The following is a 102,793-nucleotide window of genomic DNA, read 5'->3' as shown; positions in this document are numbered from 1 at the left end:
ATGCGATATATTTTGGTAGATGGTCAATCCATATTAAATGACAGTTAAAATCCATAAATACTGATCTACAAATCATACACATAAAAAACAAAGGACCAGAATTAGACACAATATAACAAATCCAACAGAATAGGAAGTATGTTTCGAAAATCTGGGTATAAAGTAGCATTTAGAACAAAAAATAAAATCTACAAGCAAATCAATAAAAGAGAAAAAATTCAAGACAACAAAAAACTCAAACTCCCAGGAGTATACAAGCTAAAATGCTCTGAATGTGATAAATTCTATATCGGACAGACAGGCCGTTCTTTCAATCAAAGATACAAGGAACATATTCAGGGACTAAAAACAAAAACAGAATCTGCATTCGCCAACCACCTAATTCAAGAAAATCACAAACACACAAACATAAATACTGATCTACAAATCATACACATAAAAAACAAAGGACCAGAATTAGACACAATAGAACAATTTGAAATATACACCCAATTTAAAAGCAATAGACAATGTATATTAAATGAACAAACCAACTTCAAATCCCACATCCTCTTTGATTACCTTCTTAGCCACAATAAACCCAATAGACACCAATAGACACTAATCCAATAGACACCAACAGCACACTATAAATTGCCATCCTATCCTTCTACTTGTCTATGAGTACAACCAAGAAGATGGCGGAACTGCCGAAAGATCTCGTTGTCCAGTGAGTGATTTTTTCATTTATTGTAAAATATCTGACTGCTAGTCGTTTTTTCTAAAAGCAAAAAGTGATTTAATAATAAGCAGTTCGTGATGGAAAACAACATTGAAGAGTTAAAATCCATTTAAACACTTATTCGTATTGAGATGAGAAACTACTAATTCTTACTTGAAATTTAGAAATTACAATAATAACATAATTAAAGTATGATGGTAGGCTATCTACCTCAAGAAGGGGCTGTTCAAGTGCTTATCGGTTTATCAGTTATCATCAAGTGATGATGATGATGATTGTGAATTGGAATTTTCACAAAATCAAATTCTTAGTATGCTTTTGACCCTGAATGAGTCAAATTTTATTAATTTGATATCATGATAGCAACAGTTGACGAAAGTGACTGGTTTCATCTTGACCCTGGATGAATCAGATTTAGTCGATCAAGTTGGAAAATACTATGATAACTGTAGGAGCAGGATATACGTGAGTAGGCCTACCGCCGTATAATAAATTATCCACTTCTATTAATAAAGCTGCGATTCTGCTAATGAAATTAATTATTCTTACAAAAATATCGTGGAATGTAAATAAGTATCGTGTTGAGGAGAAAGAACGTATGAGCCTTTTACAATATTTAGACATTTTTTCTGTGTGCAAGTAAAGTTTATTAGGTACCGGTACCCTATACTTGAAAATAGGAAACTTTTTCGCCGTCATATTTTGAGAATAGAAGACAGAAAAGCAAAGAGGCTCGATTAGCGTGAATAATTTGTAGACCACAGCCATCACGAGTGATTAAATATGAATTCTTATTTCATTTGCAAGACAAAAAATAAGCTGATTTACTAAACACAAACCCAAAGATTTCATTAGTGAGGGATTACTATAGGGGTTGTGAAGTTAACGGCAATTTAAATTTCATTAGAATACTTACATTTTTTATTCCTATCGCCTCTCATTAATATTTTGTTGTTCGAAATTAAGTACATTATGCAAAAGAAAAGTCTACTCTTATTTTCACTGTGGACTGAACAAGAAAATACTGCCTAATATATTAATTAAAACGATGAGCATGGAATTAGACACAATATAACAAATCCAACAGAATAGGAAGTATGTTTCGAAAATCTGGGTATAAAGTAGCATTTAGAACAAAAAATAAAATCTACAAGCATATCAATAAAAGAGAAAAAATTCAAGACAACAAAAAACTCAAACTCCCAGGAGTATACCAGCTAAAATGCTCTGAATGTGATAAATTCTATATCGGACAGACAGGCCGTTCTTTCAATCAAAGATACAAGGAACATATTCAGGGACTAAAAACAAAAACAGAATCTGCATTCGCCAACCACCTAATTCAAGAAAATCACAAACACACAAACATAAATACTGATCTACAAATCATACACATAAAAAACAAAGGACCAGAATTAGACACAATAGAACAATTTGAAATATACACCCAATTTAAAAGCAATAGACAATGTATATTAAATGAACAAACCAACTTCAAATCCCACATCCTCTTTGATTACCTTCTTAGCCACAATAAACCCAATAGACACCAACAGACACTAATCCAATAGACACCAACAGCACACTATAAATTACCATCCTATCCTTCTACTTGTCTATGAGTACAACCAAGAAGATGGCGGAACTGCCGAAAGATCTCGTTGTCCAGTGAGTGATTTTTTCATTTATTGTAAAATATCTGACTGCTAGTCGTTTTTTCAAAAAGCAAAAAGTGATTTAATAATAAGCAATTCGTGATGGAAAACAACATTGAAGAGTTAAAATCCATTTAAACACTTATTCGTATTGAGATGAGAAACTACTAATTCTTACTTGAAATTTAGAAATTACAATAATAACATAATTAAAGTATGATGGTAGGATATCTACCTCAAGAAGGGGCTGTTCAAGTGCTTATCGGTTTATCAGTTATCATCAAGTGATGATGATGATTGTGAATTGGAATTTTCACAAAATCAAATTCTTAGTATGCTTTTGACCCTGAATGAGTCAAATTTTATTAATTTGATATCATGATAGCAACAGTTGACGAAAGTGACTGGTTTCATCTTGACCCTGGATGAATCAGATTTAGTCGATCAAGTTGGAAAATACTATGATTACTGTAGGAGCAGGATATACGTGAGTAGGCCTACCGCCGTATAATAAATTATCCACTTCTATTAATAATGCTGCGATTCTGCTAATAAAATTAATTATTCTTACAAAAATATCGTGGAATGTAAATAAGTATCGTGTTGAGGAGAAAGAACGTATGAGCCTTTTACAATATTTAGACATTTTCTCTGTGTGCAAGTAAAGTTTATTAGGTACCGGTACCCTATACTCTTGAAAATAGGAAACTTTTTCGCCGTCATATTTTGAGAATAGAAGACAGAAAAGCAAAGAGGCTCGATTAGCGTGAATAATTTGTAGACCACAGCCATCACGAGTGATTAAATATGAATTCTTATTTCATTTGCAAGACAAAAAATAAGCTGATTTACTTAACACAAACCCAAAGATTTCATTAGTGAGGGATTACTATAGGGGTTGTGAAGTTAACGGCAATTTAAATTTCATTAGAATACTTACATTTTTTATTCCTATCGCCTCTCATTAATATTTTGTTGTTTGAAATTAAGTACATTATGCAAAAGAAAAGTCTACTCTTATTTTCACTGTGGACTGAACAAGAAAATACTGCCTAATATATTAATTAAAACGATGAGCATGGGATTAAACAGAGAAGAGATCGGGTGAAATAAGAAAATAAAAAGTCAAGAATAATATAATATGGCATTAATTCAATTGAGGTCTACCAAATGGTTATTAGTGGCATAATTATAGCGACGATGTTAAAAATTCAAATGAATGAAGAAATAGATAATTATTTGGTCGCTCAAACCAAAATTTTCATTCAATCATTCATTGAAACATTGTACCGTTATGTTTCAAAATCTATCACAGAGTTTGCAACTTGAGTCGTTATTTGAATCGATTCGATTTTTGTAATGTATTGATCCCATAAAAATGAAAATAATTCCAGTAAGCTCCGATTCCATTTTATACTCCAGATATTGTACAGCGAGTGAACGAAATGTCATATGTATTATATAATATGCATTCCATATTATAACACTTTTGAGTTTTAGGTTGAGTGGTTTTTTGGTTATTCAACCTTTGTATACTTTTTAATTTAAATATAGATTACATTCAATTATTTTGTCCACGTTGCGATTACCATACTGACAATTTAAGTAAATTACTTCTGTTTTGTTAATTCATGGTTGTAATTTTCCATGTTCAGTAAACTGATCTCCCAGTGAGTGAGGAGACAATAGCAACATACTTATTTGAAGAAAATGTATTTCCTTCTCAAAAGCATAGGTATAGTTTATTTGATAAACTTATCAAAGAAGTTGCCCAATAATTCAAGTAACAAACTTTCAAATAAATTTGATTAATTATTCATCAATTTAAAGACAAATTCATAAATCATTAAAAAATGCTCACACGAGACTTTTAGGACTGAACTTATACACATCAACGTTAGGAGATTGGAGCAGAGAACTCATGCCAACACATAATAGGAGTTTCTGGTTGATCTCAGACTAGAGATCCTTGACATTCTGCTAAACACTACGCAAGCCTGCAACAGTACAGGCCTACGACATTTTCGGTCGCCTGATATGCTTCGTACTTGCTACAGGCGTGGCTATACAACTTCCTAGCTCATGCTCGATAAGCATTTATTAAGTTGATGGCTATTGTCTAATTCAATGAGGAAGAGAACTAATAAGAACTATTAAGTTTGCTCTGGTTGAACTCAAGAGTTGCTTTTACAGTACGGTATTTGTTTGGCTGAGCCGTAGCCCCGAGTGAGTGCTAGCTTTTACAGTATACAAAATCATCTACCTAATCTGTTTTTTGAAACAGAATAGAATATTCTTTATTGATTTTCAAGAAATCAAAGAATTTCCGCTGATGCTATTGCCTGAAGTTCTGTGTATTTATTCAAAAATATTCAGAAGTAATGGTTTTATAAAAACTAAATTGCTGTGAGTGGGCAGTTGATAGATTGTTAAAACTATTCTATCTCTAGTCTACTGTTCTAGTTCTAGTGAATTCATTCAATCCTCATCCATCATTATTTAGAAAATTTTAATTGAAGTATTTCAAATTCAGCACCTTTCTCTTTCCTTGTACACAGCTGTGTAATTGGAAAAAAAGCTCTAGCAATGAGCAGCATTTATTGATTGATTCCATTTTAGTCATGAGCTATACCGTAAATAAAATACATTTCTATACAATTATTAGTTCAATTCTGTAAACATTTTTTGTATAAAATTATTAAATTAGTATGGCAATATTGATGATGGTGTAATCTTAGTAAATGCACACATCATTGAACTATCTATTTTATTGCATAATATGCCAATCTTCAATTTTTTTACACTAATTATCCAACAGTTAACAAAAAATAGTATTCTTATGCGTAGGAATGACTCTAGTCGACTTGCTATGCAAAACCAATATGATACACTACCGGTAAAATTCAATAAATTTGAAAGTTGAAATTATTTAAGGTACTACATTTGACGATCTTCCTTCTTCCATCGTTGGTGCCTATTTTTATTCGTCCATCGACTGACCAGCTAGATTGCACTCCAAATCGGTCAATATTGACGATATTATAAAACACATGTTATTTAGAAACAAAAAGCCCTACTAATTCGTCTTTAAAAGTGGAGTTGGCCTGGAGTGTCTACTTGATAGGCATGCCAAGACTATAATATAATATTATTGCATTTTGACTGTAATTTACTATTAATTGGATTTTTGCAAAGCAAGTAGAAATCCAAACTCTATTCAAAACAAGAAAATTCTATCAATTTCAATGAATTTTTCCATTTTCTATACAATACTTCATTATATTATTTTAAAACTCAAGAGCGGATACAAATCACAATTCTCTACTTACTAAAAAAAGGTAATTTTACGCTGTTATCTTATTGACCATTCCATTTATATACTGTAAACTAGATGGTTCCTTATATAAAATTTAATGTAGGCCTACGGTGCGTGGGTGACATAATTTTCAAATATTTAAGACGTGTAATTTAATATAAAATATTTTGCCTCTTAGAAAGAATTCAGAAAATTATACCGTACAGGTGAAATTATTGTTTTTATACTTTATATGTTGTTGAATAAATAAAATGAGTTGAAATAGTATATTTCGCACCTAGGGCTGAAAATGAGACTTTGCTCTCAATCTTTTCTAGTCCTCGGCCTACGGCCTCGGACTTGAAAACCGATTTTGAGCCGGAAATAGTATATTTCGCACCTAGAGCAGAAAATGAGATTTTCCCGGCCCGAAATCGGTTTTCAAGTCCGAGGCCGTAGGCCGAGGACTAGAAAAGATTTAGAGCCGGAAAAACATTTTTGCCCGTGGTGCGAACGATATTTTTCGCCACACTACAGGTATTGCAGACGCCAAAAAGTTGGGCGGTTTTGTGGGTCTCTTGTGCATTCCAACAGCTGATGTTGTCAAGTAGAGTTGTCATCTAGCTTGGCAAGGTGATGATTTTTAAATCAAAAGAGACAATAAATAGATGCATTGCATCAGCTGTGAGTAGGTTACACCATGTGACCCATGAAGCCGCCTAACTTTTTGGCATCACTATATAATAATAATAAATTTGATAAGAATGTTTTATGAGGGGGGGGGGAAACTTTGATGACTCATATCTCAAGAACCAGACGTCGTAGGGTACTCAAAGTGGGGTGGAAATTTCCGATCTCACCCTCCTGAACTCTATGCACCATATGGCACAGTTGTCCAAACACATTTTCAAAAAAGTTTTTTGCAAATGTAGACTATTTGTAAATTGTATTAATTTGAATTTGTAGTGTGTAGAGATGTATTATAATTATAATCATTAGGCTATAAACCTCGATAAAAAAATCAAGATCATGAAAACTCTTTTTATTGACACATAGTATAAAAAAACTCAATTTTATTCTTCTATTGACATATTAGGCTAACGGTGTACAAAAAACAAACTGAACTTCATAATTTTTTCATGTGAATATTATTTGCAAAAAAAATTAGAACTTTGACTTTTTGTAACTTGACTTTTCAGAATTCTATATTTTATAGCTTTCCAATGTTTATAGTGAAAGTACAATTGGTATTATTTTGTATGTTTATCGCTTTATATAATAGTTCGTGTTGTTGTACTGAAACAGTTGAAGTGTTTTGTTGAATTTCAGGTTCTGCCTCATTCGTTCTTGTTTCCAGCTCTTGATTGTTATGTTGCTCCTCAGCTTTGGTCCCACTGAACAATTTTTTGGAAATCTCAACCTTTCGTCTTACAGATTGTTCAACGTAGTCCTCTGCAACTGTTGAAGAACGCCAATCTCCATGATTTTTTAAAGCTAATAAATCACCTCCCCCTTCTACGAGCATTGTTGCTGACGTTCTTCGAAAGCAGTGCCCTGTATAGTCTTCAGGATTTTCGAGATTAAGGAATTTTGCTATTCTACGTGGAACAGCAGCGATAGTATGCGTTCCAACATTCTGATTTGTACATTTTCCATTGCAAAACTTTATAAATAATCTTCGATTTGTGATATTTTTTGGCCTTAATGACAGATATTTTCGACAGATGTCACATGGATTGAATGAACATCCATCATTGGTAATAGTAAAAGTACATGGGATTTGTGTTTTGCCGTTTTGAACAAATACAATTAAAAAACGCCCATTATCCTCAACGTCGTCTGTATTTAAATTGACTATATCATCTCTTCGGCAAGCCCCAAATATACCAAAAATTAAAACTGTTTTTGCCAAGAGCCTAATTTCATCAGAAGCTTCAAGAATGAATTTGGTGATTTGTTGCATTGTGAGAGTCTTGGATTTCTTCGGTTGGTATCCAATGTTTCGTCTTTTCACAAATACTGTAGTCTTTGGAAACCTATTCACGTCTATGTTCTCTTTTAATGACAGACACGATTTTAACATGGAAAGTTTACTCCAAAGAGTGGAAGGTTTTTTTTCGCCAATTCTGACATATAAACTAATACAACATCATCGTTCACTTTTCTTATGTCTCTATTGTTGCGCCACTTACAAAATAAAGAATACTCTTTATCGTACCTATCTCTTGATTTTAGTGGTAGAAGATTAGCAGTCAGGATTTCAGATTCTTTTAAAATTCCACTTGGAATATCACGGGCGTCGTCATCTTCAAGCATTTTTGAAAATTCGGAATGCGCTAATTAACAATAAATAATTGAATAAAAATGGTTGCGAAGCAAATGCTGAAATATTTTGATTCAAACTGAAATCATGGCGACTTCAGATGAAGAAAGTGGACACTCGCCCGATCTAGTGGATAACTTATTAACTACGGACTTCCAAGCGGCTGGAAAGAGTACCATTTCCAGCCTAGACTGGTAAAGAAACCTATTTCTCACGTCAGACGAGAGTCGTCTGCAAACAAGGTCTTTCAGATCTACGTAGGGACTGGAAAACAGCTGCTTTCTGTGCAGTGTGGCGAAAGACTCATTTTCTGCTCTAGGTGCGAAATATACTATTACAATCCAAATAAAAAATCTGGTCTGGTGCACTCACACAACTTTCCTAGCCGTTATGAGAATTGATCACCTGACGCTAGTGTTAACGCGCATCTCAAGTCTACTTATAAACAAAGATCTGAGCCAGCTGGTGACAGGACAATAACGCTGGAGATATACGAGGTCTGTTATCTCTTCATAGTGAATCATTCAATAGAATCAACAGTTGCCAACAGTTTGCAATTGAATAATCACATTTTCTCGAATTTCGAGCTTATTTTCAATTTTAGGTGAAAATGTTACTGAACATTAATTGTAGAGATTTTCATGCTTAATCTTTTCCACTCGATTTTTTTTTGTTTAAATTGTATCTGAAGCCTGATAATTGGGAATCTGAAATCCAACTTTGCATAGATGGGGCGGAGCTCCTGATATTTTTACAGATATGGGACTAGTGGCAGTTGATAGAGCTTATCAATGACTATTTTAGGTATTAATTTAATTAAAATCGTTGGAGCCGTTTTCGAGAAAATCTCGAAAAACCCTGTTTTTGACAACATTTTCTCCATTTTAGCCGCCATCTTGAATTGCATTTGATCAAAATTGTTCGTGTCGGATCCTTATAGTGAAAGGACCTTAAGTTCCAAATTTCAAGTCATTACGTTAATTGGGAGATGAGATATCGTGTACACAGACGCACATACACACACACACACACACATACAGACCAATACCCAAAAACCACTTTTTTGGACTCGGGGGACCTTGAAACGTATAGAAATTGAGAAATTGGGGAAAGCAATACTTTCCTTACCTATGGTAATAGGGCAAGGAAAGTAAAAAAACAGATCAGTTTTACTTTATTAAATATCCAGTCTTTGAACTAAGTATTAACGGGACGTTTCAACAAGTTACAAAGATTCACATTTGTTCATTTGAATGGATATGAATATATGAATAGACGTATACAAATATATATATCAAATTATATTAAGCGAGCAATTTCTGTATTTTTATATCTGGTTATTTATATTTATTTATATCTGGATATTTATGTTCAACGGATCTCGAAAACGGCTCTAACGATTTTCATGAAATTTGGAACATAGTAGGTTTATGATATAAAAATTCGATTGCACTAGGTCTCATCCTTGGGAAAACTCGCTGAACGACATTAAAAGGATAATTCATCCTTGGCTGAAACACCTGTGAATAGTAAAAAAGTGAGTGAGCGAGTGAGTATGTGAAAAATCAAAATATCGCATCCCCGAAATTCATAAGATGACATATAGCCAGCTGTGAAATATAAACACGATCATTTTAGAGAATTGTGTTCTGTTTATCAATAAATAAAAATAAAGAGCGAAGCTCGGGTCCCCGATATTATATCAAATAAGAGAATGACGTTCTAAACATGGATAGATCATCGAATTTTGTCAAGTAAGATTGATTTTTCCAAAATCAAGTCTGAATTTAGTCAAATATTCATCTTTTCATTTCAACCCCCCCACTGAATATTATCAATACAAATCAATAGTAATAATTGTAAAAGATGTTTTGAACATTAAAACTTGAATAAATAATCATTTGTACAGAATGTTTATAGTAATAACTACCATAATAATACCTACTTACAATATTGATTATTGAGAAGGAATGACTTTCTATAATAACTACAAATTATAGATCAACTCGGTAACAAAACCAAAGTCAGTGACTAGCTTAGCATTGGTTGGTGCTCCAAAGTAAGAGACGGTATCTTTGAACGTGAACTGGACGGGCGGCCTATTCTCAACATGCGAGAAGCTGCGACTGACATAGTACATGTTGGAGGTGTAGACGTAGATGGAGTACTTGATGTTCCTTTCAATGTGGACGCTGTCTTTGAACACGATGTCTACGCTGCTGTTGTACTTCACTTTGCCCTTCCACGTGGTGCTCGATAGGTTTCGGCTGGTGTTGGAAGACTGCACGGTTACCATGTAGTTTTCTTCATATTCGGACATATTTTGCGGCGAGAAAAAGGTGGGCACTTGTATGCCGAGTAACTTGATAGGGAAGCTGACAACGACGTCACAGCAGAAACTTTTCGCGCCAAAAGACGCCAACGGCGAAGGACTGGCCAACACCATCATCTTCTCGAAAGGGGTGGGAAAGAAGGTGACTGGATTGTGTTGCATGGTTGCCAGGTTGCCATGAAAAGCACTGTTTGGCAACACTTTTCGCGAAACTCGCAGTTTTCCGGCTATACGCACTTTGGCTTCCTTGCAAATAATGTCGGGTAAAGCCTCGATACCGGGTACCACCAGATTCAAAAGGATAGCATAGCTTTCCTCCTTGGTGAGAATTGCGTCTTCTGGCTTCGTTGACGTGAATGCAACTTCTTTCACGAAACCTGTGCAAAAACCAAATATTAATTAAAACCAATATTACAAAGAAAATACAAAAATAGCAGTGGAATAAGTAGATTTACTAGTCAGAGGACGGGGATTTAGATGTTGTAAAATATCCAGTAGCGGCCATAATTACCAAAGAAGAACTAGTTTCCAGTCAAAAACATTATTTGAGAAGGTAAGTTTTACTGTAAGCAACAGCTCTCAAGCAACAAATCTTCTTAAGTGAGATTCAATTCAATTTATTCACATATCACAAAAAAAAACAATATACTATAATAAAAAATAAGACGAAATTGATAAAATGATGTGGTGTGCTGGAAAAAAGAGGGTGGGAATACTATGCCAACTATGGTTTCCCATGTAATAGGCAGGTAAGGTATAACAGAAGGGAAAAAAGGTGTGACAGGAAAGTGAAAGAAGGTAGGTATGATAGGCAGGCAGGGCTGAGGGAAGGTATCATAGGATGAGAAATAGCGATCCAGGTAGCAGTAACGGTTACAATAATTCAAAGATGAAAAAATTATTACTTCTTATCAAATTAATGATTTCCTGCTTCATTTTCTTTGTGATTTTGGCATTGTTTAGATGATGATTTTATTGATTATTATAATACTTGAAGATTAATAAGTTGCCTTCTGATTGTTCCAATATTAGTATTATATTATCATATGCCAGTGTTCAGTATGTTCTAATGCATGAGTTTGGGTCAAGGTTGCGATTTGAGTTTCAAGTTCAAGCCTCTGTCAGGCTGTCCTAATTTATTGAAAGAAAAGATAATATAGTTAGTTTTTTATGCTCATAGTCTACTCAAAGTATTTTTATCCAGTCACTTTTTTATGCTCAAACAATTTTGCTCTGCAATTTCATGAACCTCAGCCCACGTTCTTCCTGAGAAAATAGCCGCTGTATCATCAGCAAAGGGTATTATAGTTGAATTATCAAGTTTCAAATTAACTAGATCATTTATTTACATGAATTATGAAAAGTAATGACGATAAAACAGTGCCCTGAAGGAGGCCATAAGGGGTGAGTTCGGTGGTATTAGTATAATGTATTGTTAGAAATTGCGTTGTATCAAACAGGTAGTTCTTAATAAGATCAAGGGAGACTCCCATAAAACTATATATCTGGATAAGTTTCATTTTATCAATTCAAATCAATTCAATTCAATTTATTTGCCATATATACAAGATTTTTACAATTACAAATTCACATAATAATTGGGTACATCATACAGAAATTCAGAATATACTCTATTCTAGAAATAATAAAAATAAATTATATAACATAACTGAAATCCCAGTTTTACTCATTTTACCGGCAGTAATTGCTAGCAGAGACATGTGTCTGATCGCTAGCAATGAGTTCAGTTCAAATCATTGAAAGATTTTTTCTTCTTGATTGAAACACAAAAAAAGAACTTTGTTGAAATTCACAAAATCACAATTTTATTTTAGGTATTCACCAAATCAATCTATTATGTGTAATTTTATGATTAAAAGTCTATTTTGAAAAATATTCTAGCTTTTACCCATTCATCAATATCTTTTGTAAGTTTTTACAAAAACTTTTTATAACTCCAGTCACCAGCTCGGATTCCAGAACTCCTTCCAAGATGTCCTCATTGACCAAATCTTCTATAATAGACTTGTCTACAGTCACAAACTTAGGATGTTTCAAGTTTTTACAAGTTATCAGTACTTGTTGAAGGAGTGAAATAACCATTGATTGATACTTACTGATTTGGGGAAGAGCGAGGAATCGCAATTTACTTAGAATTTGAGTCGGGGATTTCCATTTCAGTGTTCTGCAGAGGTTTATCGGCGTTATAATTGCCAACTATTAGACAGCCTACTCTGTAGCTCTTGGAGCAACATGGAGTTCCTGCAAAATTTATCAAGATGCAAAAAATGCATAATAATATAAACCGTTAAGGCATATATAAGTTTTTATTGATGTACAATCTAATTGCGAAGCAAAGGATATGCCCGTCGTGTGTTGTCTATTAATATTAATTAACGTAAACAGAGTTGTAATAATCAATGTGCGATTAGTTTTATTTTGCAGACCAGAGCGTTGGATTTTGGAGTAGATATTGAGAATATATCTTATGTCACTAGAACTATTTCAATGGCGGCAAAAGATGATCTATTATGACTATTGATATGGGCTGACAGTTATTGTTTTCCATTCCATCGGCATTGAAGTAGGGGTATTGTTCTCCCTTGACCCATGCCCCCCCCCCATTGAGATAGGTTTTACCCGGAAGGATATTCTGAGTATTCTTTTCAATGAATGAACATTAATATTCTCAAAACTCCGCCAATTTATATAGATACAAAACAATATTATCTTGAAGTAATTTCCGAATTGAATTTTTTTTTCATATTATGTACAGTTCTATAATTTTTATTTCCGTTTATATTATGTAAATTCATCTAAAACTTTGCTGTAGGCCTACTGTAAGCTATATTATATGAGTGTATAAGCAAGTATATACTGTTATCTGCATAAATAAAGCACTCAATCAATCTTAGTATTCTCGCTTCTCACACTCAAAAACTGTACTATTTTAGCTTTACGCTGTTTCGTGCGATTGGCTTGCAAAGCTAAGTCCTGAGGGGGCTTAAAGGTATTATCATGTTATTCGATAAAGCTAGATACAAGCTTCTATAATAAAATTTGAAACGCAATTAAAAAATCTATAAATCTCAATATAAATACATTAATAAAATCACCATTGAAAGGGAGCGTGGAGTGAAGCTAAATCGGCTGAATGCGACTGAAGTTAGCGCACAGTCTAAAAAGTAATAGCTGAACAAGTAAAGAACTGGATAAGATAAGATAATATTTCAATTCAACACAGTACAGTACAATAAATACATATTCACATCTATCGTCACCAGTCAGGCATATTTGAATTGCATGTGAATACCATACATAAATATTACACACAAAATAATATATTCACCTTTGTTTAAAAATGAAAAATATTAAAAACTAAAATCTACCTAACTAATAAAAAGTTTATTTTATATTGGAGGATAAAAACATGTATTGTATTTGCATCATGTATTGAAAAATTTGGAGGCTAATAATTTATTAATTTTATTTATAAGGATTACCTTTAAACATTCAGCTTTAAGGATGTTATCACAGGTTATCTGGGCAGACTCCATGGTTGGCCAGATGTTGTCAAGGCTCATGTTGCTCATCATCAACTGAACAGCTCTCTCAATAATCAAAGTCAATTTGAATTTTTGAGCTGCTCTGTACAGAGATTGAGCTTTTTCAACAGATTCCAAGTGCAGAAGATCTAAATACACGTATCTGTGGAAAATTGAAATTATTTTGCTTAATTTATTGGATAAAAACTATAATTTCATAGAAATATCATTTTTTGTTTAATTAAATATTTCTAAAACAACAGTAAACCATATTGTACCAAGATATTACTAGATGGAAATTGAACATAATCGACTCAACTTGGGAGTAGTATTTTTGAATGTGTGTCCATTTTACTCAAATTGAATCATTTTTAGATTGGTTTCTACAGACTCAATTCTACGCAAAACAATAAATATCATAATTTACCATTACTAATCTGTATCTAATGGAGACGAGGAGTAGTCCCTTGATGTCTCATCAGTATGTGTGACTATAAAAATTCAACAGTTTTAGAACATTATTAATGAATTTTCTAATACAACTGTAACCATATTGCACCAAGATATAAACTCCGGGAACTCAAACGTGTATAAATTGTAAGGTAAAAGATGATCAACACTTATAAAAAAGTAATTAAGTTTATGATTCCGAACAAGAAACCTGACTAAGGTTTATTGAGTAACACAGAGAAGTGAATGAATTTTTTACCAATATTCATTATTTGCCATCAAACAGTGTATATTAAATATGTTTGATTGCATTTAGGGTAAAGTTCTTTATTCCAATCAATTCTAATTCGATTCTTCGATTTTTATACATAATTCAATCCAAGTTGCAGAAATCTAAAGAAAACCACACAACTGCACTAATGAATGATGTTCTCCAATTCTCTTTGAAATAAAAGTAGAGAAATGCTTTTCAAAATGTGAATAATGTTGTGAATGTGCTTTTGTATTAACACATTATTTATTAAAAGTTTACATTGAACAAGATAAAAAAAAACATCTTTTAACATCTCTCATAAAACTTCAACTAGTTATTTACTTGTAAACGTTCGTTGCTAAAACAGTCACCTTGACAACCGTGCTCACATGATATGTATCCATGTAGGGCTAGCCTACATCACTATCCCCCCCTTTGGGATGTTGGTCTCCAATATCCAGATTTTCTTGATAAGGTGCTAGACAATTATGTGTACAACCTTTAGTTTGGTTCTCCCTTCAGTTTTCTTAATCCTGTACACTACATCATTTATTCTCTTCACAATGTAGTATGGGCCTTCCCATGCTCTTTCTAATTTTGAGCAAACTCCTCTAATTCGCTTTGGGTTATATAGCCAAGCGAGTTTCCCCTCTTCAAGTTTTGTTTCTGATGCTGCCAAATTTAATTCTTGCAAATAACAAACTTAAACAATTAGATATAGCAACATTTGATCCTCTACCTTGTAGGCTTCATCGCGTCCCCTCCAACGATGTCTCAAACCTCTAAATCGAACAATACTCTGCTCAGCCAAACCTCAGGGCAGACACACTTCCCCCCTGCCAGATATTCATGCTTCTGCAGTTCCGGACAGCCGTGCTTCTTCCCTGCCAGACCTCCATGTCTGCAGCTCCAAACAAGCCACGCTTCCTCCCTTCCAGACAGCCATGCTTCTGCAGTTCCGGACAACTGTGTTCCTCAGCTACATGCTGACGACTGAGGAGTCCCATTCGAGCTAGTGACACCCTCACTTGCTCCTTATTTTCTCAGTTATGTATACCCTATTGCATGTCGTAACCTGCACACCCTAGGCAGTTACCTGTGCCCACACCCTATGTGTGACTTCCTTGAGGCACCAAACAATGTTGCTTCAGACGGTCTCGCTTCATCTTACTATTCATATCAGGTATTCTACAGGTAGATCGAGAGATAGAAATACGGCACCCTTCTTATCTTGGCATTGTCATTGAATAACTTTAATATTTAAAACCATTTCACAACCAGTCAGATCATTCTCAATTCATCTATTTGATTGAAATCATTTTTCATCAAAAATAAATTAAAATTCTTAAAATCTTCAAATATGAGCAAGGAAAGTTGTGTGAGTGTACCACACCAGATTTTTATTCTTTGTTCTAATGCAAATTCAATTCCCCAATCATTCTAAAAGATATTTATGACGAAAATAGAATCACAAATTTTACATTTAGGACTGAAAATTTTGTCAAAATGAACCTAGGAGACATACAAAAATTTGGGAGATTTTTAACGTTATCTAAATTTGGGAGAGAACTAGTACAAGGTATTCTTAGTTTATCTCTCCCAATCTGTATTTTTTTGTAAAAATAAAATAAATAAATTTGAAAAATTCCAGTAATAACTGAATAGCTGACTTGAAAATTTCTACAAACAAGGCAAGCTTAGTATGGCGTGCATCATCTTAAAATAATCATTTTAAAGCTATGTACACATGGTAGCGTCTGCAGTTGTACACATGCGAGCGTTTTATACGCGGCGTCCACCTCCAGTTTAGCAATGGAAGTTGAAGAGGTAACATGTATGTGGCTTGTGTATCGTAGATATAAAGCGAGAAAACGAAGGCAAAGAAACTTTTGAGTTCACCCTATTTTGACCGATACATTAACGCATGGTGCTTTTGTGACACTTTACCCTAACTTGAGGAAATACGAACCCAAATTTTTTAACTATTTGCGAATGTCGATTTCATCTTTTGACGAGTTATTGGAGATCGTAAAAGACGACTTGGCATTAAGTTCTTGTTCTGTTCTTGTAATCAGGACTCGCCATATCCCATATGACATGTCGACTTTTTACTTCTTCTATAAACAATTCTGTGTCAAAATTGTTCATTTCCATGGCTGCACACTGAACAGAGTTGCTGTAAAATCACTACACAAAACAAGTGAACTAGATCAAAACTGGCGTCCGACTGCTCTCATGTGTACAGTCCAACTGACTGTAGTGTACTGGGAACTGCGCTGTCGCCGCGCGGTTCAGGTTGAAAGTCTGGGCGGCGCAGTGCGCAGCGCGTCCACATTTGAGTGAGTGGTGCATGTGGACGCTGCCATTATCTCCATTGTATATCGCACCGCGCGATCGGACGCGCGTCTCAAACCGCGCGGTGCGACGCTACCATGTGTACATAGCCTAATGATTTGTGTTTTGTGTATCATCTTATATATCTATATAATAAGAGAGAGTAGGGTTGTGTTTGTTCGTGAGTTCGTTTGTTCGCATCAAAACATGTCAACGTGTGGATTGCATACCGGAAAAACGGGAATGATTTAGATCTCTAATTTTGAACATAGATTCTGAAAATATCAATCTCGTGCACCTGGAAGCCAAAATTTCAATTTTCCTTCTAGATTTTTCAGAATTAATGTTCAAACTTTATTAATGGTACATACGATTTCATTAAAAAATCACCAAATCATATGGTCGAAATTAAAAAAGGAACATCTGTTTCTATTATTGCTTTCTACCTGATACCACTTAACCTCAATAATATTGTTTTGATAATTGATAAATATTTGTTTTATAATAATGATAATATTTTTATTTTAAATATAATAATAATAGTATTGTTTTGATAATCAATAAATATTTTCATTTTCACAAACTCTGTACAATAATATGGTGAATGTGAAACAGCTGCATCAAATTTATCTCAAAAACATCTGTTTAGAAAAAAAACTTTCCCCCAGTTGCACGTACGTCAGTTAACGTTTAATCGCGATAAAATGCTATACTTTAATTGAAATCAATGCTAACTGATGCATTTTGGTTGCACAAAAAAGAAATTTCAAGCGATAACGCCGAATCGACGTAAAAAAATTTCAACAGACCATTCACGGGGAATTAAATCTATCTAACGCCGATTAGGTACCTACTGATAGTTTTCTTCCAAAATTAGTTTTTTCTAATTCTACGGTGAATGAATTTCATCCATTAATAAATAGAAAATTGAATAGAAAATAGTATTTAGCTGATATTAGCATTCAAAATTAGATGCTAATTTTTGAGGTTAGTTTTCGATCTTGTTCGTTTGCAGATAGCACGACACTGGTGACTGACAGAACATTTTTATGGCACATGCATAATGAATAGTCACCGCTTCAATAACATAACCTCACTTTTTTGCCATTTGTTTAGAATAATAATTTTAATAACATCACTGTTGGATAAATTACAGTGTTGCCGGATTTTGAAACTGTTAAAATCTTGGTTAGTTAACCGGAAAACTTAATCGGAATTAAAAACTAACCGATCTTTGTGGAACAGAAATGAATCCGTAAAACTAACGCTGATTTGTTAATCGGCGTTAATGTCCATATTTCAGACGAACGTGCAACTGGCCCATAGTTTTGAAACTTCGTTTTCCTTATGCAATGATTAGGCCTACACGTGGCATGCATTATTAATTTTTCAGCTAGAACAGCTTTTTGAGACAAAGTGCTAAATAAACGTCTACAGTTTAATCAATGCTGTATCGGTAATATGAAAACGCATGCAGTTAATATGTCTTTGAATAAAGGTGTTGATATTTACATAAAGAAATTATTCTCTTCCATTTTTAATTAAAATTTCAAAATTATTCGAGCCCTGATAGAATGACTGATTCACTGTACAGTCAGTTGAAAATTTTAATATTGGAATGAGGGGTATTTGGCAAGCTGAGCAAAAAAATAAGTTCATATGCACCTTTTATTTATATCTTCAAATGAAAAATGAGTTTTGTGGGTTGTCAAAACTCCCTCTGAAAGGGAAACTATTCAACTTATTCTATATTTTAGTAAAATAACAATGACTATCTATCCATCTATTATCTTCTATACTATAATAAAGGAAATTGTAAGGAAGCAGCAGAACATTTCTCTTAAAAGGGAAATTAGAAGATAGGTATGATTGGGGATCCTTTTCGAATGATAAAAACAGATTTTCCGTCGCAACCAAATTTTTTCCGCCATTTTGAATCCAACTTCTTTTTTTAATTGAAAGGTGGTCATATGATACATGATTCCGATACAGGATTTCTAGAGAAAAGGTATGGTGAAAACCGCACATCGATATCTCAAACCTTTCAAAATTTATTTTCATTCATTTCCTTTATTATAGTATGGAAGATGATAGATAGATGGATGATATATCCATCTATCTATCATCTTCTATACTATAATAGAGGAAAGAACTGGCTTAAACCATAGCCACCTCTAAGACAAGGCCGCGGCCCATGATATTGCAACGTCGCAGTGTAGGCCTAGAATCTAATACATGATTGGTGAAAAGGATCAGCTGGTATTTAAAAAAAATCTTTTTCACCAATCATGTATTAGATTCTAGGCCTACACTGCGACGTTGCAATATCGTAGGCCGGGGCCTTGTATTAGCGGTGGTATGCATTAACACGTATACACGTGTAGAGGATAGGAAAATTATGTTTGACGCATCAACACGTCTGAACTACTGGACTGATTTATTTGAAATGCTGCTTATAAATTCTTAATCAACCGCGGATTCTTATAGGCCTATTTTCAATTATTCTGGATTTCATTACGTCAAGTTTAAAAATAGACCCTTGCGAAGCACGGGTTACCTGCTAGTAGTGAATAAATGAGGTATTCTACTGCCATGTGTACCAGAAAAGATTTTAATGTAAGAGGTGAAATCTGGGTATACAGTAAACTCGAAGCTTGAAGCTTCATGAGTGGATTTTGCAATCATTGTTTTGATTCTTTATCTACATGTTGTATGATTTGTTTTCTGTTGTATTTGTTGTGGCCCGTTTTTTTGTAAAATCAATGTTGTATTTCTAATATATATCTCCCTTCACAGCTCAAGCAGCTTGATTTCTGGAAGGACCTACATTACTATTTTAATTATGATATTTATATAAATAGTATAATGTTATGAATATATTCAAATAAAGAATAATAATGATGCATATTAGAGTGTTAGGATCAAGAGTCAAATATTCCTGCATTTCGACAATTCAATATTATTATGAACAGGTCACAAATAAAATTGATAAGATAAACAATGATGAATAAAACTTACTCCAATATTTGATCAAAAGCGTCACTTTCAACATCTTGTATTTTGATTTCTTTGTTATCACAGGACAGTAGATCTTCAAATACTGGACTAGCCATACTCAAAATGAATGAGTGCAGCCTGTATTCCTGAAATACATATGAAATATAATAGTGAAAATGGATTACAGAGGATATCTGAATTCTATTAAATGAGCTAGAAAATTACACCAATACATAAATTGTTATAGTTAGGTATCAGAATTAGGATTAAAATTATTATCAAACTATTTTATATGTATCTGTATTTGTAAATGAACTCCTCTGAAATTTATAGTCTCCTACATCAGATTCCCAGAATTTTTAAATAAGCTTCAGTGGATTACAGATGGAAAATACTGAGATATTGTTTTTATTCAAATGCTAATAAATTAATAATTATTATCAAACGAAATTTTTTTTTTTTTTTTTTTCATAATATTATTCAAGTTCATTCAAGTTCATTTATTGACACACTTTACAATTTACAATAATAAATAATACACAAAACATTACAAAACAATAATATAAAGTGGTTAGGTAACCTCATTTGAAAAAACGTGTTGAGGCACCATCACACTGAAAATAAAGAAAGAGTAGCTTAGAGCCTAGCTAAAATTATATAAAAACTTGATAAATGTTTATAATACAGAGAAAAAAATATGTTGTATGTTGAAGAGTACTAAGAGATAAACTGTCCCTTCATAAATGTATCATTCACTGCAATATGATAATATCAAAAATACAATATAAAAGTAACTATACTATCTAAACAGAAACTCAACATCTTCTAGTGAAAACAACCAAGATTTCAATTCCTTGAGAAAAATTCTTAAATTTAAACTAGAGGACACATGGAAAGGTAGATAATTATAAAACTTTAAAGCACAAAAAGTAAAAAACCTACGAAAAGCTTCAACATTAGCCTTCAACAGAATGACCTTATTTTGAAATCTCAAACGACTAGAGTAAACTCTAGCATTACTTTGAACATTTCCTCCTCTAATGAAAAATATTCTTAAAACTCTAAAGACATATAAATATCTTAATGGCAAAATATGAAATTGTTTAAAAAAAACCATTGCATGTTCCGTTCTAGGTACACGCGCCATTATTCTGATAATTTTCTTTTGTGCAACTAAAAGTGTATTGATATTTGTGAAATAAATACCTCCCCAACAAGTGATCCCATATTGTAGCTTACTTTCAATAATGGAAAAATAGATCAACCTTAATACATTTACATGGCAAATATTCTTCAAGTAGTAGAATGTTCTTATAGCAGATAACATATATTTATTAATAGAGTTAATATGCTCATTCCAATTACAATTTTTATCAATAAAAAGGCCTAAATATTTGATTTTATCAACTTGCTCAATAAGCATACAACTATGACAATTCAAATCATATAAAATTGCAATATCAGACTTTAAACAAATATTACATTTATAATACAAAGGTTTGATACAAGAAATTTTATCCTTTAAAGAAAAATGAATAAACTTAGTTTTATTACTAAGGGATAATTTATTGAAAGAAAACCATAATTTTAATAACTGAAGATCATACTGAACATCCTTTTGCAATTCCAAAGCAGATTTTTGAGTTGTAACATAAAGCAGTATCATCCGCAAAACTAGTAAGTGATCCTCTAAAGGGTCCACTACTAAGACTATTAATAAATATCAAAAAAAGAATAGGTCCAACCTACAACCAAATACAAATTAAATCATGGGATTTTCCATCTAGCTGTTGAATGAGAGTTAAATCATGGGAGTTCCATCTATTAGTTTGAATGAGCATTCAAATAAAAGGACAGTAAAACGTAGAAAATATATACAGAGTATCCCATAACTCTGAGAATACTTTTAGGTGTTTTGTCTCAAAAAGTGTTTAAAAAATCGATAAATTAGAAATTTAGTAGGGAGTTTCTGGAGTGTAATTTTGATAAATTAACGATTGAATGACAACATAGATTGTTCGATGATATAGTATTGATACTCAGACAACTTACCTTGACAGTTGTAGTTCCAATAAGGAAAGTACAATCTGCTAGATTGTTACTTTTATAAAGTTTTGCCATTCGATCCTTGATGGTCCTGCAGGACATTTGCCATCTTTCTGGTTCTGAAATCATATGGACATAACTTTTAAAATTACTGGGTACACCAATACTGCTGAGATATAGTTACTGTTACGGTACAGTAAGATGGAAAAAGCTTCAAAGTCAGTGCATTTCACGCGAAGTTCCAATTTGTTGAATTTTAGCTTAGATTCAAGCTAGTTTCAATTGAGCTTTTAGTCAGTCTCTACTAAATTTACATATCAGTAGTACTTTATTCGTGAGAAACTCAAGTTATTGGAAAAATGTTGAAGAGTAATTTCATCTTTCATAGAAAGTAACATTTGTAATATTTTCAAGCTATATTAATATTATTACAAACATATTTAAAACGTAAAAACAAGAGATTTCAAAACTTGTATTAGGTTGAAAACTCTGCATGTTATTGCAAGATAAAAATAAATTAAGTAATTTGTAAGATAAGTTTTTAAATATGATTATCTGCGAAAAAATGGAATTTGATGATTCAAGCTTTGAATGATCAACATCCATCCTCAACCGAAACAATTCTACAATTGGTAAATTCCATATAAACAGTGAAGTCGAATAGTTCAATATTAAATACAATCTAAGAGAAAATATAGTTGCTCACTTTCAAGAATATCAAGAGTACTTTCACGGTAAATTCGTAATTTTCAATCTACAGATTTTTCAAGTTACAGTATAAGCACAGAATGCAGCAGAATTATTATAGTTTTCTCTGGTATAAGCTATAGTAGCGTACATTAAAAGCTATAGATTTTTATACCATTTATGGCCGCTTGCACAGTCAAAGCTTAAACTAAATTTATTCAGCTGGTGGCATAAACTCAAAATGAAACAAATAAACTTGATACGGATTTAACCCAGTTTAAAATGAGATTTAGTTTAAACTGTCAGTGTGCAAACGGCCCTTACAGTATGAGCTATAGTAGGTATGCCGGTAAAATGATTTGTTAAAGATAAAAAATAATCAAATTTTCAATTATTTTGATAAGAATGAAATGAGTGTCACAAGAAGATTATTCCATGATGGACAGTATAAAGAATGATGATGTGAATTATGGAGTACACAGGAATAAAGAATGAAGATTGACGATCGGGAGAATGATAACAGAATGACAGTATGGAATTTGATGAATGAAAGAAATGAAGTTCAACATTAGAGACAATCACGAAAATACTTCAAAAAATTTTACCAAGTTTTTCAACTTTTAATTTGTGAAAGATTCAAATACTTACAAAAAAGGTAACATGCAAGAATATAATCAAACGAACTACATGTTGTGGCATTAATAATAACTTTTTTGCGAATCGGTAGGAAGTATTCAAACAAAACCTCACTCACTCACTCAAAACCGATCATCGTGTAAACTCGACATGCAGACATACCTTCACATACCTTCAACAATCCTTCTTCACTAGTAACTTAGCTTACTGTTAGAACTAATTGTAGAGATAGATACATGAGCTATCATTATTTGAAATTTAAATATATTATCTCTATATCTTATATCTCTATGATTAATACAACACAACTAAAACTGATTGATGAATACAACTGAAACTTACTAATTATTGGGATCTACATGATACTACTATAAAACATACTACCATGAATAATGCCGTACTATATTACTGAAATAAAATATATTACCACACACTTCACTTGTACATTACATAATATGGGTTTTATTGTATGAAGTAATGTAGCAATTAGAGCAAAATAGTTTCAACATCAGATTCAGGCACTGCAATTCACCCACCTTGAAACATGTAGAAAGTGGGACTAAGCATGCAATAACACCAAATCCAATAATTGCAATTTCAATTACATATTTGTATATTCTATCGTAATATGAAGTTCTAAAAAAATAAGATAGAGAGCTAAGATGAAGAGAAGAATTATATATCTAAGTCAAGAATAAGACAAGTTTCATTAGTATCTATGAAATGAATTGGAGATGAGAGAATAAATAGAAATTTTAAGTAGCATAATTTAAAAAATACTATATTTATGAATGTGCTAATATATTATAAATTGTATGAGTCTACATCTAGATTACTCTACATACTAAAAAGAGAGAAATACGATTTTCATCTAACACTCCAATTACAGAGCCAACCACCACTACATAACTCGACATGCAGAAAATCATGATCTATACACTCGAAAATCGACCAAGTAAAGACACTTTCAACGATGAAAAGACCAACGACAACCAGAAACCACATTTGAACAAGAACTTCAATGGTTTATTCTTCTAGAATAAATTATGATCGACCTTTCATCAAATAATATCAAATCTTTCGCAGCAAATTACCAACAAGACAACGGAACAACAAATATCCGAGAATACAAACATTGATATTACCTACAAAATATGTTGGCAGCAAATACTTATTCCAAAAATTGACTACGATCAGAAATTACTTGAAGCCTTTTACTTGACAATTATACAACATTATTAGAACATAATGAACGAGAAAAAAGACAGAAAAGAAAAATGAAATAGTATGTTGATGAAGAAACTGCATGCACGATAATCCAATCCTATACAATTCAATTAGCTGTAGCCTAACTTCCTCATCAAAGAAACGATGAAAGGATAAATGTTTTCAAATATAACTAGTTCCATCTGATGCAAGTGATACTCTAAGAAAATGTGAAATACAATGAAAATACAATATTCTATCACTCGCACATTCTTCAAAGTGAATTCTGAATGAGAGAATAAAAGAAATGTACTATATTATCAATGTCATTGGACCCTTATGATTCGTATTAGGATATACGCAGAGAGAAGTATGAGAAGTGAGAATTATCTGTTTAAAAATAATATTACTAGCTTTTAAAAATCGTTGATTTGGCTCACAATCAAGCTATTTAATACTTGAAAACTTGAATTAATGTTGAATTAATATCATTTATAGTTTTCAAGGATTATAATGAGGATGATGGAAACCATCTTCGTAAATTGTTTGATTAATTACTTCAGCAGTGCAAGAAAGGTTGACTCCTAATGAAAAATAATATTATAGGTTCATTATATGGTTTTAATGAATGTGAAAATCGGATGAGATTAATTCAAGGGTATTCAAACCAATAGGAATTAGAGTACTGTATATATTGACTGAAATTGACCTTACAAGAATACTTGACCAATGGAAGAACCCTTAGCACTTGTCATAAACAAGTTATGACAACCCACCATTGAAGAGATGTATCAATGCCGAACAAAATGAAGAGATGCTTAATCTTCTGCAGGCCGTTTTCTGGAGCTACCGCCTTGAATAATGAGATGTTGGAAGCTGTCACATACAGAAGAAAACAAATATAATATTGAAATTACTCAATTTTTTAATTACCCATTCAAAATGTTTTTATAAAATTCTAAACAAAATTAAAATAATAAATTGCATGCAGAAAGTGGTGAGGATTGTTTTAGAGCTCTGTCAAACATCGATTCCATACTGACTGCTGACCAGCTGTTAGTTTGCTGTATTCAAAGCTGTACTCACACACTAACTGATCTGTTTTAACATTTTGAAACCATACCACTCCATTGATACAATAGCCTGGCATTTTTTCAATTTTTTTTTGCACTTCTATAATAATTAAAAGGCCTCATAATGTGGCCATGCAATTCAAGGCATTGCGAGCGGCTAAAAAACTTTTTACAGGTGATATTTTTCAAGGATTTCAATTTGTATACTATCGAATTTATTCCACGATAATATTGCTTTTCATGAGTTTGAATTTTTGAAACAGATTATTTCAAATTAGGTGAGGGATAAATTCATGAAATACATTTTTAATTATATTGTAGGCTGAATAAAAAACTCACAATTGAAATATTTCAGAAAGTTATTCCATTCTCAAAAATTTATATTTTCTGAAAAAATCTTCATTTCATTAAAAAAACCATGAAGAATGTATTCTCAAAATTTCATTCATTTATCTCTTACCGAAGTTGAAATAATATTTTTCAAGAATTTAAAATTTGGGCGTTCATATCTCAAAAATTAAAAAATACAATAACTTTATTCATGTAGAATTACAATGATAAGATCATTTCAAATAATGTATATTAATTGGCATCACTATGATATTATAATACAAGTAGGACAAGAATATGAAAAATAAAACTAGAAAATAGTGATGATTTACATGAAGTGGCGAAGTTACGACAAGACCTGTCTTACACTTCACCTAACAGTAATAGTCGGATAAAAAAGTTTATCCTGAGATATTAATTTTATTTTTATAAGTTGATAGTATCCAAATTGAGAAACTTTCAACTGGTAGTTCTGTGAACAGTAGACCTTCTCAAGCAGTTTTCTCATCCACAAGTATATGATGTCACCTGTTCTAGTTGATTCAGTTGAATAACAATTCACAGTTGAATCATGATTTACTCTTAAAAACTGTTATTTTTTTCTCCAAGATCAAAAACTTAGTTCACGTTTGAATTTGTATCCTATATTCAAAATCATGTCAAAAGTATTCAAGTCGCATAATTATTTGACCTTTAAACTGAAAATTAGACTCCTCCGTTGTTGTTGTTTCCGTTGTTGTTTCCATTTTGTTGTATGGAGTTGAGTCTTGGACCCTGATTGAAACAACATTTATCCAGTTCCGTGATAATCTTTCCATCTGATAAAAATATTTCTCAACTATTTAATTTTTTTTCAATCAAGAATATTATAATTTCTTCAGCATTATTCAGCATTTAATCATTTTTTATTTTATTTTCAATCACCTATTAAATTTGTTTTTCAGATGTGAGAATATTGATAATGATGGGCACGCATCATAAAAAATATTGAATCACTACCTTATAGAAATAGACACGGCCAGATGTAATGCATGCAATGAATAATCCACTTGTCAGCTGATTGATTATCATTAATTCTATAGTCTGATTAATCCTATCTTCAAAGTAGATGATATAAATATATAGTGATATCAGAGTATGGAGGAAGTACTTTTCTTTTCATATTATCCTTAAAATGCAAAATTTCAAAAAACCTTGTGTATACATCGACGCGCAGTTGAAAAAGGAATATTCCGGCTAAATCTCATAGAATTCTATCAACGCGTTTGGCCGTAATCGCGTTACATACAGACTGTATGACATACAGACAGACATACAGATCTGTCTGTTACATACAGACAGACAAAAGAAAATCCGAGTTAAAACATAGACCTCACTACGTTCACTACGTTCGGTCAAAAATATTACCAGTAAAAAGTTTTTTTAGCCGCTTGCATAGCCTTAAGGTGTATGTTCTTAGAATGAAAAATTAAAATACTTTGTCAATTTTTTGTAATTCTTTGCAATTTTCAAGTAATCTAGGTGCGAAGATGCACCCTTGTCGATCAGCAGAGCTCTTCAACCTGCGTATAAACATGCATAATTTATAACAGTAACAAATCAAGCACAAAAACTTGAAAACGAATTGAATAGAAGTTTCATTTGAAACAAAAAACAGTATCTTCATGAACATTGACTGGCCTGAAAATGGGATTATCAATCATTTCAACACCTAATTTTAAGGAATGTGAAATTAACAACTTAAAACTAATAGGCAGTATTTTTGAAAAATTGAGAACTTTAAAATTATTTTACTGAGATTAGGTTGCAGTTAAATCCAACAGTGATAATTTCAATATGGGATTACTGTAAAAGGTATTATTGACCAATCAAATTTCATTAAAGTAAACGAACACTTGAATAATACTCATAACCGTGAAAATTATTTCCATTTGAATCTCTTCAGCAATTGGGATATGAATACTTTCAATGCCTGAATGCTTTGACGTTATTATAATCAACGTTGGTTATATAATAACAGAGAATTCATGCATCACTATTAAACAGTCTCATGTGACAAAAAAACAATTCACGTCATTAAGATCTGGAAATGATGTACAAATTAACCAAAATCATTCCTCAATTTTGTCATCACACAAGTTAACAAGAATTCTAAAAGTTAATTAATTTGAAAATTGACATGCAATGTACAATTTTAAAATGTTTGCATATACAATCTTGCATGCTTATAATATTACATAGACTATTTACAGGGGTAAAAACCTTAGAAGTAAGTAGCCTAATGATGATTTGCAATTAGCTCAATAGTATCCAATGAGAGAAACCATCTTAACCGCTACCTTTTGCGAAGAAAAATGTATTTTTCTACAACTGCCCGTAAAAAAAGAATTTACATACTCAATTCTCCTCATAAAACAGCTTATTTCTGAGGAGAATCTACTTTTTCGCTCCCTAACCATCTGCGCATGCGCAGTAGATTTACTTTATGCTCGCTAATTATTCGCGCATGCGCAGAAGAGTTTCTTTACGCTTGCTAATCAGCTGATGATAAGCAGCTCGCCAAAAGTAGGTCACATCTTAACCTAGAAAGTCGGTAATTGTACCGGTTCTGCAGCCATGATGGATATCAGTGAAGACGAAATATTATTAACTCTGCCAGATATAGGTAATTTAACAGGTTTGCGCAAGCGATAAAGTCGTGCATTACGCTCTTAATACATAAATAGCTATTTTGTAATAGTCATTCAATTTCAGCTGTTTTACATCCATGAAATCAAGCTGGTAAACAGCTGATTGTAGAACAAATAAACATATGATTCTCATTACAGCATACTATACTATAATAAAATACCTAATTTTGGCGAGCTTCTTATCATCAGCTGATTAGCGAGCGTAAAGAAACTATTCTGCGCATGCGCGAATGATTAGCGAGCATAAAGTAAATCTACTGCACATACTATACTGTAATAAAATCATATGTTTTCTTTACAGTCAAGTATGTTTCCTGTAGTGAGGTCCACGTTATAATGGCAGTGGATAAAGATAGAAGAATAGCGATGCCGATTCTCTCCATTGATTAATTATATTTCTACACAGTCAAAAAATTAATTGGCATCGTTGTGGACCTAGAAAAGAATAGTACCACCGGCTTTGTCGAATGATAGACAAGGATAGCAAAACCAAAGTTGATCAAATACTGTCATTATAACGTGGACCTCACTATAGTTCCGAATTTGGAACAGCAAAACTGCCGCCTTTAAGCTCCAGGTGGATGTTTTGTCAACTACAATCAAGAAATTCCTAATTCGAAACTTGTAAACTAGGTTATGTTTATTGAATGCATGTAGGTAGTAATGTCAGCAAAAGCAGGTAATGTTTTCTGTTTCTCAATTATTACCTTCTAGATTATTATGACAAAAAAGTGTAAGTTACTTGGACGTGAATGTCTTTGGCAGTGCTCGAATGAAATTCTAATCGAGGCTAATGCCTTGACTAGAAACATCATTCTCGCCTGCAAAACGGTCCTTCCCGTCCTTGTGATTCAAGATACCATTCTATTACATGAGCCTGCATATAATTAAATAATGTATATTTATTGAAATCAATTTCACATTCATTTTACATTCATATTAAGCTGCATTTTTCTGTCTGATATTGTGATAAGGAGAAACAAATTGATAGATGAAGCTATATTTCATGAAACATAAGTGAATTATACAATTAATATGATTTTGTATTTCCATTTTAAGACAGTTATATGTGATATATTGATATTTCAGTTGTTCATGCCTACAGACTAAAATTTCATAGATAAATAAGAAAATTATTTTGAGCTCAAGTGTTTAAAAAGATTATGTATACATTTTGCCGCTTGTTATCTCTAAGACACTCAATACCTTATAGTGATATTTGACCTCGTATTTTTCGACGACACACTTGTATTTCTGGAGTAGCTAATTATCGAATTCAATTTAATCATCTATGTAGATGATTGTTACGACAAACTTCCTATTTCGAACTACATGAAGGGAATAAAATTCACTAATATTGTCAATAGGTTTCATAATTTACAGCACAGGTGATCATGGATGGAAGAAAGTATCTCCAAGCCATGGATAGCTTTCTGATAATATATTGTGAACAACAGAATTTATTACTTGATAAGTTTCAGTTGGAGTTGAAAAAGTTTACGGTTGGAACTGGAAACTAAATAGTTGAATACTCACAGATTCATTACGGTATTGATTTATTATTCATCAACATGCTTAATAAATAAATTTATAGAATTATACAGGGTGATTCATAATTATGGTAAAATAATTTAATACGTGATAGTAGAGGTCAAAATAAGGAAAAAAGTTCTTATGAACATATATCCATAAATGCTTCATTAGCGAGTTATACAGGGTGAAAGATTTCGCCCGGAATTCAGTTCCTCTGGTCAAATACACCGATGCTGAATTTTTTGGGGACTAGTTTTTGAAAAACTTATGCTGGATTCATATGGAAAAATATCTGAAAAATCGAATAAAACTAAACTGGAAGCTGTAGTGTGAGTAGTTTTTGAGAAAAAAGAAATTATCAGCTGAAAATTATTTTCAGAAATATTTTAGCTCACTGTTGAACAAAAAAACAAACTGTAAGTAAGGCCTACTGTAGCTTCGCTTTGTTTTTTGTTTAATCTATTAACCAGTTATTTATAACCATTTCACTTTGCTTTTGTGTTAAGTGTTAATTTTTTAAAAAATGGCATGTAATTTTAGACATTATTCATACTCCAAATTAGCTGCCATGCATTTAATGTATGGAATGGGACACTACTGTAATAGTACTGAAGCAAGACGTTTGTATCAAGAAAGCTTTCCTAACCGAGTATGTCCAAGTTCAAGGTTTTCTGCCATTATTCATCAACGTCTGTCTGAAACAGATTCTTTGATATCCAAAGAGCACATTTTATGCAGGCAGACCCCGATCTACTATGACTGTTGAGATAGAAGAACAAGTTCTTAATGAAATTTATGAACATCCAGAGAAGAGCACAAGAGAATTGTCAGTGCAGTTTAATGTCAATCAATCTATTATTTGAAGGATACTAAAAGAGCAACAATTACATCCATACCACCTCCAGAAAGTTCATACTCTATTGCCACGAGACTGTATTCCCCGTGCTGGTATTTAGATGGTTTTTAGTAAAACTTGTTTACCCAAACTTTTTAACAACCGTTTTATTTACCGACGAGGCACACTTTACAAGAACAGCTATCGTTAACGTCCACAACCAACATATTTGGGCAGCTGAGAATCCTCATGCTATCAATACTAATCTTCCACAACATCAGTTTTCAATAAACATTTGTGCAGGAATCATAGGAGATCATCTACTTCTGTTCGAGCTTCCTCCCAGGCTTAATGGCATAATCTACTAGTCTTTTGGTATAAGCTTAATGTCATTTAGATATGCTACTTTCATATAAAAAAAAACTTTTCATAAAAAACCGAATATTTTATCTGCAATCAGCTACAACTTATGAGTTATTAGTTCTCTCCTCATAAAACAGCAAATTTTTGTGGTGTAATGTACTACATAAGAATACATTTTATCTAACTTTTATTCAAATTTAGTTTACACAGCTTACATCATTCTTTTCAGAATTAAATTCTCTACAATTTTTATTGCGAAAAATTATTTGTTTACTGGTCATTAAAGAAAGTTATTGGGCATCAAACGTAGAAGTCTGTGTTTTTCTACTTAGATTTTTTGCATAATACAACTATTTCAAGAGCAACACTAAACTGATTGATTGCTAATTTTTGTTCTAAGGAGATACATAAGGAAATGGTATTTGCAATACACTAATACTACAATAAATGATGGAACAACACTCCCTACAACACGTGAGTCTCGAAATGGCCAAGACAAGCCTCGGTATGGTAGACTACATACAGTATACAGTGGACTAGGATAAATCAAACGTTCATCATAACACTATTACCAGCCAACTATATCAATAAAAAAATGTCATTGATGTGGAAAAATAGTTCGTGGTGTAAACAAAACTAATGGAATATATTAATAGTAGAGAGAATTTGAGTTTTTATTGAAAAATATTATAATAGCCTACATTCTATAGATTAGAGAAGGAGGAACTTAGGTTTAAAATTTATCTGGTTAGCTCCTTCACATGTTTAGTAATATTCAACGAATAGTGAATAGTTATAATGTGCTAATATAACAAGTTGTTTTTGAATATGAGATGAACTTTATGTGTTCATTCAAAAGTGATTTTCCAAGTTGAGCCTATTATTAATTTATTATTATAATTACGAGTATTATTATTATAAGTATATTTTGAAAAAAAAAATGTCTTAAGTAAAGCTTGATATAAGATTAAGGAGCATCTTTTTGTGATAATTATATTCTAAAGCTACATTTGGAATATTGTATGCAAGTCAAAGCAATAACAATATTTTGCAACTAGATTTTTTGGCTAAGCAAAAATCACCACTCACAAATTTAAGTTTCATAATTTGAAATGTATTTCTATGAACGTTTTTTTACATGTTTTAATTTCACAAATACGTAATATTTTATACAAGTCTAAACTTAGCTTTAAATCAATTTCATACTAACTTAGATAAGGTCATCCACAGTGTGCTCTGCAGTTTCAAGATTACATTTTTACTGATTTTTATTAGCAGCACCCAACATTGGAGACACTAATCGCTAAATCTGGTATGTCATTGTTTTGAATTGTAAAAGTAGCGTAGAATCAAGTTATCAAGTTGAAAGTTCAATATTTTGCGATGATTTTAAACAAAATAAGGGCTGGGCAGTTAGGTGATAAAACTTTGACAAGCCAAAAGCAGTCGTTCTTCTAAATTTTAATTTCTAGAATTGCAAACAAAGTGATATGTTCAAGTGATATTTAAGCAAATAATTACCTTGTTCTATTCTCTCCTTATAGTCTTCAACAATGATTATTGGTGTTTCTGGTGCAGAAGAGCTTCCCTGAATATTCTGATTGTCGTTGTTTCCAAGAGAAAAAGGAATGTTGCCTTCGGTCTTAAGCCCGATTTCATCATCACTGAAAATAAGAAACAATCTATTATGTATGACATCTACGGCTTATATGTTAATGAATTTATTAAATATGCACTGATTGATGTAAAGCAATATATAGAAGCAAGTTATGAACACTTGCTATGAGAAAATTGAGCAGTTATGAGCAGATTGTAAAGTTTTAAAAATGTAATGTTACTTGAGAAAAAGACAGGTTGAGCATTTTATTCAAGCCAATAACATTAATGCGTACACTTTACAACGAGTTTATAATCCGCTCATCACACTAAGGTCACCAGATTCTGGCTACCGACCACGATATAATTGGTCGACCCGGCTGGTGCCTCACTCGCTTATGGATTGCTCCTGTGGGGTCATTCGGTAGGGGCTGCTGATGTCCTGAGGCTGCAAAAGAGGGCTTTAAGAATTATAGCAGGCAGCGACCATCTTTCCCACTGTAAGCCCAACTTTGCTCGCCTTGGTGTACTGACTGTCTTCAGCCATTACATCCTCTTGTGCTCGGTGTATGTCAAGAAGATACAGCATACTCTAGCTGCACGTAGTGACATTCACCGCCACAGCATCAGGCGAAGTGAGCTGTAGGATATCCCCAGGAGACGCCAATCCACAGTTTTGGGTAATAGATGAAGCAGAAGGTATTAAAGGTCATCCAGACAGCCTATCCTGGTGTCTCATATGACCCAGATTGCCTTTCATTCGGCCCCCAACGGTAGCTTATAATTCATTTTATTATTATAATTTTCCACAGACAGGCCAGTATGCAGGCTATAAAACAGCAAGCATTGACAATGGTAATGCAAATTAACATAAAATTATTGACCAAAGCTAAGCTGAGGTCTTAGTTTCGACTTGATCGGCTTTTGTCTGTCTGTTTCTTTGTACCGCAGTTACAGTCGCAGTTGTTGTCTGATTTGGATGAAATTTGATATACAAGTTCTTTGAAACAAGGCGCAGAAACGTATGTGTAACGATTTTTGATAAGATCTCCGGTTTTTTGTAATTTAAAAAACCGCAGACCAACCTCCATCCTGAAAGTTACTTTTTCGTAGCGCCGTTATCTTTGAAGATACAGCAATTCATGCTCCTACTTTTTCACCTTCAGTGTCACCAGCTAGTGACTGAGGAAGCTAGAGCGTTGTATCTCACACTGAGGGACCCAGGTTCAAATCTACTTCCGATCAGATTTTTTTGCAGATGATACTAATATTGTTTTATCTTAAATAATTATGAAATAAATTATTATTAGATAGAATAATTAAATTGATTCATCTTATTATTATTAAATTGATTATCAAATAAATTGGATAAATAATTAAAAAAAAACTCTTTATTGTATTGGAGTCCAATACTGCAGTTGTAAAAAAAAATTGTATTTGATTCCAGCGATAAAGTCAAAGTCGAGTTTTACGCTCTCAATACATAAATAACTATTATTGTCTATTCAATTCAATTCAATTCAATTCAATTCAATTTATTTATCCTTTTTACAACATAGTTATTGTACAAAGTAGTTATGAAATAAATAACTTAAAACTAAAACAAAATAACTTAAAATAGCAGGTTAACAAAAACACGGAAGGTCCCTGCAAAGGCAAAGCCTGTGCGCAGGGGCCGAGTGTTACAAAAAACTACAGAACCAAAGTGAAAGCATAAAACAAAAATATAAATTATAAGTATGAAATTTGTATAATAAAAAATCTCGAGAATACAGACAATTAACAAGAAATAATGAGCTTATTTAAGAGAAAAAAAGAGTTGAAAGGTGAACAGTTACAAGAAATCGAACAAATCAGTAGAGTTATGCGATGTGATCCATTGACTTATTTCGTTAGAAAGATTTCTGGTCAAATTGTTAGAGATAAAATGATCAGGTATTACGTTAACAAGTTTATGGACAATGTAATTGAACTGCCTTCTACAAATGGATAAAACTGTATGATGAGATTCGAAAGTGATGGATGAGGGACGAAGATTGTACGGTGATAAACGGAGATTGAAAAGATTACTATGCTTATTCATGTAGATTATCAAGTTTTTCGTGTGAAGCTGCCTGACAGTCAGCACATTCAGTTCCCTGAAAAGATTGTCACTAGGGAAACGTCTGGGCTTTCCAAGAATTGCCTTTAATAAGGTCTTCTGAATAACAATTATCTTATTCAAGTGATTCATGTAGGCAGCGCCCCAAACGATAATCCCATATTGAAGAAAAGACTGGATGTAAGCACAATAAACCAATCTAGAAACGGCTATGTTACTCAATTTACTGATAGTGTAGAATTTGTTGATCCAGTGTTTAAGCTTATTACAAATGACATTGATGTGGACATCCCACCGAAGATGTTGATCAACAGTGACACCCAGATACTTGAAGAATTTTTCCCTACCTAATTTTGGACAACTACAATCTGATGAATCTGAAAGGTTACAATCAGGACTATGAATATGAATATGAGTGAGATCAAGCGGCAAACCAACAACATTCGGTGAAAAGGCTAAAAATACACTTTTCTTTGCGTTGAGGGTAAGAATATGCTCATCTAACCAGGCTTTAACAGTTCTCAATCCAGATTCAGCCCTATTTTTAACCTCTTCCCATGAATTACCAGTAAATATTAAGGCGGTGTCATCTGCAAAAGCAAGTGTCACACAGTTCTCAATATCAAGTTTGATTAAATCATTAATGTAAATGAGAAAAAGGATAGGAGATAGCACCGTGCCCTGTGGGAGACCAAAATCACTCAAAAGTCTAGAACTAGTTTTATTTTCTAAGGTAAGCTTTTGATGTCTATCACTCAGGTAACTGGTGAATAATCTAAGGGGTACACCACGAATTCCTAATTTCTCCATCTTGTTCAGTAATTTTGAATGAGGAATGGTGTCAAAGGCCTTAGCTAAATCCAGGAAAATGGCTATTGTTTTCTTATTATTAGTGAAGTTATTGGCAATTGTTTGAGTTAAGAGAGTTATAGAATCAATTGTATTTTTGTTAGTCTGAAAGCCATACTGCTGTTTATGAATGACCTCGTGTTTGACTAAGTAACCAATTAATCTAGACTTGATTACTTTTTCCATTATTTTTGAGAAACCACTTAACAGGCTGATTGGGCGGTAATTGGTTGGGTCCTTAGGATCCCCCATCTTATGAAGCGGTATAATATTAGCTAACTTTAAACTAACAGGGAAGTGCCCTTCTAAAAAACAACGGTTTATTATTACTGTTAATGGTTTAACAATGTGTGGAAGTATAATTTTCAATGTTCTATTGCTTATTTTGTCAATTCCCGGAGCAGAGTTATTGTTGAGAGAGTTAATAATAGCTGATATTTCACTTTCGTTTGTGGGTGATAGGAAAAAGGAGCCATGACCATTTACAGAAGAGTTCATGAACAGATTACCATCAGATGCATTGGGATTATTACTTATCAGCTTTTCAGCGAAAGTTTTACCTACTTCAACAAAATGACGATTTAAGATGTCTGCATCAATTTTAGGAACAACCTTTTTATGGCACTTACCCAATAATTCATTCAACGAGTCCCAAACTCTCCTAATATTGTTTTTATTCTGATCAATCTTGTTTTTATAATAGTCGCATTTACACTGTTTTAATAATTTATTAAGCATATTTCTGTAAGAGATGTATTCGGCTTTTAATATTACATTAGAAGGCTGTTTAGAGAGCTTTTTAAAAAGTTTATCGCGTTTAGCAATTGCCACAATAAGTCCCCTGGTGATCCAAGGCTTCAAAGGTTTTAATCTATGTGGAATATGTACTTTAACTGTAGCCTGTTCTACATGGGATGAAATCTTGTCAGTCAAAAAAAGCATTTGATCATCCAAGTGTAAATTAGGGCTTAACACCTCACTCCAATTTTCTTTTTGAATAGAAGACAATAATTTATCATAATCAACTTTATTGTAATAATTTAATAGGTTTGTCAGACCCATCAATATCAGCTTATCTATGTTACAGATAAGTCAACTATTTTAGTTGTGAACTATTTTTATCATCATAAAAATTAATCAACTAATAAATCAACAACTATTTTAGTTGTAGACAATATTTAACATCATAAACATTTCTTCAATCTCCAACTTCAGGCTGGAAGGAAATGCCATCCTTTTTGCAGACGACACAACTCTGGTGGCCAGGAAAAATAATGTTAATGCAGCAATCCAGGATTCTGCCCAGCTGTTGGAGGCTGCCAGTGTTTGGTTCCAAGTGAACAGCCTGTCAATGAATGAGAGGAAGACTCAGCATCTGCTCTCCACTCTGCAGCGGAATCCGCCTACCTTTGGGAATTGTAATGTGAAACTGCTTGGGTTCATGATGAATGCCACACTAACATGGCAGCCACATATTGACATGATATGTAATAGACTGTCAAGAGTAATCTATCTGATGCGTATGCTGAGAAGTCATGTTTCCCAGGAGTACCTTGTATCAGCATACCATGGTCTCTTCCACAGCCATATCAACTATGGTATTGTGCTGTGGGGTCATGCAGGTGGCTGTAGAAGGATTTTGCTCCTGCAGAAAAAGGTTCTCCGGTTATCACTGCTTCTCATCGCCTTGAACATTGTGCGCCAATCTTCAGGAGACTGAATATTATGTCAGTCTACAGTCAGTATCTGTTCAGCTCTTTGTCACTGTTGAAAAGAGGACAAGTGCATGATCACAACACAAGAGAGCGGGCTGACATTGATCTACCTCATGCAAGACTCACACGGTCACATAATAGTTTTCCTGTCAGTGCGCTAAAAATATTCAACAGGATGCCAGTGAGTCTGCATGTGCGGGAAGTGGAAATATTTGAGAGGGTGCTTCGGGCAAAGCTTGTGAACCTGCCGCTTTACTCCCTGAATGAGGAAGCAACACAGAGTTTTTAAAATTTGCTTCAACTGCCACCCATCTCGATCTTATGTTTGACCTAATGACGCAATCTATCCAGCTAGTGCTGTTCACGGATGGAGAAAACTGGATTACTGAACTTTTTTATTCATAACTATCAGTTACTATTTTATCAGTTATTATTTTAGTTACTTTTTAACTGAATTTTTAGTTTATCAGGTACAATAATTATTGTATTGTATGCATTTTTGTGTCGCTCTACAGTGTCAAGTCTTTTGTTTTCCTTTTGGTATGAGATCGGAAACCGATTTGTGAGCATTAATATTCTGCATAGGCATAACAAGCCATAACATTGAATCCACTTTTCATGAAAAACATCATTAGCAGCCTCCTGTCATTGTCACTAACAAACCCAACTTTTTTAGAATCAATTCCGTCTCACCATCGTCTGTGAGACAATTCATCGTCTAAATTGCCTACTGCATATTCCATTTTTCCGTCAGTTGACCGATTTCTTATAATTATTAAAAAATTGTAATAAATGTTAATATAGTGAATATGGAGACGATATAAAGGTACCTTATACGATATATCTCCTTGATAAGTCCGGTGTCCCTGGGAACAGTGTCTCTAGCACTTTCAATAGAGAAAATAATAGATGAAATTGCTAAATCTTCACAATATACAGTACTTACGGTACTGGCCCTTCTCATTAGATTGAAAGTTGTATTCATGAGCGAGGTCTACTGTTCGCAGAACTACTAGTAACATTTATATAGAAAATATAGACTTGATAACATTACATGATAAAAATAAAATTCAAATCTAATATCATAGAATAAACAATTTACATTGCTTGTCTAGTTTGTTAATTTTATGCTAATATATAAATGTATCAGATACAGATTAGCCCTATATCAACAACAATAATCAATAAGTTTTGGAAAATATTGGACTTGATAGGCCTACTTGAAAGTCAACACAAGAGTAGTTTTAAACATAAGTAGGTAACATATTTATTTGACACACGTTTTACTTAGGTATATTTAAAAAAAAAATTTTACTTAAGTTTCAAAAATACAGCCACTAAGGTTTTCAACTGTAAAGACGTAGGCATATCGTAGGATATTAATAGCCGTATCGTTCATGTGAATAGTGAAACAAGGTCTGTAAAAAACCTTAGACCGTAACGTGTATCTATAAACCATGATGTGAGACGTTACGTTAGTAGTTTTTGGCCATCCTTACTTTTTTGATTTTATAGTGTGAATTGTAAAAAGGATGGTTATGGTAGTCCTACCGGCAAACCGAATGAAATAATACGTGATTGCTTGAGACTATAAAACACATTCAACAGATTTAATTGATTTGTAAATGGAATATAGTAAACAGATTAAAATTATCATTACAATAAATTATATTGTTTTTATTGTAAAATAGTTAATGATTTTAAATAAACTCTGGCTTCGTGATAGACTACACAAGTTACTCACCATTTTTTACGTTTCTCATCAGGAGTTGTATCAGATTCAGTAGAAGCAGGACGTTTACTTTCCATAGTTGATTACTTACTATTATAAATTATAAAGATAAATAAAATAATTCGCTACAAATCAAGGAAATTCTGACAAGCTACAACGTAGTCTGCAATATTTCCAAGTTGTTTTCTTTTCAAGTGGCCACGGCCATATAGATTTACCAATCACATTCACCGACATTCTTATTCCTTTATCATTTCAATTAAAACATGAATACATACAAATTTAAAAGAAACAAAAAAATTATCAATTATAAGTATTGTTTAAGCTTTAATTAATCAATTACTGCAATAATCAATATCTGTGAGAACTATTTTCAATCTTATTGATCTCAACAACTCAACTTCAATAAACTCACAAATAATTCGAGAACATTTTTAGTAGAGTGAATAATTAGAATTGAATATCAAGTGCAAATTTATTATTATTCGATGATATATTGAAATATATATACATATTTTTTTTGTCAGAGAAATTCAGAGTGTTAGGTTGGCTGCCTGCAATAGCAGCAGATGGTCGCGCAGCGTGTGCTCTGTGCTGCCGATCGGCGCTTGCTTGGTTGACTCGTTTGTTTTTGGTTCGGTTCAGTTTTAGTTGCGGTGTGATCGCGTAAGTGTGGCCGGTTGTGTTTGTGATATTTGTGTCGTGTGAATCATGAAGTGTTCGCAGTGTTTGCATTTACATAGGAATAATAGGAAGTGTTCGTTCTTCTAGATGGTAATTGAAATAAGAAAATTTGTTGAGTAAGGAATGGTTTAAAATGCGACTAAAAGGACTTTCTTAACCTAGCTTCCACAATCACATGTTACTCACAGTGTATTTGTTTAGGTTTACCGAAAATCTCTTCAATCTTTGTTGTACATTGTTAACATTTCTTAGAAATCCTTGCATATTAAAACCTGAACATGGATATGTTTTGGGCGATTGTTTGTGGAGCATTGAGTTTTGTATTTTTGTGTCCCTGTTCCGCTTCACAACATTCGAGTTCGCGCGTCTCAGACCGCGACAGTTTGCCGCACCATGGACGCTGTGAACCTATTACAATACCGTTCTGCATGGATATAAAGTACAACGAGACCATAATGCCCAACCTTCTCAACCACCAAAAGCAAGAAGATGCCGGACTTGAAGTGCACCAGTTTTTCCCTCTTGTAAAGGTGAAGTGTAGTCATGATTTGCAGTTCTTTCTATGCTCGATGTATGCTCCTGTCTGTACCATTCTGGATGTACCAATACCTCCATGCAGATCGTTGTGTTTGTCAGCGAGAAACGGGTGTGAAGATCTGATGAATAAGTTTGGATTCCCATGGCCAGAGGATTTAGATTGTGCAAAGTTTCCTGAAGCAGGGGGCCAAGATATTTGTGTTGGTGAAAATAATACATCAGGCGCTCGAGGTGGCACGTCTCCTTCTCACTCTGATGGTGGCGGTGGTTTCCGCAGCAACCCGGCATCAAGGCCTGGTCTAATGGGGCCTATATCGCCTCTGGTGCCTCATTCTCCGCCTGATGGTGCCAAAGACTTTGGTTTCATCTGTCCGGTTCACCTGAAAGTGCCCAAAGGTATGGACTACTCACTGAAAGTAATGGATAAAGTGGAAAAAGACTGTGCGGCTCCTTGCGATGGAGTCTTCTTTACAGAAGAACAACGACGGTTCGCTCGAGTCTGGGTGGGTGTTTGGTCAGTGCTGTGTGCTGCCTCGTGTCTGTTTACTGTGCTCACATTTGCCATAGACACAGATCGTTTTCGGTATCCTGAACGGCCAATCATTTTCCTGTCGCTGTGCTACCTGATGGTGGCATCAGCTTACGTGGTCGGCTTTGGGTCGGGTGATTCGATAGCGTGTCGCAAGCCGTTCCCTCCGCCAGCTCAACTGCCTCACATGCAAATGCCTTCAACTGTTGCCCAGGGCACAAAGCATGAGGCCTGCACTGTCATCTTCATGGTGCTCTACTTCTTCGGCATGGCCTCGTCCATCTGGTGGGTGGTGCTCACTCTCACGTGGTTCCTGGCAGCCGGCCTCAAATGGGGCCACGAAGCAATCGAAGCCAACTCCCAGTACTTCCATCTAGCTGCTTGGGCAGTGCCCGCTATCAAAACCATCACCATCCTTGCTACTGGAAAAGTTGAAGGTGAGTACATGCATCATACACTTATCTATCAAATAAGCTATCAAAATTGGGTTTAGTACTAACAGTTAATCAATTTAACATCAGTTAACTCCATGTACCGTGTGGTGCTCATTTTTCCAGAGACACGACTCAACTTGTTGAAACAACATTGATTCATTGAAGGAACTGTCGTTTTAGTAATTTGCAGTTACATCGTTCCCTATATGTGATGCGAAGGTTCTGAAATGTAACAGTGGCGGATACAACATTAATAGGTAGCTTATCACAAACTTATAGTTCATGAACCGCTCATTAGTTACGGCGTTTTTGTTTGGGAATTTGCACCAAACATCTAATAGCGTTCAGTATTCAGAAGCGAGTCATCCTAAAGGACTAATGAAGAGCACACATGAGCACTGTAAGGCCAACTTCTTTTAAAATAATATTGTAATTATGATTTCTTTATTATGTGCTGGAAACTGCAGGTATAGTACCTAGGCTAAAGGCTCCTTACAACAATTCCAACTGCATGATGTAACAACATGTGTAATGCCACTCATGATTAAAATTAGTGTGAAAAATAAAACAATGACCCCCTCCCCCATAAATATAGATTTGAAATATCTAGTCATCGGCTTATACCTATGAACATCTGCTCAAAAGTATGTTTTCCATTGCTCAAAAATATGTCAAAAACTAGTGTAAGTTAATGGCAAACTGACTAAAAAAACTTATTCATAAACAATCCTCATATACACAAATTTGAGGTAAGTCGGGTTGAATCACTAGCAAGCAACAAATATTATTGCATTATTGTTCTGATTAGTTTCTAGGCAACCATTTCGAACATGGCATTTTAGTTGATTGAAAATACGGCTCAAAACTGATTTGAAACCCTACTTCACTATTTAAGAGTACATTTTTTAGAAAGACCATAGGTATTCAACTAAGGATAAAACCTTCAGCCTCCGGACTGTTGGGAGAACTAAGTAAAACCAAATAAATAATTTCTGTATGTGAGTTATTTTTTACATTTCAACTACTGTTCATCAACTCACATTGAGTCCCATATAGTTTTGGGAAACCAGGCTGGGTTGTCAGTGGGACATCAGAGAGACACCAGTGGCGTAGCCTAATATGTGTGTAAACCAAGATGGGACCGAAGTGAGACACCAGGAATGGTGGCTGGGCTGGGGATTCGAGTTGAACACCAGCCAGTCGCCAAAATGTGGTGTATCGGCTTCTGTCCCTAGTATAATGAATGACAGCAAAAATAACTAATGCTTCGCGAATCGTTCGGAAATGTGTGTCTTATTGGAGACCTAGCCTGATGTCCTAATGTAAAATGTAAGACAGGCCCTCAGGGTAGATAAGAAGAATTTCTAAGAATATTTGAACTTATATGCTGAAGAGAACTGTTTCCCAGATAAACACAATCATAATATTGTAAACAATTGAATCAATTTCATCATGCGGAAGAGAACTGTACCCAAGATAAAGCAGGGATAAGCAGGGTCCACTGTCCTTTGACTGTTATTGAGATATCAATTCTGATTAATCTGTCCCATCCTATAAAATATTTATTATACTTTATAGAAAGATGAAAATCTAAATCTCTTGGTTATGGAAATCATTCATTATTTTTAAATCACAGTATTGTAAATATTCACTTGAAATGCAGTTGTGCATTTCAAATTATTTTATTAGATAATTAAGAATTTATAGTTCAAACTTTAATTTTCTGGAGCATATTACTTTCAATATATTTTTTATTTGCAGCTAATTGCTTTTAAAAAAAATATCGATATTGTGAAAAGAATTGCTCAAACAGAAGAACTTTATAAGATAGTGATAAAAATGTTAAAATATTTTATTTGTATTTATCCATTCATATACAGTAAGTACATAGTATACAATTCAGGTAAAAACGCAACAGGTTTTCACCTAAAACTACTTTAAACCTTGATTTTATTTGGAATACACAGAGGTTATATGAATAACTGAAAGGTCTCTGAATAAAACTAAAATAAATTCTCCAGAAGTATTTCTAATAACTTATATACATCATAGGGAGAACGCGAAATTTCACTCAGTCATTGTAATAATGTGGCGCTCACCAATTTTTCCTCTTCTCTCCTCCTTCCATGAATCACGAACGAATGTGACTGAATGAATAATCTTTTAAATGCCAATAATAAGCATAAGCTGAGTTTCCAATTTCAAAAACCGAAGCAGAAAATTGTGAGTCATGTAATATATCATAACTTGGATAAAAAAAGACAGTAGGCCTATTAATGCAAGTTTTTTTCCTAGTCGTGCTTTATATAAAATTGATAGGGTACTAGTAATTTTCTACAATTTAACATTTAATCATCCCTTTTAAATACTTGATTATAATCTTATTCGTTCAATTTATACCAATTATTTATACCTTTTCACTCATATTCAAAAACATTACTGTTGCCTTCATTTACTGTAGGCCTAAGCAGGTCTATCGTTCTCTCATATTTGAACGATATTAATTTCTGTATTGACTCAGAAGGCAAAAAGTGTCATTTTCTCATATTCTAACGATATTAATATCTGTAGTGACTCAAGGACACAAAAAATGTCTTCTTGTTATGTTTTGCTGATAGTAATTCCTGTTTAATGTTTGCCTCACCGCAAGTTGATTAATTTTCAGGTTCAGCTCGTTTCAGCCCCACCTATTTTCTTTTATAATGAATAGGTCTAGGGCCAGGGTGGTATTACCAGATAATTTTCGTTATGGACTATAGAGCCTAGTCTCTCCCTTCTGTAGATGTGTCTCTCGCGTGAGTGGTGCCTCGCCCAGAGCAGGTGCTCCTGTTTCTAGAACCCCTTGTTATTACTTCAGGGTCGCTTGATGAACTGAACTCTAGGCAAACCCAACGATTAAAATCAACTTATCATTTAATCGCTTAATAGCATGATGTTTATTTTTTTTCGCTGAACTTATCAGTAATGAACAATTTAAAAGATCAGTATATAGATGAACAAAAGCTATGTATAACATAAATGAAGCTCAATAGATATTGAAGTAGAACTCCAATTATCTGGATTAATTGGGGTAGAACTTCATTCAAATAATTGGAGTTTTCACAAAAAACGGGATATTTAGAGAAAAAGCCTCTAGTAAATTTATTATAGTATTATTTGCTTTAATTATAACCATTTAAATGCTTAATTGTGTGCATTAAACTTCGTTAATGATTTTGAACGCATCTGAAATTCGCATTATTTTATCTCCTTTCTTCTAAAAGCGATTTGGGTGATCAGAGCTCGGATGATTGGAGTTCTACTGTGATGCTAAACAATTTTTTATCTTTTCTATTTAGAAGGCATAAAACATCTTGATGATTATGAAGCGTACAAATTCCAACTAATATAACGTTATTTTCTACGTTATAGATATTGTGATAGAATAACGATTATTCTACAGAATAACTGCGGTATCCAAACTCACTGATTCCTCCTTCACTCTTGAATCGACTGAATTCAATACTGTCTTCATGATAGAGATAACGCGAGTTTAACCTATAGGTCTAATCCCTTAAACCATTAATATTGTCTACTCAGTAACTCATTTATCAAAAGATAATTTGATTGAATTGAGTGGTTCAATGATTGAAATCAATCTTATCCTAATAAATTTCCAGTTAATTTTGCAGCTTTAGTTTCTGCTGCTTCTTTGTCCTCAGGTTTAACCAAAGCTAATTTGTTAATTTTTATAACGAACAAATATGCTATTCACCAAAAACTATTCATGTATTCTTTTCCGATTGCATAGGATGGCAAAAGATTGCATTGTTTACCAAAGAGTATACACGTTTGAAAAGATTCTTTTTTTTTTGTAGTTTGATCATAGAATAGTAATTGCGTATACTTTTTCTATGGTTTGACTGTGTGTGTTTTCGCACACATGGCACACGTGATTCCACCAGATTCAAGTCTAAACAAATTCAACTTGGTATTCCAATGTATACTTGTTCTAATGAAAACATAATAAAAATGAAAACCTCTTTGAGTGGTGAATCATGGGCTTCAGTTTATAATGCAATAGATGTAAACAGCCAATTTGCGAGGTTCCATGAAATTTTACAGTCTCATCTTGGCATAAATATTGAAATAGCTCCACCACTAGTATTCATAATGAATAACGCTTTCGAAACGGGTATTTTCCCAGATCTACTTAAAATTGCCAAGGTAAAACCATTGTTTAAACAAGGTGCTAGAACTGATATACAAAATTATAGACCTATTTCTATTCTTCCATCTCTGTCAAAGGTATTTGAGAAACTAATTTATTCCAGGATAATGACTTACCTCGAAAAATTTGATTTAATTTCAGCTTGTCAAAATGGTTTTGTAAAAGGTAGGTCGACAATTACTGCAGCGGTCACTTTTGTTGAGAATGTTATTGAACAGGTCGATAAGGGAAACTTTGTTATCGGTACATTCATGGATCTTTCAAAGGCCTTTGATAGCGTTGATAACGACATACTTCTTGATAGGCTTTCAAATATTGGAATAAGAGGAATCTGTAGTTGTCTAATCAAGTCCTATTTGACAAATAGGTTTCAATTTGTTACAGTTGAATCTCAGTCTCATGTAGCTCAATCGATGCGATTGAGTGTTACAAGAGGGGTGCCACAGGGTTCTATTTTAGGCCCATTGCTCTTTGTCCTTTACACTAACAATGTACAAGCCTCAGTCCCAGTAGGTTTGAATATTACACTCTACGCTGACGATACATCATTGATGTTCAACAACAAAAACTTGAATGATCTTGAGGTAGAAGCTAATGTTAAAACAAATTGGTTGCACAATATTATAATGAGTCAAAATTGGCAGTGAACCCGCAAAAGAGTAAGTGTATTCAATTTGGGTCTAAAAATCATCTCTTCCAGCCTATGATTAGTATTGGCGATTCAATGGTTGAAAATGTAACAGAAGCAAACCTGCTGGGGTTAATGATAGACAAGGATCTCTCATGGAATGTGCATACTGATGAATTGGCCACTAGAATCAGTAGTAATCTGTTTGTATTAAGGAACATGGTTAGGTATGTGCCCAATGAAACAGCAAAAACATTATATTATGCACTGATTTACTCTCATATTTCATATGGTATAGAGCTCTGGGGTAGCACAACATTACAGAATATTAACAAGATATTTGTACTACAAAAGCGTGCTATTAGGTACTTGGCGGGCCTGGGGTTTAATCATCCTTGTAGAGAATATTTTAAGAAAATGTCTATATTAACAGTACCGTGCATTTTTATTTTTAAAACAATATTGTATGTTGTAACAAATATTGATAGATTTGTGACTCATGCACAGGTACACTCTCACAATACAAGGAATAGAAATGATTTGACTGTGCAACCTCATAGGCTAGCTATGTTTGAAAAAAAGACCAGTTACATTGGGACAAAATTCCTGAATAAACTGCCTGGTAGTTTAGATCATAGAAACAAAACATTCAAAACAGATTTATACAGTTACCTTTCTAACAAATGTTTTTATAGTGTTAATGACTTTTTATGTGACAATCATATTTAGGCTGTGAATATATTATAAAATAACGATGTTAATATTACTATGTTGAAAATATGACTGATACAAGACTGTAAACTGTGACTATAGCCTGTGATATTATGTATAACATGAAAATTAGTATTTTTTTTAGGTATAAGTTCATTTTAATGACGATATTCAATTGTATTGTTTGATACTGTATTGAATAAATAAAATATTATTATTATTATTATTATTATTATCGGAATTAACCTTCAAACCATGTTAGTATTAGATGAGGATTTATCAGTGTTTTATTGGCATATTATCAGAAATTACCAAATATACAATGTAACTGAAAACATTTTACTCAAAACTTCATGACTGAAAAACATGAAAATACACCCATCCTTGGCTGATACAGCTGATTATTTAGGCTAAGACTTGAACATTCTTAAAACTTCTTTGAACATGAACAATCCTTCCAGTTGTCAAAAGTTTTGGTGTGATGCAGCATCACTCCACCCGCAGCGCAGCGCATTGGCCAACAAGGAGCAGCAAACTGGTTCAGGATTAGGAGGAAGTTGGAAGGACGAGGATGGGGAGGAGTGCGGCTGGAATAATAATTTGAAAAGTTAATGCGCTCGGGCGGTGTTGGCGGGGTAGGGAGGGGTGAGACGCTGATGCGCTCGTAAAGATGGTGGTCACAGCTTGGGGCATAGGCATGAGCCATGGTGGTTGCTGGGGCTTGGTTCTTCTGGCGATGTAGTTCTTCGACCGTCTGGGCAGGCAGGCAGGCACTCCTCAGTACCACTCTTTCAAGGTCACTCCTCCCTCTTCATCGGCCGCTTGCGGCTCCTCTCCTCTCCGGTCCACTCTCTCAAGTCCAGAGTTCCTGCCCAGCTCGTTTAGACCACGATTCATCATCCTCTTTCTCCTCCCCTAAGCCTCTTGCTCTCTCAATCTTCCCTCTTTGTTTCGAGTCTTATCTTCAGATTTAATTATAGTTCACCTCCTCGGTATGTTGCGCGCGCACCTCCTATTATCATCAAAATAGGTACTCCACTATATGATAATCGTTGAACTTGTTTCTTGGAACTGATTCATTTAGACGCTGCTGGCTGTGTAATAGTAATAGCGACCTTATTACGTGTCAGATAGCTTGCATCTGGTCTACGCTAAATGTAGTCTTTCATGTATAATCTTATTATTCTATGCAGTCTGTTTTTGGGTAATCACTCTTGAAAGTAATTAGGATGAGTTGGAACGATATTATTTTTTGTTAAGTATAGTAATTAGTATGCCCATGTTCTCGAAAAGCGTGGAAAACTCATCAAGTGGGGAGATTTTCCAATCATGGAGTGTGAGAATAGAATAGTAGTGATGATTATAGTAACTATGTTTGAGAACTTGAGTTCGAATCTTGTTAAGTTGAGTATTGCATCAAACAGAAGCGCTAACCACGAAAATAGAACCCAATAGCTCTTATATTGTATAGTTCGTTCATATTTCGGGCTGACGACTGAATCGTTTTTATTCGAATCATTGGGGACTTGTTTTGAGAGAGTTGTAATCATTGGCTTTAGAAAAAAACCTGAAATATTTTGAAGGGAATGTTGAAGTTGAGATGAAAGGGTTGCCAGATGCTATTTGAACTGGGAAGGAGAAAGAATGGTTTCGAAATGAGGCTAAATATAGAACAACGAACTGTCGTTTTAGTACAGTATTTCGACCCGTCGAATTCTGCCGAACGTTTATTTGAAGCCGGCGTTGAGGAATTCCATTCATGGAAACTCGCCTCACACGCCATCTGGAATGAAGAAAAAGTTGATGAATCGAATAAAATTCTGGCTTAGAATTTCCAGAATGTGAAAAAGTTACCAGTTTTTCTGGTTGATATATGAATTTCTTATTCGGAAAGAGCTGTTTAGCAATTTGTGAATATTGCGATAATAAATTTACTATTGTTTTTTATTAGATGGTGCAATATTCTGGTAGAACTTAATTAAATTCAGCATACTCTTTATTAAAGGTTTTCATTATTATCTAGTTATTGAATCATCCATTACTTCATTATTATTCGGGAGAAATCGATTATTCATTAGTGTGCCCACTTTTACGAAACAGTTGTAAAGTAATTCCAAATTTAGTAAGCATGAAAGTTGGCTGGCAATAACTGGTGATGAGATGTTGAAATCGAGTCTGAATTGCCAAACAGGACTGAGCAAACTTTCATTGAGTTTTTGGCGCCTCTCAGACGTCTCAGCAGATGGTCATCTGAAAGAGACTTCCATGATATATCTGATGTTTTGTACTTATCAATTATTTACATTTTAATACATAAGTACATTTGATGTATATCCCTCTTTCTGAATGAAACTCACTTTCTTCATTACAATTGTCCTACTTTTCTGAAACAATCTGAGAATAGCAATATACAGAACTTAAAATCAGGAAACTATATGTACGGTCTTTTAATATTTATTATTCATATTCTAATGTAAGTATATGATAAACATGAAGCTCTATCGTTTCAATCTGCTCTTCATTCAAAGTGTCATTGTCGCTTCATTTCATTCTAATCCTTATTGAATGTAATTTCGCATCAGCGAAGTTAACGATAAGTTATGAACAAGTCATTTCAGATTTCCTCGAACCACAATCTGAGAAAATTGCTTTGGGCGTTTTCCAAATAGTTGTTTGTAATTTTCTTTCTTGAAACACTCCAACAAATTGATGTATTGTTATCAAAGTGAGTAACCCACTTACATCCATTTTACAATAGCTTGTTTATCTTGAAAGAAACAATAGGCCTACCTCTCCTCCATTCATGAGTCCGTAAACATTTTAGTTCAATTATTGTGAAGTAGTTTGAAAATTTTACATGCTATTATGCAATAATGTCATACTATTGTCTTACTCAACTTCCCAATATCATTCTCGTTGCCTCAAGAGATTCAATAAGCCAACTATACAAGCTCTCATAGATCATCGAACATTGTAAAGCTCCCCACTTCGTCCAGCTCTGCATTCACTAGTTTTATAGAAGGGATCACAAATGATTTTGAACCGCTTTCAACTATCCAAGCTCCAGCAATTATTCAATTTTAATTGGAGTGAATGACTCTCGATAAACTCTCAAGCTAGGGCGGCCTTCCCCTACTCACCAGTTCAGCTCCTTGTGACCCGATCATTTCCCAACAATATATTGAACCAGCATACTTCAATCGATCAAATATAAACATTGAGGATTGTACTTATCTACATTCATTTAAGCCCCCCACAAACAAATCGATCTTTGTTCGTACGATATTTTGCCGTCCTTATAAACTCTACCAGATTAAACGGAACTTGACAATCATCATCTGTTTAATCTAATAGAATTAATAAGGACGGCAAAATACCGTACGAACAAAAATCTATGTGTGTGTGCGGGGCCTAACACTGTATTTACAAAAAATATATCTATCAGCATTCTTATTTTGCATGATGCTGCTTGCTTCATGAAGTTTAAATTATATTCTATATTCATATTCATTTGATTTATTAGTATGAATTCATGTCTATTAGCCTACATTCTATGGATATGAATTGAACTTATTAATGTGGTTGACTGTTATGTATTTCTGATGAACATTCAAAAGTCTCTCCAGATAAAGGCTTCTAGACAAGCTAAAAGTACATACACGTATAAAAGTTCTTCACAATCTTTCAAAATGTAAATAATTTGGATGTATAAATACTCAACAAAATAGATAAATAGATTTATGATTGTGAATCGAGAAATTATCTGCTTATTTTAGCTTCTAAAACAACACATTGTTGATTGAATATATTCAATCAATTTTACTATCATAGATTATTTGTTTATTAGTAAAAAAATGATAAATGAACAAATCAAGTGCCTTTTTGAAACTAGTAGGCCTACAAGTGTATTTGTAGAGCATGATTTTTGCTGGGCTCATCCAACACTATGCAAATCCCTTCCTATTCCCTAAGTTTTCTTGTACTTAGTAAACAAGATGGGCGTTTATGCTTCGTGCAGATAGCCATTATCAAACTCAGTTTTTCCTCACAATCAACACCCTACGCTCTATCTTTCTTGTCCTCTAATTTTCCATTCACCCCAATTCCACAGTATTTAAGACCTTATAAAGAAAGTGGAACAACCAGTCCAGTCCTTCTCTGATCGATTAGAAGTGTTGGATTCGTTCGTATCTTGCAAATTAAGCACACCTGCCCGTAATTATTAGCCAGGTATCAGCTCAAGTTGCTGAATACTTTCTCCACACCGCCCACCGTCCATCAATACCATGCATGTAAATTGCGAACCCTCTTATTTCGAAAAGAAAGCTAGCTCCCAACTAATGCAAGAGACCGGTCAGGTTTCAATTAGACTATTTATTGCTCACGATGTTAATTAAGCTTGGCCTGCCAGTCTGTGTTGGCCTAATGCCATCTTGCTGCTCACTCTGCACATTTGCTTGTATGAACTTTTTGGGAAAGGAGTTTAAGGTTATAGAGAGCTGGATGCAGTACCTTATAATGTTGCTGATGTAATTGAAAAGGAGTTCTGATCTTTAGAATCCAGATGAAATTTATTTCCATAGGATAATAAATTTATATAAATAGATAATATAAATCATTCATGAATTGCGTTACATTACTTTCTTGATTATTATGTATTCATGGAGTATGATAAAATTTAGGATGATTAGAAGGAACTTGGAAAAAATACACCTTGATTTTCAACCATCTTTCTTGATCCACATGAATTTGGAAAAGTGAATCTTATTATATTAAAGCTTATCTTGTAAAGTTGAAAGTTAGGGTGTCTAATGTGAGCATTCTGAGCAATGATATTTTTCCGATCCCAACATTTTTGTATAAGGATTGATTTAATTAAAACAAATGTGTTAAACTATTTTTTGATCCTAGTTTCCTTTGTAGAGCTGCAAAATCCACTACAGCATTTGCATCATCTCATCTTTAATCAGTTCATAATTTGGCTCAAATTATCATAATTTGCGACATCAATTGAAAACATATAATCACCCATGAACGAGCGGAGGTTTATGTAGGCATTGAGGCAAATAAAGATTTTTTTGATTTCTGATGCATCATGCTATTATTCGCCGCTGAATGAAGGAGCTGAACTATTTATTCAAATTCGAGCTTAAACTCATCTTTCAATACTCAATGAATACTTACGATAAGGAATGCTTTGACAAGCAATCAATTCTATTAATAAAATGATAACTTGATGAATCATATATGTACAAATTAAAAAATAAATAGCACCCCCTAACTTTGTTACAAAATGGTGTTTTGCGTAGCGCTGTAAGCGTTGCGATGAATTTATTGTGACCAGACGTCAATGCCAGCAGGCAGCGGGCCTGGAGCCGCTCTTTTGTTTGTTGCGGCAGCAGAAGGACCGAAACAGGGACAGGCGTCCCGATAAAACGAGGGAAAAGTTGTGCGCGGAGAACAATGCATGCCTGACTCCTGGTCGCTTTCCCTGAAACCCTCTTTAAAGTGAGGGACCGGCGAAATTATGCTCCCTTTGTTTCTGCTCTTCCTATCGTTTGAATCAACAACAAAAAGCGTCGTATGCCGCCGCCGTCGCCTTCTAGTACGCAAATAGCGCTCTAATAAAAGCGGCTAATAAACCGCGCCACCCTCCTCAACACTGTTCGTCATTTAGTCTCTACTGTTACCGGATCAACCTGCAAAAAGTGCACTGATGATTAGATGATTTCTAAACTGTGTTTAAATTGCCACCCCTCTATTGAATATTTCTGTCTCATTGAATTAAGCTCAATTTGGAAGAGGTAGTGGTGATTTCTCAATCAGTGATCAAGTCTATTTTCTTTCACACAGAATACACACTTTTCAAGTGTATTCGCTCATATTTGGAAAAAAAATGTTGTGCTGATTACTCAATCAGTTAACACTCCCTCCAGTATCATTTGTTTCCCTAAGAGTATCCCTATAGTAATTTCTCTCATTTATCAGTGAGCAGTTTGTATTCTATTTTCACACTGCAGTAACTAGACTATTTTGTATAAAATATTTTATTAATTGAGAAATGTCTTTATCAGTGGAATACTGTATGGATTGATTCTATACGACTGAATAAAGTAGATTTACGACTGCTTCTTGGTGAAAAAGAGTTTCTTGACTCTACTCTCAAGCTCTCAAGGATACAAATCAAATTTTGTGGAAGGAGTTTTGAGATGAATTCAGCCATCCTTGTGTAGGAATTGCATTTCTTGTTTAAAGAAATACATTCTTGTTTAAAGAAATACATTTCTTGTTTAAATGCAATTCTACTGGAAATGATATATGATGAAGCATTTGTAATTTATGTGTCCTCCCACACTTACATGGAGTACATTCATGATCAGCACGTGCATTTCACCAAATAAACAGTATTAATTAATTGTGGCCCGGTAAGTGATACTATTTATTACTATGATAATCCTCTGTTCGGTGCGTTCTGTTGACATTTATTTTGAGAAGTGTGAGCGTTGAGGACATTTACAATGCTAATGCAATAAATATTGCAAGTGCACTCTTTGGGGCGTGCTCTGGCTCTGTTGCTTTACTAATGTCGCTCACTGTCAAAATGACTTATTGCATGCAAATGGTGGTGTCGTTCGTTACTCCGCCCTCGCTGCTCACCGCTGGCCGGTCAAGCACAAAATTGAATGTGTCGTGTTCGAGTTGCGCCAGAAAACTGTGTGCTACCAATGATTTGAAATTAGTGCTCCCATTTTTAACAGTCAAACCTTCGGCTTGTCGCTTTATTAATCTTCAGCTTGCCGTCCGGAAAGAAACCAAGAATACTGAGGAGGAGTGAGCGGAAATTGAAAATTAAAAATTTAATCCCATCACGGCTGCCAAAGCAATTCAACGAATCAAAAGCGCCGACTTTTCAGCTTGTTTCGACATATCCATGAAGACATGCAGAATGTGGCTCACAAATTCCAAATTTGTATACGTTGAAACTCCTTTGTACCCAATCCTCTACATATCGATCCCAATACCAATAAACCTGCTGCTGGAAAGTATAGATCAACATTATCATCCTTTTTTTATTCTTGAAACATTTTTAACATTACTGTTCTATGATGTAGGCTACACTATATTATAAGATCTAGATTTACCTTACGATTTAAAGTTACTATAATACACTACTCAGAGTGAGTTACAATCAAATACTTCAAGCTCTTCAAGCTGTTCTATATAACACCAACTCAGCTCTTCTTAGAAGGCAACTTTACTACATTAACAGTAAATTCATAAATATACTAGAAAGTGAATTTCCACTTGATAATTTCCGAAATAATAAACACAGAAAAAGAGCCATAGAGGCATGGTTGAACTTGAATTATTTCCAATCGTTGACTTTTATACAATAATCAATTTCATATTATAAATTATATTTTCGAACACTTCATACGCTAAATTTAAGTTTATATATTACATCCCTGATTAAGCTTATTTACGACTCACACTGGCGCACAAGGAATCTTCCTTTTGTCGGTGTTTTTGCCTCACCTACTGTACTTATGCATGTGAACATAAATAAAATCTTCATTTTATAACTATTATTTATAATATAAAGGATATCATTTCGTTATTATATCTAATTAAATAAATGTATGTATCTTGGTTTAAGTGCAGTAGCATATACTTATATTTATTTTTTGTAAAGCTTTTTGTATTTTGTTTTTGGCAAATAAATTCATTCATTCTTGATTGGAATAGAAAAATGATTCATCTCAATTGTTCATGAAATGTGTATCTAAACTATTCCAAGGAAGCACTCTTTAAATCATCAGTATCAATTGAGGGATCATTTTGTTCACATAGTTTACAAGATATAGCTCTTTTCAAATGTTCAACCAAATTCTCAAATAATGATAGTATAGGATCATATATCGTGATTGTACGGATAATAACCATGTGCGAGTACATCGCACGTGATGTTTGTTTGACAGGATCTCATATTTCACATACATTGTATTTTCACTGTGAATTCAATAGAAACGTTCGTGCAGCATCAATCTTTGTCATTGAAATTACGTCGGAAATCAGGACGTGTATTAGAAAGGATGTGCTTTCCATGAGAAGAAGAAGAAGAGTTTTCGTGTCCCGAACTGTCACCGGAACGAAGGGAAAGGTTCGTTATGTGATAGTCGGGTCCATAGTTGAGATGTGGAGCACAAACTGTAGCCGCAGAGGCGACGCGACAATATGTCCTGGTAACGGCCTGATCACGCACACCAGCACACATCCTCAGCCTCACACACGCACGCACTCGCGTAAGGACTGTTTGCTGTGTGCTCAGGTCAACGACTGAGGATGAGGATACTCTTGTTGCCTTATGAAGAGACGCCCGCGGCCCTAGCCCGGGCTGCTCTTTCATCGGGCAAGTGATACCATAATTACAGTGAATCGATTACACTCTGTGCTACCTTGTCTTTAGTTCGAGCATTTCGGATGCTACCTGCATTGTAATAACACGAAAACAGTGCTCCATTAATCGCTACCTGGCTTGCTCGTAAATTTCATGCTCAAGCCTGTGAAAAAAGTTGTAGCTACGCTAGACTTGAAATTGTTCTTTATGGATCAAATTTACAGAGCCTCGATATGAGAGTCGTAAACTATGTGAATACATTACATTATTTCTCCGTTTCGATCAGTGAAGCTTATAATTTCTCATGAAACATCAACTAATGAAATGTTACGTTTTCTCCTCCTCTTTCTTGCTCATCGCTTCTGACTCTTCTTTTGCTCGTATCCCATTATGCATTAATTAAAGTACGACTTTTAAAAAACGAACAGTCTGAATTTTATTATGACCAATCATAATCATTTTAATATGACCAATTGATTCATTCACGATGAAAGAATTTGAAGAGCTGGTGTTGATATTCTAGAACCTCTCCATTATTAAAATCAATTAAGGATATTTCCAATTCCACTGGGCGGACTCACATACAGAATCTACGTTTGATTTCGATATAAACACATATTTATTTTTGCCGAAATCATTATCATGCAACTCGAATACATTGCTGCAATTTAATACTTCAGTCGATTATACGGTATTTGGAAACCTATTTCTTTACAGAACACCTCTTCAAATAATGCAATTATCTCAGTGTATTGGAAAATTATTCACTATTGTGCATGATCTTTATAAATTCATCTAATGTATTTGCTATAATAAGTATTAGAAAATGGATTACAGAACACCTCTTCAAATAATTCAATTATCTCAGTGTATTGGAAAATTATTCACTATTGTGCATGAACTTTTTAAATTCATTCAATTTGTTTGCTATATTATATGTATTAGAAAATGGATTGTAAAGGGATTTGAAAGAATATAACTTTGAAAACAAGTTATTTTCACTAACATATATTGCGTCCACAAATTGTTACTTGAGTCGAAAGTTTTCAACTCTCGAGTAACTGATCAACGGTTGAAGCTGATTTCGGTAGATCGGATCCCAGTGGGTAACATTTTGTAGCAATTGAAATGTTGTAATGACATTCATGAGATGTATAAAATTTGTTGGAGACTTCCCCAGCGATTTATCTTTCTTCTTAAGGGAGACTGATGACGTCTGTATATCGTTTCGGTTTGCTTTCAAGTTTTCTCTTTCGGGTTCGGCCGTTTTGGTTTGTTCTCCGAGAAACAGTAGCAAGACCTTGAAATGCAAACAGAAAATTGTTCGTAGCACCAACTTTTGTGAATGCTCAGCCGTGCATATACACACGCCCGGAAATGTACACTGGGGGGCCGAATTGATTTCGCCCCTCTTCTTCTATTACGGATGTTTTCTTTTCTGACTCCCCGGGCAAGAGATTGGAAGCTCGCGAAAATCGAGTCGCTCGTGATATGATGTCAGTCGTTCTTCATTCTTTTGACACTCGCTCCCCTCAAAAGTGACTTTCTCCACAGCGAGTTATAACCAGCTGCTATAATTGAAAATATAATGCTGCAAAATCTAAGATTTCAATAACAATGGTACTGAGTCGAATCGACCCTTTTCAATAATTTTCAATAACCATGATTATTACATGAATATTTATCCAAGATGGAAGCATAATTTTTGGCTTTACATTTTGTGCAAGTTAAACCAGAGACAACTGATACAAGCAAGTATCAGTTACTTTAAACAGTAAACATATTGAATTTCCTGAAATAATTTTACCTTATAATAAGAAGTGGTCTTTTGCCTATGATTTCAATTCTAAATCTATTGATTAATAATTTTCATTGAATTCGACTGATTTCCTGTTTCTTATTTCTCATCATTGAACATATTTGTCAAAGTTGAAATGAAATTAATATATAATTTATAAAACACTAGCCAGAGTGAGGAATTTATAGTATTTTCTACTTTAGTTGTATTTTGCTGTTGATTCTTACGTTAATACGTAAAAATTTACAGATTCAATTTTCTCGAACTTTTTTGATTTATCATTCTCATTTGGAGTCCAATGAACTCGACCTATTGAACTCCTCTTGAAAATCGTATTCAATTTCTGTAGAATGAAAAAGTAGGCCCGGTTTTGTTCACACTCTGTTTGGCGCAAGTGTTGTGTAACTCAGACTCTTTCTGATCGCACCATGCTGGTGATAAGCCTTACAAGTGAAAATCCATTGAAGAAACCCAATAAGGTCAAGAACTTGACTGAGAAGTATGGTATTGCAGTACTGTCTTACGGTCCGATAAGTCTTGGTTGCATCGTTTGTATTCATTTCTCATTACTGTGGACGAAATTCTATCTGTTTGTATGTGGAGTATTTCTGACACCCTACATGATACTATCATAGTATAAAGTTTAGATTTTGGGACGGAAATGTTAAATATTGCCTGTTGAATTCTACTAGGTTTGAATTTTATTTTGTATGTCTTAATAGTTTTAAACTAACAGATTACAGTCATACACAGGCTAAATCTTTATCATAAAAAAATGATTTTTTCTAATCTCATCGTTCTTGCATATTTTACCTCTCCTCACCATCACAACTTCATAAGCTGAAAGTAGCTGCTGATATTTCAATATAGTATTGTATCATCATGTATCGCCTACCAACTTAGGAAGCTTAATCAGAGAAGTGTGGCCTTTTCATTTCGGGAGTTCCTGTACAGTATTTAAACATTCCATTGTCATCAACGTTTTACTTCTGAAGAATTGGTGAATTGTAAAGATTTGAAGAACTGATTAATTGGAGAACTTTGAAGAATTTCAACTTTTCATGGTCAAGCAATGTTTCACTTCTGTAGCAGACCATTTATCAACGACGTATTTTAGATTTTACATTTGTCATTAAACATTATATATATTCTACATTGTATCCATCCATTATGGATAAACTGGCGAGGTTGACTCATCACGTGAATAGTTGTTTCATCATTCACCGTTTACATAGAACTTCATCAGAGACAAATAAATAGTTGCAATTCTATTCACTTGTGTGAGTGAGTGTGTATGGATTGTGACCGATGTCGTCCTAATGATGTGGCTGTGAAACGAATGACGCCTATGGCTATCGGTCTGAGCGACGCACCGCCCGTGTATATCGACGGGACGCTCGGCGACGCCAAAGAACGCGGCCGAGGGCGTTGCCATGGCAACGGCGTGCCCGACAAGTTCATTAGCGTCGATACGCCACGCAAGGCCGACCGACCGACACTCACTCACTACTCACTGATTCCAGGTGAAGATCTCTTGCAACCAGCCGGAGGTGTCCCGCTCGAGCTCACAAATTTCCCACCACTGCGTTAACGAGCCACCATTTCCCTTTTTCCGTTAGCACACCCTTACCTTTTTCCGTGTTCACCCCGTCCACGTCGTCACTCTCTCCTCCTCCTCGGTCTCTTATCTCTCTTCCTCTCCTTATAATATCTCTCTTCATTGACCGCCCTTTACGACAACTTTTGAGTTTCTCGGCTCTTTTGGTGGCTGGCAACCCTTCAACGCCTGTCACTCGATTAACCTCAAGTCAGCCCCTAACTGCTCCTTACATCAGTTTCGCCGCCTGAATTTCAAAACGAGCCGCTGAAACTTCACCCTTTACCTGCTACAAATTGAGTTGCCAGCTATAATCGACCGGTATGGTGATCTGACACCACCTTAATGGTTTATTACAGTGGGCTACTGTTTAGGGTCCATTTACTGATAAAACCCATTTCTATTAAACTTCTTGTAAGTTGTTTTGGAGTTGAATTACTCCCTATCGAGCGGGAATGGAAAACTAACAGCGATATTATTGGCAATGAGCTGAGGCTTTGTTAATAACATATTTAAGTTATATTGCTAGTATAATTAGGCTAGATTTTATCTTGCTGCTTATTCAAGCTCGTTTACCGTCGACCGTAATACGGTAGTTTCTACTACTATACAGTATTTAACATCCCGTATAACCCTAATGATTCGAAGAATCATTTCTCAAGCTAACTCAGTTGTCACCCTGTTCATTCCCAATCTCAACGATGTTTGAAACCTTGATAACCAGTTAAGATTAGCAGATAAGATGTGATGAAATGTAATAATTTATTGGAGAAAGAACATTATTATTGTCTTGAAAGCGAATACATTGTATGTTATTAAATTAGTGACACTTCTGAGGTTCTTGATCATGTAACCAAAGGTTGGTGGGGGTAGTAGCCAGATAGAGACATCAGTTCCCAAAAACTTAGTATATTCTCCTCCCTTCCTGGGGTACAGATTGTGTGACTCAGCAATTGACTTAGCTTAACTAATTTCTACTTTACTAATATGACACCAACCAATTAAAGTCATTGGCAGTAACTTCAAAACCGTAGCATTCCGGCGCTGTGGCTCAATTCAGCCGAGGCTACAATAGACTATCATTCTTTACACTTAACTATCTAATTCATAAAATTAAATTGTTCCTATACTCTATTACAATCAAACTGAAATACCTTCTTAAAAACGTTCCATTTGTGTGCTTTCTTAGGATTCAACCAACCAATCTGCGTATTTGTGATACTTTTCGGGGGCTAGATTTAACTTTACGATCTCTAGCTCTAGATATTATTTAGAAGTTGAACTTGGAAATATTCTGTTTACCAATGGTGTGTGGGTTCTAGCTGTTTTCATTCCAATTGAAAGCTAATGGACTTTTATTTAAACAAGTTCACTGCACTCCATGCTGGCTAGAAGCGTTTCAAATTCTTTTGGCGCCAAAGTTTACTAGAATGCGATGATGCAGATGATGCGGCTCTTGGTTCCCTCTCCTTCTTCTATTTATTCTTCTTCTAATTTCTCCTTTTTCTTCTTCTCCTTCCCATTTATTCTTCTTCTTTTTATTCTTCTTCTTCTTTTTCTTCATCAAAGTGTAACCTTTCTCTAAACGGAATTGGTGACTAGCGCACCTTGTATTTAGATGGTCGTCCTTGGACCGGAGACCGAAAATAGCTGTTGGGAGGAAACATTGGCAGTTATTCGAGCAGCGAGAGGGATTTTAAACTCGGAAGTTGGACGTTCGTGCCGGTCGGCCGTAACTTGGACGAATATAACTCAGTTTTGGCATCGGTAATAGAATGTGCTGTTGGGTCTGGCGGAAAATTCATGCCGGTTTCACTTGGATCGGATTAGAAAATAAAAACTGGAAAATGGAAGTTGATAATCCTCTTCCTTCCTCTGCGCTTCTAGTTTTAAAACGGTCGAAAGTAGTCGTGTTATCGAAAGCTAACTTTTTATCGACTTCCGAAGATGAAAAATCGAAAATCTCGACTACCGGTTACAAAACAAGTTCAGTACGTGTACACACACACAGTTCGTCCTAACTGAACTCAAACGGCGGCGATAAAAATATGAATACATTAATGTATGTTCTGAATTCTTCAGATACGCCGCTCCACTTTTTATGTAGCAAACTTAATCAAAGTACTACATGAAAATTACAAAGTGGTTTTTGGAATCCACGTGTCACTTTCCTTATCAACTGCTGTATCGTAACCACCGACAACATTTCAATTTTATCAAATTGTCATGTTGTTTCTCGCCTATTCACTAATTGGAGGATTGGCGAATCATCACTGTTTAATCTGGCACTGATCAAAACACTCCTCATTCTGAAATCTATTTAATTCAAATCATGTTTTTCTGAAATGTTATTATGTATTGAATTCTTCATTTTCTTCACCATATATTGATAATTCGTAGATGAACCTCTATGTATTTTGAATGAGATGTGCATCTAATTAATTACAGGATTTCGATTTCATGTATTTTTCATTTGAATTGATCTTTTGATTGAGTTTATTCTTGTTTAGTGATTAGGATCGGGAATATTCCCAGTGGGAAGGAACTTATGATTTGGGATTTTTTCGGGGAATATTTCCAAGGACAAGAAATCTTGGGAATTTAAGGGAATTTATGGGAACTTGAGGGATTTATGAAATTGTTCTAAAATGATTAAATCGATCAATCACACTCATATTTTAACTCATATTACGTTAACATAATCAATAAATCATCATTCTATTTGCTATTGATCAATCTCAGTCACATTTTACATTAATAGGCTATAATCAATAAATCATCATTCTTTGAGCCTGTTTTTGCTCACTCACTCACTGTCTTTTAAATACTCGTATAGTCCAGTCAATGAAAGATTATAGAGGGAAAAGTTTGTAACACAATTTTTGACCCCGCAGCTCTTAAGGATAGTAAGGGGGTAAACATATCAAAAGTCCTCAATCCTACCCCCTGTGCTAAGGTAGTGGGGGTGGTTTGAAAGTGTCATATTTTTTGCATATATCTCGAACAATATGCGTCTTATTCATCCTTATATTTCTTCATAAATCTGTTGTATAACAGGTGATTGAGACCTTGTGTAACAAAAACTTCTTTTTCGGTCATTTTAGATTAAATAAATAATAAATTTCCTTAAGTTCCCATAAATTCCCGGGAATTCATGATTCTTGGGAATATTTATTTATGATTAATTTCATAATTATGATTATTTATGTCTAATATTATATATCTTAGTATATATGAATAGATAGATGTATTGATTTTACTGGGAACCTGTCAATTTGAATTTCAATCCTTTTTTATTCTAATAAAATCACAAAACACCCTATATCCTCAATTTTGAGTGCAATGAAGAGTCGCACAACGCTATCTTCAATCATTTTTGTTGTAATTTGATGCAACATAGATTTTAGCAAATTTTAATTTTATTGGCTTATATTATGCTGAACAGGATCTGGCAAGTAGCAGGAAGTTATTGCTGACCGTTGCGGTGACAGAATGGCGTCATCCTCCTTGGTTGGGCTGCTGCTGCTATCAATTCAGAGCAGCTCCTCCTTATTAAGTGACAGATTATCCTTAGCTCGTCTCGCAGGGCATTTGCATCTCGTTTGAGGCTCTGCTCTGCAGTCTGCACTGCCTGCAGATAACGCCTTTGTTAGCCTTAGGTTGGCAACAATGGTCTTTACTGCGGCGTCGTAGCGTTTCATTAATCAACTTCCTCGGACCCCAATTTTCGCGGGATTACTGCCGCTGACTCATGCAATAGTCGGCCCATCCGGCTAATTAATCAATCAGCTAATTTGGACAGCTTGTTTTTGCTCAAGAGGCCAGGTCATAGCTTACCCGCTGGTGGTCATTCGCCTAATGAATGTTCACCTGCAAATTCTCCAAAAACATTCCATTAACTATCATTGTTTTTGCTCAAGAGGCCAGGTCATAGCTTACCCGCTAGTGGTCATTCTCCTAATGAATGTTCACCTGCAAGTTCTCAAAAACACATTAACTATCATATGCTCACAACATAAAGTTTTTATTTTAAGTTTACTGATCGTTTAGAGAGAATTTAAGTAAGGTGGAATCTATTAAACCCAATATTATCACTCTGTGGGAACTGCTTCCATAAATTTCCTATTTATTTTCTTGATGCCAAACTCCATATTACTTATAAGGTTGCCTTTCACTTTTAAATATAGCATAGATAACCATTAAAATGTTGATAGGTTCCGATGGATTTTCCAATAGTGTATCGCTGTTAGCACTCTACCAAATAGAACCGTTAACATTTAATTGTGACCTTCTATGCACAACCAATTTTATTGCATTTCAACTAGAATTTCCATCATTAAGATCCACAAATATCTTTCAGGTTGAAAGAGCATAAATCATGAGATATTGAAGCCTGTAAATCATTTCTACAAGTACAAAATGGTCATGTAATGAGCAGTGAATATGACTTGTTGAATGACGTTTATTCAGTTTTCCAGTATTTGTTCATAATTATTCACTTCCTATAGTTGAAGAAAATTAACTGGGTTCCTTGTGCAGTATATTTAACGCTGTTTACTCAAACAAGTTTGTTAAATGCTGCAGTTTGGCTTTTTACTTATAGGCTGTAAAACCGTGTTTGCCGGTGCATAGTGTCACGAAAGATTGTAAATCTTCAGGCCTTCTCGCAACTTACACTTTCCATTCGTAATCGACTGCGGACGTTTGGAAACATATTCAATAAATTGATATAATGACTATTCTGTACGTACGAATTTTTAAATCAAATGTCAGACCATCCATTTATTAGACAAAACAGCGGTACTTAGTGTCAATGTTTCTTTCTAGGCGTACGCGCAGTGTTTGTGGCTGCGAAGATTCTAACAAACGGGTTGTGGAGTTTCGAAACATTATCTGTCGTAACTTAACGTTTGATCTGTGAACTTTCTAATGGTACTTGATCATCGTCCTACGAACGAAATTACACACTCGCCAATCACATTCATTGTTACTAGATCTCATACTAGGGACCATTGTTTCAACTCCAAACTTTCAGTTGGTATTGTTTTTTTCTTTTTGAGTCACTTTCATCCTCGTGATTCTAACCTGATACTTCCTCTGAAAATATAGGTTTACCCATTATAGTTACTCACAAGTTTCGTGACCAAATTTTTCTGGAACCCTTCCAAATGGATTTTGGCTCTCAGCTTCTAGTAAGATAAAAATTGCATCTTTTCAATGTACTGTAAGGAATTTGTCCTTCAACCTCTTCATGTGGAATGTAGAAAAAGAAAATCGTTCACTTCTGAACGTCATATTAATTTTAAGACGCGTCTTGTCATGGTTCTACATTCCAAAATGTATTTTGTTTGAATGAAATAGAAGTGGGACTTATTTCAATCCTTCTTGTGATCCTAGAACGGTTGTAATCATCAATGTCACTTCTTTTCAACAAACCAAAATCACTTTCTATCATTATCAGGTATAATAAATTTATTTCTTTGATTCCAGGTCAGTTGAACGAGAAATTGCACATCTTAGACACGTAAGTGACATTCAAATTCAGAGATATTAAGCTATGAATATTATTCTGATTAATTTAAAATGAATTCTCACTATTCTTTATACACACTATTCAGAAGGTTGGGTAGAATGGAAGAGGTTCCACTTGTTATAATGAAAAACCTCATAGAAATGAGATTTAGTCTATGGCACCCTATTCTCTATAGACTTATAGAAACCTTTAATTTAGATTACATGACTCTTAGACGTTGAAGAATTCGAAAAACATTATTTTTGTGTTATTGGAATTGTAAGCTGGAATTACAATTATAACTGGAAATATAATTTAGAAATTGATAGTGTAGGCTACTGCATAGTTTATCCTTCTGGGATTCTGGAACTTATTTTGATTTGTTATAAATATTTTCAAAATAACCTACATTCAATTGGAAGCAGATTTCTAGTTCATTTGAAAAAATCCAACTTGTAATAATCATCAAATACCTGGAAACGTTCCTCCATCATATCTAGCTATTTTGAATCTGACTATCCTGCTTGATCATAAAATCGTCTCTTGAGTGCATACAGTGCATATCAATGCAAGTACTGTACTTGATGAAATTGTAGTTGCAAAAGTTTGTGGTTAATAAATTCTCTACAGTTCTAGTTTTGATGACTGTAATCTGTGCAGCTATTTTCTTTCACTGATGTAATAATGACTTTCAAGATCACTCGCCCTTAATGACCTCTATAACTGTACATCGCAAATCGCAATGCTCACATAACATTCAGTTGGTGGTTACAGTACGGAATTTGATTCGCATATCAGGAATTTACAACTGATTGACATAAAGAGATTAACAAATTTTGCTATTTCTCTAGTGTTTTGATCATATTCTAATTTTGAGTATATCCATGCATAACAAAATCATTGTAAATCATGAATTTTATTTTCTTTGTTATGCTCAGAAACCCAATTCTAAGTGGAGAATTGGCGCAAAATCAAAATTCCTTTCAAGTTTTTAGTTATTCTTCTCCACTCTCTAGTGTTATTTCTGCTTCACAACCAATTAGAATAATTTCTGGTTGTTTACTCCACCGTTCAATCTCAAGTTCCAGAATGCTAAACACAACTTGATAATATTAAACATATAATGTTGAAATACTATTGAATAATATAGTCATGATATTCCAGTAAATGGGTAGATTACATTGAAATAAATGAGTGGTTGATGCGAACAAATTTGACGTATTCTATAATCTACAATGATATCCTGATCACGTACAAATTTATTGTTAATGAAATTTCCATAGTATTATCATTTCCAGGTATAAAATTTTCACATTTGCATAGATTTTAAATTGCTAGACACAATAATTCACAAGGTATGCTTCCCTCGTGTGCAAGTATACCGTTTATTTGGGAATGCTGTATAATAATTAATCTAGCAAACAAGAAAGCGGTAAACTCAAACTCGGTTCACCGTCGTTGTCAGAGTCGGCATTGAAGCAAATAAACTGGCAAAGTTGGTAACCATAGATGTGTGTTCTGGTGCTAATAGAGAGAGGAGCCGGGATCATGGGATTACATGGAATGGGGATGTCGTATGCCGCATTGCATCACTGCGAATGCCGAGACATTTGCAGGATCCTCTTCGATTATCATCGATGGTTGGCTCTGGCTCTGAAGCAAGAGAAAGAGAAGCGTGAGTTCGGACATCACGACTTGTTGCCGCATCTCGACGCGAGATCTCACTTCGGAAATGCACTCTTTCGGCCGGAGCAACAACAGCAATTGAGACTTTGACGTCTCGCGGGTTTCTCTTCTTGCTCCATCACGTTTTTACGCTCTGTTTCGAGTCATATTCATTAACTTTTGCCATTCCACAAAGCATAACTTTGACCTCTGCACTCATTATTTACTGTCAGTTGATTTCGTTGGAGATTTTGAACAGTATTATTTTTCTTCTCCCAATATCAGTTAAAGAATCGATTGGGCCATTTCCTGAACAATTCTTGAGAGTTTTAAAAATGTAGATTGAGGATGCAAGATGCTTATCTTTCGAAGATTCTGTTTTTCCACAAATAATAAGATTCCAATCAGAATCCATGCTATTCATTATTAGAAACCAATTTCAATTGAATTATAGGTTAGATTTTGATAAAATATCGAGAGAAACAATTCAAATTCTTACGGAGTAAAAGTAAGTTCTACGATGTACATTTTACTAAAAATATCATAACTCATCTCTTGTCCTTTTTGCGTTTTTCAATAGTTGAATTGTTTCCGTTCCAAGAATTGAAAATTAATAACTTCCATGTGTTTATTGTACGCTACTTCCGCAATCACAAAAGTGACATATCATATCATATTATTGATTAAAAATGACGTCTATTGGACGATAGACTGGTATGTTATATCCTACTAACTATGATGTACGATGAATATTTCGTAGAAACGGCAGTTATATAAAATAAAAACCAATGACCTTTATCTTTTCCAATTTTCAATATCTCAGTCTTCTGTGGATTGTGGTATTGATCAATACTCCAAAAATGTACTTAATCACATTGAATCGATCTCATGTAGAAGCATTCTTTTTATTCTACTTGAAAGTTCCTATTTGTGTTATTATAATAATATAAGAATTCACTCTACCTAGCAGGTTTGTCGAACCAATAAGAACAATTTTGATAGACTTCGGTTATTGATTGCCGTATGTTGCTAAGACAGTCTTGAAAATCCTTTATAAATACAACCCTCATTCAAACTAATTTTTTTACCAAGTGGTGTAATCTTCACTCACTAAAATCTTGAAAAATCGCTCATTGTAATCGTGAAAAAATTTCACAATGCAATGTTATAAAATATGTAGATCAAGAGCTATTTTTCTCGACTTTTTTCTTGTGACTGTTAAGCATTCTTATGATACGGCAATCGTTTGCTTCATTTATTCTGTTCACAGTGAATTATAGAGGCGTGGCCGTGAGTGTGGGAGAAGGCATTTGTGTGGAGAGTCGCTCGATATGATGTGAATCGGAAATTAGTGCCTGTTAGAATTTGGGCAGGTGTTGAATACTCAAATAGTCTTCGTAGGGTAGGCCTGACAGCTGAGGAGCAAAAAAGGAGGGGGATTTTCTTGAGGAGGAAGTCTGAAGGGATTCTGTGTTGTTTTTTGCTGTGCCTGCCCCAGCGGCAACTCGGGACTCCAACTACATAGCTTTGCCACCACCAGTCGGTCCCGTAAGCGTTTACACAAACCCTGTACAAGCCTGTTGCTCAGTTATCCTTCTCGTTGCTACTACTTATTCTCTATTTTTGTACTTGGATTTGGACCGTATTGCATATCTGAAATTATACTTTTGGGTAGCTCGCCAATTGGAAATTGTAGTTACCAATCAAACCTTGTGAGAGCTTCTCATTTTAATGAACAGTGCATACAAAACCACTGATGTTTTCGCTAATAAACTGAAATTGACATCTATTGCTGGAAATATTGAAAAAGAAATATGAAATTAACATGTATTGACGACACAACATCATTATCAATTGAATTATGAAAGACTTCACTTATTCATTGTCTAAGCATCTAATATTACTTGACTAAATACTAAATTCCACTAATATTTGTGATAGAATTATGTCATTATTATTGAATAGTCAATAAAATCACTTGATTTACAGGCTAGATTGACGTTTCTCAGAATTTCTTTCTGGGTAAAGAAATTGTAGATTAATCTTCATTTTCTGTTCAAGAGATTGATAACTATCAAATCGGTCTTAGAGCGGTCAGTTAGTGAATTCAGTTTTCTATCTTTTACTAGTAGATTGTTGATTCTCTATCTTTTAGGTTATCAATTCATTCAGTTTATTATGAAAAAGAATTCTTCGAATTGAGAAACATAGTTGTAAAATAGTTAAATTCATTTACATATACATTAAGTTCTGGAGTAATCAGACCAGACAGCAGGTCAGATGGAGATGGTTAACCTATTTCAGATAAGAGTTTATTGCTCACTATAAAATTGGTCCAAGCTAGAACACGAATCATTTATACCGGTAGAATGAAATTAAACAAAGAAGATATAGTTTCTTCTTGGATACTAGGCTCGTAAAGTTTGTTACTGGATGAAAAAAACTTTTAAAACTTGGTGTGAGCTGGCTGGGTCTCTATATCATCTCCACCACCAATAAAGTCAAATACTAATTATTCGCTGTGATCTATTATTACTTGAGCTCCAGTTCACTTTATATTCTTGTAATGTTTCCAGTACGATTCCAATCACTCTTAACATTCTTCCTTACTCGTTCGTCATTTGAATCTGAAAGTATGTCTTTACCACTGAATAGGCTATCTCTTGTTTTTTCCAAGTAGAATGCCAACATGTGCGCGGTTAAAGATGATGTTAGATGAAAGGATGTGCAGCGTTCCAACCACCGGGAAATGTTGGCGCTCACAAGTTTATTGACAAAAATCGAGATATGTTCAACATTTGTTTGTGCATTCAATTGACATTACTTTTTCGTCAGCTATTATCAGTACTAGTAGTTCTGTGAACACTAGACCTCACGCAGAATTCTCATCCACAAGTACCTGATTGAAACTATAGACCTTACAGCTTCTCCGCACATCTGTGTAATCACTTGTCAGCTGATTTATGATGAATAATTCCATAGTCTGATTTTTACTCTAATATTGGCGTATGAAGGAGGCTCCTTTTTCCTTTTATATTATCCTTGAAATGCTAAATTTCCAAAAAAAACCCTGTATATACGTCGACGCGCAATTAAAAAAGGAACATACCTGTCAAATGCGCAACATATAAACATTTAAACATTCAAACATATAAACATTTAAACATCCAAATATTTAAACATTAAGCGAAATGCCAAACCGTCGACTTGAATCTTAGACCTCACTTCGCTCGGTCAATTAATATCTACTTGAATACCCCAATTCATATTATATTTTCGTTTTTAATAATGTACTCACTTCCAAAATTACTGAACATCAACCCCAATTTGAATAATTTTAATAACCTAAATTCAGGAAGAGAAGATTTTTTGGGCTAGCGCATGATTCTTCTATCCAGTATTGTAAAGTGTTTAAATGAATAAATACTATTAACATGAAAACATGAATATTTCTCTATTACAAGCCAAATCTCAATGAATATACTATCAGTTTATCCAAGTTTGGTTCCGAGATTAAAATAAGCTCCTGCCTCTTTTCAAAAATAATCTGGATTTGTAGCTTGATCTTTGTCAGACAAAAAATGAGATTGTCTGTTTATTCAATGTGGAATAATCTATTCTTATTGAAGAGAAAAAAGAGCTGAGAAATTCAATATTTTACGAGACTGCTGAAAAAACCTAGAGCTCCGACCAAGCCTTATTATCATGGTTTGTAATAACGGCTCCCTGCCAATGTTTCTGTTCGCTGGTCCTCTACTAGCACTTCGCTTCGGCTCGAACGAGAAAGAAGAAAGGTTCCAGCTGTGGATAGGCAAGGAGAGGAGATGTTGATGAAGAAGGCAGGCATGCTGGCTTGTTGGAGTCTGTTGTGCACTGGTTGAGGTTTCTTCTCTCCCTAACCATCTTTCTCTGTGCCTCTGCCTCTACCCTCTGCTTCTTTCGTGTCAAAGTTGTTTTGTTTTGTTTGCCTCTCGCGCTCGCGTCGGTGCGGCTGTGGCCTGCTGCGGCCGAAGGTTGCGGTTCCACTCGCTCGCTCGCTCGCCTACGCACAGGAATATCTTACTATACAATAGTTTTGTTGCGTTGCTCGTCCACAATACACAATGGGAGTTTTATAATTTTTAAGCCCGTATTCACGTTGGTGAAATTCTAATAAATTAGTAGATCTCTTGCTTGAGAGGTTGCTGTGAAATCAAATAGTTGATGTTCTATAAAATTGTGGTGTATACAGTATACAAGATCGTACACGTGTGCTTGTGAACTAGTTGCGCGAGCACATGAATTTAACGAAATTGTTCAGTTGTTTTAAAAATGTGCTCTCCCATATTAATACAGTTTGATGGAAGATTGCTAACAAAATTTCAAGGAATATGATCTCATGATAGACGAACAGAAAAATGATTTCCAGTTTCATCAACACGAATCTGTTTTTCTATCCAATTTTCGATAAACTAATGTTGAACACAATATCAAATATTAACGAACTCATGAGTTTTTCATAATAAATGCAAACTGGAATTTCTCCCTTTGATTTTCCAAACGCTACTCGTGTACCTAGTAAATTCACACCCCATTACATCGGTTTCTCACACTGCTTCTTATAGGTATTTTAATATGTTCAAATTGATGAGGTGATTTCAATTTCATCATTCTTCATTAGCACAATGCATGAAGTTTCAATATTCTTCATTTCTGAATGTTGTGTTTTCATCTGTATTTTCATTACATGTTTTGAATTGAGTATTCCTCTTTCCAAACTATAGACGGTTTTTGAACTTTGTAAGATAAGTTGAATTACTATTTTTTACGTACCAATTTTTTGCTTTCCAAGTACTATACTACGTGTTTCTCCGAGAACTAAAACTGTGTTTCAAAGTTCATTTCTGGTTGATTGGAAAATCAAACAATGAGTAATGTACTCGTGTGGTTTTCTTGATTTGTTTGCTTAAGATAAAAAGTGATAACGACGAATCCATTTAACTAAAAGCATTTTTGTGAATGATCTTATTCGAAACTATAAGCAATACAGTAAGTTATTCATACATATATATAGTTATTCAATACGATAAGTTATACTCATCCATACTTCATCTATTTGATTGAATGATCAAACAAACATCAAAACAGAACAATACACATGAGTGATTTTTCTTAACATGCATATCCAAAAACAGAAATTTGTAATACTCTCATAGACAAAGAATAATAGGTTACTCAGGTAGACAGGAGCAAGATTTTTGGTTTCTCTTCTTTTCTCATCTCTTCCATCAGTCTCACCTGCCTCCCACGTTCTTTTCTCTGCTCCGAGGTTGTTTTGTCCCTTCCCAAAATCCCTGCCAGCTTAAACGGACTGCGACAGCTTGGACAATACAGAGCAGAGCAGAGCACATCGCTGCGAGTGATTGACGCGCAGCACAATGCATTGTCGCCTCAAACAGGCGCGAAGGGCCTGCTGTTCAATTCTTCCCTCACTTATTATCCAGCTGTATAGAAAAAAAGCAATGAATAGTAGAGAGAAATCGAGAAAATGAAAAAGAATTCGATTTTGGGAAGACAGTTGAAGAAACACCCTCGTTAGCTCTTCCCTTTTTCCCAACGATCGTCATTCACATCTACTTTTAATGGGCTGTTTTATCTATCTGTCTTATTTTTCCCCAACTTTCGAAAATGTTTCGTTTGTCAATGGTAAGGACTCAACTGTATTGTTGACTCTGCTCTCTTATCATCTTATCTGCTCTCCCCTGTTTAACCCTTTCTAGCGATAGAATTCTTTCTATTTCATAATGGCCTTTCATTACAACCGTATGTATTTGTTGGGAACTTGAAATTCTCTAAATGAAGTTTTTCAAGAATAAATTGGGCAGTGTGGTCAGTGCCATTCTTCCAATGGTATTTCGCAATAAGAGCTAATGATCTTGGACTGTTCCCAAGTTTGTTACAAGCTGTGAATTCTCTTCGCGAAACTTCATTGGTTGCTAATTGATTGATAATCCTCCGTACCTCAACCCTCATGATAAGCTATCGATTTTTCATGAATCATCATTCGATACTTGAAGATACCCAATACTTGGGATTGTTTTGCGAGAAATAGGAAGGTCAGTTTGGAGAGGGGCTGAATAATTGGATGAAGAGGCTGACTCGCCTCTTCCATTAGTTCTCTGCCTGCCACATCATCTTAGTTTGCGGGAATCTCTCTTCAAACTTCCCCAAGAACAAGGTATAGCATCGCCATGTGACCTCATGGTCAGTTTGTGGTATTGACGTGGTTATTCAATATCTGCAGATAATCTATATAGCACGTGCTAAATGGGCAAGGAAGTGAGAAAATTTTCGAAAGAGATGAGAGATTAATATTCATTTGGTTTTTCATTTATTGGGATTTGATTATTGTCAACTATTAACTGTTATATATTTCATTATTATATTGGATCAATGCCGTCTAATATCATCTGTAGTAACTAATTTAGGAGGTGTAACTTCTTCAATATATTTCTTTAAATATAATCAAAGGATACTATCAAACGTTTGACGTATAAAATTGACAGAAGTTGGTAGATGAAGGCATCCATTCGAAGGTACTTCTATCAGTAATTCTGACTTGTGTATGCATTTTACATTTCTTACAACCGTGAATAATCCAGTTAGATCGTTTCTTCGAAACCAGATAATTTATTAACAGTAATTTATATGGAGCACATTCGAAAAGAACTACGTGGACTATCAGCTTGAGATAACAGTAAAAGTTGCGACATAAACACCCTATACCATGGGATATCTACTTATGCTATTGTTTCGCTATGATACAAGTATCAATACTGTTTCAGCTACATTATAAACAAAATTTAAACGGCTCATATCATTATTATTTGTTTTTTCACGTAATGACTGCTCCGAATAATGAACAATATCAATTTTGAGTAATTTAAAAATATTATAAGTCTCATACTTCTATTTCTGTGAGTGATTTTCGAGGTTTATCTAGGTTTCATTGATATATTATATTCCCGTTGAAGAGTGATTAGTTCCAAAGTACACTTGCATTAGTGTAACTTTGATGTGCTCGTTGCGATGTTGAATGTTTTGAACTCGTGACTCACATGAGTTTGATAAACCTATTGGTTCAAAAAAATTAATCAATACGACTTATCTAATTCAATATTTTAATGCGTATATTTGACTCGACTTTCTATGTGAGAAGGGAATAGAAGATAATAGGAAAATTTTCTTGAATTTCAACTGATTGAATCTGCAACAAATTAATTCAATTCTGTTTCAACATTCCCCGTTTCAACTTTTACAACTTAATTTCTTGTCAGATGGTTATCAGCCATACATGACACATCATGACACCATTTCCTTTTATGGATTTTTACTCTGTCTACACTAGTGTATATGAGTCATTAAGAAAGTAGGCTACAGAACTTTTATGGCGTTGCGAAATGATTTCATATGGAAAAACAGATTAACAACCTCACACTTCTTGTTGCTCCTTTATGTGGATGATGTGACACCTTGATAATATCAGTTGTCTTGGGTATGTCAGCTTTGACACAGTTCCCTAAAACATTGAGGTATTTTGAAGAACACTTGAATTGTTTTCAAATGCAGTTACTGTTACTGTTTTTACTGTAATTTATTCTCAAATTTATCCACTCATTAACAATAATTGTTTTATACGAGAAGATGAGTTTACGAAATTTATATTTATAGAGGAGAGTAGTCGTTTATATTCGTTAGAGAGTAGCCTAAGTGTATAAGCCAGTTTATATTGTAATCTGCATAAATAAAGCAATAAATCAGTCAATTCCCTCATTTCCATTCAATCATCCACTTTAAACTCCACTTGAATTTTCTTGTATCTTGGAACAGTTTTGAGTGTTCCAAGCTCTGAATCTTCATTGAGTTACAATTTTTCACTCTTCTGGTACTCTCTTTAACTTCATAAAAGCTTTTTAGAAACTATTTTCTTACCCCTGAGATAATCTTTGTCCCGGACTGATGTTTAGTGGGAAAGAATTCTCACTATGAAGGATAGAAATTTAATGTTTCTTGGAGAATAGTCAAGTTCACTTCCAAGGCCTTGGAAACCCAAACTGGTTAGAAAAATTATAAATTTTTGCCTATGATGTAAGAAATGGAAAATTATGCCCAGTCTCTTCGGTGGGAATTATGAATGTAAAAAGTTTGACTGCTTGTGATTGGGCCCAAACAAGGCACTCACACTTTCAACAATAAAAGTGGGCGTCGGCCTCTGGATTCCGGCCGTTTTTCAAGCACCATTAACGTCCAAGCCGACTCCAATATAATTATTATTATTGCCGTACGGCCAGATCTCGTTAGAAGCTATTCTTTATTGGCCTTTCGCCTTGCTCCATAACTTCCCCCCACCCTCCCTACATTATAACTTCTCCTCTTCTCTACAGAACTTACTCTCTCCTTTTCTGAGTCGCCTAAAATTTAATTCGCTTATTTTGGTCGTACATTGAACGAGCGGATCGCGTGAAATTTCAGCAGCTACCGTGTGTCGAGAACCGAGATGCTCGGCTCTGCTCCCATCTGAATTGAGCATAAAAAGCGGTGTTTCTCGGTCTATTACGCATGCGCGTTGGCTGGCACTCTGGCCCCGGCTAGCTGACCTTGAACAGTGACTTACGTCTTCTGGTCACGCAGCTGTTCAACCCAGACGCGATCGGCCGCCGATTTCGATTCCTGCACACTGCACACCACTTTCATGCTGTACTTTGTCTCGAGAACTTGTGATGCTTCGTTGAGTACAATGGTGTCTCGTGGTTTCCCTTTCGTCTTTAGTCTCAACCTGAAGATTGGTTTCGAAAGATAAACAGTAGTAGTTTTCGTATAAATCCACGAACTTTGTTACTAGAATAGAACTTGTTACAAGAGGTGGTTCAATACTCTGTTCACCCTATAAAGAGCACCACTAGATCATAATATCTTACTCTCTCTTTTCTATGTAGCAGTGCCTCATCCAAATACAAATATTTGTAATACATATCTTATCACATGTTGAAGTTTGGATGTCAAATCAAAGATTTCAGTACTCATCCAACGTCATAAGTAAAAAATATATTTTTGAAAATTAAATCTGCGTGGGCCATTCTGAGTTAAATTTATTTTTTCTGCTATTTTTTCCCAGTAATGAGAAACATGGCTGGTACAAGAAATTCATTTATTCACAATTTACAGTAATTTTATTGAATGCCCACCACTCTTGCTGAGGGATTCAATTACGTATATATTCATTTATTCGATGATGCACAAACACAAATCATTGAAATGATTGAGGAAGAACCAACAGGCACAGCCCAAAACTGTTCCTACCCCGAATTTTGATTCATAAAGTCCAAAAAGTAGGTTATGTATCATTCACTTTTGAATTTGAGTCCAATGTTTACTGCAATCAAAAAATTTAGGATTTGATTGTTTTATACAGATCTATTTAGTATCAAATAGGAATTGGTGAAGTTTTACTAAAAATGTTTGTTGATGTCTTATGGAATCAGAATTCTACAAGATTGCATCAGTAACGAAAGTATGACCATCAATGATTAATTTGCAGTCTAATGACAAATTGAGTTGATATGGAACGAAACTATAATTATGTAGGAATCTAACACTAGAAAATGTTATAATAATACTCGTATTATCCAGTTAATTTTCTGAATTGGCTTCAGAGTTTCTCAGCCGCATTTTCTAAACTTTATTCAGTTATCATCATATTATCGTAACTTGTACTTAAGAATTTTATCGAGGCTTCTATCTGACATCTTGAGAACTGAGGACATAATAGAGCGATGTGTGCTTGTGTGTGTGTGTGTGTGTGTGTGTGTGTGTGTGTGTGGTGTGTGTGTGTGTGTGTGTGTGTGTGTGTGTGTGAGTGAGCTGTCCCGTAAGGACACCGCCAATTATCTCTTCCGCTGATGAGGTCAGCCTCGGCATCGCTTCTCTTGCGGAAAGATAATCCAGCGAGGATCCCTCCTATCACTCACGAGTTTTATAGACTGGGAACTCACAATCGGTGACCTGCAGTGTTCAGGTGACGGTCAGCCTCTCCATGAAAAGTGGTATGGACTGCTCATAAATTCCATCGTTATTGTTAAAATTTATTCACGAGGAGCTTGACTAAGTTGTTTCCCTCAAATTCTACGTTGTCTGAATGAGTGAGTTGTGTTGGAACAGTTGCAATTTCACATCACAATTTCTCCAAATATCACCAGAAAATGTTTGCTTATTCTGTTTAATAATGCATGGCAGTCGAAATTCTCACAGTTGGCGTTGTTGGTTCAAATAGTTTGTTGGAAAATGTTATACGATTAGTTGCCATTCCTATTCTCAACTTTTCATGTTCTTCAACATTTAAATTCTCAAATTTCGATATCACATCGACCAATCCGGTCTAAGAAGATTTTATTCATGTGGAAATTTGAGGAATCACCATCAAGATAGAGTTGACAAATGAATCAATTGTAAAATCGTTGAAAATATCGCAACTTTGAAATTTTCTTGAATTCTGATTGTTAAGATATTTTTAGTCCAATAATTAATTTAGTAAAAGCATTACAGCTCTCCTACATTACAAGCATAAAACTTCACATTGTAATCTTATAATAGTTATCCATATCTTTATTATAGTACTGTAGATGATTTATCTGAAATTGTCTTTTTTTAATCACAACCAGTAAGCTTATACTTTTTTACTTTCCTTGCCCTAATTGCCCTATTACCATAGGTAAGGAAAGTATTGCTTTCCAAAAAATTAAGGTACCCCAATTTCTCAATTTCTATACGTTTCAAGGTCCCCTGAGTCCAAAATAGTGGTTTTTGGGTATTGGTCTGTATGTGCGTCTGTGTACACGATATCTCGTCTCCTAATCAACGGAATGACTTGAAATTTGGAACTTAAGGTCCTTTCACTATAAGTATCCGACACGAACAATTTCAATCAAATGCAATTCAAGATGGCAGCTAAAATGGCGAAAATGTTTCCAAAAACAGGGTTTTTCGCGATTTTCTCGGAAACGGCTCCAACGATTTTGATCAAATCTATACCTAAAATAGTCATTGATAAGCTCTATCAACTGCCACAAGTCCCATATCTGTAAAAATTTCAGGAGCTTCGCCCCATCTATGCAAAGTTTGATTTTAGATTTCCAATTATCAGTCTTCAGATACAATTTAAACAAAAAAATTAAGTGGAAAGGATTGAGCATGAAAATCTCTACAATTAATGTTCAGTAACATTTTCACCTAAAAATGGAAATAAGCTCGAAATTCGAGAAAATGTGATTATTCAATTATTGTAAACTGTTGGCAACTGTTGATTCTATTAAATCATTCACTATGAAGAGATAGCAGACCTCGTCTGTCTCCAGCGTTTTAGTCCTGTCACCAGCAGGCTCAGATCTTAGAATAGTAGACTTGAGATGCGCGTGAACACTAGCGTCAGGTGATCAATTTTCATAATGGCAAGGAAAGTTGAGTGAGTGCGCCACACCAGATTTTTAGGCAAAAAATGTTGATTAAAGATGCGTAACGTATAGAGAAAATCTACGATTGACTTGATTGAGAAAAGCTACTGTACTTTCTAACGCAATTTATATAATTCAGTTGACACGATTGATACAACCCACTGCGCGGCACATTGTCTTTAAAAATGCGCCACTCTGACTGTTTTTAACCGAGTAATCGGTAGCAATGTAATAAACGTATCAATAAACAGTAACTGATGCTATATTGTTTGATGAATGATCATTCAATCAGTTATTTTCAATAAGATTACATTCCATATTCAATTCGTAAATGTTTGAAACAAGTTAAATCCGAGTGAAAATATAGTATTTTTCAATAAGAGTATAAATATGTCCTATCTTTTTTCGACTATAGCACAGAACATTAAATCTCTCTCACCATTATTAGTTTAATAGCATTCCAATGCAGAGTAGCCGCTAGAATTTCCAACAAATAACCAACTGTTACAAGTATTCCTATTGAAATCCCCTTGGATTCTCGAACACTAACAAATGAAATTGCTTTCGTGTAGAAATAATTCCCTCATTTTTACGAGCAAAACTTCTTATTTTCTGAGCGTTCACAGCAGCACTTTGTAGTATTTTGTGTGAGTCTCCAGTCGCGCTCCAACGAGCAGAGAGAGCAGTTTATCGAAATGCATATTCTGTGCGCATTACATCGGCGATTTTCCAGCTGTCTGGAATAGGAAACAATTTCAGTGGTGCTATTGTAACTGCGCTATTTCCTTGGTGCTTGCTAACTTATTTACCGACAGCATCTCAGTCTCACTCTAGTTGCTGCAGCTGCTGTAGTTTGTAGTCCGCTAGTTGCTGTACCAGTAATTTTGTTTGGTCATATGCCAACCCAGTCAACACATTATTCTGGCAAAAATGTGAATGTCACAGTTGAAAAGTACTTACATTCTAAGAAGCATTCATGAAATTACAACCTAACCTGTACTATGATGGAGGTAAACATTAACTTGGATGTTGTGGTCTCTTTGTTGTGCAAATTCGTCAACTATTAAGTAATTATAGCAGTAAAACCTTTCGAATTACTGTGCTTCACACTATTTCCACCTGTGCTGTTTTTCAGATTTAGTTGTAGTTTTAAACTACTCTGCATTTTACTTCTTTGAATCTTCCACCATTCTTTCTCCTTACTCCAACTTATGACTCTAATTATATTCTAAAAAAATTGGAGTAGTTTCTCAGCAGGTGTCTCCCACATGTGCTTTGACCTTGTGTCATGGCAGCACATTGAAGAGGCATGAATATTGTTGATAAATTACTAATCATTTGCAATGATTGTTCATTGGATGCCCACCACTCTTGCTGGGGTGTTCAATTCTACAGAGTCTACTATAAGTATCGAATTGTAGAAGTTTCACAAAAATGTATGAATTCAAAATTCTAGAAGACAACATCAGTAACGAGAGCTTTGACCTTATGTCTTTGTGTGAAGTAATTTTTCTTTTTTTATTAAAAAAATCATGCACTCTTAACTACTCGTATTATAGTAATTGATGGCAATAACATATATTATATTAATTCACTCAGCTTCTGAATTCGTCGATATGTTTCTACCGCTGGGTGAACCACTTCTCCAATTTACTTTTGTTTGTTAATAAATGTATTTGTTGTATTTCCTCCTGAGCTCTTTGGTTCAAAAATGATTCTCATACTTTCATCATTTATTTTTCCCGAACTTCTCTTTCTTTTATTTGTTAAATCATTCGACTATCACTGATCTGTTTTGTGTGACGAACGAACTTCTTGCCAAATCTTTCTGAAAGCGTGCAGTAGGGGTAAAGTGAGAGTACTGCCCCAAAGCTGCCCCAAAGCTGCCCCAAACCTGGCTCAAACCTGGCTCAAATCTGATTCTTGGTTCTAACCTTGCCCAATCCAATGTAATCTGATCTAACCTAACCTAGCCATACCCCTAATCTCACAATAAACCTCAAATGAAGATTTCCCACTTTTTTGGAAAAAAAACTAGATCCAGCTTTTTTCAATTTCTTTAATAACTAAGAAACCGTTAAATTTACAAAAAATCTACAAGAGTAACTTTTTCCAGTAAATCTAATAACGAATCCATTTGTCAAGATTGAACAGAAAATATGGAAAAAGTGGATCCAATTTCTTGAATAACAAAGAATAATTTTTTTCAGTAAATCCATTATTTGTCAAGGGATCCTAACTCTGAAACTAAGCAACAAGCATTTTTATGTTGAGACCCTTTCTTAAGCAAACCTCAGCACTAAACGACCCCCCCCCACAAGGGGGGGGGTTGGGGGGGCTTGACCCTCTGCCTTTAACCTGAACTACTTGAAAACTCACCTCAGGTTGTATTAAACATTTATTATAAAAATAGATCATGAGTGTTGATAAATTTGGTCGATATTTGTATGATAAAGATAATAATAGAGATATTAATGTTGATATCAAAAATTTGATTCAGAATTTTTTCCATTTTTTACAATGTATACCATTAGCTGCAACTTTCATACCAAACATCAATCTCAATAATGAAAAAGAATGGAAGTATATGACTGATCCAAACTTAATCCAACAATTCTCACTTTCTTCTGGAATCTCTTTTAAAGAATGGTATGAAAAAAATGTAATAAATATAGGTGAAAAATCTTAGGTTTAGGTGAGTACACCCAGAAAGAAATTGTAGATGTAGGTGAGTACACCCAGAAAAAATATAGGTTTGGTTACCCAGACCAAGAATATTATTCAACTTTAATGAAAAATCTAAGCTCATATAGATAGCACTATATCATCACAGTCAGTATTTTGCTTTGAAAGAAGCTGATAAATTGAATAATAATATAAAATGCTTTAAAATTAAATTTGAAGAAAATGGTTGAGATCAAGACAAGAACAATTCTACAAATCAATGGGATGATACTGAAGGTAAAATATGATACATTTGTAGATAATACTTTTGATTTGAATATTGTCTAGTTCTTTGTTATTTTATAGAAGATTTATAATACTCTTTTTACTGTTCCACTCAGTGGTGTATATTCAAACTCATTATCATAGAGGATTAAACAGTAGGCACTGGTTTTTTCTGAGAAATTATTTGTTGTTTCCAATGTCAACTTTATGTCTATTGCACCAGATTTCAATAGTTCATTTTGCTTACTACAGTCTATAACAACCAATGGTGCATATTCATCAAATGTTTTATACTCAATTGATGTACTGCTGTTATAAGGATAGTATTCATTTTGGAATTCAGAGAACATGTGATACAATAAATGTTTATTACCAACAATATTTTCATAGGGGAATGATTGAGCATTTAAATAGAGATTAACATTGTTCAGATTACAGAAATCGAAATGTGACCTGTTAGCAGTTATAACATTTTTCCTATTCTTTTGTAATCCAAGAATAATGAATCTAGGTTTCAATATGTTTGAAGTTGTCTTAACTGTCCATTGAAGATTAGTAGTTTCAGGTAATTGTGGAAATTCATGCAATTCCCATGATCTGAATGGAATGGTAATTGGTATATCACTATGTGTTAAACTCAGCAGATCAAGACAAACAGTTTCAGAAGCATGTATGTAGGGTACTTTCCATTGTAGTTTTGTAATATCAATTTTCACCGATTTTGCTGTCTCTGATTCAATACAATTTAAGTCTGATGATGATCTTAATAGAACAATTTCCTGACAAACATTTAATAGAACTTTTCTATAGTCTTCCATTACACCTAACCACATATCCAAAGGAATGCAAAAGCAGAATTTATCTAAACTTTTCCATCCAGTCAACTTCCATCCTGCATTCTCCATAATTTTTTCATTGAGTTTTGATTGACGTAGATAGTTTTTCATGGTTGTTGTCAATACTACATTACGTGTGCGATCAACTTCAACCCCTCCCAATTCATAACTGATTTCATCAAATAGGTATGCAACTCCATTATTGATAAGTGAAAAGTCCTTGGTTTCAACATCATTCTTATCTTTCACTTTGATTTCGCCTTCAATTATGAGAAAACTTCTACTTGGAAGTGTATAAATATCTTCTTGTTTTAAACTAATTCAAATTTCATCATTGTAATTAAATGTCTGTTGAATATATGGTGTGTGAGTGATATAATCATATTTGGTAATACTCTTATCAAGATGTACACTCTGATCAACAAGTAATATATCCGACTTGACTTCTTTCTTATACATTTTTATTATATATTTTTTTCTTCTCAATACAACCTGAGGTGAGTTTTCAAGTAGTTCAGGTTAAAGGCAGAGGGTCAAGCCCACCCCCCAACCCCCCCCCCCCTTGTGGGGGGGGGGTTTAGTGCTGAGGTTTGCTTAAGAAAGGGTCTCAACATAAAAATGCTTGTTGCTTAGTTTCAGAGTTAGGATCCCTTGACAAATAATGGATTTACTGAAAAAAATTATTCTTAGTTATTCAAGAAATTGGATCCACTTTTTCCATATTTTCTGTTCAATCTTGACAAATGGATTCGTTATTAGATTTACTGGAAAAATTTATTCTTGTAAATTTTTTGTAAAATTAATGGTTTCTTAGTTATTAAAGAAATTGAAAAAAGCTGGATCTAGTTTTCCCATGAGATCCTTATTTTTTGTTCAATCTTGACAAATGGGGTGTCAATGGATTCGTTATGTGATTTACTGGAAAAAGTTACTCTTGTAGATTTTTTGTAAAATTAACGGTTTCTTATTTATTGAAGAAATTGAAAAAAGCTGGATCTAGTTTTCCCATGAGATCCTTATTTTTTGTTCAATCTTGACAAATGGGGTGTCAATGGATTCGTTATGTGATTTACTGGAAAAAAAAGACTACTGTTCAACAATAGTTACTGTACGATTAGGATTTGTAGGTTTTAGCATGCATTTTGTGGCTGGATGGTTTTGTGGACGCGCAGACATGGTTGGTCAAGTATTGTTACGGTTTGGTGAGTTTTTATAGCGCTCTTAAGCAAACATGTCGGGGGCCGAGCAAGGAAGGCTGGCTGGCTTTCCATGGTGGTATCGTATCGTTGAAAAAACAATGGCGGGGTAAGGCCACCGCCTCCGTTTCCTGCAGTTGCTGCTATTTGTATTTGACGCCCCCGGTGGATCCCCGACCCGTTTATTGCGGCCGATCATGAACGACTGATAGCCTTTGGCTTTGCCTTTAGTTTCTAGTTTATTGTCGAACTGTTTTGTTGGCATCACTGCTCGAGCTCACGCAAACTGCATCCGTGTTTCCCCGCGAGATCGGTTTGTTTGCATTTCTTGTGTGCAGCCACTCATCATCGCTTTCTCCGAATCGGATTTTTCGGAATCTTCAGTTATCATTACGTTTTCCTACACATATTTTTCCAGAGTTAAGTCTTGTCATATCATGGAGTGTCTGAATGTGAGAATTCTCACCAACGTCTCGTATAATAAAACGAAGGAGATTTTCCTTGGGCATGCGATAATTCTTGCTTTAGAATTCTGATGTTAGCTTTCTTCTCAAGTTTGACGGCCGTTCATAAACAATTCTTAGAATTTTTTCAGTTAAGTGTTGAACCAATCAGAATTATTCTACTAGCCGTTTTTAGATTCAGTAGAGAATCTCTGATGGTATTCTGCTGATAAGCATTTCTGGTTGACATTGTACCAGCTCCTTTCACATCATTTTCCATCAAGTACAGTTTGAACAGTGAACACTTGAACTGAATACAGCTGGTGATTTAATTTCAATACGAATCACTTAGGGCTGTTTGCACAGTCAAAGCTTAAACTGAATTTAATCAGCTGGTGGCTTAAACTCAAATTGAACGAGACTTGATATGGATTTAGTTTAAACTGAAACTGTGCAAACGGCACTTAATCACATTACAGCAAATGAAACCTAACATTGATTATAATTCAGTCCGTAAACTAGATTCTATATGAATTGGTTTCGCATTAAATCACACATTATATACCTTCATTAATTCTTAATCATCCTCAATATTAATTACTCGGTGCGATAATAATGATTGTAGTATAGAAATTTAACGAGCAAACCTGCTGCTGTTGAGCCCATCTATTATCAGAAGTATAATGAAGGAGGCTTGCTTGGAAGGTGCACAGCCATTTAGTGAGCAGCGTACTTTGTTGAGCGACTGTGAAGGGAAACAGCTGAAGTAAATTATGGCCAGCCAGAAGAAAGTGAACAGAACACGAATGCAGCAACTTGCATTGCATTGCTTACTGCCATTTAATGGACCTCGTGCTCTCCTCTGCCACCCTCCCCCCACTCTGCATTTGAATCCACTCACTCCTCTGCGCATGTCAATAACCGCTCAATTTAATTTCGAGGAGAAATAAGGAATTCAGGTACACGATAACAAGATGACCGATCGCTTATCTGCCTGTGAAATTTCCATACAAATCTCCGTGATAACATGACTGCAAACTAAGCCAACTTTCAATGTTTCGTCCGTTACTTCAACTAGTCGTAGAACAAGCTTTTGTGTCTAACTGGCACAAAATCGTGCAGAAACGCCTTCGCACTCGCCGTCAAGTATTGTTGAAACGTAAAGAGTTCATTAAGCCAGCTACAGGTTCTTATCTTCTAGCATGTTGGCTTTTCTTTCCCTCCTTAATAACTATAAAGTTTGTGCCAATTGAATTAGAATGGTTCAGTGCAACTATATTTCCCTTGATTCTCTATTCAATTCTTAATTCCTTTTCATAAACTCTTTTTATGTGGTTGCCCTCATTAAGTTGGTGTTCTAGTTTGTTTTTGCAATTCATCTTGAAGTCGACCTATTTATTTTCACCTCCTTAGTTTTACCTGAAAATGAGAAATTATCATGCACCGCGATAAATGTCAGATCATTTTATTTCCTTAATTCGTATTGAAATCCAATCAATTCCATCTTCAAAATCTCGTAATATACCACATGAAGTTGCAAAAATTATCGTGCACAATGATGAAATAGAATCGTTTCAAATTGCAATTCATCACCAACAATCCGTAGTGTATTGCGTTCTCTCAATCCTATGTTAGATGAGAGTTTTGTAGCTTCAGAACCAACAGAACTTCGTCAACATCTTCTAAATGTTTTGGTCGGCATCACTGTCCTAGACTCTGAAATGGGTGGTTTCACGATATAGCAATACTCTATCATTAACATTGAGTAGCAATCAATATTACTCGAAAGGGTCATCAATAATTCACTCTCCGGTCTCTTTCTCCGCGTGGAAATTTGTGATATGAATGTTTTTTAATGCATTCATTCAATTGTCAATTTTGAAGAATTTTTGAGGAAATGCCTGGTTTTCCTGCTCTCCTTTAAATGAATTTATTGGTGGTTTATCTTCGTATTCAATGTCCTTTTTATCCAGTTTCTCACTCTTTCTTGTTGTCAGTTTCTTTATTACACAGATTTTATTTACCAATAAGTCCTTCTCCTTTCTAGCTTCCATTTATGAGTTTCTAGTTTCTAGTTCCATGTACTATTAATTTATTTATTGCGTTCCCTGATAAATACATTTCTTAATAAGATATGTATAGTAGTTATGATGTTAATCGTTATCAATTTATATAGAATCGTGTGAGGGAAATGAGAAAGAGACACCGTTACCTATTTATTAGTATTTTAGTACCATTTAGGTTCGAAAAGGTTCCTCCTATTACTCTTCGCTACTCTATTTCATTTCTCTTTTGGTTTTTATTTATTGATCATTCAAGTAATATCTATTTGTTTATCGTAAGAATGTATTCTGATCACGCCCAACTCTTGACATTCTCGTTTGCAACGAATAAAGGAAAACAAAAAAGGGTACACGTAATTCTACTGATCCCCGATCTGGGCACAATTTTTGGACAAGTTTTTTCTTTAATTTCCTTCTGCTATTTATTTCTTCAGTCAATATTTGCAGTAGCAGAAGTCCCTAGCTCTATTTATATTGATTTCATTGGATGTTTGAAAGAATTATTATACAGTAATAGTTTTATTCGATTATAATTTTAAGTAGCCCTATTGAAGTAAGTAAATAACAAATATGGGATTTGTGTTTCAGGTGATATCCTGGCAGGCGTGTGCTATGTGGGCGTGTGGAACGCGGAGACGCTGCGCGCATTTGTGCTGACTCCGCTGCTGGTCTACCTGGCGCTGGGAACCATCTTCCTGCTGGCCGGGTTCGTGTCCCTCTTCCGCATCCGCACTGTCATGAAGCATGACGGCACAAAAACCGACAAATTAGAGAAGCTCATGATCAGGCAAGTACCGCCGCCACCGCTTATTATTAGGTCCAGTAGTGTATCTAGATTTGGTTCTGAAGAAAGATGCTCTTGAAGGCTGTGCAAATGCTAAAACAAAAATTCAGCTGGTGATATTTTTCAAAGTTTTTCGATTTGTACAATATCAAGCTATTAAAATTAAAACGTTTTCTCAGAAAAACATTTTTTTCTGAACATTACTTTTTGAGTTATGAGCGTCTAAAATTTAAATTTTGGGACAGATCATTTCAAATTCATGAAACTTTGAGGATAAATTCTCCATAGTATTGCTGATTGACAACATTTTTTGAAAATATCGATTTTTGAGAAAGTTATTCAATTTAGGGCCGTTTGCACAGTATAGATTGCTAAACTCGATTAAGTTGATCGAGTTTAAGTTAATCTGAAAGTTAAAACTTGAATCGGTTTTCTCAGTGCATTTACTAATCCAGTTTAAGTTAAACTAGTTTAGCGTTAAGTTGGTAATAGAATGTAATCGTTTATAATATCAGGGAGGCTGATTTTTACAGGAAATTTGTTATTTGTTTACAAACCATCAATAAATTGAGGCTATGTAGCTACTATTTCCTCGTTCAAAATCCACAGAGCTGTAAGCTGTACGGTAATAAATGTGGAAAGCGATCAAGAAATTCTTCAAAAAATGATGAAATGCTATATTACTATTAGAAACAAACTTATAATTAGTTAGTACCAAAACATATATTCTAGAATGTAAGATAAAAACCTTATTTTGTTATTTAAATCTACTACGGTCTTCTTCGTTTATTAGAAATATCTCAGTTATGTGTTATTAAAAACATGTTCTCTAATCAAAGACCACGGATAAAAATTGTCTTATTTTCTATCAAGTGGTTTATTTAATCAAATACTAAATTGGCACTTGCTTTACTCAAGCAAATCCGTTAAAAAATTTTCTCTATCATCCCAGAAATTTAAATGATTCGTTTTTTGCCCATTTTTTCTCAATTCAAAATTTCTTAGCTGTCATCTTATCAATCGCATTAAAAACTTCTATCAATTCCTCCATTATAATTATTTTTACATTCAAATAATGATTCACTATAACTTAAATAATTATTATCGTCTACAGAAGCATTAAAAACAACCATCGACAAAATAATTTACTATTTGTTTCCCCATCAAATCTTACAGATGTCTAGTTAATCCAAATTATTTGGCTTAAACCTTCTGTTTTGGAGGTTTAAACTTTCCCAGAGTTTAAACTCAATACAGGGTTTAAACTGATGCTGCGCAACTGGAATTTTAGTTTAAACCAAAAAAAAATCCAGATTTGGTTTAAGCTTTAGCTTAAACTTACACTGTGCAAACGGCCCTTAGTTTGATAGCTTGATAGTAAAACAAATCGAAAACATTGAAATCACCAGTAGAAAGTTTCGTTTCAGCCTTTACACAGCCTTAAACTGGCAGAATATTATGTTTTAACAGCTTATTATTAGGTCCAGTTGTGTGCCTGGATTTGGTTTTGTAGTGAGAATCACTATTAACTGTCAGAATACGATGAATGAGAAGCATTGATGTTATTAGTAAGATATGCTGATAGTTCAAAGTGAATCTCATTGTACGTAAATCAATAATTGATTGAACCTAATCCAATCACGTAAACTCTAAAAGAATCAATTGTTATTGATTATCATAATTGCCTTGAACCAATTATTACAAAAAAAAACGCTTATTACTGCAAATTAAATGTGCTATAGCATAGGCAATATTCTCTCCCCATGAAAATCTACCGTCTGGCGGATGAAGTAAATAAATACCCTGCTGTATGATCCACTCTTTATGTGATATGCAGTAATATAGTTCCAGCTATCCCTTCTGTCTCTGTCTCTTTCAATGCCTTGACTGGATTTGTATTTGTGACATCCCAGTTGCCAAACAAGAGCTCCAATAGCTTTCATGATTTTACAACGCTTTCAACTTCTTCAAACTATAGAATTCTTGAATATTTTCAACTTCAAATTATTGTTCAATTGAGATGAAGTATTTTTAAGTATTATAACTTTAAAATGATGCAACAGGCACATGTCCATAACTATTCTTCATTCCGAATTTAAAGCTATCATTATCAGTCAATGGTGGTTTATTTATTTATTTATAAGTACAATCACTTGCGTAAAGGATCAACAGGCTTTATCCCAAAACTGTCCTATTCCAATTTAAACACTACAAAACTATGAAAACAAACACATTTGAGATTTATAAATACTTAATATGAGTATAGAATAAGAGAGAAATCATAAATAAATAACTGAAAATAGGTTCTGGATTTGAATTCATATACTTCATTCAAAATTACGATTCACATGATATTTATTTAATTGTATTTCTATATGAATAAATAAATAAATCATTAGATATGAAAACATTAATTTTACAAAACTAACCAATTCATAAATCCCCAAAATAAATGAACCTCATAAACACAAAACCACAAATCACAATCAATTCCTAAAGTATTAAATAATTGAAATAAGTTGTTTGTGACAGGATCGGCGTGTTCAGCGTGCTGTACACAGTGCCAGCGCTGGTGGTGCTCGGCTGTCTGTTCTACGAGCAGGCCTACCTGGACCACTGGATGCTGGCGTGGAACGTGGATCTGTGCACCCGCAACCCGTCACTAGCCGTGCCGTGTCCGTGGAGCCGCGACGCCGTGCGCAAGCCCGACTTCGAGGTGTTCATGATCAAGTACCTGATGGCACTCATCGTCGGCATCACATCCTCGTTCTGGATCTGGTCGGGCAAGACGTTCAACAGCTGGCGACTCTTCTTCCACCGGCTGCGTGGCACGAGGGTCGAAGCCTACGTCTGAGCAACCCTCACCAACACCTTCCTACCCACCAACTGTAAATAGCCCAACACTGTACATTGTTATGTTAGTTACTGCAGCCGACAAACAATTGATGAAAAATTCGTTCACATGCCATTTTTTCCATTCTATATTTTACAATTAGACGTGACTATCTTTTTACTTTATCTGAACATTCTATATTTTAGAATGATACGTGATTATCTTACTACTTTATCTGACCATGCCATTGTCACATTTAAGAGGATGTTGGTACGGTATTCCCGTCGCGGAAGAAGGGATCTAATGTAGCTCTTAGTTATTCGGTATACATTTTGACTTCTATCAGATTTGATAGCAATTGAATGAATTATTATTCGCTAGAATGAATTCTAATGCACCTCGCAGTAATTCAGCATATTTTTCAATATCTGTACCTTTTGATATGCATGAAATGCATTTTTTGTGGGTTTGATTGATCAGTTTTGATAGATTTGATATCAATATAATTAAGTTATTATTTTTCAAGAGAGGTTCTAATTAGTTGGTTTTCAACTTCTATCAGTTTTGATAGGATTGATTGATTCGATGAATCATATTATTGGGAAAAGGGATTCTAATACATTTTAGTTATTCAGCATATTTCTATACTACTATGAGATCTTGTTTGTAAGTTGTGTTTTTCCACAAGGTTTTGCATGTTTCATTGAAACAATATGATAAAATAAATGAATATTGTTGAACAATATTTCTCTCACTGAAGAAGTACATACAGTAGATATTTCAATTTATGTTGCTGAAACTCATTACCTTTTCCCAATGAGTGATTCAATTTGTTCATGAGTTTCGATGAGTCAATTTTCTGTGTTTTAGCAGGTCATACTCAAATTCGAAATATTCTAACTTTTATAATAAATCTGCTCTCTGTTATCATATTTCCTTATTCATTTTTTTAGTTTAGGATCTCTCTGTCATTTTGTGTTAGTTATAGTATAATTTATTTATTTCATTAGTATGTTCAAATCAGTAAAGCATTTCTGATTTAGTAATTTGGTTACAAATCGTCTGACACATCGTACTTTAATATTTACGTTTTCACTTGGAACAATATGATGAGCTCTGAACCTGTTTGACGTAGTATACCTACATTATGTGTATAGTAACGTAACGTGTATCACAACGCAAAAAATTATTCCTCAAGGAATTTATCGAATATTCTTGTTGGAAAATTAAAAAATTACTGAGACAGGACTTTAGTAAAGCATGACTTGTAAAATTATTCAGTGTGTTACGGATTTTTCATCATTATCATTAATAATAATAAATGTATAATTTGTACAAATGACACTTTCAATTGGATAGTAACTTATAAGCTGAACAATATCCTATTACTTTGTCAATGATCGCTCAACTTGAATCAAATAGGAAGCAATTAAAATAATTTTTATCAACAAAATGCCGAGAATTTTTATAAAAATGCGAAATTAACTGGAGATCAATTATTATAGATAAATTTGATTATTTCTGTGCTTAAGAATCATCCAGTATTTTCTAATTGTGACAGTTTCATTAGAACATTTTGAATAGGCTGTGTAGAAGGTGTTTATAAAAGCTTATAACTATAATACTCCTTATTGGCTCTTGAACATGAGATGTTTGGAGAAATGTTTCTACTGAATTGTTGTATCCAACCGCCTTCGCAATAGTAATAATACAAAATGAAAGTACACTGCCTAACCATCAGGTAATTTGTCATCTTGAGTGAATTTAATATTGTAAGACTGATTCTCTCATAATTGAAAGTCACAAGCAGCCTTCTTAAGAAATTAATGCCTTTTTTGGGCCTACTTTATAACATCGTATTGAAGAATCACATCTCGGAACTATTGTAGGTGTCACTTCTAACAACAATATCAATCAAATAATTAGCTCTATAAGTTTATATTAATTGTAATCTGTTGGATGATTATTAAAAGCGTGTTATAATGCAGTTCTCTGTAATCAATTCAGTGTTTGGGATATTTCTTGAAGTATTTGCATGCTTGTGGAAAAATCAAGGTACTAAAATAACAAATTATATTGATGGTAAACATTGCTTGGAACTTTACTGAGAGTGTCTGTTATTAATTTCTCTTAGTAAGTATAACATATTTATTCATTTACGAACTATCTAATTGTTGTCTTATCATTATTGATGTCTCATGAAATTAATTGGCATGTTCTTGACGTTAGAGATAAGAAAAACCTTTTTATGTGTGATCTCTATGTGTCATCTAGTGCTTTTCTATATTTCATCAATTTATTCCAACTTTGAATACATTATTAAATGGCTAAACCAATTTGATATTATACTATTTTTGTGATGTATGATGAAAATTTAATATTGATGTATGAGTTTCACATCAGATTTATGTGCTTACAAGATACAGTTATATCGGCTACAAATGGAAACTGGGGGAATAATCAGCTTGAGTTCTCTCAATTAAATGTAGTACCTTATATTTTTATGATTTTTGATTCCAAGAATATTCTATAATTCTATTCAACAACAAAATGACTGTTCTCGTTGTCTAGGTTGGTAATTTTTCTTACTTCTGTTCTGAAATAATCTAAATTATTCTAAATTTATTTGTATTTAATTCTGCTTAGTTAATGCGTAGTCTTCCATATTCGGTTTGTCTTCAAAACAGATCTGTACTATTTCTATTGAGATTATAATGGATTTTGAACTAATTTCAAGAATATATGACTGCCGTTCCAAAGTTAGGGAGAAGTACTGTATATCTAATAATTGTGTACCTAGTTAGTTTTCATACTCTTTTTTGTAAATAATGTACAGATTTATATTTTATAATTGACTTCTTTTGATTTCGACTTGTAATATTTTGTGTATTTAGCCGCCTAGTTACTCATTAGTTGATTGTTCAAATTATTGTGAAACATAAATCCCATTTTGTGATTATCAAGCTCAACATTTGAACAATTCACAAACGATTAGATGTTTCAGTGTACATAATTTCTAGTCAGGTTATTTTTAGAATAATACGATTTTGTTGAACAAAACCATGAATGAGATGATGACTGGTAGTCGGAAATTGATTTAATGAATGTGTTTCCTGTGGAATCTGAAGAGAGTCATGTTATGACTTATCATTTTTGAAGATAATCTCATGAACATCAGTGGTACCTGAAATGGATATTAAACTATTCTAGTACATAGTAATGTACTATTATGTTTCAAAGGTTCCAACTATTATTCAATAATATTATGTCATGAGAAATGCAAAACAATACTCATTTACTAGTGATTCTCCATTCAAGATTGAATTATCTTAATCTTATTTGTATGTCTTTCGGCTGATATTGTTATAAAAATATATCACAGTCGTTCTGCAGAAAAGGCCAATAAAATTATCAAAATTTCTGTATTACTCTTTCCCAAGATTTAGTTGTATTAGTAATTCACATAAAGAAATTTGTATCTCATGTTGTGATATTTGGAAACTTATACATCACATTTTTTCCATAATTTTGTGAATATTCCTCGTGAGATTATTTAATTTTATTACTAGACTATCAACATCACGGTGTTTGTAACTAGCTGTTTGATGTAGTTCTACTTTGGCTGAAATGCCATTGATAACCCAAACACATTTTCTATTCTGTTCTATTTACCTGTGCTTGGAGAAACAATATGTTATTATGTATTATTTCTTTCAAAAGCTGTTATTTGACTGATGTACCATTAGTTTTTACATTAATGACTCTAATTAACAAAAAGTTGGATTTTGAATCTGGTTGTTGAATGATAATTATTGTGAAAGTTCATCTATTTTGTTGAATGTAACTAGAAACATTATATTGTAAAAATAATAAAAAAATGTTGAATATGAACCAATTTCATTTTTTTCTGAAACCAATCACACACGTTTGTTTTTGAACTAATGAAAATTTGATATCTCATTAGCATTAGCTTTCAGCTACACTACACTAAACTTACTAGTGCTACAGTAGCTAATTCATCTACGCTAGGCTTTCTGAAAAGAATTCTGAAAAAATTTTCACATTTATAGATGAATTCGTCGATCTAATTTGATTCTAGAAAAAATTAGATAGATAAGTAGAAAGATATCTACAATCTATACACTGAACTACTGCTTCAGTGGTTGAATATAAATAGTATCACTACACTGGATTTTTCCCCACTTTGTGTTTCAAAAGAATGTGCTAGAAGTTTTCCTACTATCCTGTACGGTACTCTTTCCCAGACTTTTTTGTTAGTTTACTAAGTAGATGAGAATTAAGGGTGGAAGTTATGTGTTTTAGAGAAACGATAATTTGGAAAATGCAGAACAATTGAAAATTATCTTTGTATTGGAATTTTCTTTTTCTATATAACGTTTGAAAAATTGAATTTAAATATGAGGGCACCGTTATCGAGAATTGGATATTTAATCAAAAGCTATTTTGAACAAAAGTGTTTTATGAATGCATAGCACGGCATGAAAAGGTGACAAATGAAAGAATGAATTTGTCTTGTGGATGACTTGGCCATTAGTCAAATATGCCGTGCGCCCTTTCCACTCGCGACAGGACGGACCCATCGCATCGATTGTTTTAGTTGTGTTGGTGCATCTGAGCCTTGCCACTTGCCTGGCTAATTAGTCTTGCTTGCGGTGGCTGACAGTTAATCAAGAAGTGCCGCAGCCGCAGATGGAGAGGCCATTGGCGAACCCATGTGCAATGGTAAAGCGCACCAATAATTCATGAATGATGTTCCCCGGCCATTTAATTCGCCTTTTATTGAACGTTTAATCGCATTTCAGGAACTGTGTAATTGATTTATGAACTCGCTTTTTCAATTCGTTCCAACTAATCGATTTTGTGCCACTGATTCGTTTGTCGGCCGATTGCAATTTATTTCTGCTGTGATTGAACCAGTGTCTGTATAATGTTGTGATATCATGCATTCAAATTAACATGCATAATGGTTCTAGGAGGTTGCAAATATTTTCATCCACAATCCACATAATAAGGAATTCCAAATTTAATCTTAGGAGAAGGCTTATAATATTCCATAGCATATCATCATGGAAATGTGTAATTACAGAAGAGATGAACTGTAAGTTTAACTTATCTTGAGGGATCAAGAGAAAATTGTATTGAAATATGGGCTTTAGTACACTCAACGATAAGTTTTCCACTTTTCGACCGAATTTGACTTTGGATGCATGATTTTGGACCGCCTTGACGAGCCGAGAAGAATGAAGTGTAGTAGCGAAATATCAATGTGAAGACTATGTAGTTGGTGATGATGGTTGAAGCTGAAAATTAGGTGTTTTTCACATTACAAGGAGCATTGTTGTCAGGTGTACCTGGAAATCTATATGAGATAGAGCGCTGTACCTGATCTCAGATTGTAGAGCACAAAAAAATACGCCCAGCGGGATTTTGAATTATACATCTTAATGGTAACAATCGGAATATGTTATTGATCAAAAACTAAAATGCATCAAAATTGATTTTTTCTTCCAATTTCACTCATTTTTGAAAAATCATAACTCAGTACTCATTGGAGATAGAGAGTTCCGAATGATCTCATTTTCAAATAGCTGAAAACTGGAAAATGAGCCGAAAATACGAGGTTTTTGGGCCACTCTGTATTTAGCACAAGGAAATATTGCATGAAGAAATTGGTTCTGGACTTCTCTTATGTACCCAAATAATATATTGAAAAATCAGAACTACAATATAAACTGCATGCACCAATGTATATAGTGACTGAACTAATATAACACAAGGAGACTTTGATTTCGTGAACAAAGTCCATCGCTACATATAATTTCCCTTCACATTGACTCGTATATTCAAAATGTTTCAAGTCGATCGTTATATTGGATTTTTATCTGTATTCTATCACCACCTATACTATTTACTGAGTAAATGGATACTACACGTAGACACCAAATCAGAGTTGGGTGATTACTAAAGGAAAATCATGATTCAAAAATGAAGTTAACAAGACAACTTATTATCTCGCAATATCATCTTGATGTATGACATCCAAGGTACAGGCTAGTTGCACGATCTGCATCAAGGTCGATCACAATCACTTGGATTGACAATGGCTGATCGAAGATCACACCTTGATTGACACTCGTGCAACTTGCCAAAGTTCTCAATAATTCAGGCACGCAGATTACATCAATACGATTCGTGTCTTACATAGAAATTATCATAGAAGTCTTCAAATCAGCCTCAGCCCAAAGAATTGAACGTCAATCAATAATAAAAAGCGTGAGACACAGGTCTTGCGAGGCTCTGTACAGTTTACAGTGTGGCATCAAGTAATCAATGCAAATGAACTGGTAGCCGTTAAGAATACTTGGTTGGAGCTAAAGAAGGTTTGCATGTCGAAGCGGAATGAAATCTCAATATAAATGGTCAGGCAATGAGTTTGCCGATACTCGGTGACTGGCAGATTTGCGGTTCGACGACTGTTGAACGGATCTTGAAATTAAATCTTGACTGGAATCGAGTTCGACAAATTCGAATAGATTGATGACTCAATAAAATACATATAGTTATGATAATAATATTTTATTTGCCATAATAACATTACATAAGAAAACGTAGAATAATTTCAAATTTACAATACAATTATATCAAATAAGTTTTCTATATTAACTCTATTATAGTTCCCCTCCGACACATTATTAATAGAAGCTTCACTACAGGTACTTTTCCAGACGTTCTCAAGCTAGCAAAAGTCATTCCACTCTATAAATCTGGTGCCATAGACGATTTGAATAATTTCAGACCAATCAGCCTTCTCAGCTTCATTTCGAAAAATGTTTCAAGACGCAATTCATCAAATATCTGAAGAATAATAACATACTAATAGATAACCAATTTGGGTTTAGGGATGACCGCAACTCTTCCAACTGTTTCTTCCAGCTCAGTGATTATTTGAGACAGGGCATAAATAATAAAAAATATATCCTATTACTATTTATTGACCTGGCAAAGGCATTTGACTCTATTGATCATGATTTGCTGATAAATAAACTAACGGCCATAGGAATTACTGGTGTAGCACATGATTGGGTCAAAAGTTTTATGTCGAACCGCCGCCAATTGGTATCCATTGGAGAAGTAGAAAGCAACGTACAAGACATTAGATATGGTGTGGTCCAAGGTAGCACCCTTGGTCCAATTCTATTCCTGGTTTACATCAATAATATCATTCAGGAAAATATGTCTGGGAAAATGATGCTTTTTGCTGACGACACCGCAATCTATTTTGAGGGGGACAGCTGGGAGCATGTCTACAGAATTGCTTCAAGTGAGCTGAGGCAATTGAAAAGTTGGTTCAATACAAATATACTCAGTATGAACACTAAAAAGACCAAATGTTTGCCTATTTTTCTACGTGACTGCCGTGCTCCTCCTACCAACATTAAACTGAGGGTTCATACATGCGGTGCTGATTGGTGTGACGATTGCAGCTGTGATGTGATAGAAACCGTGTATGATTACAAATACCTAGGTATATGCATAGATAGTCGACTGACATGGAGCACTCATGTTAGATATCTCAATAGTAGGTTGAGGAGGATGATTTATGTGTTCAGCCAGCTGAGGGGAATCTTAAGTTTAAATCACCTGAGAACCGTTTATTTTGCATATGTCCAGTCTGTCTTGTCCTATGGTATTGTTTTATGGGGAGGTGCGCCCAAAACCTTACTATAGTTGACCAAGCGAAAATGGGTCTCTCAAGGCCACTGCAATGTTGCCACTGGTGGCCACCCCTCACTCGACCAGTCTGTATACATTGACTATATTTCTACACCCTGAACATCACTCTTTCCTTCTCATACCATCCCTCTTCCTCTTTTCCGACACTACCTGTCACAAATTCTTTTGAGCAAGTCAGGTTCAAAAGTTGTATTGTGTCATTCTTTGAAGTTAGAACAATAACATCCCCCGTTACCTCCTCCCTTCATCCGCTATATTCTTCAACATCATGAAATGAAGGAAAGAATATTGTTATGTATAATGTATAACTCTTTCTTGAGTCATGACATCAAGAAATCCAATTTTATAATGATGATTAGATTTTTCTTTATAAATGCAACTATTTATAAACTGAGCTATTACTTCATAAAGGTTACTTGAAGACTTATAATAATCAATTGGAAGTGGAGTGATGTAATTTTATTTATTTTAGTCAATATTCTTGTAATGCCCACATCACTCTGCATTTTTGAATTTGCATGAATTCTCATTTGATTCCCATCACACTTCATCCAGGCTTTGGACAGAGAAGACAAACAATACTCCCCACAATAACAATACTCTACTATCACACACACATTCACTTTCTCTCTTACTAGCCACCCTTAGTACAAAGTGGCAACAGTGTTGGTAGAGACGGGTGGTGGTGTCAAGAGCAAGCTTTGACCTTGAGGGACCCATTTTCGTTTGGCCAACTATAGATGAATTATCAGTCACCCAGAAAACAATTATAAAAGCTGGCCTTGGCCTTTGCAGAAGATTTCCATCTGATTTGTTGTTCCTGACTTTTGATGTTTTCAGAATTAGGCAACTCTTCATCAAGGCAGTTCTTTTGTACATGTTTAAGAATAAAATACACTTCAATTCAGAGTCCAATCACCCTCATTTTACTAGGCATGCGCGATTTCATCACTCGGGTCTCCCGCGTAACTTACGCTCAGTTTGCGACAGGAATATATCATTTCTGTGTCAAACCATTATGAATAATATTCCTCATGAAATTAGTCAGCCGGGCATATATAAAATATCCAAATACAAAAAAATCGTCTCAAACTGGCTGAAGACTATGGATGTAGATCAATGTGAGCGGCTGCTACAATCTGCCTACCAACACTAAATTGGCCTACCTAATTTCCTCTTTCTTTCCCCCTTTCTCTCTTTGTCAACAGACTGTCAAGTGTAGACCATTTTCTCATGGATATATCCAATGCCATTGTGATTGCTCCGTATTCAACGTGTCTGGGTGTGTGTGTGTCTTTATTATTAAATAACATAAAATACTATCAGTAGAATAATAAATATTATACAGTTCTGAACTCATTGACCCACGAACAGGCCCATTAGGCCTATGTGGGCAATTATTATTTCACTATTAGGGTTCAGATTTGCTAAGCAGTGCAATTTTCTCTGATCTAAGGATAAACTATAATAGTCTAAAGCTCTCTATTTATAACACTATTAATAGATATCAACCTTTATTATTTCTTATAAGATGTATCACTATTATAATTTAATATAATTATTGTATAGAATTATTGTATTACTCCTTAGGTCATGATGTCTTAAGTTTTATTTTACACAATTGTTACGTTGTGCTGCTTGCATTTTGTGCCCTTTTTAAATATTATAATCATGTATAATTTGGCGAAATAAACTCAATTCAATTCAATAACAAAAAAATTAATATTACTTGTTGGCACAGCCGGCAAGGAGAACCTGAGCACCTGCTGCGAGTTCAGAACTAAAAATAAACCTGAACATTTTGTTGAGTGTTGAGGAATCTAATGGAGTCTTGACTGGAGTCATGGACGTTGTCCGGAGACAAATTCGAATAGATGAAGGCGCATTCGATGAGAGTCACCGTTTCGATTTGTAATCTTTTCTTTAACTTGTAGACTAGTTTCCATAGCAACACGCCATATAAACCAGCATGCAACAGACAAACAATACAGATTTGGAGCGGGTTTAGAATATACGCGCGCTATCTGCAGATAAATCTTCACGCAACGGCTGCTTTGAACGGCGTTGTGCAACAGAAATAGAAATTCATTAAAGTGTAACAAAAGACTTGCCACCGTAACTATAGGAACGTACATCGGAACAATGTTTCATGTCGGGAGTTTGCGAATACACGCCCACGTTAATTAAGCGCCTGAAACTTTCACTTTCTCCGAGACAAGGGATGGGATATTATGGTACGCAAAAGTCTGATTGAAGTCACCAACGAGTTCCTAATGACGGAATTCCACTGATCTCTCTTTTCATCTTTGACGAACAATTCACCGATCTGTACTTCCGTTTGTGATTATCATGATGTGATACATGAGAAATTGGAGCAATGTACAGAAGCGTTAAATCATATGCAGAACATAATAATTTATTGTGAAACATTCCTCCAAAACAGCCCTCAATGATTCACCTATCAAAACATGATACACACACCTATAATTAATCATTTGACTAATGTGTGAGAATGGCTTATTCAGCTCTTGAATTCTTTTGCGTAGGAAACTATTGTTGTACGGGAGAATTCCCTTGAGACATTGCCAGCCCGAAACAACAACAATGAGTTTAATGAGAGTGAGATAGACAGAGAGAATTGGAACTACCTATTATATCTCTCCAGGTATTTCAACACTTCAGTGTCTAGTTCACTTTTCCAAATTAACACTAAATTCACACAAATCAAGTTATCAAATGATATTAATCAAGACATTGATTTGTAAATTATTACTACAAGTAAATTATTAAGTAGCTCACTAACCTTGATAAGTACGACAATCGTAAATATATCTCTAATGAGAAATATTAATTCCCGATCAGGAAATTAGACAGTAGGGAATTTTTTTCCTCTGACAATTTTACAAAGCTTTTATATCTATTCTTTTCGAAGTTGAAGTCAGAGTTGATATTTTATCGAAAAAATTTTGCACTCACATAATGAAGTATGTGAAATTGAGATCAACTGTGAGTAGAAACTATTGTTCCAGTTTGTCAAGGAGCCAAATTTCTATTGAAAAGAATTCGGTTTCTAACAACAAACTCGTATCCGCTATTCTTCTTTCGAGATTTGGAGGATTAAAGAGTGGAAAACTGGTTTCCGAATTCCGGAGTTCCCAAAAAAGGAATTGTGTTTATCAGTCATTCGCCTAAAAGCATCCTGACATCCTGTGTTTGCTTCAATATTTGAACTTCAATGACTGATGTCCAAATAGCGACCTCCCTCATTTTCACCAATTCTTCCCCTATAAGGAGATACAATAGTGGCGAGAGAGTCTCGCTTTTAAATTCTCTCAACGACCATTTTTATCCTTCTAGAAGTTCATGTAGATAACTTCAGAAATGATTTATTTGATCCTCTCATATTTTAAATTACTCTTATATATCGATTAAAATAACAGTGTTATGATCGACTTGATCTGAACTAATGAATAACCACTAGGTTTTAATTTAGATTCGCATATTATTATCTAAAGATGATTCCAACATCTTAGTTTGTATGTGGATAATTGAAGGGTTTAATGGAGCTTATAACTGACAAACTGTCAGCTATTGGAGAAGAACTAAAGCAGTCATCCTTAAGCTGGGTTTACACCAAAGTTATAAACAAAATATGAATAACATAATCCTTATAGATTCTATTAGATTGAACGGAACTTGACAAACACATATGTTCTTCATGTGTATGATAAGATATGTTCAATCTAATAGAATCTATAAGGATTAAGTTATTAACATTTTCTTCTAACTTTGGTGTAAACGCAACTTAACAGTAGGAATTTCACTTATCTAACTTTGGTAAATAAGTTAGATATTTCGCTTACCTGGCTTTCCTGTAGATCAATCACTCTATGGATTGTGCCTAAAATGTGCCCACACTTAATTTGGAAATTATTTATTAAAAGATGATAACAATAATTTCAAATGGTACTGTTTTGTGATAACACTAAAAATAGCTGAGATCCTGATAATATAACATTTTTTTGCGAGGGTTTGATTGAAATAGTCCAGGAGAAAGAACATCACCAAGCTTTCAAGTGTAGAGGAGCATTACATTTTCCTAGCGAGAAGGAACAAAAACAAAAGCAACATTCCAAATCACAATCTTTGTTGGAGATTGATCGATTGCATTCGACTGAGGGCTCATGATCGAAGGAACAACTTGCATCATCATAGAAGCGGGCCCATCTTGTAAGAGTATAAGACTCCCCGCCACGTTGTTCAGCAAGACCAAACCTTTCTTGGGGTAAAAAGATTAATGATAAAGTGACACGACATTTTTCAAGTAACATGAGCAACATAATTAATCATTTGACTAATGTGTGAGAATGGCTTATTCAGCTCTTGAATTCTTTTGCGTAGGAAACTATTGTTGTACGGGAGAATTCCCTTGAGACATTGCCAGCCCGAAACAACAACAATGAGTTTAATGAGAGTGAGATAGACAGAGAGAATTGGAACTACCTATTATATCTCTCCAGGTATTTCAACACTTCAGTGTCTAGTTCACTTTTCCAAATTAACACTAAATTTACACAAATCAAGTTATCAAATGATATTATGATATTAATCAAGACATTGATTTGTAAATTATTACTACAATAAGTAGCTCACTATCCTTGATAAGTACGACAATCGTAAATATATCTCTAATGAGAAATATTAATTCCCGATCAGGAAATTAGACAGTAGGGAATTTTTTTCCTCTGACAATTTTACAAAGCTTTTATATCTATTCTTTTCGAAGTTGAAGTCAGAGTTGATATTTTATCGAAAAAATTTTGCACTCACATAATGAAGTAGGCCTATGTGAAATTGAGATCAACTGTGAGTAGAAACTATTGTTCCAGTTTGTCAAGGAGCCAAATTTCTATTGAAAAGAATTCGGTTTCTAACAACAAACTCGTATCCGCTATTCTTCTTTCGAGATTTGGAGGATTAAAGAGTGGAAAACTGGTTTCCGAATTCCGGAGTTCCCAAAAAAGGAATTGTGTTTATCAGTCATTCGCCTAAAAGCATCCTGACATCCTGTGTTTGCTTCAATATTTGAACTTCAATGACTGATGTCCAAATAGCGACCTCCCTCATTTTCACCAATTCTTCCGTATAAGGAGATACAATAGTGGCGAGAGAGTCTCGCTTTCAAATTCTCTCAACGACCATTTTCATCCTTCTAGAAGTTCAAGTAGATAACTTCAGAAATGATTTATTTGATCCTCTCATATTTTAAATTACTCTTATGTTATCGATTAAAATAGCAGTGTTATGATCGATTTGATCTGAACTAATGAATAACCACTAGGGTTAGATTCGCATCTAAAGATGATTCCAACATCTTAGTTTGTATGTGGATAATTGAAGGGTTTAATAAAGCTTATAACTGACAAACTGTCAGCTATTGGAGAAGAACTAAAGCAGCCATCCTTAAGCTGGGTTTACACCAAAGTTATAAACAAAATATTAATAACATTATCCTTATAGATTCTATTAGATTGAACGGAACTTGACAAGCACATATGTTCTTCATGTGTATGATAAGATATGTTCAATCTAATAGAATCTAATATAAGGATTAAGTTATTAACATTCTCTTATTAACTTTGGTGTAAACGCAGTTTAACAGTGGGAATTTCACTTATCTAACTTTGGTAAATAAGTTAGATATTTCGCTTACCTGGCTTTCCTGTAGATCAATCACTCTATGTATTGTGCCTAAAATGTGCCCACACTTAATTTGGGAATTATTTCAAGTGTAGAGGAGCATTATATTTTCCTAGCGAGAAGGAACAAACACAAAACAACATTCAAAATCACAATCTTTGTTGGAGATTGATCGATTGCATTCGACTCAGGGCTCATGATCGAAGGAACAACTTGCGCCATCATAGAAGCGGGCCCATCTCCTTGTAAGAGTAAAAGACTCCCCGCCACGTTGTTCAGCAAGACCAAACCTTTCTTGGGGTAAAAAGATTAATGATAAAGTGACACGACATTTTTCAAGTAACATGAGCAACATAATAAATCATGACGAATTGTACAAATATAGACTAGTTCATTTTGTCGGAGCTCTTCACTGTGTAATTTTGTGCTTGTGCCAGCAGGCTACGAATTCCGATAGAAATCTGGATTGATGGGTTGAACTGCATCTATCTTTTTCCAATGTCATTGCATGCTTCTGAATAACCCAAACCCGAAGGCGAGTAGTTCTCATTAACCTACATTTTACCTTGCGAGAGTATGATTAAAGTATCTTGGTAACTACGAAAAAAATTGATGGCAATCATTGCACATTCTAAAATCATCTCAAACATAAATTAATCTCCAAATTCAAGTTGAAAAATATAATCATAAAAGTGGGGTGATTTATTGGAAACTTGAGTGGTAGTTTCAATAATTCTGAAACTTTGAT

The 102,793-nt window shown here is 34.3% G+C and overlaps 3 protein-coding genes and 1 long non-coding RNA gene across 4 annotated transcripts; 1 reads left to right on the top strand and 3 right to left on the bottom strand.

The window, feature by feature from the left end:
- Window positions 1–5,128: 5,128 nt before the first annotated feature.
- LOC120350410 lies at window positions 5,129–7,986 on the bottom strand. Its single transcript, XR_005570750.1, has 2 exons — window positions 6,072–7,986; window positions 5,129–5,969 (listed from the first exon to the last, which is right to left on the bottom strand). It is a non-coding gene; the product is annotated as an uncharacterized LOC120350410 (long non-coding RNA).
- Window positions 7,987–9,821: 1,835 nt separating this feature from the next.
- LOC111046056 lies at window positions 9,822–13,589 on the bottom strand. Its single transcript, XM_039422776.1, has 3 exons — window positions 13,579–13,589; window positions 12,444–12,511; window positions 9,822–10,703 (listed from the first exon to the last, which is right to left on the bottom strand). Exons 1-3 carry the CDS (start codon window positions 13,587–13,589, stop codon window positions 9,982–9,984), a joined length of 801 nt encoding a protein of 266 aa, XP_039278710.1. The 3' UTR covers window positions 9,822–9,981.
- A 168-nt stretch (window positions 13,590–13,757) lies between these two features.
- LOC111046049 (kelch-like protein 40) lies at window positions 13,758–39,503 on the bottom strand. Its single transcript, XM_039423629.1, has 5 exons — window positions 39,310–39,503; window positions 32,826–32,968; window positions 21,958–22,070; window positions 19,927–20,051; window positions 13,758–14,034 (listed from the first exon to the last, which is right to left on the bottom strand). Exons 1-5 carry the CDS (start codon window positions 39,372–39,374, stop codon window positions 13,773–13,775), a joined length of 708 nt encoding a protein of 235 aa, XP_039279563.1. The 5' UTR covers window positions 39,375–39,503; the 3' UTR covers window positions 13,758–13,772.
- A 385-nt stretch (window positions 39,504–39,888) lies between these two features.
- On the top strand, window positions 39,889–92,481 carry LOC111046051 (frizzled-2). The gene is made up of 3 exons (XM_022331535.2): window positions 39,889–41,484; window positions 85,562–85,760; window positions 88,290–92,481. The coding sequence occupies exons 1-3, from the start codon at window positions 40,260–40,262 to the stop codon at window positions 88,609–88,611; spliced, it is 1,746 nt and encodes a 581-aa protein (XP_022187227.1). The 5' UTR covers window positions 39,889–40,259; the 3' UTR covers window positions 88,612–92,481.
- Window positions 92,482–102,793: the final 10,312 nt, after the last annotated feature.

The sequence above is a fragment of the Nilaparvata lugens genome, chromosome 3, assembly GCF_014356525.2.
Source record: "Nilaparvata lugens isolate BPH chromosome 3, ASM1435652v1, whole genome shotgun sequence".
NCBI classification, from domain to species: domain Eukaryota; kingdom Metazoa; phylum Arthropoda; class Insecta; order Hemiptera; family Delphacidae; genus Nilaparvata; species Nilaparvata lugens.
The sequence above is the reverse complement of the archived record's forward strand: the minus strand, read 5'-3'. Positions and strand labels throughout refer to the sequence as shown.

Coding starts and splice junctions, on each gene's coding strand:
- LOC111046056 (XM_039422776.1), bottom strand. Junction 10,704..12,443: donor CCTCGCTCTTCCCCAAATCA/GTAAGTATCAAT, acceptor GTTTTTGCACAG/GTTTCGTGAAAGAAGTTGCA.
- LOC111046051 (XM_022331535.2), top strand. CDS start 40,260: ATGGATATGTTTTGGGCGATTGTTTGTGGAGCATTGAGTTTTGTATTT. Junction 41,485..85,561: donor TGCTACTGGAAAAGTTGAAG/GTGAGTACATGC, acceptor TTTGTGTTTCAG/GTGATATCCTGGCAGGCGTG. Junction 85,761..88,289: donor TTAGAGAAGCTCATGATCAG/GCAAGTACCGCC, acceptor TGTTTGTGACAG/GATCGGCGTGTTCAGCGTGC.
- LOC111046049 (XM_039423629.1), bottom strand. CDS start 39,374: ATGGAAAGTAAACGTCCTGCTTCTACTGAATCTGATACAACTCCTGAT. Junction 32,969..39,309: donor GATGAGAAACGTAAAAAATG/GTGAGTAACTTG, acceptor TCTTATTTTCAG/TGATGATGAAATCGGGCTTA. Junction 20,052..21,957: donor TTGGAACTACAACTGTCAAG/GTAAGTTGTCTG, acceptor TATGTATTTCAG/GAATACAGGCTGCACTCATT.